We start from the raw sequence: 123,497 nt of genomic DNA on the forward strand, positions 1-123,497 counted from the left end.
CTCACCTGGTTGTTTAGGTCTTAATTGAACACAAATTGAAAGGAAATAACAAAAACTAGCAGACACTGCCCTCCACGAAATGAGTTTGACACTCCTGCATAATGTTACATGCTTGTCTGCTGCTATCTTGGCCAGGCCTCCTTTGGGAAAGACATTTATAATCTCAATAGCCTCATAAATAATAAATACACGAAGATAAGAAATTGTATGTCTGATTTAAATTTTGAGAAGGAAATATGGGATTTCTAAAAATAAAAAAAATATTTAAAAAATCTGGGAAAAAAATTCATAAAATCTTTGAACCTTTGACCCAGTGGCCTCCCTGACTCTTCCTCGCTTTCATCTTGGCTCTGATGATAGCCATCTTCATCATCATCGGCGCCTTCTTCCTGCTCCTCTGCTGATGATGCCGTGCGGATGTCGCTGGAGCTCTTGGAGTGGATGCTAGATACCTCCTCTGCACCGCTGCCGTCCTTCACCTCCGACAAGACAGGTAAGTAAATATAGTTTACAACTACTACAAATATTACAATAGACCATGGTTAGACATATTTGTTTTAGGCAGCTCCCTGGTCATGGAACAGTTCTCAAGCTTTTGATGGACATGTTATTGAAATAAATGATTATCAATAAGAACATGAATGATGAGGATTGCATTTGATTTGACTACTGTTTGTTTTAAATCTGTACCATATTGTATAAAAACAATTGGAATTCTAATGGACATTTTTAGGATTAAATCATATCTTTTTTTTTAAATAATTATGCTTCCTTGACATTGATTTTGATTAGGTCTCAATTCCAATGTACCCCAAGCCTGGGCAGTTTGTATTGAGTGGCATAATGCCACCTTGTGGCGTAATGTAGAATGATGAAGCCACAGACTTTTTTACAATTCTATTTAACTAGGCAAGTCAGTTAAGAACAAATTCTTATTTACAATAACGGCCTATCTCGGCCAAACCCTAAACCGGATGACGCTGGGCCAAATGTGCACAGCCCTATGGGACTCCCAATTACGGCTGGTTGTGATACAGCCTGGAACCGAACCAGGGTCTGTAGTAATGCCTTTAGCACTGAGATGCAGTGCCTTAGACCACTGCGCCCCTTGGGAGCCCCGCAACTTGTCTAGTACAAGTTATTACTCCTGCATACTGTTATGCCTGCATGTGCACTGTAAATTGGTTACAGATAGGGTGCATTCTGATTTTATAATAAAGCACTTGTTGCCCTTTCCTTGTGACTTTACCTTGACCTGGGTAAAGGGGTTGGGAAAAGTCACAAGGGAAAGGGTACAAGATGACAGTGGTTATTTTCATCAGACAATCCTTGTTCATGCCTTTCTTACAGAACATTCACCAAATAGCCTCACCATTAGCATGCCTACCTCTGATTTATTGGACGATATGCTCGAAGACCTGCTCCTCCTGTCTTCGGCCTCGAAGCCATGACCCTTCTCCTCTGTCCTTGGTTGAAATATTACTCCTGCAGGACTAGGGTCCCTAGTACCACCACCGGACCTCTCTGTACCCCTACGCCGCTCTGTCTGTGGAGCCTCCGGCTGGATGTCTGGCTCCTTTCTAGCCTCAGAGCTTATTTCACTCTTTCTTTCACTCTTCCCTTGCTCTTTGCTGATGCTGTCACAATCAGCGTCGCTGTCGAAAAACGAGTGATCCACCTCGCCCTCCAGTTCTTTGGGGCTGTACATAACAGTTGTCTCCTTCAGCACTCTGGTCGAGAACTGGAGAGAGATAAGGGGACATTTTTTATTTATTTATATTCGATACTCTCAGCTGGTTAATACTTCACTTAAATTCGAAACGGTAGCCTATAGGTGACCCTCCAATCATCAATGATTGACATATTTAATCAAACCAGCATTAGCAATGTTTAGGCTATATGCATTGTATTTGTTGATAAACTGCCTCGCACACACAATCTAGCTACCTACATAATGTCAGCTACAGTAGCTAGCTAACTGTGAGGGAAGTCTAAAAAGCACATTTACAGTACCCAATGCCAAAGGCATTTAGCTATTTTATTTGACCACAGGACAATGCATATAAGCACTTAATTGCCGGTTTTATTGATCAACGTAAAACATCCACATTTCTAATGGAAGAGCTAGCTAACTCTAGTAAAACAGTTCATAGTTGTACGTTAACGTTAGCAAGGTGTGGAAGTTCCTTGATATCACTGACGTTAACTAGTTACTGTTAAGCTAGCTAGTAGTTAACGTTACCAGCTAGTAGAAAGACTGACACTTTTACAGTCAGTACCCAAAGTAACGTTTACCCAGGGCATTCTGCATTCAGTGATTTATTTGACTACAGGACACTGCATATAACGCTTCAGTGTAGCCTTGATTGATGGGAAAGCTAGTAACGTTAGCTAGCTCAAGTAAAACATCCACATCTCAAATGGAAGTTAGCTAGCTAGCATAAAGACAGACAGTTAACTTTACTATAACGTTATCAAGTCAGTATCCTACAAAAGACCGAATCAAGGCAGCTGATCCTATCAAGAAAGCTCTGCTAACGTCAGCCTAACCTAGCTAGCTAACGTTAGCTAGCTAGCTACAATAAAGCACACTAGATTTTTTACGACCTTACCTGGCATGCACGCTAAGTGTATGACTCAAGACAAATCAGTTGGTTAATTAGCTAGCTTTGTTTTTTTAGACTATGCCGTTATAACCAAGCAGTCTCCATGTAACGTTACTTTAAATGGCATATTGAAAGTAGTTTGCTAACGTTACATGAAACGAAGCTAGACTAAATATGTGTGGGTTGAATAGCTAATGTAACTAAGCAACGTCTTCTTCTTTTTGGTATGGCTTTCCGGAAGACTAAACGCTGTGGACAGGGTTGCCAGGTTACCTTATTTCTAGCCCAATGACCCTCAAACCACCCCAAGGCCCGAAAACTGTCGTTTTTGCGCAGCAAGAGAGTACTTGACACATGAACTCCAATAAACTGTTTTTCCATAAATTAATCGAACAAATTAAGAAGGATTATCTTCTAAGTAACTTGTAATGACGTTACGATCGGGTTTCCATCAAAATAATAAGTATTGCGAGTTAGCTAAAGTAATAAAGGAATTTGAATATATTGCAAGAGAAAAAAAATATAATTCAGTCCAGATCATTTTGGGTGTCGATTTAACTGTCTACTTCTGGCATAACATTGACAGGAGAGTTAGAGTGATGAAAGTTAGACAGAGGATATCGAAATCTCTACCCAAGAAACACTTGGAAGAACTTTAAAAAACGAATGTTATGCAAATTTTCTGACAATTGTGCCTCAATAATAAGTGCCAAATGTTAAGACTACATACAATCCGTTATAAATGGCCTATCTGCTAGATTGGCTTGTCATTTCTATAGGCATAGGCTACTGACACAAATCTTGGTTTATGATTGCAATTCAGCTTTGCCATTGGTTTGCTTAGCTAAATGCAGGTAGCCTATAGCCCCTGATAGGACTACATCTAATTTCAGATAGCCTACAGTAGCCTAGGCAAGATGTAAACTGAACGATTTAGCAATTTGCTTAGTTGAAATTTACATTCTAATTTATTCAACATGAATAGTGAGGCGATTTAGAGGTAAAAATTGTATTGTATTGTATTGTCCAATAAACTGCTGGAATAAGCTTCTGGGGATGGGGTCTTAATTTAAATCACTAAACAAATATTAACAATATGGATATGTACTGAATATGCTTGACAACATCAGCCAGTGTTTTATCTGTAGCCTAATCTGACTGACTGTTACTGTCAATCTAATGCATTCTAACAACAGCTGACAATTGCGAGAGCTGTGACCAATGCTCCCTACAATTTTGGGGGGCACTGAGCAAATTTTAGGTCTTGTGAGCAGAAACTTGAACATTGTGAGAATTTACAGTGAACATTGAGGCTGTACCCTTACAGTTTTAGACAGTAGCCAATAGGCTATTGTGGCTATCTGAGCATAATGTAGGCCGACCAACAAAACCAATAGAGCAAATCCCATAACATTTTCACATGGAAAAAGCTTTTGATTTCTATGATATAGCCTATATGTGGTGTTCAGCACAGGCCTACATTGCATGAGACTTTTAAAAACGTTTTTACATTATGAAGGGCTTGATATTAATACTTTTTTACTTGGTCTGTAACATGATGTGCCAAATAGGTGACTGTAAATTGTATTGTGTTGTATGATGCAAGAAACCACTTTACAATATAAAATAGGTTATTATTACCATACAGAGAATTAGACAATGTAAATTGTTGTAATATTTGTTCTGTCTTTTGAGGATTAAACAGAAATCCTCCATCCGCTTGTTTTAAAAATATTTATTTATTTTCAAATACCGAAAGTGAGAGGTTGTAATCTGAATAAAGGGAAAAAGGCCCTTCTTGAACACGGGCTGACATTCTTACTAATCTGCTAGCGAAACAGTTTGGATTTGAGTATATCTTTTGTATGATTTAAGCCTTTAGTGAGAGGTCTAATGCTTTAATATTCAGTCATTCTGCCCTCCGAATACATATTCATTACCATTCACTGCCAAATAGGCCTGTTTAATTTTGTCTGGCTTGCCATTCCAAGGCTCTGAAAAGCATCCAATTATTTCTGGTCCCATGCCGTCGCTGGGTCGCGGATACGAAAGGTTCAGGAGGCCCTTAGCACTTCATATCTGGTTTTAAAGACTACTGCCATTCTGTTGGCATACCTTTTATAGATAACTTTGACACCTTTTGGAAACAGAAGATTGTTCTACAGGAATGACAAAGTCCATCCAAATCATCTTGACTCCTGGACTCTTTCCACACATTTCAAGGCTTCGTTGAGAGAATGACTTATCAATGAACCAAGCCCTGCTCAGATAATTCCTATTATTGTATCGCTGAGTTGTTGTAGTGCTGCAGAAAATGTACATAGTCCCAGAAGCATTGTAAGTCATAATGTATGTAACTTAATTTATGTCCCTCTAAGTCCCTTGAATGCCTCTATTGATTCTATATCAATTGCATGCAGTAAGCATGTGTCTATGAACCAGAGTTATATTGTTAGCACTGAGGTGGTGTGCCCTCGTAGTTGGCTAGATGCAGCTCACCCTCCACTATCAGCTCAAACATAAATATCACTGTCATGTCCCCTCTCTCCACTGGGATTACCTGCCTCAAACCCTATTTCAGGGGCTGAGTCACTGGCTTACTGGTGCTCTTCCATGCCATCCCGAGAAGGGGTGCGTCACTGACATGATCTTCCTGTCCTGGTTGGTGCCCCCCCCCCCCTTGAGTTGTGCTGTGGGAGAGCTCTTCATGCTCTATACTCGGCCTTGTCTCAGGATGGTAAATTGGTGGTTGGAGATATCCCTCTAGTGGTGTGGGGGCTGTGCTTTGGCAAAGTGGGTGGGGTTATATCCTGCCTGTTTGGCCCTGTCGTCGGACGGGGCCACAGTGTCTCCCGACCCCCCCTGTCTCAGCCTCCAGTATTTATGCTGCAATAGTTTCTGTCGGGGGGCTAGGGTCAGTCTGTTATATCTGAAGTATTTCTCCTGTGTGAATTTAAGTATGCTCTCTCTAATTCTCTTTCTCTCTTTCTCTTGGAGGACCATGCCTCAGGACTACCTGGCCTGATGACTCCTTGCTGTCCCCAGTCCATCTGGTCGTGCTGCTGCTCCAGTTTCAACTGTTCTGCCTGCGGCTATGGAACCCTGACCTGTTCACTGGACGTGCTACCTGTCCCAGACCTGCTGTTTTCAACTCTCTAGAGACAACAGGAGCGGTAGAGATACTCTGAATAATCGGCTATGAAAAGTCAACTGTCATTTACTCCTGAGGTGCTGACCTGTTGCACCTTCTACAACCACTGTGATTATTACACTGCACAAATTAAAATCTAAGTAAGATTAAATATCTTAAATCAAGGCAATATATGCTTGTTTTTCTTCTTATCAGCCACTTTTTATGTTGGAGCATTTCACTTGTTTCAAGATTTTTTGTCCTTAATTATCTTAATAAGATAACTTGTTACTGAGATTGTTTACTGGTTCTGAGTAACTTAGTGCTCGAAACTAGATTTATAAAACTGTTTGATCAACACTGACAAGTACAAAATTGCTTTGTCAAAGTCAGAATTTCTTATTTCAAGCATCTTATCCTTTTCATCTCTTCACATATTAAGAACAGATAACGACCAAATGGAATTCACTGTTTTAATGTCAATCTTACACACAGCACAGCAATCATGTAGACAAAATACAGTACAGAAAAAAGACAGTACACTTTTCATATCTGGGGAATACACTTTGAGTCATTTGAACAATTATATTACATCCCCAAGATGGTATTTGACTTGTACACAAGTTTGGATCTTGTTGCTAATTGTGTAAAAGGTTAAATAAACCAGTTTTTTAGCATCCACTAACTCAGTGGCCTGTGCAAGGTGTGGGACCACAACTTGATAAACCATGACGTTTCTATCAAAGTGTATAGTTTGAAATGGTTGATATTCCAATCAATAAAGCCTAGAATCAACAAGAAATGTGTTTTTGACCAGTCCAAATCCTGGCATACTTTGGCAAAGATCATGGACTTCTGAGTTATGTATTTATTACAAGCCATTTGACTGATACAGCATGGTTTACTTTATTGAAACCTAGGAAGTCCCTCAATTTTCTAAGTAAATATTGTTTATTTCTTTAACCTCTGATACAGGTCCCATCTCCCTTTCATTTGAAAAAAATTGGGTGCATTGGAACTGTCAACATTTTGGCAGCTTTCATATATTTGATTCTGATTGATCAAAGACTTGCACATATTTTTTATATTGAGCTTGGAAGCCCATTGTTTAAAGAAACCATGTTAAGACTCAAACCGCATACACATATGTCTAACCATTGGCCCCAATGTGTCACGGTTTTCTGTATGCGAAGGAGAGTCGGACCAAAATGCGGCGTGGCTATTGTGATTCATATTTTAATGAAACAAGGAAAAACACAAATCAATACGAAAACAACAAACGTAACACGAAAACCGACTATGGTCAGGGTGTGACACAATGACTATCTGTGATAGCAAAAGTATCATATAATGCTGTTTAGGTGTAACATTGCAGTCTGGAAAAAGGTCCTTCCAATGCTTCAAATGATTTCAACTTCAACCTAGACATAGTCACAATGGAAAGAACAGGTGCAAATACTATCTGTACCATCTCTATTAGCTCAATTATCAGTTGTATATATGCATTGACTTCCAAACTCTCCAAAACAAATGGCAATATCCTTAGCAGGACAAGCATTTGCACAGATTACTGTTTTAGCTTACCATCACTTGACGTCAATGTACTAACAGAAATTGGGAATGGCCGATCTCTAACATCTAGAGGGGAATAAGGGAAACCAAGAATAACAGAATTCAGTCCAGATCAAGTTGTCCTGACAAGACAAGATGATTCAAAATACATTTATCTTCCAATGGGGCTATGCCCTCCAGAATGACATGCATAATGTCTTGCGGAGTTTGTTGTATGATATCAAAGGCTGGGAATTCAACTAACTTGCTCTTTCTATTGATCCCATATATTGTTCTCAGGCTGTTGCGAAGCAAGTCCGTCTGTACCTTTTCTATTTCATCACACTGTCTGACATGCTTCTCCAATGTCCTTTTAGTATATGCATCCTCAATGAAGTGTGACTGCATGTAGTCAAAAGAACACTAACAGTGTCTGCACTTACTGTAGGCAAAGCCCACACGCTCTTTGAACCCTGCTAGTTCATGTTGCGCCAGGGTGTCTCCACAGAGAGCGACCATGGCACCATATATCGTTTTCTCTCCATTAATAGTTAGCATTTTAACCCCACTGTACAATCATCCATGTCTTCCTTGATTCTATTCAATATTACATCTACACCAGATTGACAGAGGTCTGCTGATCTAGCCATGGCAAGTAGCCTGATAGCAGCCAGTTTAGACCTGTATTTTGGATTGATATTTCCTCGGGTGTAGTACACCATTTAACAACTTGTTTTTTGATGCAAAGGATCCTAGTGGATTACACATTTCTATTTAATCCGTGTACAGAACAATCTGCAATGCCTTTGGTTTCTCTGAAAATAAGGGATGTGATTTTAGAAGAACACCATCAACAATGTAATTAAAAAAACTTTCCCTGCACATCTGGGGTCCCTTTTCAACCATAGACAAAATCCTTGGGTTTGATAAAAACTGTTCTAGACTTTTGACTAATGGTATATAAATTATTTTATTATCTTTGATAAAAATGCATTTTGATCCTCCACATTTCATCCTGCATATGGAATTTCCTCTGTGTCCAAACAGCTAAACTGCTTCTTAATAACACTGTCCTGTCTAAATGTTGTTGCAACACCAGCAAAAGAATGTAGTATCCTGACATGTGCAGGCTGGACATTACTAGTTCATGACAAGTATAATGTTTGTGACAGGATAAGTGGTTGCGAAGACTGACTATGAATGCTATTAGTAAATGTAATTACTTAAAAAAATATGGTCAATTTCAGATGATTGCCACCAACCGAGTAACTTACTTGTTGCACTGTGACAGCTCCGTGTTGGTTAATGCCCCCTTTGCCCTTCATCTGAGTCAGATGTATGGAGTTGCTTATGAGTGATGCTGGAGTTAGCTAGTAGCTGATCGGGTTGAATGTTGTCCTGTGCACCACACATCAAAGAAACAGATTATTATTTGAAATTGTATTTAGTTTCACCAATAGAGCTATTGAAGTGTTTTGTTCCTATTTATCATTGATTATTTTCACATTAACCCAGCTTTAGCCATGAGAGTCATTATAGCTAAAATTATCGAATAGCCTATGGACAGTATGACATTGGTCCGTGTATCGTCCGTTCAATAAAAAAAAAATACATCCAGAGAACCAAAAAAGAAATGCTAACTAGCTACTAACATGTTCCGGTGGTACTTTGCTTTCCTCCGATGGCTGTTCATCTGGTCGGATGCAATCAAGTAGGTGTTGAAGGTGGTTTCTCTTTACATGATGATAGAAGGAATTGTACACTATATTTCTCAGTGCATCCGTCAATACCACAGAGCAACCAGAAATCAGGGCTGCAACTGCAATCTATTGATATGGCTCAATAAGAGTTTCAATTAAAAAGTAATAAAAACGCAGCAGATAACGCACCGCCAAAGCATCTTGAACGTTACTAAAAGCAAATGCAAGTAAAACGTTCCCACTGCTTTCGATGAAAATAACTGAAAATGATGTTCACAAGTATTTATAATACGACCAGTAATTTGATTAGAGTACAACAGCACTGGGACTTTTAACTATACATGTATCACTCCGCTTTACAGGTGTTCTAATAACCGTTAATTACATTAACGATCGGTATCTATCTTAAATTGTAACAAACTTCGCACCGCAAAGATGAACATATTTCCAAAAATAACATTTGAGTTCAATTATGAATGGTCGTCAGGAGAGGACGGTAAGTGTAGGCCTATACAAAGTAGCAGTAGCAAGCTAGTGTGTAGGAAAATGTATATGTGGTGCTTGGCAACAGTCCAGTCCCAGACCAGTTGGGGAACTATGTGTCTCAGTCCAGTTGTGGAACTATGTGTGTTGGCGGAGCCAAATAAATTATTAAATAAATAAACAAATCACAATCTGATGTTGCTTATTACTGTTAACTAGTAAATTGCGCTTGTAGAACTGTTGTATAAAAGCAATATCACACTCGTGGTCGTGCTGTTATACTGAATATTATTATCTGCGGCCTCGTACCTACAACGGAATCACAGCTGTGCTGATATTCAGCACTCCCTCTCGTGTGATAATGCTTAACGGACGTACATACGTTCATCACATTATCTAGCTACATAAGCGAGGCCTATAACTAAACAAGTCAAAGACGGTCCAAATCTTTGAGTCATCTAACACCATGAATGAAGATGGAATGGATGACACACATCCAGGCATGGAACATATATCAACCGCAGTATTAAAAGGTAATGTTCATTTGGTTATACCCGTTTATCTTTCTCCTTAGCAAGCTAACATTAGCTAACATTCATTTGAATTGGAAAGTTGGCAAACCAAGTTAGCATGCTAATTTCAACTAGGTACTTTAACGTTGACTGTGGGCAGTTAATAACTGCACGAACGGCCATTCGTTGAAAAAAAACTTGAATGCTGGTTAGATTGAGAGTGCTTTATTGCCAGAAATAGTATTAATGAGTTGTAAATGTGCCCTAATGACTGAAACCTTCGATTATTTAGCTTTGCAGTATTTGTCGCCCTTTCTGTTGACAATAGAAAATAAATAGAAAGGGCGCCAAAGACGGCGAAGCTAAATTATCGATGGTGTCAGTCATTGTCTACAATCTTAGCTAGGCAAGCAAAGATTAACTGCCTAAGATTTTCAATATGGGAGACAATTTAGCGTTAACGTTAGTTTAATTAGCTTGCACTATCTTTTGGTTTAAAGTAATTGACATCAACGTTAATGATATACTGGTAGTCTAATTTTGCTAGCTAACATTAGCTAGCTTGGTAAATCATTCCTGCATTAACTGGAAAGGGAAGACAGTATGCTAATGTCTCATAACGATATCAACCGGACACTTTGCGTCTATAAACTACGATTTAGTTGCTAATTACTTAACTATTTGCCATGTGGTTAAGTGTTTTTCAGATGCTAATATAAGCACAGACATGCTGCCCAGCCTCTCTAAGGAGGATTTACGTGATCTTTCTCGGGCCAGAACACTTATTCACGAGAACCATTTGGAGATTTACTCATGTCGAAAATGAGGTAATGTTCGATTTTGACATTTGGGAGACATTTAATCTAACCATGCAGCGTTTCCTCTTATCAAAGTAGCATTTCCTTGCCATCATTACAATACATGTATCTAAAGATGTAGTTGTTTTGGTGTTTGCTGTTAGGTTGTTAGTGTGGTGTTATTTTTTATTTCTAATTACCATTGTGTAGACCAGGCACCTCTGGGACCTGTGGTTTCAGCCTCCACCCCCCCCACCCCTCTCCAAACCCAAGAGACCAACATGGTGCCACCAAAACCGTACAACTTGTCAGCCCACAGACACAGATTTGGAACAATCAAGAAGCACCTTTTTTGAAAAACAGCATGATGGGCAAGGAGACTATATCCTTTCCAAAGATCTTCGCTGTCGATGAATCAGGAATACAGTAACAAGCACAATTTCCATTAAGAGAGCAGCAGGGGATGACTTCCAGTATCCATGCAGCCGTGAACTCACTGTAATGGCGAAGCGTCTCAGAGTACTACCCAATGCTGTGGGACAGATCTACAACCAGTGGAGCTGAGTGGGAAAATCACTACTCGGGTATTCAACACATGTTTCCAAACGCAGCACTGTTGGAACCTGGCAGCCAAAGTGCAAACATCTGACACTCAAAATAGGAGGGATGTGCTCAATCCAGATCAATCAGGGCAACATGTGTCTGCTTGTATCATTTCATTTCTGGATTCGATTTTGTTTAATGTGATTTATAACACAAATAATTTGTTGTTTGTTAGGACTCTGTGAAGAAGCAGCTTTTGAAAAGGATTCAGAATGTGACAACCCCCCAAAAGAAGCAGGGAGCGACCCCTTCAAGAAAGAGGCCACGAAGCCTTAGATTTCAGAGCAGCCAGGAGATGTCCACTGATGAGACTGATGAATCCACCTCCTCAACCCTGATCTTGGAGAGATCGCCACAATCTAGATGCAGCACCCCAGAGGTTGAACAGTTGGGTGGTAAGTACACAAATTGAAATAGTGGATAGTGTTTCCGTATAAATGCAACTTCTACTACTACTCTAAATGAGGGACTAGAAACAAAAAAGACTGTTTAGTCTTCAGTGTTTTCTGTGGAATGAGAGGTTTAGGGGGGGTAGTAGCAGCGGAATCACTGGTCTTAATTTCAGTCGACAATTGGTTGGATTTGTTATGTTTTCTGGCATCAGAAACTACTGAGAGCCTACAGAACCAGGCGAGACATTATAAAACTCTACAGGAGATGTACAAAACCAAGGCCAGACCCAACCAGAAGGATGTTTCCCAGCTCCTGGACCTTGAATTCCAAGCAATACTGGCCTACATCGACTGATGCTACTAAGGAGCAGGACAGGCCAACCAAGATAATTAAAGTGTATCCCTGCTTCAGAGAACTGGATCATGTAAGCAAATGTATTAATTTTAAGTAGGCCTATGCTTCTTTAGCCTGGTTAACACTAGACCGAATCTCAAATGAGATACGGTGTCGGAACTGAGCAGCGTGAGAAGCCATAGCAGGGACAGGGGTAAACTACTTCGTGCAAATGTAAAACAGTGAGCTCGCTAGAATTCGGTCTGGTAGTAACCAGGCTAATGCCTCCAGCTAGATAGACAGGCAGAGTCTTACTCTGTCTGTCTGTGTCAGGTTATTGATGAACTCCCGCTTCATACCTGAACTGAAGACATTACATTTACATTTAAGTCATTTACCCGCTGGGGGACCTTTTACAACAAGGTACAGTTTTATGGAGTGTTCAAAAAGGGCATGAAGCCACCGCTGCTGGACAAAGGTAATTACTGGCTCTGTTGACAATGGAGAATTCTATGAACGGATTCATTTTTGTTTAAATAACTGGCTGCAGTAAATCAAACTATTTTTGTTTTTAACAGTGAATCGCTCAATTGCCATGATGAAGGCTTTACCAGATATGTTCCCATCACCTGTGGCTCCACTGAAGAAGTTAGGACACGCAAGTGAAGCTATGCTTCACATCCTTGAGGAAAGAAATGTGTGCATGTATTATAATTTTCATTACTTAACCATAACCTACAAATAGTGTGAATTGTCTTTGTGGTCGTATTTGTTTTTCTCTCTGTGTTTGTGTCAGTCTGCAGAAGATCTCAACACCTTTCTTCAGGCAAGACCACTCTTCAGCCCTGTCGTGATTGTCTGCGAAACCAACTGCGTACTGGCCATTGGAACCATGCCTGTGGTGACCTTCCTAAAAGAGGACATCTATGCCAGCGTGACGTATCTCATGGCGTGTTATTACGCCTTTCACATCACATATCCCAAGTGCATTGCAACACTCTTCTCTGTGCTGCAGACATAAGTCCTCTCGGACGCCATCCATGACATGACATCTTCATATAAAAAGGCTATGGCCGAGTGGAAAAAGTGAATTACTGACTAGGGTAGCACAATACAATTTTTTAATTTCCAGTCCCGATAACAGAACTGTGTATTGGCCCATCTGAGAACCGATCCGATAACCTTTAATAAATAGGCAGGGCGTTTGTTGTTTATTATAAGAAGGTTTAAGCAATGTTGTTTGTTATCTTCCCATTGGTCTTACATTTTCACCTTGACCACCAATGGCCTTTGTTGTTGTTTTTGCATATATTTACTAAACATATAGCCTTATTTCAAAATGATGGCACTAGCATTTGCTACATTTAAGCACATTTTCCGACATATTGAGAAAATTATTCTTAAATATTTTCTTTGTATCCAGACAAATTACTTGTTTTTAGTCTGCACGCACAAGTTTTAAGATATCTGCGTTCTTTGATATATTTTTTACTTGTTTAAAAACATTTGGCAAGTAAAATTTTCCTGTTCTGTTGGCCAATAATTTAGGTTATTTTAAGTAATATTTCCCACATTTTATTGCTTATTTTTTCTTGTTTTTGAGAGCTGACTATTTGTGGTGTATTATTTGACCCTGCTGGTCATCTATGAACATTTGAACATCTTGGCAATGTTCTGTTATCGTCTCCACCCGGCACAGCCAGAAGAGGACTGGCCACCCCTCATAGCATGGTTCCTCTCTAGGTTTCTTCCTAGGTTCTGGCCTTTCTAGGGAGTTTTTCCCTGCCACCGTGCTTCTACACCTGCATTCCTTGCTGTTTGGGGTTTTAGGCTGGGTTTCAGTACAGCACTTTGTGACATCAGCTGATGTAAGTAGGGCATTATAAATACATTTGATTGATTGATGTCTACTTCTGATAAGCCGCTCAGTAAAACAATCAAGCATCCCAGAAAAGTGCAAATAAATTGCCCACATTAACATGTGTTGCCTAAGAAACAAAGCACATGAAATCGTTAATAACCGATGACATTCATATACTGACTATCTCTGAAACTGATTTAGATAATACCTTTGATGATATAGCGGTAGCAATACATGGTTATAACATCTACAGCAATGCTAACGGGGTTGGTGTTGCATATTCAGAGCAACATTCCAGTAAAGCTTAGAGAGGATCTCATACCAAATACTGGTGAAGTAATATGGCTACAGGTTCATCTGCCTCACATAAAGCCCATTCTGGTGGGAAGCTGTTATAGACCACCAAGTGCTAACAGTCAGTACCTGGATAATATGTGTGAAGTGCTTGATAATATATGTGATATCAACTGAGAAGAATATTTTCTGGGGAACCTAAATATTGACTGGCTTTGATCAAGCTGCCCACTCAAGAAAAAGCTTCAAACTAAAGTGACTGCAACCTAGTTCCGGTTATCAGTCAAGCTACCGGGGTATTTACAAAGAGCATAGGAATTAAATCTACATCCTTGTGAAGAACATTTGATGGTCTGTGGTGTGTAATCAAGAGCAACCAATCTCTGCACTTGACACATTTATGAAATGGTTTACTCCAGTTACTAAAATGTATGCACCCATTAAGAAAATGACTGAAAAAATGGTTAAGTCCCTGTGGATTGGTTGAGAGGGATGAGACAAAAGGAATGGAGAATAACTCTGGCTGCATAACCAATTGGCAAACCTACTGCAAATTGAGAAATAATGTGGCTAAACAGAACAAAAAGATTGGTTGAGGGGGATGAGGCAAAAGGAATGGAGAATAAGTCTGGCTGCATAACCAATTGGCAAACCTACTGCAAATTGAGAAATAACGTGGCTAAACAGAACAAAAAGAAGAAGAAACTACTATGAAACAAAAATAAATGATATCAAGAATTATAATTTCCGATTTATACGAAATTGTTTGACTACAGAGGTAGCAAAACTGTACTTCAACTCTATGATACTTCCCCACTTAACATACTGCTTGACTAGTTTGGCCCAAGCTTGCTGTACAACATTAAAACCTATTCAGTCTGTCTACAAACAGGCTCTCAAAGTGCTTGATAGGAAGCCCAATAGCCATCATCATTGTCACATCCTTAGAAAGCATGAGCTCTTGAGTTGGGAAAATCTTGTGCAATACACCGACGCATGTCTTGTATTCAAGATCCTTAATGGCCTGGCTCCCCCTCCACTCAATATTTTTGTTAAACAGAGAACCCAGACATATGGCAGCAGATCCACAAGGTCTGCCATGAGAGGTGACTGTATAGTTCCCCTAAGGAAAAGCACCTTTAGTAAATCTGCATTCTCTGTGAGAGCTTCCCATGTCTGGAATACACTGCCATCAGACACACATAACTGCACCACATATCACACTTTCACAAAATGCTTGAAGACATGGCTAAAGGTCAATCAGATTTGTGAACATGGTCCCTAGCTGTGTGTTGCCGCTTTCCCTGTTGTCTGTAGCTTGTGAGGTGTGGAAACACTTTGTTGCTTTTATGAATTTTGTCTTGCTGCTTTTTGCTCTATGTTGCTCTATTGTCTGTATGCTACGTCTTGCTTGTCCTATGTTGCTATGTCTTGCTTGTTCTATGTTGCTATTGTCTATATTGTAATTGTTTTTAATAACCTGCCCAGGGACTGCGGTTGAAAATTAGCCGGCTGGCTAAAACCGGCACTTTTACTGAAACGTTGATTAATGTGCACTGTCCCTGTAAAAATAAACTCAAACTCAATAGTAAAAATGCTTTGGAGCACCTTAAATTACATTTTAGGCAAAAAGGAAAATTCAGCTCCTATCAGGTATCAAGGTAAGACGCAAGTGCAGACTGTGAAGTAACAAGGGCAGACAAACAGGGCATGGCAGGCAGGGGTCGATAATCCAGAGTCGGAGCAAACGTACAAGACAGGCAGAGTTCGGTAAAGCAAAGGTACAGGACGGCAGGCAGGGTCAGAAACCAGGAGGACGAGAAAAAGAGGCTGGGAGAAGACAGGACCAACTGACACAGAAAGTGTATAGATACCCAGAGGATAAGTGGGGAAGATGGGTGGAGACAAGCAGAAGGACAGCTCCAAGACCACCTCCCAGCTGCCCACTGCACTGAGGCTAGGAAACACTGTCACCACCGATAAATCCACTATAACTGAGAATTTCAATAAGCATTTCTCTATGGCTGGCCATGCGTTCCACCTGGCTACCCCTAACCCGATCAACAACCCCCCACAGCAACTCGCCCTAGCCTCCCCTTTTCTCCTTCACCCAAACCCAGATAGCTGATGTTCTGAAAGAGCTGCAAAATCTGGACACTTTCTAAAAGAGTGAACCATAACCCGGCCAAAGCCGGTGGTGGCTGGTCCCCTGCAAGAAGGTGAGGTGCCTGAGTTCCCTCCGCCCCCTCTGGATCGAGGGGCGTACACAGTCCGTGTCATTTTGGACTCGAGACGCCGGGTGAGGGGCCTACATTACATTTAAGTCATTTGGCAGACGCTCTTATCCAGAGCGACTTACAAATTGGTGAATTCACCTTATGACATCCAGTGGAACAGCCACTTTACAATAGTGCATCTAAATCATTTAAGGGGGGAGAAGGATTACTTTATCCTATCCTAGGTATTCCATAAAGAGGTGGGGTTTCAGGTGTCTCCGGAAGGTGGTGATTGACTCCGCTGTCCTGGCGTCGTGAGGAGTTTGTTCCACCATTGGGGGGCCAGAGCAGCGAACAGTTTTGACTGGGCTGAGCGGGAACTGTACTTCCTCAGTGGTAGGGAGGCGAGCAGGCCAGAGGTGGATGAACGCAGTGCCCTTGTTTGGGTGTAGGGCCTGATCAGAGCCTGGAGGTACTGCGGTGCCGTTCCCCTCACAGCTCCGTAGGCAAGCACCATGGTCTTGTAGCGGATGCTACCTGGAAGCCAGTGGAGAGAGCGGAGGAGCGGGGTGACGTGAGAGAACTTGGGAAGGTTGAACACCAGACGGGCTGCGGCGTTTTGGATGTGTTGTAGGGGTTTAATGGCACAGGCAGGGAGCCCAGCCAACAGCGAGTTGCAGTAATCCAGATGGGAGATGACAAGTGCCTGGATTAGGACCTGCGCCGCTTCCTGTGTGAGGCAGGGTCGTACTCTGCGGATGTTGTAGAGCATGAACCTACAGGAACGGGCCACCGCCTTGATGTTAGTTGAGAACGACAGGGTGTTGTCCAGGATCATGCCAAGGTTCTTAGCGCTCTGGGAGGAGGACACAATGGAGTTGTCAACCGTGATGGCGAGATCATGGAACGGGCAATCCTTCCCCGGGAGGAAGAGCAGCTCCATCTTGCCGAGGTTCAGCTTGAGGTGGTGATCCGTCATCCACACTGATATGTCTGCCAGACATGCAGAGATGCGATTCGCCACCTGGTCATCAGAAGGGGGAAAGGAGAAGATTAATTGTGTGTCGTCTGCATAGCAATGATAGGAGAGACCATGTGAGGTTATGACAGAGCCAAGTGACTTGGTGTATAGCGAGAATAGGAGAGGGCCTAGAACAGAGCCCTGGGGGACACCAGTGGTGAGAGCGCGTGGTGAGGAGACAGATTCTCGCCACGCCACCTGGTAGGAGCGACCTGTCAGGTAGGACGCAATCCAAGCGTGGGCCGCGCCGGAGATGCCCAACTCGGAGAGGGTGGAGAGGAGGATCTGATGGTTCACAGTATCGAAGGCAGCCGATAGGTCTAGAAGGATGAGAGCAGAGGAGAGAGAGTTAGCTTTAGCAGTGCGGAGCGCCTCCGTGATACATTACCTCGTGGACTGGGAGGGGTACGGTCCGGAGAAGAGATGCTGGGTTCCGGTGGGGGACATTTTGGACCCTTCTCTCCTGAGAGATTTCCACCGCCTCCGCCCGGTGCCTCGTCCTCCGGGTCGTCCTCGAGGCCGGTGGCAGCGTGCTGCGGGAGCCACGCGTCGGGGGGGGTACTGTGACGACTTCCACCGAAGTCGGCTCCCCTGCCTGTTCGGGCGGTGCTCGGCTGTCGTCGTCACGGTCCTACTAGCCGCTACCGATCCCTTTTTCGTTTGTCTATTGGTTTTGTCTTATTAGTTTTACCTGTGTGTATTTTGGTTTAATTAGCTTCCCTATATGTAGTAGTTTGACCCGCCCTTGTTTTGTGCAGAATTGTCTTTTGTTACGTGTGTACATATTAGGTCGTGGTGTATTTTATTTTCTATACTGGACACCCTGTGGTTTTGGGTTGTCTGGTATAGTGTCCTGCACCCTGTATTGTATTAGGCTTATCAGTTTGGTGTGCAATAGTAAAGCACTTTACTCCGTTACTCTCTCTCTGCGTCTGATTCCTGCACACACACCTAGTCCCGCATGACAGAGGTTCTGGGAACATCAGAAGGTGGGGGGAAATGAACTATATTCTGGTAATCCGACCAATGGAACATATGTGGTGGTACTTAATGAATATGATGTCAGTTCGGTTGTCATCTGAGACATTCTCATCAATGATCAGATGACATAAACTCTACAGTGGAAAGTTTACACATCAGTTATCGGATTCACATGGAATTGTTGTTCAATTTAAATGTTTGAATATGAAGTTATTCGTGATGGGATGAAATGTGATTTTAGCTTCTAAAATGTGAGATTTGGGTTTTCATAAGATAGGGCTCTGCTCAATCAGTGGCCCGCCCCTGTGAAGGGACATGGGCTATAAAACTTTTCAAACACGCCCTCCTCTCCCTTCCTATATAAGCCCTTGACGACAATGTAACCTCCTGTTCCGAGGATGTGAGGACGACGGTCCTATGTCAGAATGGTTCAGATAATAACTACAGAATGAAGTCAACATCAGCGTGAGATTTGGTTGCAAATGGCATGAACTTTGAACTCTTATTTACTACAGAAGTGATACCTCCTAGCCGTTGAGTTAGCAACAGCAGATGCAAACGAGGGTTAGGAAGGAACAGAGTATCCTGTCTATCACCCAACGATGTTACTACAACATTTTCCAATTAACAACCAGAGACATTCTTCAAAGAACTTGGATGGGCAACACGGCCTTCCATCTACCACAACCTACCGAAGCGCAGCTCAGAGTAAATATTTATTGCATTTTCCTTTTCCAAATGGGCGGTAATTTAGAATGCATAAGATACTGTATTTACGATAGTACAGCTTCTTCCCTTTGTTCCTCAGTCTTCCCGCTCTTTCACTCAAACCCAGCCTCTTTTCTTTTGTGTAACAAGCTGTCATATCTGTTCCGCCAGCTAGGGACATTTTCCTTTATGACGTAATTTGTAATCAAGTTATGATTTAATTTATATGTATGTGTAATTCTGTGTGATTAGTTAGGTATTTAGTAAATAAATAATTCAACCCAATTTTGTATTGCTGATTCAACTTGTTAGCCAGGGTTGTGCAGATAACTAAGAATTTACAACTTTCAGATGAGACTGAATTAAGAATGACGATTAATATTGCCTGCTATTGATGTAAAATATTACTAGGTCTTTAAGAGTTTATTTGGAAGATAACAGCTCTATAAATATTATTTTGTGGTGCCCGACTCTAGTTAATTACATTTACATGATTAGCTCAATCAGGTAATATTAATTACGGAGAAATTATTTTATAGAATAGCATGTCATATGACTTAATCCGGGATACCCAAAGACACGACAATAGCCACAGGCAGAACAGTTCAAACTGTAGCAGCAGAGTGACCAGGCGGACTGGGGACAGCAAGGAGTCATCAGGAATCATCTCCCACAACACCTTCCCCCTAACCCTCTTCCTAGCACACCACAAGCACAGAGCCACACCTCACAGTCACATGATTCGCAAAAATTAAATGTTGACATATACTTTACTCAGCAGGTCACTCCTAGTAAAGCCAACTTTGGTTGATATCCCAGGCTTATATGCACTGTGTGCAATAGCCTAGGGACGAGGTTACTGTGGCCCGGGTCATGAGGGTGACTGGGCAGACTGAGCTGGGTCTAGACCTGCTAGTGGCCCAATCGGTGAAGCTGGACGGACATGCTGGATTGACTGGGACTCGGGTTGAGGAGCTGGAACCAGCTGTGTCAGTTCAACTTGGGAGGTTGTAGAGGGTCTCACCGGGGAGTGAGTTGGGCTGACTTCCGGTATCAGTGTTTGGGCTTGGTTGGGGCTTGTAGGCTCCAGGTGATGAAGGCTGCTATATTGCGGGATGTAGGAGTGGTATTGGTATGGGCTGATAAAATAAGGTGTAGTTGTGGGGGTAGGGCACTCGTGTTGCATTGCCCATAACAACGGATAGTTCCTTCATCTGTTTGCTGATGCCCATAACACATGCCATCATACGAGTTGCATACTTATTAACACATCTGCAAACGAGTTGCATACCTAGGGCTCGATTCAATCTGAATCGCCAAAGTTCAGAGTTATAGCGCAGTTGAAATGTGAAGCTAATTTCGGATTAAGCACAGAGCTGCAGTGTTTACAGTGAATGCAGTCTCCGCTAATGTGGGAACATTACCTTTGCATTTCTATCGTACTGTAGCAAAGAACTTCAGTGCTACGGATTGAATCGAGCCCCTAGTTGCAGAGCAGGGTGACATTTTAAAAGTATTTGGCAGTTGTTATGATCGTTTCTTATGTTAATTGTTATGTTTTACCTATTTGCACTGCTGCCTACACCATTCCCCATTGTGGGATAAATATGGTATTTTTTAAATGTTTAGTTACTGTTACAGTAACACCTTTACAGTGCAGTAGATTATTGGCAGTGGTGTAAAGTAAAAAATACTTTAAAGTATCTGTTCTTTAACTTATTTACATTTTTTGACTACTTTTACCTCACTACATTCCTAATGAAAATAATGTACTTTTTGCTCAATACATTTTCCCTGACACACACAAGTACTCGTCACATTTTGAATGCTTAGCAGGACTGGAAATGGTCTAATGCATGCAGTTATCAAGAGAACACCCCATGTCATTTCTACTGCGTCTGATCTGGCGGATTCACTAAGCACAAATGCTTCATTTGTAAATTATGTCTGAGTGTTGGGAGTCCCCTGGCTATCCCTAAATAAAATGGTGCTGTCTGGTTTGCTTAAAACAAGGGATTTTAAATGATTTATATGTTTACTTTTTTAAACTTAAGTATATTTAAAACTAAATACTTTTAGACTTTTACTCAAGTAGTATTTTACTGGGTGACTTTCACTTTTACTTGAGTTACTTTCATAGAAAATATCTTTACTTTATGAAAATTGGGTGCTTTTTCCACCACTGATTATTGGGGAAAACAGTTGTTCTTACTGAAGCAAGCACATGAATTATCAGTCGATATAATGCATTCAGGGAAAATCGTGAAAAATAATTGTCAAATTCTTTGGGTATATGTGTTTTGTGAAGTAATTTAATGCTTTGGCCTATGCCAAATTGGGGAAATTAAAATACATCAGAAATGGAGAAAGAAACAAACTCATTCCACATTTGACACATGCTCCTTGATCCTCTGCGTTTTCTAAATAATATAGACATTGCTTTCAAAATATTCAACAATATTACATTTTCAAAAAAAAAATGGTCAGAGTAAACCGAAAGCTATCGAGCCCAGATCAGCAGATTGACAAGAGCCAGCAAGCCCGCCCTTACAACCGCCTGTGCGTACGTGTTGTTTCGCACAACCTCGTCCTCTCTGGTAGACCCGCCTGTATGGATACATGCGCCGGGCTGCATCCATGCCCATCGCGCATGGTAATGTCGCGTTCGAGTGCTATTCGGAACAAGAAAACTCGGACATTTCCGACTTTCTGTCCGAACACAGCACGTGTATAACTACAACCAGTAGAAAGTCGTACATTTCCGAGTTTCCTAGTTCCGACTAGGATATGAACAAGTATCAATGTCACGTGTCAGTTGAGTACAGGCTGCAGCCTGCTTTCGCGCTTGTGTTCTTTCAACCAACTGTCTAGGTTTATTTACATCGAAGGAACGGCTGTGTGCGCACAAGTTAAAAACCTCTAGTGGGGATACTTAGATCTGATCATGTTTCTGCTCGATTCCGACTCACAGGTAAGGGAAAGGGGGATACCTAGTCAGTTGTCTTCCGCATTTAACCCAACCCGCCCTGTTTGTGTGTGTAATAACATTGACATTATAGACTATTTAGCCTATAACTTTGTGGCATTGCAGGCTTATACAATGTATTTAATATTGCATTACTGTGTTTATTTTTGTTGTTTAGTTAGGTGTAAGGAAAGGTAGGCCATAATTATATAAAATGGCATTTAAGTTTTCGACATCGTTTGTCATTTGCTGAATTATATGTAGGCAAGGCAAACTCTAATTAGGCTATGTTTAGAAGGTGGCCATATTTTTGCTTCACAAATCACTCTGACATAATATGCATAGTCATCATATCAAGACTATATGTTTATTTACAACGCAATTCACGTCCATGTGACACCAACTGGTCCATATGAAAAGGACATTTTTTTTACGCACACGTTTCAGAATAACAGAGTAAGCGCAGATGTAATATACTGTAAATAGCTAGCGTTAACTTAGGTTATTCTTTGTTTCCTGTATTATGCAGCTGGACTGTATTAGTAACTTATTCGAAGGCGGAGATGCTGTCAACTCAAGCAATGTGTTGGGACAGTCCCCTGCACACTTGGCGGCATGCAGCGGACAAGCCTTTTGTTTGCTATGGCTACTGCAAACGGGAGCGGATGCAAATCAGCAGGTAGATTTACTTCCATTTGTCTGTCTATAGCAGGGATGGGCAACTTTGATGGGGATGGGGGCCGCAGTGGCTAGCGGGTCAGTATACTCTCAAACATACACACACATTCACCCAAGCCTTTTGGGGGCTCTTTGCCATGGCAAATAATTGTATAACTAATTTCATATAATTCTACTCATTTTGCCATAGGGTATAGAGATTTCTGCAGTTTTTAATATGATATTTGAGTGAGAGTGAAATGGGGGCCCCTGGTTGGCAATTCAACCATAATTACTACACGTTTAAATAGCTGGCTAGACTGCTGATGCACAACCACATTTCAAAATGGCACTTTGTGTATTCTACAATTCTAACGCTCAACAGTAAGTTGAGACCCAGACTGAGTGGGAGGGGGATTGGTCCACTGGCCTACAATACAATAAGATTGCCCAATGCTTTTGCATATATTTATCTAAGTAAAATGACTCAATTACACATAAAATGTGAGCTTTCAATTGATATATCAGTCATCCCAAAATAGTTGAAAGATGTTACGTGACACTGCAGTAAATAAAGTGTAGGCTAATATTTTGGACACAGTAACTGCAGTGTAACTTCAATTAGGGATCACAAACACATTGACCAGATCCATTGCTCAAGATCCAGAAAATTACATCAGAGGCAAAGCTAATTTTTACAGGTTCTCGTATCAACTGATCCAAAACACCAGTCTTTATTTACTTGTTTCTCTGTACCCCAAATGATTTCATATTTGCTGAAGGACAACAATGGTGAGACGCCCATGCACAAAGCCGCCAAGGCCGGCAGTTTGGAATGCATCAGCGTGCTCGTTGCCAGTGATGCCCAACTTGGGTGAGTGTCAACTTTCACACATGCAAAACAGTTGCATAGATGTTAATTGATAATATTTACCAGATGCTTTTATCCAAAGCCAACTTAGTCATGTGTGCATACATTTTACGTGTGGGTGGTCCTCAATTGAACCCACTACCCTGACGTTATAAGCGCCATGCTTATAAGAAATTGAGCTGCGAAATACCTATTTTCAGACTAATGTATCGATGCTAATTTTGTAAATAAAATTCTACACACTTTTGGCATTACCTGAGCTGAAGTTGGTTCAAATGAGTTTAAACCATTATATTTTGGCAACTGTTTCCATGCAGCCAGTTGCTTTTACAATCCCTGACCTTACCACAATGTTTTTTCCTGTGCAGACTTTGCAACAACGAGGGCAGAACCGCTGAAGAATTGGCATTGTCGTACGGATTCGAGGAGTGCGGACGATTCCTGAACACACTCCGAATGACGCGACTCCTGACGAGCAGCAGCACTCCTCTGATGCCTGCCGGGCTAGTAGCATGCCCGCTGACTGGCGCCCAGAGCAGTAAGGTAGCAGGACAGAAGAGGGCACTTATTGCCACCGGGGCCCAAGACAGAAAGAGGGCTCGAGACTGGTGATTTTAACAATGCACCTCTAGAATTCGAAAAGGAGGACAATGCTTTCTCAGCCAAGTCCAATACAGGACATGCATGACGAAGTCCCCGCTACTGTGTCTGACACCAAACCTGACTCTGTTCCTAAACACTTACTGGGGTGCGTCTGTGAGTCTCCTATGTATTTGTGGGTCAGTGATTGGCAAGTATAATGTCACTGGTTAACTTGGATAGGAGCAGAATGCATCCTTCTTCTGCAGTGACAGAGGCAGACGTGTGTTGCGGAGGTGGTTCAGAAAACTACGCTCATGTGATGAGTAACCTTGCTTTGAGAACTTAGGACTCCTATTAGCTCCCGCTGCTATTGCCTAGGCTTTGGTTCAGAGGGCTAAACACTGGGAGAATCTCAATTCCTTACTCCCCGCTTTTTCAATACCCATTGGAGAAGGTCAGAGGGGAGGGACCTCCGGCTCTCTCATCCAATGGGTTTTGAGAATGAGACGATGATGCGAAGTGTATGCAATTGAAATCTTTCCACTGTCTTGAGGTGTGCTCAGCATAGGCTCCGGGCCTAGCCATCACAAGGAAACAACCACTGTGTGGATTTCATGCTCAGATGCAATATGGGACCTTCTGATTTTGTGGACACCAGTTTCAGATGTACATATCAACTTTACACAGTCCTTTGTTTACAGTGCAAATCCTTTGAGGTACACTCCCCTATGTATTTATTGACGGTGAAGCTATATATTTTAATTTGGCTCTATACTCAAACTGAAAATGCATCCAACAAGTCTCTAGTCACATGCTTGATGTAGTCATTGTGTGTTAGGAATATGGGACTATAATACACAAAGTAAATTTGGCCAAATATTTATGACACCTTCAAATGGGGGACTAAATACAAAGTGCTTTCTAAACGGTAAAATAGATATGTATTAAAAGGTGACATTCTATATGTTTGACTAAATGAAATAAAAAGCAGGCACTTCTTCATGAATGAGACACACGATGGTGGCATGTTGATGTAAAAACAGAATACCGACTCATTAGTCACAGATGAAAGCTGAAATAAAAAGGCACATTCATTTCTTCACCTCAGATGTTTTGACATTTATTTTCAGATATTTGTTGTAATACTGTTGGACAGGTGCCTGTACACAACACACATTGAAACCTACACACAATCATATGGTCTTTGGTCTCTGAGGCAAACAGAGGTTGTAGTAGGCATTCTGGTCCCAAAACTCTGGGCCCTTCCATCCACACCAGCCCTGGGGAAAGAAGACAACCCCTCCATTTTGGGTTTTCTCACGCAAATAGATTGCAGTTTTTGAGAATATATACTGCAACAATTATACAGCGCTTCTAGATACTGAAGTTTATGACTAAATAAGTACATTTCCTCTAAGTTTGATTTACAAAATGTTCTTCCACTTCCTGCATTTTGTTCAATACAACTTTTCCTGTGGGTGTTCATTCCTCCCATCACCAAACATATACAACTGCTTGTGGACATACACTACAGTATATGGGCACCCCCAAATTAATTGATTTGGCTATTTCAGCCACAACCTTTGCTGACCGGTATAAAATTGAGCACACAGCCATGCAATCTCCATAGACAAGCATTGGCAGTAGAATGGCCTTACTGCAGAGCTCAGACTTTCAACATGGCAATGTCATAGGATGACAGCTTTCAAACCAGTCAGTTCATCACATTTCTGCTACCCCAGTCAGCTGTAAGTGCTGTTATTTTGAAGTGGAAACACCTAGGAGCAAGGAGAACGCTACCTGCCTGAATGCATAGTGCCAACTGTAAAGTTTGGTGGACAAGGAATAATGGTCTGGGGCTGTTTTTCATGGTTCAGACTAGGCCCATTAGTTCCAGTGAAGGGCAATCTACAGCATACAATGACATTCTAGATAATTCTGTGCTTTCAACTTTGTGGCAACAGTTTGGGGAAGGCCCTTTCCTGTTTCAGCATGACAATGCCCCTCTGCACTAAGCGAGGTCCATACAGTAATGGTTTGTCAAGATCAGTGTGGAAGGACTTGACTGGCCTGCACAGAGCCCTGATCTCAACCCCATCAAACACCTTTGGGATGAATTGGACCAACTCCATATTAATGCCCATGATGTTGAAATGAGATGTTCGACGAGCAGGTGTCCACATACTTTTGGTCATGTAGTGTACATTTAAGTGGTAGTTTATCAGATGTTGATGAGAAAGATAGGCACACTCAGGATTGAAGTATCCAGCTGGATCTACACAAAAGATGAGGTCTGAAAACATCAGACGTTCATTTTGGTATGAACTTTAATTTTAACTCGCCCTGGGACTAACTTGGGCCCAGGGCCTGGATGTTTCAAGTGCCTCAGCGTAGGAGTGCTGATTTAGGATCAGTTTTGCCTTTCAGATCATAATTAATATGATTACATGGACAGAGGGGATCTGATCCTAGATCAGCACTCCTACTCTGAGACAGTGACACCATCCGGTACCTTGTCTGTGATGACTTGCAGGTCCTCGGCCCCTGTATAATGTGGGTCCAGGATGAGGTAGCGGATCTGGCCCGTGGTCTCGCTCCACGCCACACCGAGGATAGTGTGTGCTAGGACACCCCCTCCTGGTGTGGAGCAAAATAGAAGGAAATTACAAATCTGCAGAGTTCAAATTAACATTCAATTTCAAGCAATGTTTGTAGTAACTTTGTTTAAGCCAGTGCAATGCAAACACAACCTAAAAACTGAAAGTATTTACATGTGAGGGGAGTCGACCAAAATGTTTACCAAAAGCATTCAGCTATTTATTTGACCACAGAAATATAGATGCTGTTTATATGAAACTATGTATGACTGTGGTACTGTAGCATGTACTCATTGGACAGAGCCCAGACCTTATCATTTGAACAGATCTGCAGTACAATCACTACAAGGGATTTGTGCATAATATTAGTCTCTCATCAGTGTCTCTACATTGTAATAGTTTCAGTTTTCACTCACCAATCATAATAGGAGTTCCCTCAGAAAGGAAATGGTTGGCCAGTTCTCTGCCTTTGGAGGCCAGCTCAGACCCTTGGCTTTAGGACACACAAACACACAACTAGATGTGAAAACTAAGCAAAAAAATATGTAATATGGAACACAACTACCTGAAGCATTCTGCATTGCCCTGACTGGTGAATTTACATGGACGCATGCATGCACAAGCACACACATGCAGGCACATAAGCACACACCTCATCTCACCTCACAAACATGATCTTGGAGGTGACCCCCAGCAACTGATCCAGCACAGCCGCGACTTCGATGGAGCCGATCCACTGGCGAGAGCCCAAAAAAGACCCTTGCTTGTCTCCAACTTCCACCAGGGCCTGTGAGACAGCGATGGGGAGAAAATAACAAGAATTAACTTGATTTTTAATCATAAAGTGCTTTTCATATACACTCAAAAAAGGTACTATTAGCTGACATGGCTATGAATTATAGAATCCTATTGAAAGTAGTAAAACTGTGATTAAAAACAATGCATTTTATGATAGCCCTATCTACCAGTCAATGAGTTATAGGCCAACTTGTGGGAAAGGAGAAAGAGACTCCCATTGTAATCACCTATCAATTCTTATTTACCATGGACTCAGGCTCTACCTGCTGGCTCGAATTCACAGTCTCACATTATTGGAATATGTTCAATAGACAAGTTTAGAGACACAGCTTTACCAAAGAGAGAGAGTTCTGTATAATAAGGGATAGTTTGCCCAAATCACATTGTAGAACTATCCAACACTCAGGTCTCCATATGGGGTTCGAGGCTAAGGGTCAAGGCTATTGACCTGTTGGATCTCCTTGTGGGAGGGCACAGCCCGCTCCACGTAGCCCTGCTGCTGGAACCAGGAGCAGATGGTCTGGAGGGAGCGGTAGGCGCAACCCCAGCCGTTGTCGTCCACGCGGTCCTGCATGTAGTGGTGGTAGCTGTAGACCCCCTGGACCAAGTAAGGCTGGGACAAGGGAGAAACACATAAGAGCATATAATTATTTATTTTTTTCACCTTTATTTAACAAGGCAAGTTAAGAGCAAATTCTTATTTTCAATGACGGCCTTGGAACAGTGGGTTCAGGGGCAGAACGACAGATTTGTACCTTGTCAGCTCATTTGAACTTGCAACCTTTCGGTTACTAGTCCAACGCTCTAACCACTAGGCTACCCTGCCGCCCCAGTGTGTGACACTGTGTGTGTGACAGTGTGTGTGTGTGTTTGCGTCTGTGTGTGCTGACCAACCTTGCCGTTCTCCAGGGCAGGGTGATTCAGGTGGACATGAGGGTTTCGGAGGTAGCCATCTTTGTAGGGCTCATCAGGAAAATGTAGAGCGTTGGCTCTTCTCAGATATGGCCGGTCGTCTGGCAGCTCAAACAGACTGTGCAGCTCCTACACAGACATAAAACAGCAATATCAAATACATGTACACAATGTTATTTCTCTCATACTAGACAGTCACTCAGAGCATTTCAAAATAAGAAATATATAATATTTCACGGTTATTTTACATTTTGCAAACGCCTCATATCCTTTCAGATCTATACTGTAGGTAGGGTAGGTTCTCCAGCTCTTGGAGAACAACTGGGTGTGCATGATTTTCTTCCAGCCCATCAATAACACACTTAATCAATAACTGTCTGGGCCAGATGATAGGCAGAATCAGGTGTTACTGCAGGGCTGAAGGGAAAACCTGCAAAAGCTCAATAGGACTGAGGTTGGAGAACCCTGGTCTAGGGGCACGGGCTAGGTGTCCATTTTGCCTCTTTGTAGAGATGGTTAGCAATATTCCACATAGCCTGTCAAGGGAAATAGTGGAGCTACTACCATACAGTGGAGAAGTAACCAATTGTCATACTTAAGTAAAAGTAAAGATACTTTAATAGAACATGATTCTAGTAAAAGTCACCCAGTAAAATACTACTTGAGTAAAAGTCTAAAAGTATTTTGTTTTAAATATAATTAAGTATCAACGGTCAATGTAATTGCTAAAATATACTTAAAGAATCAAAATAAAAGTAATTCCTTATATTAAGCAAACCAGTAGGCACAATTTTCTTGTATTTGTAAATTTATGGGTAGCTAAGGGCACACTCCAACAGTCATTTACAAAGGAAGCATGTGTTTAGTGAGTCCGCCAGATAAGATGCAGTCGGGAAGACCAGGTGTGCTCTCTTGATAAGTGTTTGAATTGGACCATTTTCTGTGTTGCTAAGCATTCAAAATGTAATGAGTACTTTTGGGTGTCAGGGAAAATGTGTCGAGTATAAAGTACACTATTTTCTTTAGGAATGTAATGAAGTAAAAGTGGTGAAAAATATAAATAGTAAAGTACAGATAACCCCCCAAAAATACTTAAAGTATTTTACTTAAGTACTTTACACCACTGCTACCATATTGCTTAATACCTATCATAGCATTTCACATATACACAAGTGTAGAGTACTAGGGGTAGCACAGTAGGGGCTAGGGGTCAGTTTGGAATTCTTCCCTTGCCTTGCGTCGCATCTCCAGCTGGCTGTCGGGCACACCCGCTGGGTAGACCACTGTCACAAGGCCCACAGGGGCAGGAAGGAGGAAGTGGAACGGCTGGGGAATAAGCAGGGCCGTCCCTTTCATGTGCCGTAGAGCCACCTTTTCCATGTCCCCCAGCTGACTGCACAGCGCCCCCACTAGGGTCCCACAGACACTGCATGTACGACAGACAAACAAAAAGATTTAGAGCCCAATTCAGTTGAACATTATGAGCTGGTTTCCGGGTTTAAACTTTTAAATATTTTTTGTTTAACTAAACAACCAAATTGTCCCTTGCGAATAAGGAAGTTTGAATTGAGTTCATATCAGGCTGAGTTTCTTTTGTTTCACCCTGTTTGTGGTTGTATTGTCTTGTGAACTAGCTACATCTCTGGTGGTTATTGATTGACTTATCCATCAGTTTACCTTAGCGTTCTGGTATTGGACCTTTGATATAGTTTGACATAATAAAAAATATGTACTCTATTCTCCTAACACCTGTGTCTAATTTCATTGAAATTGCGTTGAACCAAATCATGTCATTTCCTTTAGAGTGATTGAGGATGACATACACAGAGATGCTCTCGCTGGAAAGGACACTGACCACGCAGTCCATGGGCAGAGTCGTTTGCAGGAGGTGGTGCTTCTTACTTCCTCTCAGGAGGGTGGGTGCCGAGAGGACGCCTGGCTCTGTCACCTCGGTCATCAGGGTCAGGTTTATAATACCCTGCAAGCAAGACAGACAGTCAATAAAATACAGAGGTACAGGAAAACTAAAAACCACACAAAAAATGATCTTGTCATTGACAAACAAGTGGCACGAAAATGTGTGATTTACAGGAAGTAGTTCATGTCTGTAGACTATTTTTAAGGTATAAAAGCAGCACACTTACTGCTGTTGGATTCTTTTTGTCCTTTTTTGCAGACTTTTTTCTACTGCTTTCCTGGTCATCTGTCCTAAAACAGGATGAGGGTTTTTCCATTTACTTTGGTTTCTATTCCATAATGATCATGTGAGACACTAAACCTGCATTTCGGCCAATAACTTACAGTAGTTGATGCATTAGATAATTGATGCATTAAGGTGCACAAAATAAGTCGTAACTACTTGGTACCTTACTGTTACTAAGTAATAATATATAATTACCATACTACCATGTAAGACAACACCAGGTAAATAGTGGACTCTAAAACAACTTTACATCATTAAAAGCAAAGCTTATAATCTACTTTCCCAGAACAAGAGGCTCCAAATTGTGAAGTATGATCACTTACTGGATCAACTGTTGGAGATCTTTACATGGTCTGTTCGGAGAGATCTCTCCAGCTGTTGCATGTCCTCCTTTGTTAGGCCAAAGAAAAACTGGACTGCTAGAGAGACTAAGAACAAGCGATTCTGCTTTCACCTGGGATCCGAGGGCCTCGAAAGTCCTCGAGATGACCTTTTGTACGTGTGGTACTGTAACGACACAAGAGACACAATCAATATGACCATTAACAGAGATACCAGATTTCCTTGCAATCAATGGTGAATGTGTATAAAGATACAGATAAGACGTCATACATACTTCACAAAACATGAAGTAGTACTCATATTTTAAAACACACAAAAGGTTTCAAAAGATACCAACACTAACTGACTGGTTATAGGCTAGTGTCCTATAGGAGGCCTCCTGCTTCATGTAGTAATTAGATTTGAATAACAAATGTAATTGTTGATACCAAATCAGTGTTTTCCACAAGCACATGGAGTAGCCAGCCAAATAGTAAACAAGCTTTGCAGAGTTCCAAAGAAAAAGCCATATCTCAGATTGGCCAATAAAAATAAAAAATTAAGATGGTTAAAAGAACACCGACACTGGACAAATGAACTCTGCATAGAAGGCCAGCATCCCGGAGTCACCTCTTCACTGTTGACGTTGAGACTGATGTTTTGTGGATACAATTTAATGAAGCTGCCAGTTGAGGACTTGTGAGGCATCTGTTTCTCAAACTAGACACTAATGTACTTGTTCTCTTGCTCAGTCGTGCACTGGGGCCTCCCACTCCTCTTTCTATTCTGGTTAGAGCAAGTTTTGCGCTGTTCTGTAAAGGGAGTAGTACACAGTGTTGTATCAGATCTTCAGTTTCTTGGCAATTTCTCGCATGGAATAGCCTTCATTTATCAGAACAAGAATTGACTGACGAGTTTCAGAAGAAAATTATTTGTTTCTGGCCATTTTGAGCCTGTAATCGAACCCACAAATGCTGAAGCTCCAGATACTCAACGAGTCTAAAGAAAACCAGTTTTATTGCTTCTTTAATCAGGACAACCGTTTTCAGCTTTGCTTTTAATGATCAAGTAGCCTTTTAAAATGATACACTTGGATTAGTTAACACAATATGCCATTGGAGTATATTGTGTGTGTATGCATGTGTGTGTATATATATATATATATATATATACATATACAGTTGAAGTCGGAAGTTTACATACACTTAGGTTGGAGTCATTAAAACTCGTTTTACAACCACTCCACAAATTTATTGCTAACAAACTATAGTTTTGGCAAGTCAGTTATGACATCTACTTTGTGCATGACACAAGTAATTTTTCCAACCATTGATAACAGATGGATTATTTCACTTATAATTCACTGTATCACAATTCCAGTGGCTCAGAAGTTTACATACACTAAGTTAACTGTGCCTTTAAACAGCTTGAAAAATTCAAAATGTCAAATGATGTCATGGCTTTAGAAGCTTCTGATAGGCCAATTAACATAATTTGAGTCAAATGGAGGTGTACCTGTGGATATATTTCAAGGCATACCTTCAAATTCAGTGCCTCTTTGCTTGACATCATGGGAAAATCAAAAGAAATCAGCCAAGACCTCAGAAAAAAATTGTAGACCTCCACAAGTCTGGTTCATCCTTGAGAGCAATTTCCAAATGCCTGAAGGTGCAACGTTCATCTGTACAAACAATATTACGCAAGCATAAACACCATGGGACCACGCAGCCGTCATACCGCTCAGGAAGGAGACGCATTCTGTTTCCTGGAGATAAACATACTTTGGTGCGAAGTGCAAATCAAGCCTTGAACAACAGCAAAGGACCTTGTGAAGATGCTGGAGGAAACGGGTACAAAAGTATCTATATCCGCAGTGAAACGAGTCCTATATCGAAAAGGCCGCTCAGCAAGGAAAAAGCCACTGCTCCAAAACCGCTATAAAAAAGCCAGACTACGGTTTGCAACTGCACATGGGGACAAAGATGGTACTTTTTGGAGAAATATCCTCTGGTCTGATGAAACAAAAATATAACTGTTTGGCCATAATGACCATTGTTATGTTTGGAGGAAAAAGGGGGAGGCTTGCAAGCCAAAGAACACCATCCCAACCATGAAGCACGGGGGTGGCAGCATCATGTTGTGGCGGTGCTTGCTGCAGGAGGGACTGGTGCACTTCACAAAATAGATGGCACCATGAGGAGGAAAATTATGTGGATATATTGAAGCAACATCAAGACTTCAGTCAGGAAGTTAAAGCTTAGTCGCAAATGGGGTCTTCCAAATGGATAATGACCCAAAGCATACTTCCAAAGTTTGTCAAAATGGCTTAAGGACAACAAAATCAAGGTATTGGAGTGGCCATCACAAAGCCCTGACCTCAATCCCATAGAAGATGTGTGGACAGAACTGAAAAAGTGTGTGCGAGCAAGGAGGCCTACAAAGCTGACTCAGTTACATCAGCTTTGTCAGGAGAAATGGGCCAAAATTCACCCAACTTATTGTGGGAAGCTTGTGGAAGGCTACCCGAAACGTTTGACCCGAGTAAAACAATTTAAAGGCAGTGCTACCAAATACTAATTGAGTGTATGTAAACGTCTGACCCACTGGGAATGTGATGAAAGAAATGAAAGCTGAAATAAATCATTATCTCTACTATTATTCTGACATTTCACATTCTTAAAATAAAGTGGTGATCCTAACTGACCTAAGACAGGGAATTTTTACTAGGATTAAATGTCAGGAATTGTGAAAAACTGAGTTTAAATGTATTTGGCTGTGTATTTAAACTTCCGACTTCAACTGTATTAGTCTTTGCTAGGTAAAGCCCCGCCTTATCTCAGCTCACTGGTCACAATAACAACACCCACTCGTAGCACAGGCTGCAGCAGGTATTTCTCACTGGTCACCCCCAAAGCCAACACCTCCTTTGGCTGCCTTTCCTTCCAGTTCTCTGCTTCCAATGACTGGAATGAATTGCAAAAATCTCTGAAGTTGGAGACTTATATCTCCCTCACTAACTTTAAGCATCAGCTATCTGAACACAGCCCATCTGTAAATAGCCCATCAAACTACCTACCTCATCCCCATATTGTTTTTATTTACTTTTTTGACGCACAAGTATTTCTACTTGCACATCATCATCTGCACATCTATCCCTCCAGTGCTAATTTGCTAAATTGTAACTGTGGCCTATTTATTGCCTTACCTCCTTACTCCATTTGCACACACTGTATATAGATTTTTCTATTGTTATTGACTGTACTTTTGTTTATCCCATGTCCAACTCTGTGATGTTGTTTTTTGTCGCACTGCTTTGCTTTATCTTGGCCAGGTCGCAGTTGTAAATGAGAACTTGTTTTCAAATGGCCTACCTGGTTAAATTAAAAAAAATCTAAATCAGCTATATAGCCAAAAGCAGGCGCTAGTGGAAATCATGAATGTCAGAACTATCATTTCTGACTTTTACATTTGAGTTTAATGAGATACCCATTAGTTCAGGGCTAATATTTCTGGATTCTCTCGCGCGCACACACACACACACACACACACACACACACACACACACACACACACACACACACACACACACACACACACACACACACACACACACACACACACACACACACACACACACACACACACACACACACACACACACACACACACACACACACACACACTTTATGAGCATAATCAACTGAGGAAATGTAAATCACAGGCAGAATTCCCTCTACAGTACATACCATCTGTGCTGTCCAACTGGCACTTGAACTCCAGAGACCCTCTCAAGCGTAAAATGATGTTTCCGACAACCTTCATAATGATAAAGTCAGAAAGTTAAAGCTGAATCTGTATAATTTCCAGAAGCTCATAAGTCATTTCTAAGCATTAAATAGTATAGCCTATTAATGTTTTGGGGGGAGAAGACATATGAATACTTTAATCAATGGGACAGTATAACTGCCTACTCTTATCATGACCACACAGGATTTAGCTATTAGGCCTAGTCCATTGTTTATGTTTAAGTTGTTGTTATTTGACAATTTCACATGACCATATCTGTATGAAATATAATTGTAGTATGCCCAGACATTTTCATAGTGATGTAGAATACATGAGACTGGCGGAATCGCTGATTTCTGAACATGTTATGATCAATAATTGCAATATTTCCTCATCAAACATGTAAAATGGATATGTACACTACCGTTCAATTGTTTAGGGTCACTTAGAAATGTCCTTGTTTTTGAAAGAAAGGCACATTTTTGTCCATTAAAATAACATCTAATTGATCAGAAATACAGTGTAGACATTGTTCATGAGGTGAATGGCTATTGTAGCTGGAAACGGCTGATTTTTAATAGAATATCTACATCGATATATAGATAGATTATAAGCTTATAGAGGCCCATTATCATCAAACATCACTCCTGTTTTCCAGTGGCACGTTGTGTTAGCTAATCCAAGTGTATCATTTTAAAAGGCTAATTTATCATTAGAAAACCCCTTTTGCCATTATGTTAGCAAAGCTGAAACGGTTGTCCTGATTAAAGAAGCAATAAAACTGGCTTTCTTTAGACTAGTTGAGTATCTGGAGCATCAGCTTTTGTGCGTTCGATTACAGGCTCAAAATGGCCAGAAACAAAGACCTTTCTTCTGAAACTCGTCAGTCTATTCTTGTTCTGAGAATTTAAGGCTATTCCATGCGAGAAATTGGCAAGAAACTGAAGATCTCGTACAACGCTGTGCACTACTCCCTTCACAGAACAGAGCAAACTGTCTCTAACCAGAATAGAAAGAGGAGTGGGAGGCCCCGGTGCACAACTGAGCAAGAGGACAAGTATAGTAGAGTGTCTAGTTTGAGAAACAGACACCTCAAAAGTCCTCAACTGGCAGCTTCATTAAATATTACCCGCAAAACACCAGTCTCAACGTCAACAGTGAAGAGGCGACTCCGGGATGCTGGCCTTCTAGGCAGAGTTGCAAAGAAAAAGCCATGTCTCAGACTGGCCAATAAAAAGAAATGATTGGCAAAAGAACACAGACACTGGACAGAGGAACTCTGCCTTGAAGGCCATGGTGCAGGTGGTTACCTCCCGGTGTCATTTTTGGCTGGCCTAATCCAGTCTGCCACCTGCTCTTCAGAGCACATTTGCCACTCACCCCGTCACCCCAGGGCTCACGTTTGGCCGAGGGGTTGATGTCATTCTGGAGCAGACATAAAGTGCATGGACGCTGTCCTGGCGCCTCTCACGTCCCGAGGATTGTTGATCCTGCATTACCTGGACGATTGGCTGATTTGTGCCCCGATCAGGTCCCAGGTCCTGTCGGACAGAGACATGCTCCTGACCCACATCAGCGGGCTGGGCATTACTGTAAACGACAAGAAGAGTCATCTGGCGCCAACCCAGAGGGTGGCCTTCATTGGCATGAAACTGGACTCAGTCCTTATGAGAGCAGACCTGCCCACCAGAAGGGTTCAGGGCGAACTTATCTTGCCTCAACCACTTTTGGCAGGGGCGGGTGACCCACCAACGCCTGTTGGGCTTGCTGACAGCGGCCTCGTTGCGGATTCCCCTGGCCCTGCTCCATCTCCGGCCCCTTCAGGAGTGGTTCAACTCCCACTGGCTGCACCCGAAGCGCCACCGTCACCGCCAGCTGCAGGTTACCGCACAGGGCCTCAGGCATTGTTGAGGTGGAGCTGTCGTTCCTTTCTCTCAGGTGGGGTGGAGATGCTGAGGATGTGCCGCCGGGAGCTGGTCAGCACAGACGCCTCCCAGATCGGCTGGGTGGGTGTGACCAAGGGCAGGTTGGCCAGCGGCTGTTGGCTACTCCCTTGGAGCAGCAGGCACATCTATACACTAGAGCTCCGAGCTGTACTGCTGGCCCTGTGGTCTTTCCTTCCACATCTGAAAGGAAGACATGTCCTGGTGAGAATGAACAACACCACAGTGGTGGCTTACATCAACCATCAGGGTGGACTGAGATCCCACCACCTCAATCTTATAGCACGGGAACTTCTCTGGGCTCACGGCTGTCTAGCATACCTGACATCCTGAGTGTGGCAGCGGATATGCCCTCGAGGGAGGGTCCGCCACCTTGGGACTGGAGCCTACATCCCCAGCTGGTGCAGCACCTGTAGGACAAGTTCGGGAGGGTGCAGGCGGACCCGTTTGCCTCCCTGAACAATGCACACTGCCCCTTGTGGTACTCCATGTCGGAGCCACCAGGGACTCTGGGCTTGGATGCTCTAGCTCACGATTGGCCAGGGCTGGAGCATTATGCATTCCCCCTTTCCCCTGATCCAGGCTGTTCTGGACAGGACCAGGATGGCAGAGCATTGTCTGCCTCTGGCGGCACATACTGGCCCAGACGACCCTGGTTCAGCCTTCTCCTGTCCCTTGTCTGGGACATCTTGGCAACTTCCCCTGAGACCTGACTTGCTGTCTCAGGCTGGGGAAACTCTGTGGCATCCGAAGCCGCACCGCCTCAGTCTGTGGGCTTGGCCACTGAACGGCACCAATGATCCATTTTCGGGCTACAGGAGGGTGTAATGAACACCATGCAGAGCGCAAGGGTGCCGGCTACAACCTCGGCATACCAGTGGCACTGGTTCTGCTCTTGGTGCACTGGTGTTGAGGTTGTGCCCGAGTCATGTGGGGTACAGTATGTCCTCAAATACCTGCAGTCTCGCTTGGATGAGGGCTTGGCAGCCTCTACACTGAGAGGGTATTTGGCCGCTATATCTGCCTGCCATGTGGGGTGGATAGAGAGGCCAGTGGGGCGCCATCCCTTGGTCTCCAGGTTTATGAAGGGGGTTCGTCGCCTGCGTCCAGCTAGGACCCGCTCACTGGCGAGCTGGGATGTGGTCTTGGCAGCTTTGGCAAAGCCACCGTTCGAACCGTTGGGAGTCTGCCTCCCTGAAACACTTCTCTATGAAGGTGGCTTTCTTTAAGAGGGTGGATGAGCTCCATGCTCTTTCGGTAAGTTGGGAGTGCTACCGGGTGGACCCTGGGGGAAGGAGTAGATCTCCGTCCCAACCATTCATTCCTCCCGAAGGTCCTGTCAGACAGGCATGTGAAAATCCCTTTTATCCTGTCTGCTTACGACCCCCCGGCAGTGGCGGGGGAGTCTGGGCCTCCCTCTAGCATGCTGTGCCCTGTGCGGGCACTAGCTACCTATGTGGAGCGAACACGGTCAGTAAGAACAGACCAGCTCTTTGTCTGCTATGGTGAGAGGCTCACTCACTGGATAGTGGACACAATTACAACAGCATACCGCCAGGATGGAATGCCAGTGCTGGGATCTGTGGTGGCACATTCAACACGAGGTGTGGCTGCATCCTGGGCTCTATTGAGAGGAATGCCCCTCACTGAGATCTGTGCTACAGCCAGCTGGGCTTCCTCTAGCACTTTTGCTCTGTACTACTGGGTAAATGTGGCACCTCCATCTGCTGTTGGTTCAGTGGTCCTGGGCGTCTCATCCCCTTCCGGGGACTGTGCCGGGACCCCCTTCCACATTGACGGCCCCTGCATCTCGGTCCCGCGCTGGGACCTCTAGCACCAGCTAATCTGGTACGTGTATATCGGAGTGATCCAATATAGTGAAACATAACAAAGGTTACATATGTAACCACGGTTATGTGAGCTTTATGGATCACTCCAATCCTCTACAGTGCTATATGTGCCTCAACAATGATGTAGAGAACGTGTTGCGGCCAAGGGGTCTATATATATATATATATATATATATATATATTAGGGATACATTCAGAGAGATACATCCGAGGTGAGGATTTACAGATTTGCACAAGTAAATACAGGAGTAAATCTGTAAATCCTCACCTCGGAGGTATCATTCCGCCGCGGAGTGATACCAATATATTGGAGTGATCCATATAGCTCACATAACCGTGGTTACATATGAAACCTTCATTTTCAGCTGTGCTAACATAAATACTAATTTTACCTAGGCAAGTCAGTTAAGAACAAATTCTTATTTTCAATGACGGCCTAGGAACAGTGGGTTAACTGTCTTGTTCAGGGGCAGAACGACAGATTTGTACCTTGTCAGCTCGGGGATTTGAACTTGCAACCTTCCGGTTACTAGGCTACGCTGCCGCCCCAACTAACATAATGTGCCATTGGAAAACAAGAGTAATGGTTTCTGATAACGGGCCTCCTGTACACCTATTCCATTAAAAATCTGTCATTTCCAACTACAAAAGTCATTTACAACATCAACAATGTCTACACTGCATTTCTGATCAATTTGCTTTTCTTTCAAAAACAAGGACATTTCTAAGTGACCCAAAAATTTTGAATGGTAGTGTACATGTGAATAGTCACAGAATTGAGCTGATTAAAATAATATACAGTGTTATCATAGTAGCTGTTTTCATTATGAGGAATATAAACCTGCTCTGTACATTCCATTACAATGTATACTGAACAAAAATATAAAAACGCAACATGCAACAATTTAATGTTTTTACTAAGTTACAGTTCATATATGGAAATCAGTCAATTTAGATAAATTCATTAATCTATGGATTTCACATGATCGGCAGGGGCGCAGCAATGGGTGGGCCTGGGAGGGCATAGGTCCACCCACTTGGGTGCCCTGCCCACCCACTGGAGAACCAGGCCCAGCCAATCAGAATTAGTTTTTCCCCACAAAGAGGGCTTTATTGCAGACATAAATACTCCTCAGTTTCATCAGCTGTCCGGGTGGCTCGTCTCAGACGATCCCGCTGGTGAAGAAGCCTGGATGAGGAGGTCCTGGGCTGGCGTGGTTACACATGGTCTGCGGTTGTGAGGCCGGTTGAACGTACTGCCAAATTCTCTCAATTCTCTGGCAACAGCTCTGGTGGACTTTCCTGCAGTCAGCATGCCAATTGCACACTCCCTCAAAAATTGAGATATCTGTGGCATTGTGTTGTGGGACAAAACTGCACATTTTAGATTGGCCTTTTATTGTCCCCAGCACAAGGTGCAGCTGTGTAATGATCATGCTGTTTAATCAGCTTATTGATATACCACTCATGTCAGGTGGATGGATTACCTTGGAAAATAATAAATGCTCACTAAAAGGAATGTAAAAAATGTGTACACAACATTTGAGAGAAATAAGCATTTTGTGGATATGGAACATTTCGGAGAACTTTTATTTCAGCTCATGAAACATGGGACCAACACTTTACATGTTGCGTTTATATTTTTGGTCAGTGTAGTCAAATCTAGTGTTGGCCTGTTAAAGCAAATTATATTACTGCTTTGGCCCCATAGTAAGAAAACATCTTAATTTAGTGTGACTACGTGTAATGGTTTGCTGCTCTCATCTTTATCACGTGAAAACTTATCCTATGGAATTCTACATGTTTCTAGTCCTGTTTTATGAAAACAGTTTATAGGATAAAATAGTATATAATGTTAATCAGTTCACATAAATGACTATTCACATGTACCATGTTTGAAAATTACATATTGACATTATTGATATTATTGATCAGAAATCAGCGATTCAGACAGCTTTATGGCCACATTCTTACCACAATTAGGTGAATAATTTAACATATTTATATATATCTGGCACACCTGGCTCATGTGGTTGTGTATTTTACATCACTATAAACATTTTAATATACTTTTGGGCATACTACAATTATATTTCATACAGGTATGGTCATGTGATATTGTCCAATAAGACCCCATTGGGTTGTTTGGTGGCCATATTGGAAAAAGGCTTCTGTGGGTTTAATGCATGCATTCTGTGATGACCCTGCATCTACACAACCCTTTTTCTAGCTTTGTGTGTGCCTCTATTACCAATGTTACAACCCATAAACAGCTGCCCCATTACATGGAATTGTTTAACTAAGCCTCCAGCATTCTAATGTAAATGACCAATTTTTTAAATAATAGTTGTAGCTGTTCGTTTCAAATGTGGTTATATTATATATAATTTGAAAAGTAATTTCATGACCTTTCATAACTAGTTGTCAAACAAAGTAAAACATGTATCAGGGCTTCCTTTTTAAAGCCATTTGTAGAGGTAATTCTTATGTACCCTAGCGGTCAAAGTTATGTTGAACTGAATTTACCGAAAATATGTCTGATGGATAGCTGTGAATCTAAGCTTTCCGAGTAATAACTTGTTGTATACTGATATGGTTTGTCATAGGGTCAAAGCCATATGGGAAAGCTAACATTGCTGCACGGCTCCACATGTTTTCTAACAAATCACTATGAGACATCGTCGGCCCACATTTGGGGGTCTGGCTCATGGACTTTAATCAGAGACATTAGTGTCAGAAAATACGCTGGCTCCTTTTGGAAAAAGTTTAAACTATGCAACATCCGAGTTAGTTCGCTAGCTAGACACCACTGACTGAACGTAATCTTATGCTCGCTAACTGGCTACTTTCATGTTTTGGTGTGATCGGATGGGTGGCAAGCAAAACATGAGCAAATGTAAACATGGCAAACATATGCAGAATCCTTTCATGTAACACTTACCATTCTGCAAGCTTAAAAATACGATCAAATGTAATGATTTCTTCGTTATGTCGACCCTCCAAAACGGAAGTCAGACATGTTTGTTTTTGTGTGACGCACATCATTTGGCCCAATCAATGACATATTCGAGAAAGATAACTCCGCCTGCGTGCTGTGTGGTTTATTACAGCCACAAAGTCTAAATGATTCGTTGTTGTTGAATTCATGAGAATTCATGAATACAATATTGTGTTTATTGGTCGTATTTTATTGTTAGTGTTTTTGTATTTGTATTTATTTTCCGGATCCCCATTAGCTGCTGCCAAGGGAGCATCTACTCTTCCTGAGGTCCAATCAGCATTACATACAATAAACAATACATAACACAACACATTATTATACACTACTCTACCGTAACAGATCTACAATACAAAGTCAATAATACAGCAAAATAACAATATTAAAATATATGTGTGTGTAGAGTGCATCTGTTAGCAATATCTAATGTTAAAGCTAAATACAATGCATATGGGCTAATGCCAATTTTCTAAATTGTAATAGGCCTACTGGAACTAGATATGTGTAGAATTGATATATTGATTCAAATGCAAACTTCACACATTGAATGTTAAAACTTTGTGATGACAGTGCAATAAGATACTCACACACCGGCACACATTCTGCACCAAATCCATTGTGTAAATTGCATACATTTACGAAATGTGTTAAGTTATTTTAAAATAGGCTAATTGTCTGCTTTATCTGTAGATTAGTAAACATAACTCCAACTAAATGTCTAACCAAATGGAGTTGAGTAGCAATGACTGTTGGCGGAATATACCATCACCAGCAACATTTTTATTACCTTTATTTAACTAGGCAAGTCAGTTAAGAACAAATTCTTATTTTCAATGACGGCCTAGGAACAGTGGGTTAACTGCCTGTTCAGGGGGAGAATGACAGATTTGTACCTTGTCAGCTTGGGGGTTTGAACTTGCAACCTTCCGGTTACTAGTCAACGCTCTAACCACTAGCCTACGCTGCCGCCCCAAGACTCAAGACTCAAGTAGCTATCAGTTGGTAGGCCTACTTGTAAAAATATCCATTCTTTAACACTTTTCTTGTACCCATGTTTGTCCTGTGTAACTATGAGCTTTTCTTTGGGTGCTGAAATCTGTCGTTTTTGATAAAATTATAATTTAAGTGACCTCTGACTAGCTAGCAGTTGTTTGTTAATGGAGAAGTAGCAGCCCATCATTGCATGGCAGATTTTTTAGTTTTGGCAAAACGCTATTAAAAAAAACAAAAAAAACAACATAGATTCCAAATTCAACTGAAAACACTATAACAATCAGAACAATCACAGGTAGGATACGCCTCCTTGAGGGGACCACCCCTTTATGGTTGACCATTAACTGTAATTTAGGCTAGTTAGCTAACTAGCAACTTCACAAACAGAATGTCTGAGATGAAATAAATACTAGACAGATTGTTAGCATAAGCTAGCATGATTAGGTTTATGGTTAGGGTACAGAGTTCAAATAGGGGCCAGGGTTAGGATTAGAATAGGGGTTAGGGATAGGGTCAGAATAGGGGTTAGGGTTAGGTTAGGGTCAAAACAGGGGTTAGGGTTTAGGGTTAGGTTAGGGTCGGAAAAAAAAGAAGCATTTTATTAAATTAAGAAAAATCTGTCAATTTCCCTTTTTAGCTTGTTACCCTAATCATGGCCATCATCCACCAACAAATTATTTTCAAAACGTTGCTTATTTCCCCAGCAATTAGACATTGATCTTAGGGGGGCGTCTTACCCCATGGCACCCTACACAGTAAGTGTTAAACAATGGATATCTATAAAAAGTATTGAGTGGTAGTGCACACTTGAAGTTGTAACTTCCTACTCCATTGGAAAACAGATTTCACCACCCAAATAAAAGCATGCAGTTACACAGGACAAACATAGGTACAAGGAAAGCATTAAGTATTGACTAATAGTGACTAGATGTACTGGTGGTACACTCTTCTGGGCTCCTCGTACTATAACCTTGTATCCATGTTACAGGGATCTAAACTATAGCTCCTTTGTCTGTAAATTGACAGTTGTCTGCTTATTGTATGGTTCATTGCGCCACCTTGGTCAAGGTGTTATTATAAAAGACAATGTGTTCTCAATGACTTGTCTGGTTAAATAAAGGCTCACAAAAAAAATCTACTCCTGATCACATCTTGACACAGATGACAATCTGTATATTATTATATATCACACAAACAGACAGAACCATAGACCACACAAGCTATAAAATATTACATAGCAATTCTGTATGCAAGGTCCTTGCAAATACTGTACATTACATGAGTACAGTGCAAGGTAAAGGTCAAAAATAGGTATATGATAAATACAATGAAAAAGTCAAGAAGAGTATGTTAAGAATGTCAACAGGACTCTTTATTCAGTCCCAGACTAACTTGGTGTGTGTGCGTGTTGAGAAGTCTGATGGTTGATAGTGCCACAAATGTATTAAGTCCTGGGCCCATATTCATAAAGTGGTGGTGATATGGGATCAGTTTTGTTTTATGGATCATTATTTCTATAATTACACGGACGGGGGGACCTGATCCAAAATAGTCTCTCCTACTTTCTGAATAAGGCCCGTTTGTTCTTACTTAGGCCTTAGGAAACATCAGCTGGATGGCATCCGGGTGTATTCAGTGTTCTGAATATGTGAGGAGTGGCCGAAAATGTGTTGTGCTAGAATGAATGTGAATCTGTCACTCAGGACAAGGACAGTGATGCTCATGAATGTGGTCGAAGCAACTGTTTTTATTTGATTAAATATGATAATGAAAGTTTACCATGAGTGAATGTGTCAAATGTTTCCTGACAATAAGTGCAGCCAAAAATTAGAATAGACACGAGCCACGCAACTCTCGCTCAAAAGCTTTTATTATTGTAAGTTAAAAACATGTCATTTTGTCCGTTAAATCATTACAACAGCTACAGATAGACGGGTTGGCTGACAACATCATGAAAATGATGTGCCTGCATCGATGTGGCCAGAAGGCGTGCATTGGTGTGATTCTGAATGGTCAGATAGCTAGCAACAATGAGAAGAAGCTGCTATGAGGGGAATCGTTGGTGGTTTGTTTCAGCTCATTGTATCTTGTTATTGATACCATGTCTTGTTTTTAGGTGTTTTGACACATGTCATGTCCATGCTAATATGGCTGAAATTTGCTAGCTAGCCAACAACTGTAACAATGTATTTGAGAGACAACAAGTGCTCATTGTGCAAATGTATTTATGTTTTCAATAAAAATTTGGATACGAAATATAATTTACACGTTGTCAACAGTCTAAGCCAACCCTGTTTGTTTTGCCCCATAGTTGCACACGCATCGCGTAAACCCGTCTATACTGATACCAGTACACTGATGGACAGTCCTGGGCCATAAGATGCTTTTGGGAAACTGGGCCCTGGTAGAGATGACACACTCAAAACACACCACCCCCAGTTTAAGCAGTTTCCAAAATGGTAAAGGTAGAAGAAAGGCCGAAAGGCAATACAGTTACCTTTTAATAGTCCTACTAAAGAGGTGTAAAACAGTTAAACTAAGCTCACGAAGCATTACATTTGTAAAATAATTATGAAAAACAAAACACTAATATATCTTGATGTGATAAGTATTCAACCCACTGAGTCCATACATGTTAGAACCACCTTTGGCAGCAGTTGCAGCTGTGATTCTTTCTGGGTAAATCTCTAAGAGCTTTGCAAACCTGGATTGTACAATATTTGCACATTATTCTTTAAAAAGTTATTCAAGCTCTGTCAACTTGGTTGTTGATGATTGCTAGACAGCCATTTTCAAGTCTTGCCATAGATTTTCAAGATGATTTAAGTCAAAACTGTAAATGGGCCACAGGAACATTCAATGTCGTGTTGGCAAGCATCTCCAGTGTATATTTGTCCTGCTGAAAGGTGAATTTGTCTCCCAGTGTAGCCAAAGCAATGTCTGCTATTTTTTTATTACCAGCCTACCAATAGGTGCTCTTTGCGAGGCGTTGGAAAACCTCCCTGGTCTTTGTGGTTGAATATGTGTTTGAAATTCACTGCTTAACTGAGGTACCTTACAGATAATGGTATGTGTCGGGTACAGAGATGAGTTAGTTATTAAAAAACATGTTAAACACTATTATTGTACACAGTGAGTCCACACAACATATTATCTTAACATGTTAAGCACATTTTTATTCCTGAACTTATTTAGGCTTGCCATAACAAAGGGCTTGAATACTTACTGACCCAAGACATTTTGAAAAACATGAATCCACTTTGGCATTATAGGGTATTGTAATCAATTTTAAATTGACTGTACCACAACAAAACGTGGAAAAGATCAAGGGGTGTGAAAACGAGGAATATATCAAGTCCTAAAATGTATGTTCCAATCCTAGGTGGTGTGTTGCTGGTGTCAGTCCTGTAGAGCAGTGTTTGTGGTTCTTGGGATCATAAAGAACCTTGGTTTCTGACATACACACCACAATTCATCACACACACATAGACACATAGAGCCACACATCCACAGTGACCATACAGACACAATCATGCAACCTAAAAAAGGCAGATGTCAGCAGAATGATGTCTGTCTGTGGTGTTCTATTAGACCAACGGTGCACCAGTGACACAGACACACCTGCAAAAGTCACCACACAGGTTGGTCTCTCTCTAGTCTCAAACGCTGTGAAACCACTGGATGGCTTTGTTCCAATACACTTAATTGGTTTCCTTTCTTTGTCTCCTTTCCTTCACAACAGCTGATCTGACAGGCCTCGACAGGTGAAATGCACTGGTGGATCTCTTTTCTGTGCTCACATCTAACAGTGGTGAAGAAGGAAATAACATGAGGAAAGAAAGACTTGAGTATTGGGATATACTTGAATGTCAGGGGGAGGGAAGGAGGGAGGGCAAAGTGAATCAGAGGGGTGTCTGCGGGGAGAGAGGTTACTCAACAAAACAAATAAACCATTTGTTTGCTTTTTTGTTCTCTCTTTATTATTTATATACTAGTGCTAAATTAATTTAAACACTGATGATGAATATTATTAGTTTAAAATTGTTGTTATTATTGTCATGGAAATTCTTACACAAGGACACTCAGTCAATCTTAAATTAATCATTGTTTATTGTCAGTGTGCTGGAGAGGTTCCAACCAACTCAATGCACCATAGTACACATGTCAATCAGGAGCTCTGCCTGGGCAAACCCAGCAGTTGTCGTATATACGACTGTACACAGACAAATTATATTTGCATGTTTTAGCACAATTAATTATTACCGTTTTGTTTCTTTCATGTGACGACCAATACCTCAAGAGGCTTCTTTCTCTCTAAGCTGAGACCTTGAAACTGAGATATCTTTTGTTCGTTCTCAAACCATGGTCTGGGCGTACTGCCAAATTGCAGCTACTGATAGTGAGAATTTGTACAGTCAGTGACTTGCATGAACACAGAAATTGGTTATTAGAACAGCACATGAATAGAAGACCAAAATTTGTTTTAAGAAAAGCACAAACATTAAAATTCCCATTACATTATTATTATTATTGCGTGTGTTTGTGTCTGTGTGTGCGCACATGTACACTTTTGTGTTTATGTGTCTGGAAGTTTGTGTTCTATTGTTTCTCAGTTTCAGGCTACGCACCTATTCGTTGTGTGTGATTTCCCTCTTAGTTATATGTTTGATCATTTCAGTTTGGTTAAATGCTCTGGAGTTGAGAATAAGGCAAATCTTCACAGACAAATGTGCAGGTCATTTTTTACATTCCAAGCCACATTTTGAGAGAGTAACATTCATAACAGGTCATTCAGCCTGACATGGAAACAGATAAATCAACAGAATGTTCGGTAGGTCAAATTTGAATTGCCAGGCATTTTTTAATATGTATTTGTTGACTAATGGAGAAATCTGACATATCATTTCACTCAGGGCTCTATTCAATCCGTAGCGCTGAAGATCTGCTTTATAGCACGACTGACAATTAACGGCAAAGTTCCCGCGGTTGCGGAGACTGCATTCACAATAAACACTGCATATGTGAGATCAATCGGAAATGAACGCAACATTCTTACGTGGATCTTCTGTGATATTTAAGCAATACAGAATCCAACTCAGAATCTGTTAGCTCTTCATGGGCAGATACGAGAGAGGATAATATCTATCATGTTCTTTATGATGATGGGGGGAGGGTGGAGGGCATGGGGAAGGTGGTGGCCAAGGGTCATCTCCCAGGCATCTATCAGCAAGATATCCAGACCCCTGAACATGGCCCTGAGCACCCCGTCCAGCTGCAATGAGTACCAGTCACTATTGTACAGGCTCACCTCTGGGTCCAGGGCCTGGAGGTTGGCTGAACGCAACACCACCATGGTCCCCGGAGCCCGGTCCAGAAGCCGCACCATCGCCCGCCGAATGTGGCGTAGTCGGCGAATGTAGACTTGCACAGGGAACGTGCTGAAATGGGACCATATGCTAATAAACACCACAGTGTTCGACCCACCAGTCAGGCCATCCAGTTCGTTAGCTACATAGCGCATCTCACTGGCAATGACATTGGTGAAGCGGATTGGAGGACCGTGACAACGGTACCTCAGAAGGATATTATGGGTGCTGTCCACCGCCATGTTGGGCCCCACATTCTTATGACTGTGAAGGTTAAACTGCTTCAGCTCTGTGACAACAGTGGAGGGTTGGGAGTTGGAAAGACAGAAGAGAGAGTTAGAAAGCACTTGAGGCAGCAGAGAGTGAGAGACGTCACATTACTTGCAGACAGCACTCACCTGGTAATAAGTCGTTGAGGTACTCAAACCACTGTCTGGCAGTAGAGTCTCCGTACATGTACACCACCTTGCCCTTCAGACACTGAGTAATGGCAGACGAGTCGTTAAACTGCCGTATTACATCACCAGTCAGCGCTCGCCATGACCCTTGGAAGTAATACCCGGAAGGAGTGATTCTGGTAGGTTCCATCTTCATGCTGCTTCTCTCCATGTCTGCTTTGTCTGAAAGAGGAACACAAGCATGATGCACCAGCTAGCATCATCACTTTGCAAGTACACAACACAATGGAAACAAAGGTGCTGGCGCTTCCCTGCCTTACATTACTGTAGATGCAGTAGTGGGATGGAATACTATCCTGCACACGCAGAACCTCTCCAGGGTTGAAGTATACAGCCACGTGGCAGTTAATAGCAGCTAGCTGGATAGCAGGTAGGCTGGCAAGGAAGTACAAAACCAATAAACACACAGTTTTACTGTAGCATCTCCTTGCTCGCCTACCTTTTTTCTCAGGCAGCACAGTGACACTGTCAGACCCTGAAGGATGAATGTGAACTTTGATGTTTACACCACTGAGAAAAAAATAAATAAATACACAGCAGTTAATTTTAAATAAACACTGCAACAAGCAATCTGATACATCGGAAACAAAGTCTGTGATTAAATGAGACACACTTTTACACTCATTCACTCACGTACGGTACACCTTACTAACCTCTGAAAGAGCAATGCCTCTTTGTTGGTGAGCAGACCTTTCACATAGCCTCCCTTTGCATGGTTGATCCGTGTGTCACAACTCAGCAGTTTGGGCTTGTAGCAGTACCAGGGCTCCTCCGTGTGGGCGTCTGTGTAATTGCACAGCGGCTTCTGGCTTGTTGGCAGACACAAGTTACATACAGTTGTCTGGGACAGTTTTCCAGAGCGGAAGAGACTCTTAAAGAAAACCCGGTCGGGCCGTTCCTCTCGTAACCGTCGTAGAACATGTACTGCCTCACTTGGATGGACCAGTGTCATCTCCACCTGTGCAGAACCTTGCCATAGTAATGGGAACATGGCAGAGTAGGTCCCATTCCTGTGGTCCAGCACCTGTCCTGCTACGCCTGCCTCCAATTTAGAGGAGTGCAGTCGGGCCAGCAAGAAGTCTCCACCATGGCTCTTGGGATGCCCCTGAAAATCGTACATCTGGACAAAAGCCTCCAGCTGGTCTCCCACATACCACTCACTCCTGCCCCTTGCTGGCAGGATCACAAAAAAGCTGTGTGCAGGATCACTGGTGTGGTCCAGGGACACACTCTCAGAATGGTGCATAGGCTCTGGCCAGGCGATAGACTCCAGGAGGTAACGCTCTTCCAGAGCCTCCTCGGCTGAGGGCTCCTGGCCCAGGAGGCCACAGTAGTTATGGTTGCGGTCCAGAGGAAAAGGGGCCTTGGAAAAGAAAGCTGTGTGGATGCTGCTCTGGAGCTGGTATAATGTTGACACTGTTTGGCAGTTCATATTCTGCTAAGGAGAAACGTAAAGGTCACTAACAGGCATGCTGCATAAAGTGCAACTTTTGCAGAGCGTGCAACGCTCCCATTAATTTGAATGAAAACTGGGCGTAAACAGCACGGCTCGGCGAGAGGTAAAGGAGGTAGATGGTGATGGAAGCAATGTGAGAAGAATATTATTATAATTTTGTATTTTTATTTAACTAGGCAAGTCAGTTAATAACAAATTCTTATTTACAATGACGGCCTACCCGGACGACGCTGGTCCTATTGTGCGCCGCCCTATGGGACTCCCAATCACAGCCGGATGTGATACAGCCTGGATTCAAACCAGGGAATGTAGTCATGCCTCTTGCACTGAGATGCTGTGCCTTAGACTGCTGCTCCACTCGGGAGCAATAAAGGAGGTTGGACTTGTTATGAGTGCAGATGGCTTCCCTTACCTCCAGAACGTTGATGTTGTTTAACAGGAAAAATATGCCTGACAGGGCCAGCAGGAAGAAGACACAGATATATTTGGACAGGCTCCGCCACATGGTGCTGTCCTCTGTCAATTCCCCTGATGTTGACACAAAAAAAGCTGTTAACAATTCGGCAATGTGCAGAAGTAGAGCAGAACTAGAAAATATGCTAACAGTCTTGTGGAGCACAGAGTACCTTGGGTTCAATTCCTGTTCAGTTACAATTGGGCTGCTAAAGTTGGATAGTAATATATACACACACACACATACACACACACACACACAAACACACACTACCAGTCAAAAGTTCGGACACACCTACTCATTCCAGGATTGTTCTTTATTTTTACTATTTTCTACATTGTGGAATAATAGTGAAGACATCAAAACTTTGATGATTTTTGGTATACACTGAGTATACCAAAAATTAGGAACAGACCTCAGAACAGCCTCAATTTGTTGGGACATGGACTCTACAAGGTTTGAAGAGTTCCACAGGGAGGCTGGCCCATGTTGACTCCATGCATGCCATAGTTGTGTCAAGTTGGCTGGATGTCCTTTGGGTGGTGGACTATTCTCGATGCACACGGGACATAGTCGGGGTGCTGAAGTAACCCCTGATAATATATGTACAGTGGGGCAAAAAAGTATTTAGTCAGCCACCAATTGTGCAAGTTCTCCCACTTAAAAATATGAGAGAGGCCTGTAATTTTCATCATAGGTACACTTCAACTATGACAGACAAAATGAGAAAAAAAATCCAGAAAATCACATTGTAGGATTTTTAAATGAATTTATTTGCAAATTATGGTGGAAAATAAGTATTTGGTCAATAACAAAAGTTTATCTCAATACTTTGTTATATACCCTTTGTTGGCAATGACAGAGGTCAAACGTTTTCTGTAAGTCTTCACAAGGTTTTCACACACTGTTGCTGGTATTTTGGCCCATTCCTCCATGCAGATCTCCTCTAGAGCAGTGATGTTTTGGGGCTGTTGCTGGGCAACATGGACTTTCAACTCCCTCCAAATATTTTCTATGGGGTTGAGATCTGGAGACTGGCTAGGCCACTCCAGGACCTTGAAATGCTTCTTACGAAGCCACTCCTTCGTTGCCCAGGCGGGGGGTTTGGGATCATTGTCATTCTGAAAGACCCAGCCACGTTTCATCTTCAATGCCCTTGCTGATGGAAGGAGGTTTTCACTCAAAATCTCACGATACATGGCCCCATTCATTCTTTCCTTTACACGGATCAGTCGTCCTGGTCCCTTTGCAGAAAAACAGCCCCAAAGCATGATGTTTCCACCCCCATGCTTCACAGTAGGTATGGTGTTCTTTGGATGCAATTCAGCATTCTTTGTCCTCCAAACACGACGAGTTGAGTTTTTATCAAAAAGTTATATTTTGGTTTCATATGACATTCTCCCAATCTTCTTCGAGATCATCCAAATGCTCTCTCGCAAACTTCAGACGGGCCTGGACATGTACTGGCTTAAGCAGGGGGACACGTCTGGCACTGCAGGATTTGAGTCCCTGGTGGCGTAGTGTGTTACTGATGGTAGGCTTTGTTACTTTGGTCACAGCTCTCTGCAGGTCATTCACTAGGTCCCCCGTGTGGTTCTGGGATTTTTGCTCACCGTTCTTGTGATCATTTTGACCCCACGGGGTGAGATCTTGTGTGGAGCCCTAGATCGAGTGAGATTATCAGTGGTCTTGTATGTCTTCCATTTCCTAATAATTGCTCCCACAGTTGATTTCTTCAAACCAAGCTGCTTACCTATTGCAGATTCAGTCTTCCCAGCCTGGTGCAGGTCTACAATTTTGTTTCTGGTCTCCTTTGACAGCTCTTTGGTCTTGGCCATAGTGGAGTTTGGAGTGTGACTGTTTGAGGTTGTGGACAGGTGTCTTTTATACTGATAACAAGTTCAAAAAGGTGCCATTAATACAGGTAACGAGTGGAGGACAGAGGAGCCTCTTAAAGAAGAAGTTACAGGTCTGTGAGAGCCAGAAATCTTGCTTGTTTGTAGGTGATTAAATACTTATTTTCCACCATAATTTGCAAATAAATTCATTAAAAATCCTACAATGTGATTTTCTGGATTTATTTTTCTCATTTTGTCTGTCATAGTTGAAGTGTACCTATGATGAAAATTACAGGCCTCTCATATTTTTAAGTGGGAGAACTTGCACAATTGGTGGCTGACTAAATACTGTTTTGCTCCACTGTATATATTTTGGGGTTAAAATATACATTTTTCATCACAAAAGTAGTGCACTGAGACTTTACTACTCCTGTATGAGTGGACCAAAATAGTAATCAGCAGCGCACAAAAACATTTCAGCACCCCCAACCCTAAACATCTTCCTGCGACCATGAAAGGGGAAACTGTTGAGCGTGGAAAAACCCAGCAGCTTTGCAATTCTTGACACAAACCGGTGTGCCTGGCACCTACTACCATACCACGGTCTGAATGGCACACATACACAATCGATGTCTAAAGGCTTCTTTCACCGGTCTCCTCCCCCTTCATCTACACTGATTGAAGTGGATTTAACAAGTGACATCAATTATGGATCATAGCTTTCACCTGGCCAGTCTGTCATGGAAAGAGCAGTTGTTCTTCATATTTTGTATACTCAGTGTATATCAGCAAACACTGTTTTAAAATTGTTTGAAAAAATGTACATAAATTAATGAGGTGGAAGAACCAATTTCGCCAGGCACCCCTATTTGGAATAACCTCACCGTACCTCCAGCGTTTAATGATAACACCTTTAAATCCTGTTTCCAAAGTGGCATCATGATTTTTGAACATGTGCACTATGACGGATCATTCAATCAATGACAAGAAAGATTTGGATTATCCAAGGCAGTTCTGATTTGAGTTCAGAAATCTTATTCAATCGCGTCAACAAATTGCCGAATGAAACTGCTACGCCAAAGAATTTGATTGCCAAGTTATATCATGGGTTGAATTAAACTCTACCTGATGGTTGAGAACCTGTAATGAACAAATGGCAAACATATCTAAAGGAAGATTTGAGAAGAACCATTGGTTCCTGCTCCTACGACATAAACACTCCAATTTAAGATAATTTATCATACCCTCCTGCCAGAATGCATGTAATGCACCCAGAAATGTCGCATGCAAAAAGCACAGAGGAACCCTATTACATAAACTATGCCCGAATTTCATTCGCTACTGGCAGTTTGATGCGGATTGACATCTCATTTCACCTCTTCTTGAAATAAACATTTATTTTGAGTTTTCAAGTCGAGGACGTGGAAGAGAGAATATTAACGTTGGTTGCGAGATACAGAAGAGAAAATATTTCCATAGCGAGCTCTTTTCACGGTTGGCGAAATTATCATATTGTAATGAAACAGCATGGTGCAGGTCTCGAACCCGAGTTAATTTCAGCGTTTATAAACCCAGCGTCCTCGCGCTAGCTTGCGACTCTACGTCTTACAGGAACGCGCTCACCGGCCAAGCACACGCACTGTCGTGGATGCGAGGTCTGATCACTTCCGACACCAATGTAATGAAACAGGCAGGGAGCAGGTCTCGAACCCTCGACCTTCGAGCCCAAGGTCCGGCGCGCTATCGACTGTGCCGCAAAAACATGCTCATGCGATTTTCGCGCTTATAAACCCAAGATCGTTACAATATTTTAAGTAAATTTTAGCATCGCGTTTAAGTTTCCTGAACAACTTCTACGGAAGTTGAGTCGCTGTGTAAATTAACATGTTAATTTACACAGCGACTCAACTTTCGTAAAAGTTGTTCAGGAAACTTAAACCCGATGCTAAACCTTAAAACTTACCTTTGGCTCCATTAACAGACAGTTAATCAGATAAGAGAGACCGGTTCCCAATTTAGCCTAACATTATATTTACATCTGTTTCAGTATATGAATGTTTAGTTAATGTGGGGTAACTAGTAGGCTACAGCTGTCAATGTTACGGAAGTTAACATTCAGCCATTTGAAATCCATGAACTCAGTTAGATTTTCGTACTTTAACTCAAAACGAAAAATCATATTACTCAAAAGATGACCACAATTTGCAGATAGCCTGTTTGCTATCGTAAAGGTGTAAGAAATTATAGCTAACTAAGTTACTTACTGCAGAGTAGGGCTAGCCATGATCTAACTAGTAACTAAGGCAGTTGATTTTAAGGTACAGTTATGATAATGGGGATTTGTACTTGAGATTGGACAAACATTTGGGTAATTGGATGCTTATATGTAACCATAGACTGTCTTATTTTTGCATAGGGTCAATTACATATGAAAAGAAAGGGAGATATCAGACTTCTTTTTAAAGAAGCACAAACAGGCAGATCAGGTGCAAACAGACCCCAGCCCTTGCATCACCACCGGACCCCAGAGCAGCTCCCTACATGAGGCTCATCAGAGTCAGTGTGGTCAGACTTCACAAGGACCCAGTCTACCACCACCGGGTCAGAGCATCTATCAGGCAGTCAGTCACATGCCCAATTCAGAATGTAAGTTTAGCTTCAGCTTGTAATAGATGGTTTTGTCAGATTAAACCTCACTTTAAAATGTTGGCTGTTGATTCATGTGTGTTCTTGTTTTGATGGCTGTGGCATTTTTATTTTGATTATACACTAATGGTTCTTGTTTTATTTTAATGTAATAGATGTATCAAGGGATGACACAGAGACCTCTGACTCTGAGCAAGACAGTGAGCTAGAGCTGCCAGGAGGTGTCATCGAGCCCCTCCCAACTGCATCAAGCACCAGATATGCTGTTCCAGAAGGACACAATGGTAGGCCAGGCCTATTCTTTAAACTACACATTTTAGTTAGCAGCTGTTAGTATCTAATCTTGTGGATCCATTAATTATACATTTCTATAGAGATATGACACATTATTTAATGTGTATTTAAGACATTTCAAGATCCAGAGAAGAGGGTCCTGTACAGCCGTGTTTGAAAACATTTCCCAGAACTGAGCATGGTACTAGGAAAAGGGCTTTCAACAGCTCCCGGTATGAGAACAATTCATGGCTTGAATATTCTGTAAGCCAAGATTCAACTTATTGTTTTGCCTGTAGGCATTTTTCTCTGCCCAATACACCTGAATCTGCCTTCACATCACAGTCAGGGTTTTGTAACTGGAAAAAGGCATTGTTTAAAGATTCTGGGTTTAAGCTCCATTCGAATGCAGAGCATCATATCAATGCTATGTATGCTTGGAATCAGCATAAAAGGGCTATTGACAGCAACTCCTGAATGAGGACCGGAAAAAGAAAGTGGTGAAAAACTGTACTTACATTAAAACAATTGCAGATGTGCTCCTATTAACTGACACTCAAAATATAGCGCAGAGGTCATCGAGAGTCTGATGACTCTCACAACAAGGGTCATTTTTTGACAATCTTAGAAAAAAATAGCAAAGCATAACCCTCTTATAGAGAAAAGGATGAATGCATGTGGCAATGCTAAGTACACAAGCCACCAAATCCAGAACAAAGTTCTTGAGGGCTCAGCTGAGATGGTGCAAAGTGAAATAATAAGAGAAGTAAAAGAACACATACAGTGCCTTGCGAAAGTATTCGGCCCCCTTGATCTTTGCGAACTTTTGCCACATTTCAGGCTTCAAACAAAGATATAAAACTGTATTTTTTTGTGAAGAATCAACAACAAGTGGGACACAATCATGAAGTGGAACGACATTTATTGGATATTTCAAACTTTAACAAATCAAAAACTGAAAAATTGGGCGTGCAAAATTATTCAGCCCCCTTAAGTTAATACTTTGTAGCGCCACCTTTTGCTGCGATTACAGCTGTAAGTCGCTTGGGGTATGTCTCTATCAGTTTTGCACATCGAGAGACTGAAATTTTTTCCCATTCCTCCTTGCAAAACAGCTCGAGCTCAGTGAGGTTGGATGGAGAGCATTTGTGAACAGCAGTTTTCAGTTCTTTCCACAGATTCTCGATTGGATTCAGGTCTGGACTTTGACTTGGCCATTCTAACACCTAGATATGTTTATTTTTGAACCATTCCATTGTAGATTTTGCTTTATGTTTTGGATCATTGTCTTGTTGGAAGACAAATCTCCATCCCAGTCTCAGGTCTTTTGCAGACTCCATCAGGTTTTCTTCCAGAATGGTCCTGTATTTGGCTCCATCCATCTTCCCATCAATTTTAACCATCTTCCCTGTCCCTGCTGAAGAAAAGCAGGCCCAAACCATGATGCTGCCACCACCATGTTTGACAGTGGGGATGGTGTGTTGTGGTTGATGAGCTGTGTTGCTTTTACGCCAAACATAACGTTTTGCATTGTTGCCAAAAAGTTCAATTTTGGTTTCATCTGACCAGAGCACCTTCTTCCACATGTTTGGTGTGTCTCCCAGGTGGCTTGTGGCAAACTTTAAACGACACTTTTTATGGATATCTTTAAGAAATGGCTTTCTTCTTGCCACTCTTCCATAAAGGCCAGATTTGTTCAATATACGACTGATTGTTGTCCTATGGACAGAGTCTCCCACCTCAGCTGTAGATCTCTGCAGTTCATCCAGAGTGATCATGGGCCTCTTGGCTGCATCTCTGATCAGTCTTCTCCTTGTATGAGCTGAAAGTTTAGAGGGACGGCCAGGTCTTGGTAGATTTGCAGTGGTCTGATACTCCTTCCATTTCAATATTATCGCTTGCACAGTGCTCCTTGGGATGTTTAAAGCTTGGGAAATCTTTTTGTATCCAAATCCGGCTTTAAACTTCTTCACAACAGTATCTCGGACCTGCCTGGTGTGTTCCTTGTTCTTCATGATGCTCTCTGCGCTTTTAACGGACCTCTGAGACTATCACAGTGCAGGTGCATTTATACGGAGACTTGATTACACACATGTGGATTGTATTTATCATCATTAGTCATTTAGGTCAACATTGGATCATTCAGAGATCCTCACTGAACTTCTGGAGAGAGTTTGCTGCACTGAAAGTAAAGGGGCTGAATAATTTTGCACGCCCAATTTTTCAGTTTTTGATTTGTTAAAAAAGTTTGAAATATCCAATAAATGTCGTTCCACTTCATGATTGTGTCCCACTTGCTGTTGATTCTTCATAAAAAAATACAGTTTTATATCTTTATGTTTGAAGCCTGAAATGTAGCAAAAGGTCGCAAAGTTCAAGGGGGCCGAATACTTTCGCAAGGCACTGTATACACACACACACACACACACACAAAGTGTGTACTGTACATACATAGTATGTATGGCTCTGTTGTGTTGAGTTTCTCCATGTATGAAGTCATGAAGAAATGTGTCATGCAAAATTACATTTCAATACAGAAAAAAGTACACAGAATTCCAAAAATCATTCAATTGAATTTTGTACAATTTCATAAATAACACAATTTCAGTCATGATAAAAACATACAACAATCTAAATAGGCAAACTCCATATTTAGTGACATAAATCCATAGGCTGTGCAGGGATTATTTTCCAAAAGGCACAGTTTTACTTGGTGGACTCCAAGGGGGCGGTGGATCGTCTTGTAGAATAGCTTGTATCTGTCTCTCCTTCCTCTGTCTTGTCTGTTGGCGTTCTTTCCTTCTCTGTAGGAGAATTGCAGACAACATAGTAGCTCAATTGGCAGAACATTTAATTGTCAACATGGCGGGTTGGGTTCAATTCAAATTGAAGTCAGTAAATTCAGAAAGTGCCTTAAATTTGTCAATGTAAAGTGTAAAAAAATAAAAACTGCTACTTCAAACTGTCATTAAGGCAAAGGGTGGCTACTTTGAAGATAAACAACTCCAAATATATTGTATAACACTTTTTTGGTTACTACATGATTCCATGTGTTATTTCATAGTTTTGATGTCTTCACTATTGATTAAAAAAAACTAACATATATAAAAATTTAAAATAAATCAGAAATAAGGCTGTAACGTAACAAAATGTGGAACACCCGCAATAACATCTGCTAAATATGTGAATGTGACCAATACAATTTGATCAGATTTTTTTCTGTATAACAAAAAAGTTGACGACAAAGTTGCCTCTTTTACAAGGGGATCCAATAGGATGTTGGTTTTCAATGTTGGTTTTCCCCAATTTGTGGGCGTGGTCGAGGGGAATTCCTTATTATTACGTGAATTGAATACCGACTGGGACTATAAAGCCGCTTAAATGTGGTCTGTGTGTATACACTACCGTTCAAAAGTCACTTAGAAATTTCCTTGTTTTTTTAAAGAAAAGCAACATTTTTGACCATTAAAATAACATCAAATTGATCAGAAATACAGTGTAGAAATTGTTAATGTTGTAAATGACTATTGTAGCTGGAAACAGATTTTGTTAATGCAAGATCTACATAGGCGTACAGAGGCCCATCATCAACAACCATCACTCCTGTGTTCCAATGGCACGTTGTGTTAGCTAATCTAAGTGTATAATTTTAAGAGTCTAATTGATCATTAGAAAACCCTTTTGCAAGTATGTTAGAACAGCTGAAAACCTTTGTCCTGATTAAAGAAGTAAAACTGACCTTCTTGAGATTGGTTGAGTATCTGGAGCATCAGCATTTGTGGGCTCAATTACAGGCTCAAAATGGCCAGAAACAAAGACCTTTCTTCTGAAACTTGTCAGTCTATTCTTGTTCTGAGAAATGAAGGCTATTCCATGCGAGAAATTGCCAAGAAACTTAAGATCTCGTATAGTGCTGTGTACTACTCCCTTCACAGAACAGCGCATATTGGCTCTAACCAGAATAGAATGAGGAGTGGGAGGCCCCGGTGCACAACTGAGCAAGAGGAAAATTACATTAGAGTGTCTAGTTTGAGAAGCAGAAGCTTCACTAGTCCTCAAATGGAAGCTTCATTAAATAGTACCCGCAAAACATCAGTCTCAACGTCAACAGTGAAGAGGCGACTCCGGGATGCTGGCCTTTTAGGCAGAGTTGAAAAAGCCATATCACAGACTGGCCAATAAAAAGAAAAGATTAAGATGGGCAAACAGACACTGGACAGAGGAACTGCCTAGAAGGCCAGCATCCCGGAGTCACCTCTTCACAGTTGACGTTGTGTTTTGCGGGTACTCCTTAATGAAGCTGCCAGTTGAGGACTTGTGAGGCGTCTGTTTCTCAAACTAGACACTCTAATGTACTTGTCCTCTTGCTCAGTTGAGTGGGAGGCCCCGGTGCACCACTTTCTATTCTGGTAAGAGCCAGTTTGCTCTGTTCTGTGAAGGGAGTAGTACACAGTGTTGTACATCTTCAGTTTCTTGGCAATTTTGTGCATGGAATAGCCTCAATTTCTCAGAACAAAAATAGACTGACGAGTTTCAGAAGGTCTTTGTTTCTGGCCATTTTGAGCCTGTAATCGAACCCAAATGCTGATGCTCCAGATACTCAACCAGTCTAAAGGCCAGTTTTATTGCTTCTTTAATCAGGACAACCATTTCAGCTGTGCTAACATAATGGCAAAAGGGTTTTCTAATGATCAATTAGCCTTTTAAAATTATAAACTTGGATTAGCTAACACAACGTGCCATTGGAATACAGTAGTGATGGTTGCTGATAATGTAGATATTCCATTTTATTTTTAAATTATTATTATTATCTTTATCTGCCATTTTCTGCTACAATAGTCATTTACAACATTAACAATGTCTACACTGTATTTCTGATCAATTTGATGTTATTTTAATGGACAAAAAAATGGTAGTGTACATACCAGCCATTTTTCATACATCTCCAAGGCCATCCTATCCTTCTCTTCTTTTTCGTATCTCTCCTCTTCCTCTTTGATCTTCTCTTTCCGACGCTCCGTTTTCACTTTTTCATGGACAACATCCTTCTTCCTTTCATTCCTATGTAATTTCCAGGGGAAGAAAAAAGGCAATTGTATAGTTTGATTCATTCATATCCTGTATCTATGCCAATACTGTAACGCCCTCTAGTGTAACTGACCAATACATTTCTATCTGTGATTTTAAAGAGCTTTCATCCAAGCTTGTTACTTTAGAAAAGATCAACATCAAACTGATGTTTGAAAAATAATATGCCACTTAGCAGGCAAATTTACCCAAGGTGACTTAGTCTACAGTAGTCAGCATACATTTTAATATGTTTGTGATCCCTGCAGGAATTGAACCCATGACCTTGACATTGCTAGTGCCACACCTTAACCAAATTGGGCCACCAAGGACCACCTTTTGATGCTCTCACCAATTAGAAATGGCAGATATGGAATCTCTCTTTCTCTCCTCTTCCTTCTCTTCTTTCTTCTGTTTTAGTTTATTTTCAGCCTCCTTCTGTTTCGTGTATTTCTCTTTGAGAAGTTCATCATGTCCCTGCTTCCACTTTTCAAAAACCTGCAGGGACATACATTCATAAAGATATGAATAAATGCAGATAATGTTTGCATAAATGCAGATAATGCATTGAGATATATTCTGTGACGCTTAATAACTACTTAAAGGCCCAGCGCAATCAAAAATGCGTTTTGACTGTTTTATATATACACATTTCCACACTACCAGGTTGGAATAATACTGTGGAATTGAGAAAATTATGATAATGCCCTTTTAGTGTAAGAGCGGTTTGAAAAGACTGCCTGAAATGTCAGCCTGTTTTGGTGGGATGGAGTTTTGGCCTGACATCACCAGTCAGCAAATTAGTTATTACACCAATAAGAAAGAGTTCCAAACCTCTATGCCAATAACCCCTAGTTTTCAGCTTCCCCCTCCCCACTCAGACCCCTCCCAGAATGTTGCTCTTTGCTAAGAAGCTTTTTGACCTGGGTACTTAATTGTCACTCAGAAATGATTTTATATTGAGATAAAAAATGGCTGCATTGGACCTTGGACCACAAACTGGTGCGTTAGCCACCTACTAGCATACCCCGTTCAAAACACACTTCCATATTTTGTATTGCCCATGGGACACATACACAATCCATGTCTCAAATATCTCATGGCTTAAAAATCCTTCTTTAACCCGTCTCCTCCCCTTCATCTACACGGATTGAAGTGGATTTAACAAGTGACTACAAGAAGGGATCATAGCTTTCACAGGGATTTACCTGGTCAGTCTGTTATGGAAAGAGCAGGTGTTCTTAATGTTTTGTACACACAGTATATACCTTTTTAGCAGATTCCTTTTTCTCTTCTTGTTCATAAATTTCTCTTTGCTTCTTTTTGATCACATCTTGCTTTTCTTTGACTTTTGCTTTGATGACTTCGGTTTTCTTTTCTTTCCAAGCCTCATAAGAGGCCTTGGCATCGTCCATTTTAGCTTGCTCATCCTGTGGACAGAGGTAATAATGTGTTATTTGATGATTAGCTGTTTTCTTCTTGTATCATTTACTATTAATACATGAGGTGCTCTTAAGACCTACAGGACCTAAAACGGCTGCATTTGTAGTTTAAGTTATGTATAATGCATACCTTGGGCGGAAAGGTCATTCTTAAAATGAATTATCTGAATAATTTTTTACAAATCTATAAATTGATTATAGAAATATTATTCTGCAAATAAATTAAACTTTTAAGATGCAGTGCCAACATTTTCACCTTTACCTTTCTCCTCTTCTCTTCCTTTAATGTTTGTTCCTCTTTCCTTGTTTGCATTGTCTCTTGCAACTTCTCTCTTTTTTTTTTCAGCCATTCCTGTTATTTTCAGAAAATGGTTATATATATATATATATATACATACATACATACATACACACACAGTGATGAGGTAGGGTAGATACAGTGCATTCGGAAAGTATTCAAACACCTTTACTTTTTCAAAAAGTTGTTATGTTACAGCCTTATTCTAAAATGGATTTAATAAAGAATGTTCCTCATCAATCTATAGACAATTACCCCATAAAGACAAAGCAAACTGTTTTATTTTTTTGCAAATGTATTGAAAATAAAACACATACCTTATTTACATAAGTATTCAGATCCTTTGCTATGAGACTCGAAATTGAACTCAGGTGCATCTAGTATCCATTGATCATCCTTGAGTTGGATGTTCTTACAACTTGGAGTCACCGGTGGTAAATTGAATTGATTGAACATGATTTGGAAAGGCACACACCTGTCTATAGAAGATACCACAGTTGACAATGCAAGTCAGAGCAAAAACCAAGCCATGAGGTCGAAGGAATTGTCTGTAGAGCTCCGAGACAGGATTGTGTCAAGGCACAGATCTGGGGAAGGGTACCAAAAAATGTCTGCAGCATTGAAGGTCCCCAAAAACACAGTGGCCTCCATCATTCTTAAATGGAAGAAGTTTGGAACCACCAAGACAATTCCTAGAGCTGGCTGCCTGGCCAAACTGACCAATCACGGGAGAAGGCCTTTGTCAGGGAGGTGACCAAGAACCCGATGGTCACTGACAGAGCTTCAGAGTTCCTCTGTGAAGATGGTTGTCCTCCTGGAAGGTTCTCCCATCTCTGCAGAGAGTTGCCAGACAGAAGCCACTTTGCTTGGAGTTTTCCAAAAGGCACCTAAATGACTCTCAGACCATGAGAAACAAGATTCTCTGGTCTGATGAAACCTAGATTGAACTATTTGGCCTGAATGCCAAGCGCCACGTCTGGAAGAAACCTGGCACCATCCCTACAGTGAAGCATGCTGGTGGCAGCATCACGCTGTGGGGATGTTTTTCAGCAGCAGGGACTGAGAGACTAGTCAGGGTGAAGGGAAAGACGAACAGAGCAAAGTATTGAGAGGTACTTGATGAAAACCTGCTCCAAAGCACTCAGGACCTCAGACTGGGGCAAAGGTTCACCTTCCAACAGGAAAACACAGGAGTGGCTTCAGGACAAGTCTCCCAAGGACCTCTCTGGACAGACGTGACAATAGCTGTGCAACCTGACAGAGCTTGAGAGGATCTGCAGAGAAGAATGGGAGAAACTCCCCAAATACAGGTGTGCCAAGCTTGTAGCGTCACACCCAATAAGACTCCAGGCTGTAATCACTGCCAAAGGTGCTTCAACAAAGTACTGAGTAAAAGGTCTGAAAACTTATGTAAATGTGATATTTCCGTTCAATTTTTTTTAAATACATCTGCAAAAATGTATTAAAACATTTTTTCTGCTTTGTTATTATGGGGTAGTGTGTGTAGAATGATGAGGGGGAAAAACGATTTAATCAATTTTAGAATAAAGTTGTAACGTAACAAAATGTGGAAAAAGTCAAGGGGTCTGAATACTTTCCAAATGCACTGTATCGTAAATTAATAATCATAACGGAGACACAAAAGATACCATTTCATCTTTCTCATATATTCTGCATAGGGCCCAAAGGTTTTCTGCTCAGGTCACACGGTCAGGGAAAACTCCTGCCCCTTATCACAATCATGCATATATACAAAGTCATCCAATCAAAGTCATCCAATCAAATCCTGCCCATACCTGGTATATGGCCGCCCTGAGAGAATCTGCAGATCCGGGCTCTGCTTCCTTCATCTGCACTTTACGATCCAGAACTTTCAGCGACCCCAAGTATTTGGACTCTGCTGTGTACGAACACACACTCTGCGACTTTCGGGAGCTTTTTGTCAGAGAACTTGAGGGCCTAAGGAAATAAAAACAAAATAGAAATGACCAAGGTTTACCAGAAATGAAAATGATCCCCATGCATTTCTTGTTATTACATCCAATTTTGAATTATTAAAGTGGCTTGAGATTTGAGTCAGTATGTTGACAGCAGCCACTAAATGTTAGTGGTGGCTGTTTAACAGTCTGATGGCCTTGAGATAGAAGCTGTTTTTCAGTCTCTCGGTCCCAGCTTTCATGCACCTGTACTGACCTCGCCTTCTGGATGATAGCGAGGTGAACAGGCAGTGGCTCGGGTGGTTGTTGTCCTTGATGATCTTTTTGGCCTTCCTGTGACATCGGGTGGTGTAGGTCGTCCTGGAGGGCAGGTAGTTTGCCCCCGGTGATGCGTTGTGCAGACCTCACTACCCTCTGGAGAGCCTTGCAGATGTGGGCGGAGCAGTTGCCCTACCAGGCGGTGATACAGCCTGACAGGATGCTCTCAATTGTGCATCTGTAAAAGTTTGTGAGTGTTTTGGTAACATGCAAAATTTATTCAGCCTCTTGAGGTTGAAGAGGCACTGTTGCGCCTTCTTCACCTAGCTGTCTGTGTCGTTGGACCATTTCAGTTTGTCCGTGATGTGTACGCCGAGGAACTTAAAAAAAAAACTTTCCACCTTCTCTACTACTGTCCTGTCGATATGGATAGGGGGGTGCTCCCTCTGCTGTTTCCTGAAGTCCAGGATCATCTCCTTTGTTTTGTTGACGTTGCGTGTGAGGTTATTTTCCTGACACCACACTCCGAGGGCCCTCACCTCCTCCCTGAAGGCTGTCTCGTCGTTGTTGATAATCAAGCCTACCACTGTAGTGTCGTCTGCAAACTTGATGATTGAGTTGGAGTCGTGCATGGCCACGCAGTCATGGGTGAACAGGGAGTACAGGAGAGGGCGGAGAATGCACATTTGTGGGGCCCCAGTGTTGAGGATCAGCGGGGTGGAGATGTTGTTTCCTATCCTCACCACCTGGGGGCGGCCTGTCAGAATGTCCAGGACCCAGTTGCACAGGGCGGGGTCAAGACCTAGGGTCTCGAGCTTAATGACGAGTTTGGAGGGTATTATGGTGTTAAATGCTGAGCTGTAGTCGATGAACAGCATTCTTACATAGGTATTCCTCTTGTCGAGATGGGTTAGGGCAGTGTGCAGTGTGATTGCGTCGTCTGTGGACCTATTGGGGCGGTAAGCAAATTGGAGTGGGTCTAGGGTGTCAGGTAGGGTGGAGGTGACCCTGCCACATACCTCTCGTATCTGAGCCTTTGAATTGAGACTCTACTTTGTCTCTATACTGACGCTTAGCTTGTTTGATTGCCTTGCGGAGGGAATAGCTACACTGTTTGTATTCATTCGGTCATGTTTCCGGTCGCCTTGCCCTGATTAAAAGCAGTAGTTACGTTTCAAACAATGTCATAGTATTTGAAAATAGAATGGAATATCATGTTGCAGTACTGTGTAGTAGTTATTAACCTACCAATAATGGAAGTTTTTTTGCATTAAGCATACTACTATCCTATAGTTTGCGAAGTATAATATAGTTTGAGGCAATGGCTGCAAGATTTAGATAAATGTAGAGAGAAATATGGTGTTTACCTGGTGTCGATAGAGTTCTCAGTCACATGGCTGAGTCTGCTTATATGATCTGGGTGATCCTCTGAATCGTCCTGAGAAGAAGCATGAATCACCTACATGAAAACTCCTGGACCTTATCACAATCACTTATCACAATCACTCTCAATAAGTTTTCTAATAACTCAATTTTCTGTAAATCCCACTCGCTAAAACAGTGTGGTGATGAGTTTTAGGAAAGAGAAAGTTATAGCTCAGTTTAGTGTTAGGTTAAAATGTCCCTCAATGCAGTCTATGATTTTTACTGGATGGAGCTTTAATGAAACCTGCAACTGTGGTTGGATGTAATTTTATACTGGTGAGTATTGTTAATTTTCCAAAATTATTACAAAGTGGGGTGAAGCTAATACTTTAGGTATATGATAGGCAATACAAAAATATCAGATTTAGTCAAATCAGATGGCATCATCAATAACAAAGCAAATTAAAACAGTAGATTATAGAGGTCGGACGATTAATTAGGGCCGATTTCAAGTTCATATAACAATCGGTAATCTGTATTTTTGGACACCGATTTGCCTATTATAAAAAAGAAAATACCCTTATTTAACTAGGCTAGTCAGTTAAGAACACATTCTTATTTTCAATGACGGCCTAGGAACGGTGAGTTAACTTCCTTGTTCAGGGGCAGAACGACAAATTTTTACCTTGTCAGCTCGGATATTCGTTTTTGCAACCTTCCGGTTACTAGTCCAACGCTCTAACCACCTGCCTTACATTGCACTCCATGAGGAGCCTGTGTGGCAGGCTGACTACCTGTTACGCGAGTGCAGCAAGAAGCCAAGGTAAGTTGCGAGCTAGCATTAAACTTATCTTATAAAAAACAATCAATCTTAACATAATCACTAGATAACTACACATGGTTGATGATATTACTAGTATATCTAGCATGTCCTGCATTGTATATAATCGATGCGGTGCATGTTAATTTCGCATTGAATCACAGCCTACTTCGACAAACGGGTGATGATTTAACAAGCGCGTTTGCGAAAAAAAGCACTGTCGTTGCACCAATGTACCTAACCATTAACATCAATGCTTTCATTTAAAATCAATACACAAGTATATATTTTTTAAACCTGCATATTTAGTTACTATTGCCTGCTAACATGAATTTCTTATAACTAGGGGAAATGTCACTTCTCTTGCGTTCCGTGCAAGCAGTCAGGGTATATGCAGCAGTTTGGGCTGCCTGGTTCATTACGAACTGTGTGAAGTCCATTTATTCCTAACAAAGGCCGTAACTAATTTGCCAGAATTGTATATAATTAATGACATAACATTGAAGGTTGTACAATGTAACAGCAATATTTAGACTTAGGGATGCCATCCGTTAGATAAAATACGGAACAGTTCCGTATTTCACTGAAAGAATAAACGTTTTATTTTCGAAATGTTAGTTTCCGGATTTGACCATATTAATGACCCAAGGCTCGTATTTGTGTGTTAGTGTGTTAGAATTATATTTGATAGAGCAGTCTGACTGAGCAGCAGCAAGCTCGTAAACATTCAATCAAACAGCACTTGTGCGTTTGCCAGCAGCTCTTCGCAATGCTTCAAGCATTGCGCTGTTTATGACTTCAAGCCTATCAACTCCCGAGATTAGGCTGGTGTAACCGATGTGAAATGGCTAGCTAGTTATCGGGGTGCGCGCTAATAGCATTTCAAACGCCATTCGCTCAGACTTGGAGTAGTTGTTCCCCTTGCTCTGCAAGGGCCGCAGCTTTTGTGGAGCGATGGGTAACGATTCTTCAAGGGTGGCTGTTGTCGATGTGTTCCTGGTTCGAGCCCAGGTAGGGGCGAGGAAAGGGACGGAAGCTATACAGTTACACTGGCAATACTAAAGTGCCTATAAGAACATCCAATAGTCAAAAGTATATGAAATACAAATGGTATAGAGAAATAGTCCTATAATAACCTCAACCTAAAACTTCTTACCTGGGAATATTGAAGACTCATGAAAGCTGGTGGTTCCTTTTAACATATGTTCTCATGTTCTGACCAAGGAACTTAAACGTTAGCTTTTTTACATTGCACATATTGCACTTTCACTTTCTTCGCCAACACTTTGTTTTTGCATTATTTAAACCAAATTGAACATGTTTCATTATTTATTTGAGGCTAAAATGATTTGATTGATGCATTTAGTTAAAATAAAAGAGGTCATTCAGTATAGTTGTAATTGTCATGATTACAAATAAATAAATACATTAAAAAAACATTTTAAAAAATCGATTAATCGGTATCTGCTTTTTTTGGTCAACCAACAATCGGCGTTGAAAAATCAGAATCGGTTGACCTCTAGTAGATTACTTACTTGATATTCTTCAAATGATGTGGAGTATTTTCCATCCTTTGCCTTGCTGTCTTCTGAAGTATGTCCATCTGTAAAAAGAAATTTTGTTTTTAGAATGTGTTGGATGTTGTCCATGTTGTCCTTCTTGAAACAACTTAAGACAATTAAACCCACTATAGCAATGTTTTTGCAGTGTATTTGCTTATAACCTTCTGCCTGGGCACACACATTACCTATCAAGTCCAAATTCATATTTTCAAACAATTTTTGAATACTGCAGCTCACAAATGCATAGCGTGCATCAGGTAAACACAAGTCATATACAGTAGAAAACCTGACAGATTGACCAGGTGAATCCAGGTCAAAGCTATGATCCCTTATTGATATCACTTGTTAAATCCACTTCAAATCATTGTAGATGAAGGGGAGGAGGCAGGTTAAAGAAGGATTTTTAAGCCTTGAGACAATTGAGAAATGGATTGTGTACAGTGGGGCAAAAAAGTATTTAGTCAGCCACCAATTGTGCAAGTTCTCCCACTTAAAAAGATGAGAGGCCTGTAATTTTCATCATAGGTTCACTTCAACTATGACAGACAAAATTAGAAAAAAAATGTACCTATGATGTGTACCTATGATGAAAATTACAGGCCTCATCTTTTTAAGTGGGAGAACTTGAACAATTGGTGGCTGACTAAATACCTTTTTGCCCCACTGTATGTGTGCCATTCAGAGGGTGAATGGGCAAGAAAAAGAAGTGCCTTTGAATGGGGTATGGTACTAGGTACCATGCACACCGGTTCAAGTGTCTTATGAACTGCAATGTTGCTGGATATTTAACACTCAACAGTATCATGTGTGTATCAAAAATGGTCCACCACCCAAAGGAAATCCAGCCAACTTGACACAACTGTGGGAAATATTGGGAGTCAACATGGGCCAGCATTCCTGTGGAAAGCTTTCAACACCTTGTAGTGTCCATGCCCTGACAAATGTAGGCTGTTCTGAGGCCAAAAGGGGTTGCCATTCAATATTAGGAAAGTGTTTCTAATGTTTTGTACACTCAATGCAAATAGAGTTAGGCCAATGTGGCTGAACGTGTCGAGTGCCACTTTTTCCTCCATAGCCCTTGCTAAGTGATAATCAGCTGTTCATTTCTAATAGTTTTCAAAACCTATGAAGATGTCCAGTAAAAGCAGATATGCTTTCACTGTTGACACTACAACACATGAATGCTAATCAATAATATATATATTTTTTTTAAGTTTTAAATTCGCTGCTCTGTTTTTCTTGTTTACAGCGGGTCATTTCAAAGAGAACTGTCAGAGGTGCTCTTGTATTGCATCATCAACATTACAAGAATACATTTCTCAAGGTTATATGGGCGCTAGCATGGTGGCCATTCTAAAACCTGGCTTAACTCTCTCTCTATATGTCTCTGAGGTAAACACTAAGGGGAAGTTTCCAACCAGACCCAGAATAAATCTATGCCTGGACTAAAAAGCATGCTTATGAAAGAATCTCCCTTGAGCGTACTTTTTAGTACAATAGACGAGGTTTGGGCCTGGGAAACCAACCTGAACTTGCTTTTCGGTCTAGGACTAGGTTTAATCTGTGTCTAGGAAACCGCTCCAAATGTTTATTTCTGCTTAAATTACAGATACTAACAATACTTGCAGCTGGATGTAGGCATATCAGTTGTTTTACTTTGCACACAAATGCTGTTTAGCGAGCAGAAAATGTCACCTATGCTTCTTACCTCTACTCCAGGTGCCATCAGTAGATTTGTACAGCGAGTTTGACTGCCGACCTACGGTTGAAGAGGACGATTTGCGGAGTTTAGATGAGATGGAGTGGTCTCCTACGGGGCCCTGTAGTGAAATACAAAAATACAATATGACTTTATTGTCCAATGTGAGTCCGAAATGTGCATTTTTGTCATATGGTCATCATCCAAAGGTTGTGATAAGGGCCAGCTAATCGATGGTGCCGTTGTTTTTGACTACCATTACAACATTGACTGCATTATCTAACTGATCTATTTGCCGCAGTTTATTATGACTTCCCCTACACTTCAACTATGACAGACAAAATGAGAAGAAAAAAAATCCAGAAAATCACTGTAGGATTTTTTATGAATTTATTTGCAAATTAAGGTGGAAAATAAGTATGAACTTATTTTGAACTTATGTTTGAACTTATTATCAGTATAAAAGACACCTGTCCACAACCTCAAACAGTCACACTCCAAACTCCACTATGGCCAAGACCAAAGAGCTGTCATAGGACACCAGAAACAAAATTGTAGACCTGCACCAGGCTCGGAAGACTGAATCTGCAATAGGTAAGCAGCTTGGTTTGAAAAAATTTACTGTGGGAGCAATTATTAGGAAATGGAAAACATACAAGACCATTGATAATCTCCCTCGATCTGGGGCTCCACGCAAGATCTCACCCGTGGGGTCAAAATGATCACAAGAACGGTGAGCAAAAATCCCAGAACCACACGAGGGGACCTAGTGAATGACCTGCAGAGAGCTGGGACCAAAGTAACAAAGCCTACTATCAGTGGCTGACTAAATACTTTTTTGCCCCACTGTACCTGTATATCTCTTTACAATTCTATGGTGTCTTAGCCTGGCCCCCAGATCTGCTGTCTTGCCAACTCCTACTGTATGGTCATAGTCAAGCTAAGCAACAATGTCCATCTGACAAAAACAATAGGAGTTGGCAAGATGGCACAAACAAACCTGGCACCAAGTTACCCGTTTCTGGTCCAGGTCAAAGTATCAATAAGACAACATCACGTTACTCACTTGTCGACTATGACTCCTGGCGGATGTTTTGCTAGAAGATGAAGTAGTGGGGGTGCTGGCCATTTCACCCTGGTCAATAGAGGAAAGAGAGATGGACACAGAGGAGGTGGGGGGTCTGCTAGGAGGAGTTTCCTTGTCCACAGAGACAGGCTCCGCCTCGGTTTGACTGCTCACCCTCAGGGTCCTCTGCCTGGGTTTGGGTCTGGGTGGCTCATTCTCGACAACACTGTCTGAATGGGAAAGGGATTAGACAATAATACCTAATAATTCCTAAGACTATAGCTACAAACAGATATGATAACTGACAAAAATAAGATAACAATGAACCAATGTCGCCCACAAATTGTGTCATGACCATATCAAATACATCATACATAACATTGTGCATATTAATGACAGGAACAAGCTATGAATTGAAGGAGATTTGAAGAAACCTGTCAAGGATGCACATCTGATGAGTGGCAGTGGAGTAGCTAGCTTTCCTTTTCCTCCAGTCCCCGATTCTTTGCTCTCCACACTATTTTCAGACGGCAAGGGCAATGGGGTTTCCAACAGACCACCATTAGATGGCAGGGGCAAGGAAGAATCCCAATGGCTGTTGTTCTCCGAAGTTGATTGTAATGGGGATTCTGTTTGACTTGGTTGCGAGGGTAGGGAAAGAGGAGATTTCAATTGACTGTTCTGTGATGCTGAGGTTTCTGTGTAGTCTTGATGAGGGTTTTTAAAGTGCAGTGAGGAGTCCGAATCCTTCTGGTCGCTGCTACATCCAATAAAGCCGTCTGTTTGTTCATTTTTATGTGGGTCAGGTGTCGCCAAATCTTGTAAGGGGGAAGTGGCCTTTCGCGTCTTCATGAACGACACTCTCGTCGGCCTTTTGCTTTCCTCCTCATCGTCCGACAGGTTGAAGTCGTTGATCTTGGCTTTCTTCTTTCCAGCCTTGAAGGTATCGATTCTCTTTTTTCTTGAATTGAGAAGTTCTTTCAACACATCTAGGAAAATATTACAAACACATCTGTCAGTAATTTGGTGGTCAACTTATAACAGTGTTGCCTAATGTAAAATGTAGCTTGCCAATATGAACTGATATTGTGTAATAGGGGCGATTTAAGATCACTGAAGTTCAGATTTCGAGTGATCGATGTGCCACTCATTAGTATGTCTAATGTCTTACCATCTTCATCAAAGTCATCCGAATAGGAGTATTGGTCAGTCTTCTTTTTACTTGCTCTAGCAGAAACAGCTGCCTCCAGCTCATCCTAAGAAGGAAGGGGGGGGGGGGTGCAACTCAATATTAGGAAGGTGTCCTTAATGTTTTGGACACTCAGTGAATCTCAGTAGACCATTTTAAAACCCTTTTGTTCATAGGTTACTTCTGTCTAATGGCCCGGATAAAAAAGACGCACCTATGCGATACTGCTAAATCAGCCTTGATTAAGAGGGTAGGCTATGCTTGGTTTGGGGAGAAACCAAATGGGGGAGGAAACCAATTGTTTTGTTATGTTTCTAAATACGAGATTCACCGGCACAAGAGGCACATCTCTCCTTCCATGGACACTGCGCGCCATGGATGGATAGGCTGCGCTTCTGCTCTCAAAATCCATGCCATTATCAACTGCGCTACGTTAAGACCTGCTTTTTGTGGGTCTTAACTTCTCATTAGCGCTGCTTGAAATTGTCCCTTTTGCGCTTCTTTGTAAGGACACCTCAAATATTACCACCCCTCCTACCTCAGCGCAAGCGTGCTGATGTAGACAGGTAAATTACCTTACTTGGCGTTGGGGCTGGACAATTACGAAATGGTAAAACCAACGTGCATTTGACACTTGCGTCTACTTCGCGCCAGCTGAAAATTGAGGCCTAGATATACAGCACACTACCTCTTTTGTATATATCTGATTTTGTCACCAACCATTTGAACTCTAACCTTTTTGGACTGGCCAACTAGAGTCGAGACTGAGCTGGCCCTTAAAGTGTGCCAAGACACTGATTTTGATTCCGAGAATTTTGGATGGGAGAGCACGCTTTTTAAATAGGAGTCATTTGTGATTGACAACGGATCATGACTGACCGACCCAAAAAAACGGTCCTTCTTTCAACTCGTCCAATAGTTGATGTGTTGTACTTTTGATGGACAAAGCCAGACAACAATGTACGTCATACAATTTTATCCATGTTAATGTGTCTCAGTGGGGCCGAAACCTAAACAGGAAGTTTAATGTCTCCAAGGTACACATCAAACACCTGGTGCACATAACAGTATCACGTTAATGCAAACATTCTGACAGATTACAGATCATTTAGCCTTTGTCATGACTCTTTTGGAGTCATTTCATGTTCAGTTTGATTAACCGAAGCTTTTTCTAAACCCAAATACTCCTCGCATTTGATACAGTTTTGGAAACATATGGAACTTAACTTTCAAATCAGCGATAAATTATATATATTTTAAACTACTACACACCTTTATAGGGTTATGGTTAGTGTTCCCTCATGGCCATATCTCCATGTTACAGCCTGTGTCTAGCATGCTCTGTAATGGAAGAAGGCCGTCAGAAACGTGTTGTACCACTCAATACTTTTATAAATATACATTTTGTGATGCTTACTGTGTACCTGTGCTTATCCTGATTGTTTCAGAGCTGTCAGAATTCTTAATTTGTGTAAAATGCAACAAAATGCACCCAAAGAAAAGCTTGAAGTTACACAGGACAAACATAGGTACAAGGTAAGCATTAAATAATGGACATTTTTATAAGTATCGACTGATAGCGGTACACTCCGGAGACTCATTGCAACTCCATTGAGATTTGGGCCTATAATAGTTGTGTTTAATAAGCTAGGCCTATACCTAGACCAATACCTTCAAGCCACAGATGAAAGGTAGGCTCTCTGTTCGAGCCTATGACTTAACCTCATGAAAAAAATACTACAGTTTACCATAGAATACTACAGTACTTACTACAGAATTCTGTAGTAAAGTGTAGTATACTGTAGAATACTAAAGTAAATACTACAGTATTATCCATTCAAAAATCACTGTAGTTAAACTACAGTAATGTCCGCAAAAACACTACACTTGTATTATAAATACTATGGTATCCAATTTGTATAAAGACCTAACCTGCCCATTCCCCTCCCGCATATCCCAATTTGTGCCACCCATAAGTGAGAAGCCTACATATATACATGCCAAGTGTAGACCATATATTGTGTTCCCTACAGGTTATAAAAAAAGAGCAGAAGCTCTTAACTATCTGTTTAGATCCCAGTCCTACCTACCTACAGGTTATGGAAAATTTGCTCTTTCAGTATTTCTCCAGTAGGTTCTTACAATTTTAAAAAACAATACACACAAACAACATCATACATCACCCCTGCCCAGACCCACGAGCACAGTCCCCATCTCCAGAGCACACATTACTTTCCGCCACGTGGCCTGAAACTGCACCATTTTGTTTCTCTCCATAGCCCAAGTACTTTCAATATTTAAATAATAATTCATTTGATTTTTCCCATTGTGTTAATGATGGCAGATTGATTTCCATGTTTTGAGTATACGTTTTTTTTCCAGATGAGTTATGAGAAGAGAATCGTCCAACCCATCGGGTATCTCACTACACCCCCATATGGCATGTCTTGAAATATGCAGACAAACGGATGAAAAGTACATTTACATAGTGATATTTCTGACAGCCAACTTTCTAGCTCCGCCCACACAACTTCCAGAATTTATACCATTCCCAAAAAGCATGGATTATTAATTTACACTTAAGACGTGACTGCCATTGTGCTGTAGAATGTGAATTTCAAATTAAATTTGAATTGTCATATGTGCCGAATAAAACAGTTGCAGACCTTACAGTGAAATGCTTACTTACAAGCTCTTAACCAACAATGCAGTTAAGAAAAATACAAAAAAAGTAACAAAAGAAAAGTTACAAATAATTAAAGAGCAGCAGTAAAATAACAATAGCGAGGCTATATACAGGAGGTATCGATACAAAGTCAATATACAGGGGCATTGGTTAGTTGAGGTAATTGGGGTATATGTACATGTTAGTGACTATGCATAGATAATAACAGAGAATAGCAGCAGCGTAAAAAAAGAGGGGGCGGAGGGGCAATGCAAATAGTCTGGGTAGCCATTTGATTAGCTGTTCAGGAGTCTTAAGGCTTGGGGGTAGAAGCTCCGGTACCGATTGACGTGCGGTAGCAGAGAGAACAGTCTATGACTAGGGTGGCTGGAGTCTTTGACCATTTTTAGGGCCTTCCTCTGATAACGCCTGGTATGGAGGTCCTGCATGGCAGGAAGCTTGGCCCTAGTGATGTACTGGGCTGTACGCACGACCCTCTGTAGTGCCTTGCGGTCGAGGGCCGAGCAGTGGCAGTGATGCAACCCGTCAGGATGCTCTCAATGGTGCTGCTGTAGAATCTTTTCAGTCTCCTGAGGGGGAATAGGTTTTGTCGTGCCTTCTTCACAACTGTCTTGGTGTGCTTGGACCATGTTAGTTTGTCAGTGATGTGGACACCAAGGAACTTGAAGCTCTCAACCTGCTCCATTACAGCCCATCAATGAGAATGTGTGCGTGCTTGGTCCTCCTTTTCCTGTAGTCCACAACATTCTCCTTTGTCTTGAGGGAGAGGTTGATGTGCTGGCACCACACGGCCAGGTCTCTGACCTCCCTATAGGCTGTCTCGTCATTGTCGGTGATCAGGCGTACGACTATTGTGTCATCAACAAACATATTGATGGTGTTGGAGTCGTGCCTGACTGTGCAGTCATGAGTGAACAGGGAGTACAGGAGGGGACTGAGCACGCACCACTAAGGGGCCCCCATGTTGAGGATCAGCGTGGCGGATGTGTTGTTACCTACCCTTACCACCTGGGGGTGACCCGACAGGAAGTCCAGGATCCAGTGGCAGAGGGAGGTGTATAGTCCCAGGGTCCTTAGCTTAGTGGTGAGCTTTGAGGGCACTATGGTGTTGAACGCTGAGCTGTAGTCAATGAATAGCATTCTCACATAGGTGTTCCTTTTGTCCAGGTGGGAAAGGGCAGTGTTGAGTACAATAGAGATTGGATCTGTTGGGGCGGTATGCAAATTGGAGTGGGTCTGTGGTTTCTGGATTAATAGTGTTGACGTGAGCCATGACCAGCCTTTCAAAGCACTTCATTGCTACAGACATGAGTGCTACGGGTCGGTAGTAATTTAGACAGGTTACCTTAGTGTTCTTGAGCACAGGGACTATGCTACTCTGTTGAAACAGGTTGGTAAATACAATGTTAATCAGGGACAGGTTGAAAATATCAGTGAAGAAACTTGTCAGTTGGTTAGTGCATGCTCGGAGTACACATCTTGGCTAATCGGTGTGGCCTTCCGGCCTTTCGAATGTGTCTTGTTTTAAGGTCTTTACTCACATTGGCTACAGAGAGCGTGATCACACAGTTGTCCAGAACAGCTGGTGCTCTCATGCATGTTTCAGTGTTACTTGCCTCGAAGCGAGCATAGAAGCAATTTAGCTTGTCTGGTAGGTATGTGTTACTGGGTTTCTCGTGGCTGTGCTTCCCTTTGTAGTCTGTAATAGTTTGCAAGCCCTGCCACATCCAACAAGCAATGGAGCCGGTGTAGTATGGTTCAATCTTTGTCCTGTATTGACACTTTGCCTGTTTGATGGTTTGTCGGAAGGCATAGCGGGATTTCTTATCAGCTTCCAGGTTAGAGTCCCACTCCTTGAAAGCGGCAGCTCTACCCTTTAGCTCAGTGCGGATGTTGCCTGTAATCCATGGCTTCTGGTTGGGGTATGTACATAGTCACTGTGGGGACTACGTCACTGATGCACTTATTGATAAAGCAAGTGATTGATATGGTGTACTCCTTAATGCCATCGGAAGAATCCCGGAACATATTCCAGCCTGTGCAGCTCATTGAGTGCGGTCTTCATGCCAGCATCGGTCTATGGTGGTATGTAGACAGATACGAAAAATACAGATGAAAATTCTAGTTAGATAGAGTATCTCATGATAAGCTGTAGACCACACTATCTCAGGCGAGCAAAACCTTGAGACTTCCTTAGAGTTTGTGCACCAGCTGTTGTTGACAAATATGCATAGGCTGCCCCTTTTATTACCAGAGGCCGCTGTTTATCCTCCTGAAAAAGCTTAAAACCCGCCAGCTGTATGTTAATCATGTTGTCATTCAGCCACGATACTACAGTTATTAATGTCCCGTTGTTAGGATATACATGCTCGTAGTTCGTCTATTTTTATCGATTAATTGTAAGTTGGCTAATAGGACCGATGGTAAAGGTAGATTACCCTCTTGGCGACAGATCTTTACGAAGCACCCGGACCATTGTCCACGATATCTCTTCTTTTCCTCCTGCGAATGATGGAGATGAGGGCCTTGTTGGGTGTCTCGAGTAAATCCATCTCATCCAACTCATTAAAGAAATATTATTTGTCCAGTTCAAGGTGAGTAATCCTTGTTCTGATGTCCAGAAGCTATTTTTGTCATAAGAGACGGTAGCAGTAACATTATGTACATGCGAAAAAAAATAAAAAAATAATACAGGTTCACTAATGTGAGTGGGCCATTGCCAGAGGAGAGAGAGCGTGACATTTCAGCAGTAGGTATGAAATAATGACAGACAACAGACGAACTAGATAGCCAATTCAAAACATAACTTGTAGCAATTTCTTGCTAGTTAACTACAGCTAAAGTATTGGTGTCATTGTCGCCTTTCCACCAGTACTGAGATAGCCTAAATAATATAAACGCAACAATTTCAAAGATTTTTCAGAATTATAGTCAATTGAAATTGATTTTTTAGGCCCTAATCTATGGATTTCACATGACTGGGCAGGGGCACAGCCATGGGAGGGTGTAGGCCCACCCACTAGAGAGCCAAGACCAGCCAATCAGAATGGCTTATTCCCCACAAAAGGGCTTTATTTAAGACAGAAATACTTATCATCGGATGGGATCAGGCACAACAACATTCCAGTGTCAATAATGCTTACTTGCTCATTAGACTATAATAGTCATTCAAATTTGGTTAAAAGTCATGGGAAATGGGTATAAATCCTTAACAGTGAATAATCAGAAGTCTCTATTGCATAATGTCATTTGTGAATTTTGGTGAACATTTTCTAATGGATCGACATGGAAAAAGACAGCTTCTGGACTTCTTTCATCCCAAGTCAAGCACCGTCTCTTTTGTATAATAAATTTGCTTATACTGGATTAAGTGTTCATTTTCATTAACTGTAATTTCGTCATGTTCCAATTTTCTTGTGCCAACATCATTTCTTGGTTACAATAGTTTATATTTTTTTCAAGGAGACTGTCAGTTGGATATCTTCCCTATCATATAAAAATCATTTTCTGACTCAAATAAGATTCCCTTAAGATAGTTCTGATGTCCAAAAGACTTCAAATTTAAATTTTAAGATATGTAACTTTTAAATTGCATGTATTTGAAACTATCGACATTGGTCAGTCTATAATTACTTTTTAATTGTGTCATGGAAATACATGTATTTCCTGTTAACAACTCATTTAGGGTTTCTATGTCGGTAAATTCTGAAAAGCTATCCAAGGATTGTTCCTTAAAGGTTGTGTTTTTAGGAACTGATATTGTTTGTTTTTATTATGATGGTCTACCCCGACCAAACCCTAACGACGCTGGGCCAATTGTGTGCCGCCTTATGGGACTCCCAATCACGACCGGTTGTGATACAGCCTGGAATCGAACCAGGGTCTGTAGTGACGCATCTAGCACTGAGATGCAGTGCCTTAGACTGCTGCACCACTCAGGAGCCCGTATTCTGGTAGAATACGTTTCATTTTCTGCCATATTGTTATAGTGTTCTTATCTATGAAGTTGTTCATTGTTAAAAACTTAACAACTCCAGTAGGTTTCCTCATGGAGAATCACTTATGTCAAAGATAATATAACAAAAACACTCCAGTAAATACTACAATAGTATTTCTATCATGGTACACTAGTATGTTTTAATGTTGGTATAGGCCGTTAGGTATACAACGAGTACCTTAGTAATGCGTGCTGAGCAGACAGTAAAAAACAGGTGTTGAACAAGCAGTTTGTAGCTACCTGAAAATGTGTTCTCCTCGACGCCTTCGGGCTCTTGGTGTAAGCCAGTGTTGTGCTGAAGTCTTTATCTGCCATTCCTGGAAATCAAAAAGTTATTTTGAGATGCCAGCCATGTGAATAGCTTAGTTAGCTAGTCAAGCTAGTTTAATTCGCAAGCTACTGTAGCTATTTCTCTTAGACAAAACGCATTGCCATACAAATCAATGTGACCTTGGTTATCTCTGATTTTGAATAAGCTAACGTCAGCTAGCTCACCCAGCCCACTTTATCTTTCTAGGGAAAACGTGATTTAGCTAAAGCTGCAAAAAATATCCTGCTATCTCATGAAAAACAACTAGCTAGCTGTATGCTAACGTTAGCTATTTAATCTTTTTACCTCGGTTGATTTGATTTTGTTTGTCAAGAAGGTAGTTTGTTGCTAAAACAACATGTTTCACTGAATGAGGGGATTCTCTTAAACTGGACTGCGCGCCCGGGTTTTCGTAGTTTGCAGCGGGTAAAAAACGATAGCATTCGTTTTGGAACCAGACTGCCCTCACCCCCCCGTATCACGCGACGAACCGTAGGCCGGTTCAACGCTGGCCAGGGTATTTAACAGAACTCTGCAATTGTTGGGTCGTCACTAGTTACCACAAACACAAAGTCATACACAGTAACTAAGGAACTGTTTCTGGATCACTTCCGTGTCACGTTTGTCCTCAAGGTTGGGATTTCATAATAAAGGTTCCCTATACATAAGTGTAAAACACATTCATGCAACAATATTTTATATATATATATATTTTTAAAGGCAATTTAAAGGAAAACACGTACACTTAATGAAGCACTTTGATCTATTTTACTTCCCCAGAATCCGATAAACTTGTGGATGCCATTGCATGTCTCTGCGTCCAGTATAAAGGAAGTTAGAGGTAGTTTCGTGAGCCAACATTAACAGGCATTCGTCCAATGACTAGAAGTCTACAGGAACAGAAAGCATGCTATCTGTTCCCATCTACTTCCAATCATTGCGCTGGTTACTTAATAAATTCATTCATTAGTTAGTTAATTGCTAGTTAGCAATTGCTTTAAGGCTACTTAGCAACTTCTTAAAAATGGTATGCACGAGTTCATCCAGTTAAAAAAAATGTTTAAAAAAAAGTTTTAAAAAATGTTTTTTATCCCGAAGTATCGTAAGCACAATACATGGACTATACATAGAAAATGCATGATATTGAATAAATAAATAAAAATTCTAGAAGTATTGACAACAATAGCGAAGTCCCCTTATACCTAGTATTGCAGGTTTAATGTACAGTAGATTGTTATCGTTGTGATAGTCTCTTTGTGATCTTTTTGTGATGGTCTCTTATCACTTTCAAAAAGTACTTTCAGGGAAAACGTGTGGGACATCACTGATCCATACAAAATACTACATCATGTCAAGTGGTGGCCACTTTTCTGCCAATCAATCAATATAATTTTGGATAAACAGGAATGTGTTATTATTATTCCATTTGTGATACTCACAATATTGCAAGCGTACTGTCATTGTTACATGTATCTGCCTTGATTTTAAGACTTGACTGTTCATCATGTAACTTTACTGCTTATTCCAAGTCAGGGAATTTGTATTTGTTTTTATTAGGGATCACCATTTAGCTGTTGCCACTCTTCTTGGGGTACAAACACACCATGGCCCTACCATTACATATAAAAATTAAAAATAAAACAGTACATCATAAAACATTACCACACCACTACATATCCACAATACAAAATGCATAATACCAGTACACAACAATTTTACAATGCGCGTGTGTGTAGAGCTCGTGTGCTAGCGCCTATGTGCGTATACGTGTGTCTGCACCTTTGTGTGTTTCTCTTCACAGGCCCCGCTTGCATCAAATACCTGATGTGGAATAGAGATCCATGTAGTCATGGCTCTATGTAGGACTGTGCACCTCGCCTGTTCTGGACATTGTGAAGAGACCTCTGGTGGCATGTGTTGTGGGATATGCATGGGTGTACAAGATGTGTGCTAGCAGATTAAATAGACAGCTCAGTACAAATAATCTGTCAACTCTTCTTACAAAAAGAAGTAGTGATGAAGTCAAGCTCTCTTTCCACTTTGAGCCATAAGAGATTGACATACAAATCATATATATTTTGGGACACTGTAAAGTCCGTGGAGAATAAGAGCACCTCCCCCTAGCCCACTGCACAGAGGCTAGGAAACACTGTCACCACCGATAAATCTATGATAATCGATCATTTCAATAAGCATTTTTCTACAGCTGGCCATGCTTTCCACCTGGCTACCCCTACCCCGGGCAACAGCTCTGCACTCTCTGCAGCAACTTGCCCAAGCCACCCTCCCCCGCATCTCCTTCACCCAAATTCAGACAGCTGATGTTCTGAAAGAGCTGCAAAATCTGGATCCCTACAAATCAGCTGGGCTAGACAATCTGGACCCTGTCTTTCTAAAATCATCCACCGAAATTGTTGCAACCCATATTACTAGCCTGTTCAACCTCTCTTTCGTATCGTCTGAGATCCCCAAAGATTGGAAAGCTGCCGCGGTTATCCCCCTCTTCAAAGTGGGAGACACTCCAGACCTAAACTGTTATAGACCTATATCCATCCTGCCCTGCCTTTCTAAAATCTTCGAAAGCCAAGTTAACAAACAGATCACCGACCATTTCAAATTCCACCGTACCTTCTCCACTATGCAATCTGTTTTCCGAGCTGGTCATGTGTGCACCTCAGTCACACTCAAGGTTCTAAACGATATCATAACTGCCATCGATAAAAGACAGTACTGTGCAGCCATCTTCATCGAACTGGGAAAGACTTTCGACTCTGTCAATCACCTCATTCTTATCGGCAGACTCAATAGCTTTGGTTTCTCAAATGACTGCCTCACCTGGTTCACCAACTACTTCTCAGATAGAGTTCAGTGTGTCAAATCGGAGGGCCTGTTGTCCGGACCTCTGGCAGTCTCTATGGGAGTAACACAGGGATCAATTCTCGGCCAACTCTTTTCTCTGTATATATCAATGATGTCGCTCTTGCTGCTGGTGATTCTCTGATCCACCTCTGCGCATACGACACCATTCTGTATACATCTGCCCCTTCTTTGGACACTGTGTTAACAAACCTCCAAACGAGCTTCAATGCCATACAACACTCCTTCTGTGACCTCCAACTGCTTTTATATGCTAGTAAAACTAAATGCATACACTTGGATTGCTACCCGCACACGCCCGCCCGACTAGCATCACTACTCTGGACGGTTCTGACTTAGAATATGTGGACAACTACAAATACCTAGGTGTCTGGTTAGACTGTAAACTCTCCTTCCAGACTCACATTAAGCATCTCCAATCCAAAATTAAATCTAGAATCGGCTTCCTATTTTGCAACAAAACCTCCTTCACTCATGCTGTCAAACATACCCTCGTAAAACTGACTATCCTACCGATCCTTGACTTGACGATGTCCTTTACAAAATAGCCTCCAACACTCTACTCAACAAATTGGATCAAATCAAATGTATTTTATTTTTTTATAAAGCCCTTCTTACATCAGCTGATATCTCAAAGTGCTGTACAGATACCCAGCCTGTCACGCCCTGACCTGAGTATTCTTTGTTTTCTTTATATATTTTGGTTAGGTCAGGGTGTGACATGGGTGATGTATGTGTTTTTGAACTGTCTAGGGGTTTTGTAGATTTATGGGGTTGTTTACCATCTAGGTGTTTATGTATGTAGATGGTTGCCTAGATTGGTTCTCGATTAGAGGCAGCTGTTTATCGTTGTCTCTGATTGGGAACCATATTTAGGCAGCCATCTTTGGGTATTTCGTAGGTTATTGTCTATGTTATGTTGCTTGTTAGCACAGTGGTTCTTTAGCAGGCACGTTCGTCTTGTTTGTTTTAGTGTACGTCGTGTTTTTTCCGTTTTTTCATTAAATCATGCTTTCACACCACGTTGCGCTTTGGTCTCCTCAATACGGCGATCGTGACACAGCCTAAAACCCCAAACAGCAAGCAATGCAGGTGTAGAAGCACGGTGGCTAGGAAAAACTCCCTTAGAAAGGATGTACTCTATCACAGTGCCATCCGTTTTGTCACCAAAGCCCCATATACTACCCACCACTGACCTGTATGCTCTCATTAGCTGGCCCTCACTACATATTCGTTGCCAAAAATCACTGAAGCTGGAGACTTATCTCCCTCTCTAACTTTAAGCATCAGTTGTCAGAGCAGTTTACCGATCACAGTACCTGTACACAGCCAATCTGTAAATAGGCCACCCAACTATCTCATCCCCATATTGTTATTTATCTTCTTGCTCTTTTGCACGCCAGTATCTCATCATCTGCACATCTATCACTCCAGTGTTAATGCTAAATTGTAATTATTTCGCCTCTATGGCCTATTTATTGCCTTACCTCCCTAATCTTCTACATTTGCACACACTGTACATAGATTATTGTACATTGTCTTATTGACTGTATGCTTGTTTAGGTACATTATATTACATAGATACAGACACATTATACAGTACCAGTCAAAAGTTTGGACACACCTACTCATTCCAGTGTTTTTCATTATTTTTTTTACTAGTTTCTACATTATGGAATAACGGTGAAGACATCAAAACAATGAAATAACATATGGAGTCATGTATTGTAGTAACCAAGAAAGTGTTAAACAAATCAGAATATATTTGATATTCTTCAAAGTAGCAACCCTTTGCCTTGACAGCTTTCACAGGCATTCTCTCAACCAGCCTCACAAGGTTGGAAATACCTGGAATGTATTTAAATTAACAGGTGTGCCTTGTTAAAAGTTGATTTGCGGAATTTCTTTCCTTTATGCGTATGAGCGAATCAGTTGTGTTGTAACAAGGTAGGTTTGGTATACAGAAGATAGCCCTATTTGGTAAAATACCAATTCCATATTCTTGCAAGAACAGCTCAAATAAGCAAAGAGAAATGATAGTCCATCATTACTTTAAGACATGAAGGTCAGTCAATCTGGAAAATTTCAAGAACTTTGAAAGTTTCTTCAAGTGCAGTCGCAAAAACCATCAAGCACTATGATGAAACTGGCTCATGAGGACCGCCACAGGAAAGTAAGACCCAGAATTACCTCTGCTGCAGAGGATAAGTTCATTAGTGTTACCAGCCTCAGAAATCGGCAATTCACTGCACCTCAGATTGCAGCCCAAAATAAATGCTTCACAGAGTTCAAGTAACCGACACATCTCAACATCAACTGTTCAGAGGAGTCTACGTGAATCAGGCCTTCATGGTCGGATTGCTGCAAACAAACTGCTACTAAAGGACACCAATAAGAAGATGAGACTTGTTTGGGCCAAGAAACACGAGCAATGGACATTAGACCGGTGGAAATCTGTCCTTTTGGTCTTAGTCCAAATTAGAGATTTTTGGTTCCAACCGCCGTGTCTTTGTGAGACGCAGAGTAGGTGAACGGATGATATCCGCATGTGTGGTTCCCACCGTGAAGCATGGAGGAGGAGGTGTGATGGTGTGGTGGTGCTTTGCTGGTGACACTGATGGTTATTTATTTAGTATTCAATGCACACTTAACCAGCATGGCTAGCACAGCATTCTGCAGCGATACGCCATCCCGTCTGGATTACGCTTATTGGGAGTGCATCAGATGACCTGGCCTCCACAATCACCCCACCTCAACCCAATTGAGATGGTTTGGGATGTGTTGGACCGCAGAGTGAAGAAAAAGCAGCCAACAAGTGTTGCGGGAGGCTGGTTGACAGAATGCCAAGAGTGTGCAAAGCTGTCATCAAGGCAAAGTTGTTAAGAACCTGGTCTTTGAGGTCACTTAACCAACTGAGCCACGAATAGTCAGCAGAACCCAGAAGATGAGGCAGACACAGCAGTACTTAAGACGGTGTATTTAATAAAGTAAAAAAGAAGTCCTTCAATACAAAAATGGCAAATCCAAAAGGTGGTAGGAATAGCACAAAAAAGCCTCAAGAGATACTCAAAAACAAAAACAGAACACAAGAGCATCCACCGGAAACGACAAGAATACACAGACCACTAGGGCTGGGTGCTAACATACAAACACAGAGCACAGAACTGAGGGAAACTAAGGGTTTAAATACAATCAGGGGAAACGAGGCACAGGTGCAAATAATAATGGGGAACAAGGGAAAAAACATAAGGTCAAAAAGCACAATGGGGGCATCTAGTGACCAAAACCCGGAACAACCCTGGCCAAATCCTGACACAAATGATGGCTACTTTGAAGAATCTAAAATATATTTCGATTTGTTCAACACTTTTTTTGGTTACTACATGATTCCATGTGTGTTATTTCATAGTGTTGATGTTTTCACTATTAACGTACAATGTATAATATAGTCAGAATAAAGAAAAACCATTGAATGAGTAGGTACTGTATGTGTGTGCCTATGTGTGTGTGCACGGGCCTGTGTTTGTGTCATTACCCATGCATGAAGATGACATCTCCTCCCTCCATAAGCAGACTGCTGCCATGTATACTCAGTGTGCTTGTGGCTCCGGGCACTGAGAGAAACGCTGATGGATTGAGGCATAGATGATCTAATTATTCCAGCATCAGTCACCATCCTCTGTCACCCAGATAACATGCCAAAGCTTTATGCAGTACCTGAAACCATGCTTCAGTTGTCTCCCCCACTTTCTGTGTTCCTACGCTCAGTTAATACATTGTCAATCTTCACTCATGTTCTCTTTTAATAATTTTTTGGGGGCACAAAATGAAAGGGTTGGTGGAGTAACAGATGGAGAGAGGGGAAATAGAAAATATATACAGTGAGCTCCAAAAGTATTGGGTGAGTGACACATTTTTGTTGTTTTGGCTCTGTCCTCCAGCACTTTGGATTTGAAATGATACAATGATGTTAAAATGATGACTGTCAGCTGTAATTGAGGGTATTATCATCTGTACCGGGTGAACAGTTTACAAATTACAGACACACAAATATCTTACCCCCTAAAAAATGCTTACCTTTCCTGTTATTGTAATGGTGAGAGGTTAGCATGTTTTGGGGTATGATATTTGTGCATCTAACTTTCTCACTCATCATTATTCACGATTCATTTAGGACTATAAGTACTGTAATCATGGTAGCATTCACTTTAATGTAGAATGTTTGGGAAACCTATTATATTCTTATTACAATAAAAGTTCATCCAAAGTGACACAATACATTATTTACCATTCATTTCCAAAGCAAATGGATCAAACAAGTTTGTAGAGTCACAAGCTTGATGTAATCATTGCGTGCTAGAAATATAGGACCAAATACTAAACCTTTGACTACTTTAACACGCATATAAGTGAATTTGTCCCAATCATTTTGGTCCCCTAAAATGCAGGGACTATGTACAAAAAATGCTTTAACTTATTTGGGGCCAGAACTGTTGCAAAGGAATATCCAAACATTCTGTTACGCTGTCCTCACAGTTTTGCTTCAGGCCTATCCATGGCAGCCATGCAGACTAAATGAACCCAGGGTTTCAGATATGTTCTGCTACAGTAAAGCAGCTAAGGAGCGTCCTAGTGATGAAGATATGGCCAGCCGATAACAATATTATATTTACTCTACACATCTACGGTATTTGCAGTTATGCTGCAGATGTGGAAAAAAAACATGACACTATCTAAGATTTGATATTTCAGCATCTTTCATTGTTGTTTACAGTGACAATAATATGTTGTGTATTTGATAGACCGATACAATACAAACATTGCTGATCTAAACTTTCTAAATTCTTTAGATTTTTTTATGCATCACATTTTATGACTCCTGATATGTTAATCTTCAAGTCAACACTATCAAGCACGTAGAGACAAAATGTAATGATATGTTTTACCATTATTTCCAATGGGAATTCAATGTTTTAATAATTCCTAATGAAATGTATAGGTTATTACACATATATAATTACCATTTTATCATATCATTGTGTTAGTTAACATCTCAAATCAAAGTTTATTTGTCACGTGCGCCGAATACAACAGGTGAAATGCTTACTTACAGGCTCTAACCAATAGTTTGGAGAAAAAAAAGTGTGTGTGTGTGTGTAGGTAAGTAAAAAAATAAAACAACAGTAAAAAGACATTTGAAAATAAGAGTAGCGAGGCTTTAATACAGACACCGGTTAGTCGGGCTTATTGAGGTAGTATGTACATGTGGGTATGGTTTAAGTGACTATGCATATATGACGAACAGAGAGTAGCAGTAGCGTAAAAAGAGGGGTTGGCGGGTAGTGGAACACAATGCAGATAGCCTGGTTAGCCAATGTGCGGGAGCACTGGTTGGTCGGGCCAATTGAGGTAGTAAGTACATGAATGTATAGTGAAAGTGACTATGCATATAAGATAAACCGAGAGTAGCAGCAGCATAAAAGAGGGGTTGGTGGGAGGGACACAATGCAAATAGTCCGGGTAACCAGTTGGTTACCTGTTCAGGAGTCTTATGGCTTGGGGGTAAAAACTGTTGAAGCCTTTGTGTCCTAGACTTGGCACTCTGGTACAGCTTGCCATGCGGTAGTAGAGAGAACTGTCTATGACTGGGGTGGCTGGGGTCTTTGACAACTTTCAGGGCCTTCCTCTGACACTGCCTGGTGTAGAGGTCCTGGATGGCAGGCAGCTTTGCCCCAGTGATATACTGGGCCGTACGCACTACCCTCTGAAGTGCCTTGGGGTCGGAGGCCGAGCAATTGCCGTACCAGGTAGTGATGCAACCGGTCAGGATGTTCTCGATGTTGCAAAAAACCCCACATAATAGCACAATTGGTTAGGAGACCGTAAAACGGCGGCCATCTCCTCCGGCGCCATTTTCCCTCTGGTCATCTGGTTATTTATGCACAGTAAAATAAAGTGCTACCAGTTTTCCTATAGAATAGTCCCGTAAGTGAAAACCCCACCCATCTGGCACGTCAGGCAGGCTCAAGAAAATGCTATTTCAACACAGGTCTGATCAGCAGAGGGCAGCTTTGCTGTGCTAATAGAACACAAGTCCGTTTATGGCTGGGACAAACTCGAGACTGTTTCGTAGTATGGTGCAGCACATTCAACCCAATGAATGATTTATGCTGGGTGAAATAAATGGAAAACTGAAAGTCCTGGATGTCCTTAAAATGCTTTGATACGAACTAGCTTTAGTGTCTAGGTGACCAATGCTGATGGTTTGCAGGGCTTAGAAACTATGCAGGAGCCTGCAGTGTAACAATTTTAGACTCTCACACGGAGAGGAAATGGACCATTTTAAATACTGTTTTTTTAAGTTGTGTGGCTCTGCTAGCATTGTCACTGGTTTATATCATAGCCAGAGCTGACTTTCCAGCTGTTAGACTTGTGCTAGTAACAGAGCCTCAATGGTCTTCGTCATCACAATATTAGACGATGGTCCAAATTCTATCATAGCAGTGAGTGGATTTTCTGCTCTGTGTTTTATGAAAGTACCATTTGCACAGCAGTGTGTGCAGAGTACAGGAAGTTGATACTTGATTTAGAAATTGGCTAACTTGTGGCTTGACCTGTTCAGTGCTGACGTTAACCTGGCCAAGAAGTCGTTTGGTGCACAGAAGAGGGCTGTCGATTCCTAAATGTGAGTGTGAACTCCCTCCGTCTGGAAAATGCTGCAGTGCAAATCAAAGGCACTTATGAAAGCACAGTGCAGGAGAGTCAATACTATGCATAGTGTTAGTAATGAACACGGACAAAAAACTCTAATAGAGCAATAAGAGATGGCCTCCGAACCGTATTCATCTCTCAGATGGTTAAAATAAAAGTAGCTTAACCATACCAAAATTACTTTTCGTCATTTAACATTTTGCCTCCCCTCCCACCAAGCATCTACCCAGCCAAACTCACAATGAGAGAGATGAAGGCAGAATGGAGTGGATTGACCAGAATAACAATGTTCATCCCCTCTCGATGAGCCAGCTGGCTTGTGCCAATAACATCCTCACACATCATCACATAATTTCCCCAAACAATCCAGCTTGATTGCCACGTCACTGACTGTAGTCTCTGAAGTGCATCACAAACAGGCGCTCGAAGTGGCCCATGAGACCGGAGTTGGACTGCGATTGAACGCTTGACCCTGAAATGCTGTTGTGATTCAATCAAGCACTTTCCCTCATTGAAAGCCAATTATAGGACGAATTGCATGAGAGCTAAGATCATTTTCTGGCACCTCTACAATCATGTCTGTTTTCGTATGTATAAAATGATCAGTAGCTCGTGAACTGGTTGGTTGTCAAAAAGGGGCATAACCGATGTGTGGGCTTTCTCACATATTTATTTCATAGTGTCCTGTGGTGTAACGTACTTGAGTAAAAATAATTGAAAGTACTACTTACGTTGTTCTTTTGGGGTATCTGTACTTGACTTTATTATTTATATTTTTGACAACTTTTACTTTTACTTCACTACATTCCTAAAGAAAATGATGTACTTTTTACTCCATACATTTTCCCTGACACCCAAAAGTACTTGTTACATTTTGAATGCTCAACAGGACAGGAAAATTGCCTAATTAACACACACATCAAGATAACATCCCTGGTCATCCCTACAGCCCCTGATCTGGCACACTCACTAAACACATGCTTTGTTTGTAAATTCTGTTTTGATGTGTTGGAGCATGGCCCTGGCTATCTGTAAATTAAAAAAATAAAAGAAAATGATGCCGTTTGCTTTACATAAGGAATTTGACATTTTTATACTTTAACTTTTGATACTTAAGTATATTTTAGCAATTACATTTACTTTTGATACTTAAGTATATTTTAAACCAAATACTTGTGGACCTTTACTTAAGTAGTGTTTTACTGTGTGACTTTTACTTGAGTAATTTTCAATTAAGGTATATTTACTTTTACTCAAGTATGACAATTGGGTACTTTTTCCACCACTGATAGCGTCATTCTCAAGATGCATTGAAGGAGAAGATTGTAAGTTCTACCCCTTGGATCTTTTCCTCAAATGTGTTTTGAGGAAGAAGCAATTAATCAAGGATGCAAGAAATCATGGAACGTTTGAGATTCACCCCATTTTAGTTTCCTCTCGATCGACTTATCCTCCCCTATTGTACTAAGAAAACATGGAAAACTGTATTTCAGTTCATAACATGGAACTTAATGTACTGTAAAAACGTGCTATACATTCCCATACAGAGGCTGGGTGAATAGGAATTCTCCAGAGATAGGACTTACCTCAGGGGTCATGAAAGACTACGTCTGTGAACAGTGCACATCTCAACAAACATTCCTTGTACTTGTGTGGCTGTGGACAGCTGTGTCCACACATGAATGTAGTCTTTTTTTCCCCTCAAACTTCTTTCAGTATTGGATCCCAGTTGCTATTTAAGGAGTCTTTGTAGTCCTGTGTTTGTGCCATCTTAGGGTTCAGAATAAACTAAGAATAGATGGACTCTACTTGAAGCTGTCTGGGCATGTGGCACACACCGTGGGAACCGCCCTGTTTATCAGACCTACCTTTAAAGAACACATGCAGAGTTTTGCAACCCTGTCAATGTAAACAGGGTAGGGGTTTTACATGACGACATATGGAAGAGAGACATTTTATACCCGAATTACATTACAAGGCATGGTGGCAAAATGGTTCTCCATGTGTTAAGAAAATAAAATAGATTACAGTTATAAGGTCAATGTAATTGTTCACTTATGATCATGATTTAAGCCATTGAAGTGAAGTCCATTTGTTGTACCTTTACATTACATCACATGAATAGTCTACTGTAGCCTATGCCATTAACACCACAGAAGCCTCAAAAAAGCCTTTTGAGGACAGTCAGGAATTTGCTCTAATCTTCCCGCTAGGTGGCTAACATTAGCAAGATGGCTAATGTTAGCTAGGCTAGGGGAATTTAGGTTAGGGGTTAGAGCTAAGTTTACGAGTTAGGTTAAAGGGTTAGCTAACATCCTAAATAGTTGCAACTTAGCTAAAAAGTAGCAAGTAGTTAAAGTTGCTAATTTGCTACAATGCTATAGTTGTCAATTATGAGATTTGAACTCACAACCATTGGCTTCTAAACATTCGTATTATACACCTACCCAACCACCCTACATTCATTTTTGCCTTAAGTAACCATCTGTCTTATGTAACCATACAAAATGTAACATATCATGCAGATTTTATATCCTGGATATACATTTACTATGTTTCGTCTAGTCTACGAGACCGGGCTGCCTAAACAACAGCCAAACTATGACCCACAGTTTCCATTTGACACCATGTGAAAACTTTTTAACCTACTGATAACCTCCTCAAAACATTTATAGTGATTTATCATTTTTCCTTTATCGTCTAGATCTTGTTTCATCTGGGAACGAATCCTCAAGGCGAAAGAAAACAGATGGCGATTAATTGCTTTCCAAAGGTTTTGTTGACTATTAATTAGGCATACAGATGATGCTTTTAGTCCACAGACTCTTAATAAAAATATTGCCTTGCATTTGATTAGGACAAGAAAGATAAGAGCATAGGATAGTGTTTCACAATGTAATTCAGGCTCTTTTATTATCTTAATTAGTTGTGCTTTGAAGTCGTGGACTTGTTCTGTTTATGTACTTCGGGAAAGCTATCTGGGGATCCGTGCAGATAGTTAGCCTGCGCCACCAGATTGTTTTAGACCCCTGAGCTAAAGCCTATAGGGTATTAGCTCGGGGAGCTTACGCAAGTCTTTAGATCTCAGACAAGATTTCTCATCATCATTTACCTAACCACCTCCGCTACACATACATGAGCACACCTAACAGGCTGATTTCTTAAGTGCTCTACATATTAGGATTGGGAAACGAAGAAAAGCAAAAGTGCTTTAATGAAATGGATGTCTGTCTTTGTTTATCACCACGTTAGCTAAAATACCCAGGTGGCCTTCTTTAATCTAAAGTCCCATTGTTTCCAAAATAGAGTGCACACCATCAGCCAACGGATGCTTCAATAATTAAAATGGATAGGCTGGCTTATTTGGAGGCTTTGTGAGTGAAATTGAAGTTGAAATAGAAAAAAAGAGAACTCCCAAAACAGCTTCCCTGGCTTTTGTATCTGTTATGAGGAGTAACAAAGGATGCCGTCCAAATGCTTCCTTTCCCAAGGAGAAATGGGAAAGCTTTCAAGTGCCGGCCCAACCTTCCCTGCTTGTTTATTATTTAAACTCTGAAATGTGTTTTATGTCAGATTTTAAAATGGCTACTCCAATGGAATTGTCTCTAGGCCATTTCACGCCAAGCTTCCACAGTGACTCATGAGCAAACTGATGACAAGTATTTGTTATAATTGTGAAGATTTGACACATACTGTATAAGAAGAGCAGGTCACAAGCCATCCACCTTGTGTCACCAAATGACATATTGACCACACATTGACTTCACTGTGATTCCCTGGTCCAAGTCATCGCTGGGCCCTAAGAGTCTGCAAAGCGAAAGCATGACTACATTTAGTAATGTCTATTCACCGCTTAGCATTATCAATTAGTGCAAAATAATGAGAGCTGTATAGGACCCCTGTCATCAAAATATTGTGGGCCGTAACTTGTTGCTTTCAGTTCAATTCAGTTCAATTCTATTCTTACATTTTTTTTGCCAAGATAGTCAACCCGGCAAAAAATGTCACAGTTATTCTGGGAGTCCTAGGATCCATTGGTGACTTCTTGCAAGCTGCATTGTTTGCATTCATCAACATAATTTCAATAACACATTTCAATATTACTACTGAGGCCCGAGGTAAGTCTGGAAAAGATGTGGTAAAGATCCACATCGTAGGATTCTAGTGCCATGCACAAGAGCCCACACACACAAAAAACACATACCTGCCTGATAAAACTGCATTTTTCTGGGGAAGTAAGATTAACTGTGAAAGACTGGAGCAGTTAAACACAGATTCTAACCACATCTCCAATCATAGTTTTTATGCGAAAAAAATAATTTGTTAATTTCACATGGTGGGATGTTTTAGTGGTTGTCAAATGTATTATGCAATAAATGGCGGCGTAAACACATTCATGTGCAAATATTGATATAAAAACCATCATATCAAAGTAAACTTGGAGTCACTTGATGATCTGGTGTGTGGTCCTCCCACTACGACTCCAGAAATGATGCAATTTATTAGTCTACGGATGATGACATAAATTATGATGAACTTCACGGGGGGTGGGAGTGCACGGTGATCTTGATGCTCCTTTCCAATTAATATCATAGAGGGTCTTATTCTGTTGACATGATGATCGATGCTTGACTGCCGTTTTGACAAATACAATTACAAATATTCTCTTCTCTATAATAATCCCATTATGTAGACTAGCCTACCCGCATCAATCTCAGATAAAGCATCCGAGTGAGCGAAACAGCGCCCCTCTGTCTCCGTATGTAGACCATGAATCTGATACTGTCTGGACAAAAGGAGTATTGAATGTTATACTTTTTCAGGCCAAACCACATCAGACACATAGGCTTTCACTTTATGCCCTTGGGTGAATCCCCGTCACCATCTTGGAGGGTGGTCCAAATGATTAGCCAAGCAAGGGAAGTTTGCAACGTAAACCCCTCAGCCCTCGTTTTTAGTTGACTTTGCGAGTGTACAATTATGTTCACTTCGGGGCCTGAAACTCCCCATAATTCAATTTGCAACGATTGTACATCCACTAAGAAAAGTCAGCCAAAAATTAAAACCTCAAAGTCAATATGGAGTCAACATACAAGTTTAAGTAAAAACAAATATAAATAAGTTAGAAATTGTGCTACTAATGCACATGACGGCACAAACACGTCACATAAAAGTAATTATGTTTTGTTTGGTTATCTTTTGGAAATGGTAGAAATAAAACATTTTCCTTCTTCAGAAGTTCCAGCTAGGCAGGCTAACGTTATTTAGCTAATTGATTTTCTAGCTATCGTACAGCAGACATATATTAATAATTATATATTTAATGTAAGTAAACATGCAATCATATTTGACTGTAGCTCACTTAAAGCACCCACAAGCTATGATCAAATTAACCTGAAATATTACTCAAAGTCCCCCTCTGGTGGCGAAGAAGTATAATACACCTAAACTAATAAAACCGGGCTGATAAACTGGCTGGTGTTCATGAGTTTATAAAACATAATTGTCTCGGGTTGAACAAGTGATGAATTTCCGGGCAAGGGTTTACTCGGCAGAAGTGTCCACTTAATTTGAGGGCTAGGGGTGTGTCTTTTAAGTGTTTGGACTGCGTCCATAGTCTAGTAAAATAGAGCAGCTCTTTGTCGCTTGCTAGTTTCCGCAGAGAGGAAGGAGCGAAGCGAGAGGGCTCACTCTCACCAAAATCTGGCCTGAATAAACTCAATGCATTTCTATGGGCATAATATGCAGACCTAAGTTGTCGCCTGCATTCCTGCCTTTGGGACAACGACTCGCGTTGTTAGGGCGGAAACATGGGCATCTCGTCATTATGTAGACATCTCTGGTTTCAACCACTTGCGAACGAGAAAGGAAAGTTGACGCCTGCAGTGTTCGGATGCAGCCTTCCCCTAAAGTAAATTGATGTTTTTTCAAAATACTTTACCAAAGATATTGACTTACCCAAAGAGTATCGTTAGCTTCTTTTAAAAAAGGGTGGATTATTTCAAATCACAAGTGCATAGGCCTGTGCCAATTTGAAAAGCCAGCAATTTTGTCAGCGAATGTGTCAATAGGCCTAGCTGATTATTGAGTTGTGGCTGTCAGTGAAAAGCATCTACAATGTGTGTGTCTCTCTCCAGAATGCATGTCTCCCGCCAATTCTTGCACATTCATTATTTCATTGTGTGATTTGTTTGCCCTTTTGATTTTAGATTTTTTAAAATCAATTCCCCATTACATATGTAACCGGTAGGCCTAGTAAATGTACCGTTAATCCCTGTCATTTGGATACATTAATTTCTGCATGTATTAGTCATTTACCGTTCTCATTCTCGGAGTGGAAACGTTGTTTCAATTAATCAATATATAAAATGTATTTATAAAGCCCTTTTTACATCAGCCGATGTCACAAAGTGCAACACAGAAACCCAGCCTAAAACATTCACAACAGATTTCACAACACATTAAGTCTGTGCCCTCAGGCCACTACTTTTCTACCACAAATCTTCAACACAAAGTCAATGTGTACGAGTGTATGAAGTGCGTATGTTATCATGTGTGTATGCGTGTCTCTGTGCCTGTGGTGTGTATCTTCACAGTCCCTGCTGTTCCATAAGATGTATTTTTATCTGTTTTTTAAATCAAATTTTACTGCTTGCATGAGTTACATTGATGTGGAATAGAGTTCCATGTTGTCATGGCTCCATGTAGTACTGTGCGCCTTCCAAAGTCTGTTCATGACTTGGGGACTGTGAAGAGACCTCTGGTGGCATGTCTTGTCTTATGCATTGGTGTCCGAGCTGTGTGCCAGTAGTTCAAACAGACAGCTCGGTGCATTCAACATGTCAATCTTTCCTCCACTTTCAGCCAGGATAGATTGACATGCATATTATTAATGTTAGCTTACATCCAAGGGCCAGCCATGCTGCCCTGTTCTGAGCCAATTGCAATTGTCCTAAGTCCCTCTTTGTGGCACCTGACCACATGACTGACCAGTAGTCCATGTGCAACAAAACTAGGGCCTGTAGAACCTGCCCTTGCTTTATTATGGACAGACTTCTCCCCATCTTAGCTATTGTTGTATCAATATGTTTTAACCATGACAGTTTTACAATCCAGGGTTACTCCAAGCAGTTTAGTCACCTCAACCTGCTAAATTTTCACATTATTAATTTCAAGATTTAGAGTTTAGGGTTTAGTGAATTATTTGTTTAGGGTTTAGTGAATGATTTGTTTCTGAAATATTTAACTGCAGCTCTTCAAATCAAATCAAATTTTATTTGTCACATACACATGGTTAGCAGATGTTAATGCGAGTAGCGAAATGCTTGTGCTTCTAGTTCCTTACATGCAGTAATATCTAACAAGTAATCTAACCTAACAATTTCACAACAACTACCTTATACACACAAGTTTAAAAGAATTAATAAGAATATGTACATAAAAATACATGAATGAGCGATGGCTGAACGGCATAGGCAAGATGCAGTAGATGGTATAGAGTACAGTATATACATATGAGATGAGTAATGTAGGGTTTGTAAACATTATATAAAGTGGCATTGTTTAAAGTGGCTTGTAATACATTTATTACATACATTTTTCATTATTAAATTGGCTAGAGATGAGTCAGTATGTTGGCAACAGCCACTCAACCCGGATAAATTGTTCGCCACCCTATGGAATCCCAAATCATGGCAGGTTGTGATAAAAAAAAAGATCTCACCTTTATTTAACCAGGTAGGCCAGTTGAGAACAAGTTCTCATTTGCAACTGCGACCTGGTCAAGATAAAGCAAAGCAGTTTGACACATACAAAAACACAGAGTTATACAGTATGTGCAAATGAGGTAGGATAAGGGAGGTAAAGGCAATAAATAGGCCATGGTGGCAAAGTAATTACAATATAGCAATTAAACACTGGAATGGTAGAATGTGCAGAAGATGAATGTGCAAGTAGAGATACTGGGGTGCAAAGGAGCAAGATAAATGACGACGGGGTACAGCCCAGGATCGAACCAGGGTCTGCAGTGACTCTTCTAGCACTGAGATGCAGTGGTTTAGACCACTGCACCACTCAGGAGCATTTAAATGTGTCCATATGGCAAAGGCTGGTGCTCTTGCATTCGTTGAATTTGAACTTTCAGATTATTTAGAATTTTAATTCATATTTTTATGCCACGTGACAATCATTTTGATAAACAAAAAACATTATTATTGAAATGAAGCTGTTCCACAAAATTGCACATATGAATAGTCATAATTTGCACATAGGTCAAAATGGTAGGATAAATTGTGAGCTTATGTCACGTGTGCTCCCTCTCCGGCCTCTTGGTCACCAGGCTGCTCGTTTAAGGCGCACACCTGTCACCAGCGTTACGCGCATTTGCGCATAATGACACTCACCTGGACTACATCACCTCCTTGATTACCTGCCCTTTATATGTCACTCCCTTTGGTTTCCTCCCCCCGTTGCCATTGTTTCTGTTTCATGTCGGTGCGCGGGTTGTTTCTTGTTTAGTTAATTAATTAATTAAATGTATTCACTCCCTGAACTTGCTTCCCGACTCTCAGTGTACATTTTACAGCTTCCCCAAATTTGAAACCCCCTTGCTGCCTATTTCTTTATTATAACACCGATTGACACCTACAGGAGGACCTGTAAAAAAACAGGCCTGCCTATAGATCAAATCAAATGCCCATCCAACTGATTCGTTCTCAGCGCCAGCCCTGGTTTCACCATTGATTTTATATCATGAAAATTGTATAAAAACATTCAGAAGCATAGTACAGTATATTGAAAAAATAATATTAACCTAGTACTTTCCACTATACTGACCCTGATTTTTGTTCTGTTTTAGCGTTAAATACGTTAGCCTAAAGGAATAGACTGGCACATCACAACAAAAAAATAAGGTTTTCGTCATTTCAAAATTGAGATGCAGAGCCCTAGCTGGATGGACATCCGTAAATGGCATTCCCTATGGATGGTTTGTAGCTATGGTGTTCAGCTGTGAATAATTATGGACACACACACACCAAAAACCTAGCTGCAGTGTACGGAATCATATCCCTAAAATGTAGGGCCTAAATGAAGCAGGAAAAAAGGCTGGAGAGACAGGGGAATGAGATTCTGCCTTGGTGGTGTTCAGCACAAAATCTCCTACTTACGGAGTTGGCAGGCTCTTTCAGTCTAGGTCAAGGACTCTGAGAAATTGGCCCCCACACTGCATGCATTTTCTCTGATATCATCATCCATATACTAAGTGGGTCCATTCACCTGGAAGTGACAGCAATTAACTTCTGTCACCTCCTTCTTAAATCTGGGCAATAAGAAGGTATTCTTCGATTGTTTCCACTTGGGCTTAATCATTCAAGTTCAATTTGGAAGCTGGAACGAGGTGTGACAGTAGCACATAGAGTGCAGGGGCCTCGGTACAGAATGGAAAAGGTTACAGTCCTTTGTTTGATCACAGGCCCAGTACACAACTTTGATATGCTCAGAATAAACCCTGGCGTAGACAAGCATAGAATGGCAGAACAGCGGCCATCTTGGCCAGCTACTTTGATGAAATGTAAAGGTCAAGATAGCTATGTGGTTTTCAGAGTGACTCGGTTATTGTGTCACAAGTTTAGAGCTAATGGGTTTCCATAGTTTTCTAATGGTTGTTCACCATTGATGCCACTGAATGACCTTCACTGTAAAATCAATGTAATTTTGCACATAGCGAAAGTGATATGCATATTATTTGCTGAGGGAAACAGACACGCAAACTCTTATTCAAGCACAGACAGACAGACAGACAGACAGTCAGAACACTCTCACGCTCTCCCTCAAATTGCTGGAGTGTTAGGGGAAAACTATTTCCGAGTAAGTGAGAGTGCTTTGTAAACGACAACGCCAGGCTATTTCATTTTCCATTACATATAGCAATACCTCTGTGTTTTCTCAACACCAGCTTACTTCAGGGAGTCACCAGCAAAATCTAATCAGAGAGGGAAAGCACAATTTAGAGGCCATATACTTTCCTCGATCAATTCCATATTTTTCTTGTAAAGGAGAGGAGAGGTTTGACCCTACTAAACTCAAAAATCTATTCCAACTAATTTTGAATTATATACACCTTCATGTGGCAGACTGAGTGCAGCAGCACACATACATTTTCATATTAAAGCTGGGATTGGTGATTTTCAACGAATATGTGCCACACAAACTTTGAGAACTTTTCACAGCTGGCTTTGTGTAAACACAAGTTTGTGAGTCAAGTATCTGCTGTTTGGCTTTATATGAACTATTGAACACCGCGGATATGATAGTTTATCATCTTGACCATGTGCTAGCGTGGTAGGCTAGTCGACACATTGTTTGTTTTTGAGTGACTGATGATTTTGACTTTGTAATAGAGAAAGATGGTTATGGGATCCCACAACATCCCACTGGTCAGTGTCCATTTTAGGAAGATATGATGCAAATACAGACTTAAGTTATGAAATACATGAAAAGGTGGTCCGACAGTAAAGCAGTGATGTAGTTTGACATTTTAAACTGTGAGAACTCATTTCTGATTATTATTAGGCGGGGGCTGCGGTTCCCGAAGATAACCCCACTTTTGCCCTTGTCCCACCCCGATGAAAGCCTCTTCCCCAAAGCAAAACATCTGTATCACATTATGTGCATGCATTTATTTACGCCTTGATCACACCGACAGCGTCATTGCATTTTTAGCACACCAGAAGTACATGAATTTTGAATGGAACACTGCGTTTGCCTTGCAGAGGCACTTGCAGTGCGTTCTGTGTGGTGCACACTTTGTATTTGTCGAACGTATGCGTCAAATTGTATTCGTAGACTGCTTGACAGAAACGGTAGCAGAAGGTGATGTTTGTTGCACACATATCCAGATGATGCTGTATACCATTTTGTGCAATGACGCTGTTGGTGTGATCGAGGCGTTACCTCTACTTTACTTACATATTTTTGTGGCCACCTTCCCTTCATATTTCTCAGTCTGTAAAGTAGGGAATCCCATACATTTTTAGCTGTAGAGAAGAGGCTTCCAGACAATTCAGAACTGCAGCCCCTCCATTATTATCATTCAACCATTATTTGACCAGTTTAGACTCTCAAATGTTACACAAGATAAGCATAATGTCAAGAAGATAAAGATTTAGTTTAGTTATCTTAAAAGTATGAGCTTGTGACAGCATTGGTAAGGTAACCGTGTTATACAGTATATCTGCCAAAAGTAAAATTGCAACAAATTTTTTTAAGTTAAACTCTATTTTCGGGACCCCACAGCCACTTATGTCTGCTGGAGTGTTTGAGTCTGGTAACGGTTGAAACAGATGGACACTGCCTACTCTGTGTAAACACACTGGACTGTGGTGTGGGCTACATTACATTTCGGATTCCTTAGCAACCTTCACATGCAGCACTATGGTATAAAAAGTATAATGACCAGTCCAGTTGTGAATAGGCCCAAGCATGGGCAAGACATATCAGTATTGTCTCTGGAAACAGATAAAGCCTAGTCCTGGATTAGAAATCACTTTCAATGGAGATTCTCTATTGAACATACTTCTTAGTCCAAGAGTAATCTGGTCCAGGAAATCAGCCTACAGTGTGTGGGAGTGTGTTGGCTATACCTGTGGGATTCTCAGACAGATTTTGGGCATGGAAGTGGGCATGCAAGATGGGCAGATGATGAGGGGGAGAGGGCAGGCTTGGCTAGGGAGTCGACGTTTGTGCGCGTGTGTGCGAGTGCGCGTGTGATTTGGCAGTCTAGGCAGTGAAGATAAGAAGTGTGATTAAGAGAGGGGGAGATGGTGGGAGGGGCTTTCCATTAGCTAATGGGGGTTGTTACTTCGGTGCCAATACAAGTTGGCGGCATACACATGCAGAACGCTAATGGTGATGCTCACAGTAATACTTCATTATAGCCTACATAGCTAGGCATTAACCCAGGGGAGATACATTATTATTTATGTAATTATGTAAATACATTTGAACATGTAATATGTGGCTCAGTTGGCAAAGCATGGCGCTTGCAGTGTCAGGATTGTGGGTTCGAATCTGTCTGGACCACCTGTATGAAAATGTATGCACACACTACTGTAAATTGCATAAGATTAATGCGTCTGTCCTAATTTGTCTCCAGGTGTGTCTTGTTATGAGGGTGGGGATGCACTTTGAAACAATAATTAAGACATGATGCACTATGTCACTGTACTGTTAGTGCATTCAGAAAGTATTCAGACCCATTTACTTTTTTCCACATTTTGTTACATTACAGCCTTATTCAAAAATGTATTAAATATGTTTTCCCCTCATCAATCTACACACAATACCCCATAATGACAAAGTGAAAACAGGTTTTTAGAAATGTTTGCAAATTTATTAATATCAAAAAATATAAATACCTGTAAGTATTCAGACCTTTTGCTATGAGACTCGAAAATTTAGCTCAGGTGCATCCTATTTCCATTGATCATCCTTGACATGTTTCTACAACTTGATTGGAGTCCACCTGTGGTAAATTCAATTGATTGGACATGATTTGGAAAGGCACACACCTGTCTAGATAAGGTCTCATAGCTGACAGTGCATGTCAGAGCAAAAACCAAGCCATGAGGTTGAAGGAATTGTCCGTAGAGGTCCGAGACAGGATTGTGTCTAAGCACAGATCTCGGGGAAGGGTACCAAAAAATGTCTGCAGCATTGAAGGTCCCCAAGGGAAGAAGTTTGGAACGACCAAGACTCTTCCTAGAGCTGGCCGCCTGGCCAAACTGAGCATACGGGGGAGAAGGGCCTTGGTCATGGAGGTGACCAAGAACCCGATAATCACTGTGACAGAGCTCTAGTGTTCCTCTGTGGAGACGACTCCACCAATCAGGCCTTTTTGGTAGAGTGGCCAGGCGGAAGCCACACAGAAAAAGGCACATGACAGCCTGCTTGGAGTTCGCCAAAGGCACCTAAAGGACTCTCAAACAAGATTCTCTGGTCTGATAAAACCAATATTGAACTCTTTGGCTGGAACGCCAAGCGTCACGTCTGGAGGAAACCTGGAACCATCCCTATCGTGAAGCATGGTGGTGGCAGCATCATGATGTGGGGATGTTTTTCACCGACAGGGACTGGGAAACTAATCAGGATCGAGGCGAAGATGAACAGAGCAAAGTACACAGAGAATGAAAACCTGTTCCAGAGGTTCACCTTCCAACAGGACAACGACCTTATAAGAACACAGCCAAGACAATGCAGGAGTGGCTTCGAAACATGTCTCTGGATGTGCTTGAGTGGCCCAGCCAGAGCCCGGACTTGAACCCAATCTAACATCTCTGAAGAGACCTGAAAATAGCTGTGCAGAGACACTCCCCATCCAACCTGACAGAGCTTGAGAGGATCTGCAGAGAAGAATGGGAGGAACTCCCCAAATACAGGTCTGCCAAGCTTGTAGCGTCAAACCCAAGAAGACTAGAAGCTGTAATCACTGCCAAATGTGCTTCAACAAGTTCTGAGTAATAGGTCTGAAAACGTATGTAAATGTCATACGTCATTTATTTATTTTTGCAAACATTTATAAAAACCTGTTTTTGCTTTTCATTATGTGAACTGTGTGAAGATTGATGAGGAGAGAAAAAACAATTGAATCCATTTCAGAATAAGGCTGTAACATAACAATGTGGAAAAAGTCAAGGGTTCTGAATACTTTCCGAATGCATATAGCCTACTTCTTATCCTTGGTAATTCTGTTTTCCAAGAGAAGACCTAAGGAAAGCCTGTGGTGTAATAGACGTGGATAAGAAGAAGGGATGTTGACTGGGGCTTGTAAAAAGAAAGAGTAAGCATCGTGTGCCCAATTTCGAGGACTCACTTCTCTCTGGTCCTGCCTCGTCTTCTCTCATTCTGTCTAAACCCCATAAAATGTACTCTGGGGTTTGCTGGCGTTTCCACAGCAACCAGGGTCACTGATGTAATTCAAAGCTGACATAGCAAAGAGTTACGGGGAAATAAGTAAAACAGTCCAAATGGTGTGCCATTGCCACAGCTTACATGTTGGTGATTAATTGATAGATATGGGTTATTGTGTGTTATATATTACCATATTATTTACCATAGGAATGCTATTTTGTAAACTGTAATAAATTCCAATTTAAATAGACCTTAAAAGGAGTCTTGAAAGAGATTAAAGAGTCTTAATTTGATTATTGTCTGTCTACTATTTTGAGTCCCCATATACAGTTCTCCTTGAATCCACCGTTGGATAACTGTCATTGCTGAATGTGAACATTTTAGAACCAAAATCTTATGAGGCAATTTACTGGCAAGGCTCTCCCCTGTAGGCATCTAGATGTAGTGATATTTGTTGGTTACAACAGATTCCCTGTTGATACAAGTTATTGAGGGTGATATAATAGCAAAATAAACATGATTTTTGTGAGAGATAAATATAGGCCTATAGGCTACTTCAAATTGTGTTCAACTCTTGCAATGTAATTGTATGTTGTTGTTCTATAAGATCAAGTCTGTCAACGTGACCACACAATATATATTTAGGCCTTCCAGCAAATAGCAATTCAAATAAAGTAGCCTATGTATTATTCCAGGTACACTATTATAAGCACAATAAATGAGAATTAGAATTTTGGCAGTAATGGGAATTCTTATGCAACATGCATCTGTCATGTCTAGCTTACTATACGCAGTTTTGGGATGGATAAATGGTGTAAAAATAGTATATAGGACTACCATCATTTGTAAAACGGATTTACAAATATGTGCTGGAAGAACAAAACGTTAATCGTTTCTCCAACCCAATTTTCCCCTTGACATCAACATGGAATTTCGTCGTGTAGGCCTAGAATATACGATTAAATGCACGCATGTAAAAACAAGAAACATAACACCGCCCGTCACGATAAATACCTTTACTAAAATAATTAAAAGCCTGAATTTAAATCCTGTATTTCGGGGTGTCACACCAAAAATACCAATGACAAGTCACAGTTAGCCATTCGTGCGTAACGGTATTGCGCACATTTCATCATCCAAATCTTTAACCATCCACTGCACGCGCGGAGTAGTCTACAAGGCATTTCATACTGATATATTTTTTAAGAGCCCAACCTACTCGCGCATCGATTGGCCAGGTCGACTCTTCTGTCGGTTTTCATTGGTTTATGATAATGGTATTTCTCTCATCTTTTGCCCATGTAATTTACCATTGATATTGTATGTGGTTGCTGGCATAGGTGCGGATCATTTATAACATACGAAAGGGAGAAATACAGGTGTCCACAAGAGAGGATGCGCATAAAATAATACCTTTTTTCTCCTCGCTCCCTTGCGAATGCCATGATGTGGGAATGGAGTTTCCAACTGAGACAGGAGATGCGTGTCCAAAATGTAGACATTTGCATGTAACCAAGAGATGAGGATAAGCACTAAGAATGTTTTGCGCAAAATTGAAAGACCTGAAAATCTCTGGAGAATGCCCGTTCTCCGGTATCGGCCGTATGGACGAACCCGGAGACTTTGAGGAATGTATAAGTGACCATACCGGGGATGTACTGGCAATTTCCAAGGATGTGTATGGAAATGTATCGGAGGTGCTACCTCAAAGGAAGACAAGCAAGACTAGAGTCAATCTTCATTCATTAGGGGAGAGCATCCGCAAATTGGCATGTCCGGAGGTAAATTGAGATTGTACTACAATAAAGCAATTTCTCAAAACATTCATCAGAATTTATTTGTGCACTGTTGTTGAGTGTAGTCTCAGAAGAGAGCAGTTGACACCGTGTAACATGTACAGTTCGAAGGAAAAAAACGTCTGTTTTGCTGGTTTTATCTCGAACCAAATTATTTGTTTGCTGTTGTGTTGATGTGATTGCAATGGGCCAAACTATAAGATTTCTTATACAAATATCTTGTCAATAAACTTCTCGACTTGTTGTTTACAGTTTCAAAGACTGCATACTGCCTTTCTGCAAATGATGAAACAACATACGTTAGACACAAAATGGTAAGAAATAAGTCCAATAAATGTTGGCGAAATGAATGATTTAAACTATGCTGCCCTGATATTTCATTATTGTCAAAGGTCACGATTATAATAAATGACAATGTTCAGTTCAATTGAATGCGTTCAGATATTATTTTTATTGAAGACCTATTGACTACATGCCATGCATGGATGCACCATGTATCACGACCTGTATATGGTCAATCAGCAAGATGGCTTTGAAGGCAAATACAAGGAATAGGAAAAATAGCCAAACTGTAGGTTAGAAACTTTTTTTCATAACATGTATGGGATTTCAAGGAATATGATATCTAGACCCATTTCTTAATGTGGGGAGTGCAGTGCTTACTAATATAATACTAATATAACTTCTGTCCACAGCCCTTCTGTGTGTTACGCAGACATCTGTCAAGATAGGAGCTTTGATCGACCAGAGAATTTAATGGAGATCATGAAGAATTATTCTCTAAAAACAGGTATTGTAAAGCTGATCAAATTCAAACACTGAACATGAGTTGCTTTTATTCCATTTTGGATGTTTTTAAGGTCTGTTATATTCATGCCTCTGTGAAACAAAAAGCACATCTTTTTTTACCTTCTGTGGAAAATAAAAATGTTTTATTCTATTCGTTTTGTATTATTTTCTATTCTAATATACAGTATTGTATTTCATTTTTTATTTACATAGCATTATTCTATTCTATTACATTTAATAACTGTTTTGCCCTCCTTTTTACAACCAGGTATTCACATGGACGCTTTGAAAGTCTCCCTTGGTGAAGAGCTGTTCCAAACGTGCTTCGACGAGGACGGCCATATTCTGCGGGTAGTGGGGGGAGCCCTCAGCGACTTCCTGAACAGCTTCAATGTCCTGTTGAAACAGAGCTGCAGCCCAAACCCGCTAGCACCAGCCGCTCTGCAAGCCGAACCAGACAGGAGAACAGATTATGTCAACAATGAAGAAGCGTCGGTGTTGTGCCTGGACAAGGATCTGGGTCTGCTCACCGTCTACTACTTCAACCCCAGGCAGACCACGGAGCTCTTCTTCCCTGGGGTCATCAAGGCGGCCGCCCGCCTGCTCTACGACACCACCGTGGAGGTGTTGATGGACATGGAGATGGACCTTCAAGGAGGCACCAAGGAGAGCGTAGGCCCCTTGCAGTTTCATGCTGGGCCCCGGCAGCCCAGCCTGCTCTACTCGGTGGTGGTGAAGAACGCCAAGAGCCTGAGCCCCAGTCCCATGAGGGCCACGTCAGTTGGGACCATGCCCACCTCGCTCTTCTCCTCCACCTTCCCCTTCCACCTCTTTCTGGATCAGGACCTGGGCCTGTTGCAAATCGGGGATGGCCTCCGGAAGAGACTTAGCCGGAAGGACGGCCCGAGGCGACCCACTGCCTTCCTGGAGCACTTTGCCATCATCACGCCCCAGATCAGGTGCACCTTCCAAGGCATCTTGACTATGCTGAACACACAGTTCATCATTCGGATAAAGCACCAAGGTGGCTCCATGGCCGATGACACAGGGAGGGTATGACCCAATTTCGACTGAATATCAGACCTGTGTTCAAATGGTATTTGAAGTCCTGAGTGATGCTTCATTGAGCTCGCCTGGTTCAATGGAACAGTCCCAAAGGTGCAAACCCGCCCATTTGGCAGTACAGTCATGTTTAAGCTAACCTAACGTAGCAGCCGTAGAAAGATGACTGAGCGGAGTTCCCACTATCGTTTTTCAGTGGAAAGTTAGGTGGAAAATACTATATCCTTGAAACATCTACTTTCTGTCTGGCTCAAGCAAAGACTCAGTCTTTGATTTCCAAAACCATTTGAACTCAGGTCTGCTGGATATGACCCTTTGGAGTTGAGACGAATGACTCACATGGAATCGAAGGTTGTCTGAATGCAGATTTAGAAAGATTCAGATTGAGAAAGGCAAAATGCTGCATTGTTAATTCTTATGTGCTAATTAGCAGAATGCTCCCCCTGAGGTAGAGAACAACATAAGCCCAGGATGGAATTGGACAGCCGGGTCTCATAGACTAGATTTAATATAGTAAATTGAAATCCGGGACACTCAAATTAGTATGATTTGGTTACATAAGACATATGGTTACTTAAGGCAAAAAACAAAAGTAGGGTGGTTGGTCAGGCATATAAAGCAAACATCTAGCAACCCAAAGGTTGCGAGTTCGTATCTCATTACAGACAACGTTAGCTATTTAGCTACTTTGCAACTACTTAGAATGTTAGCTAATCCCTAATCCTTTTAGCTAATCATAACCATTTAACTAACACCTAAACTTAACTCTAACCTTAAACTCCAACCCTAACCCCTAGCCCAGGTAATGTTAGCCAGCTTGCTGGAATTCGTAACACATCTTACGTTTGAAAAATTTGTAACATGTACAATTCAGCCTCCCGGGTGGTTAAGGGCGCTGTACTGCAGTGCCAGCTGTGCCATCAGAGACTCTGGGTTCGCGCCCAGGCGTAACCGTCTGCGACCGGGAGGTCCGTGGGGTGAAGCACAATTGGCCTAGTGTTGTCCGGGTTAGGGAGGGCTTGGTTGGTAGGGATGTCCTTGTCTCATCACGCACCAGTGACTCCTGTGGTGGGACGGGTGCAGTGCGCGTTAACCAAGGTTTCCAGGTACACAGTGTTTCCTCTGGCACATTGGTGCGGCTGGCTTCCGGGTTGGATGTGCGCTGTGTTAGATAAGATAGTAGCTACTACAACAATTGGATACCATGAAATTGGGGAGAAAAAGGGGTATTTTTTTTTACATATTGTACATTTACAAATTCGTAACATAACATCAATTGGAGAATTTTGTTCACTTTGTGCTATCTAGCTACATAAACTACAACGCTTTCAGCAAACTCACCCTTGATTAGTAATTTGGGCAGATGATTGTTTTCTTTGTGTACCTTGTAGTAGTGTCCAGAGCCTGAACAACTAAAGACAATACTTACAGTCATGTCCAAAATGATTGGCACCCTGGACAAAGATGAGCAAAATTGTATGAAGTAAATACACTGAAAAAAATAATAGCAACATGCAAACATTTCAAAGATTTTACTGAGTTTATACATTTTTTACCATTATTTTACCAGGTAAGTTGACTGAGAACACATTCTCATTTACAGCAATGACCTGGGGAATAGTTATGATGATGATCATTCTGTTTAATCAGCTTCTTCCCACACCTGTCAAGTGGATGGATTACGTTGGCAAAGAGAAATGCTCACTAACAGTGTAACACACTCTATGCGTAGTGGGTGCTGAGTCAGGCGCAGGAAGCAGAGGGTAAAGAACAATGTTTTATTCCGGCGCAGGTAAAATGGTCACGCCAAAACACCAGGCGCAATAACAAGACCGATCCAAAACCAGAGGACCCAACCAGTTCGGAGAAAAACAAAGGCGCTCGCACAACCACGAACATGAACAGAGGAAAAAAAATAAGCCCGCACAAAGAGCAGGCGGGCATTACCGTCTTCAATAGCCCAACTAAAACCTAAACAAGAAACAGGTGTAACCAATAAGACAAAACCAAGAGAAAAGGGAAAAGGAATCGCTGGCAGCTCGTAGACCGGTGACGACGACCTCCAAGCACCGCCCGAACAGGAAGACGAGCCAACTTCGGTGGGAGTCGTGACAAACAGGGATGGAAATAAATTTGTACACAAAATCTGAGAGAAATAATACTTAGCTATATTGTATGCACATTTTTTTGTGAAAGTCATATTATTTTATACTAATACAATTGCTCAGAGAAATAATTTTTGTTTAACAAGTAATACAAACAAATCATAAAAAGATAGGGGTCCAAGTTATTGGCACCACTGTTTTCCATACTCCGCCACCCTCCCCTTGCGAGGATAATGGCTACTGAGACTTCTTCTTACATGTTTTATGAGATTGAACACATTGGAAGGGACCTCAGACCATTCCTCCATATAGAATATTTCTAGACCCTTCAAATCCTTTGTCTGCACTTATGTACAGATTTTCAATGGGGTTAATGTCCTGAGATGGCCATTGCAAAAGACTGAGATGGCTATTGCAACATTTTAATTTTGTGGTCAATCAACCTTTTTTTTGTGTGGATTTTGATGTGTGCTAGGGGTTATTGTCTTGCTGGAAGATCCACTTGAGGCCAAGTTTCAGCCTCCTGGTAGAGGCAACCAGGTGTTTGGCTAAAATGTCCTGGTACTTGGTAGTTCATGATGCCGTTGACCTTGACAATGGCCCCAGGACCAGTGGAAGCAAAATATCCCCAGTATCCATATTACAGTACAGGTACCATTGGAAACCTGTGGAAGGAATTGAAGGCAGTCCATAAGAGCAGATGAAGGTGTCAAGATCGTAGTATGGAGGTGACCAAAGCGCAGTGTGAATACATTTTTCTTTATTGAAATGAAGAACAAGAACACTTAAACAAAAAAACAATTACAACGACGTGACCACTTTATAAACAATGTGCAACATAACATAGACAATAACCCACAAAATACCCAAAGCAGATGGCTGCCTAAATATGGTTCCCAATCAGAGACAACGATAAACACCTGCCTCTAATTGAGAACCAATCTAGGCAACCATAGACTAACATAAACACCTAGATGAAAACAACCCCATAAATCTACAAAAAACCCTAGACAGTCCAAACACCCTAGAGAAGAGACAAAAACACACATATCACCTATGTCACACCCTGACCTAACCAAAATAATAAAGAAAACAAAGAATACTAAGGTCATGGCGTGACAGAAGGGAATCAAGGATCTGGAAAGATTCTGTAAGGAGTAATGGTCTAAGATCCCTCCCAACGTGTTCTCCAATCTCATTAAACATTTTAGAAAAAGGCTTTAAATTACTTGTTAAACCACATCTCTTTCTCTGAGCAATTGAATTTGAGAATACAAAATAGCTCAGTATTTGTATTATTTATTTTATATAGTCTTTTTTGCTCAACTTTATCAAGTGTGCCAATCATTTTGGACCTGACTGTGTATGTACCATTGAGCATGGAGAACCTAGACAAATACATTTATCTCATGCCTTGTTTCCCTCTCTTCCAGCTCATGGACCTGAAAGGCCAGATGATCTACATCTCAGAGTCCAATGTCATCCTCTTCCTGGGCTCCCCGTGCGTAGACAAGCTGGAGGAGCTGACTGGCCGGGGCCTCTACCTGTCTGACATCCCCATTCACAACGCCCTGCGCGACGTAGTCCTGGTGGGTGAGCAGGCCAAGGCTCAGGACGGCTTGAAGAAGCGCCTAGGCAAGGCCAAGGCGGCCCTGGAGCACGCTCACCTTGCCCTGGAGGAAGAGAAAAAGAGGACGGTGGATCTGCTTTTCACCATTTTCCCAGGGACGGTTGCCCAGGAACTTTGGCAAGGCCACACGGTGGATGCCAGGGAGTTTGAGAATGTCACCATGCTGTTCTCTGACATCGTGGGCTTCACGGCCGTGTGTTCACGCTGCACACCTATGCAGGTGGTCACTATGCTCAATGAGCTGTACACACGCTTTGACCACCACTGCGGGGAGCTGGATGTATACAAGGTGTGTGTTACAGCAAGGCCCAAGGAAACTCAGGGAACTTCTCAATCAAAACTGGATTTACCAGATAAAACTTAACATTGTTTAGTGGTTACGCTTTATTTTGCAAAGTGCCTGGTAATTACTTGGACAGATAAAGGTGAAACTAAATTCAGAATAATAACCACTGAATATATTTTTTTATGGGGATCGATTGAATTAATTGAAACACTACGCAACATTTGGTACAATGCAGTTATCAATTGTGTGGAATTAAGTACCAGAAAGTAACAGGATATAATATAATTTCTCAGTAAAACACCAGTTAAACAGCAGTTGAAATGAAACAGCAAAAAGTGCCTTAGTGTAACAGCTAAAATGAACATTATTGGGAAAATGGACTCCAAATGTACCCAAAATGTTTCTTTAGTCTTATTCCACATCCCCTGTTACGGGGTTGGATTGAATAGGTAAGGCACTCTATATAATATTATGTTTATATCAACAGATTATTTTTAGAACAACAATTTATGTTGTTGACTGCAGACCCTTGCTGGCATTCCCATATTATGTTCATCCCATCATGAATACGGCTTAATTTGAATTAATTTAGCCATGGAGGTAATAAGGTTAGATATGCCTTATATTACTCTTCGATAGCGTTTTATAAGAACTGATATGAATAATTTGAGAGTGGAGGCTTGTTTACTTCTTTCTTTTGCATAATTTCGCAATAATTCATCAATGTATTAATATAGACAATACTTAACAGTTATGTCTTGACCAAAGCAATTTAGAGAGAATAATAGTTGTGCATTCTTAACAGTCCATCAATAATTAAAAGGTCTACTCCAAAATAAGAGTCCGCAATATGAAAGAGATGCACATTCTCCAAAAAGGGAAAGACCATGGTTGTTTTTGACCTTGTCAGGATAAGACTGTTATGTGATTTAGGCACAAAAGTACTTTCAAGTCATGGTAGAAAGTTATTTCCGTTGCGTTCTCTCATAGATTACACAAGTCTTGGGCAAAAATGACACAATTCCACCATTTTATCTAGGTTTAATATTTCTTAAAGAACAGACTGTACTTGTCTCATGGCCAAACTTGCTTGCTCTCAGCCAACTGTCCTGTAATCTGCGGGGAGTTTGGCTAATGTAATCAGTGTGTCACTGAAGTATAACAGAGGAGAGCAGCATGTCTGACGGATCATTCGTAAAGTACTGGGAAGTCAGAGGTTCCTTTAGGACCTCTGTTTCCATTCCCGGTCCAAAAATAGATTTGGCTGCTTTCCAAATGGCACTCTATTCCCTTAATTGTGCACTACAATTCACTATATGGAGTGCCATTTGGAACATCAAATTTGACCTCACATTGTTCACTGTCGAGTGCTCTCCTGCTCCGGAGTAAAACATAAACAAACACCTCCCAGAAGAACTATTTTGATGCTAATTCACACTGATTAAATTGGCCCTGATGATTGTTTTAATGTGTTTGTGTTCGAATGTGTCAACATCTACCTGTAGGGGAAGACTGTGTGACAAATTAAAATAGGTACAGTAGTTTTTGCTCACTTGACGTGTTTTCCATTACTTGTGCTTTTCATTAGGAGTATATGAATTGGAATGGTCTCACACACAAATAAAGGAATTAAGAGGGCTAGAAAAACAATCCTTCAACTTAAAGTCCTATGCATACATCATACAACTATTCTCTCTCTGTACAGTCAATGTAGAAATTAAGATCAGAGTGTCTGTAGACAATGGGGGCACGTCTTTAAAAAAAAAAGTTGAATGGTTCCCCCTCTCTGATCTATGCTATCTGATATTATACAAATCTTGTGATGAAGTTAACTGTATGCCATGTAGTTTGTCTATGGGATATTAAACTATTATTTTTGACTGTATCTAGGTGGAGACTATCGGTGATGCGTACTGTGTGGCCGGTGGCTTGCACAAGGAGAGCGAGACTCATGCAGTGCAGATTGCCCTCATGGCGCTGAAGATGATGGAGCTGTCCGATGAGGTCAGGACGCCCACTGGTGAGCCAATCAAGGTCAGTGTTACAGCTTACCTTCTTCACAGTGTGAAACCATCAATGGAAAGCCATTTTCAGAATGGCACTGAGTAGCACAGGAAGTTGCCTGGACAAGAGAGTTTTGTACACAAAACTGATTTTCAGGCTTTTCTACTGTTACGCCATTTGCTCAAGATGTAGACAAAGTTGTTCCCTGGTAGCTGTTTTTTGTTTATATCTAGAATGACAATATTGTTCATCTGAAAGAGAGTGACTCTCCGTTTGTGCTGATCTATGACACGCTAGCACCTCCCCCGTTAAGAGGGGCATGAGGCAACCTCAAGAGTTACACACAAGGAATTTTATTCACACACACAGACAGAGATGTACATGGGGATAAAGAATGGTAATGGTTCTGAAACAGGAGAAACAGAGGTAATGAATACACTGTACACAATGCAATAAGGGTTCCCAACATTTTCCCCCAGGGCCCCCCTTTTCACATTTGATTAATTCATGTTTATTGAGATAGCCTATATTAAATACAGCTTTTATAATTGATTTTGTTTAACTTGACGGACCTAGGACAATGTTGTAGTTTTGAAGCTCATTTCCTGTAATTCTACGTAGTTTAACAAAACCCATTACATCTTTTCGGTAGGCTAAATAATAATACTAATAATAATAATGGATATGGAACTCTAGACCCGATTTACCCAAATGTTTTTCCGCTACCAAATATGTTTTATTTATAAAACCCTCAATTTAATTATACATGTTCTCTTTTTCAGAAAGTGAATAGATCAATTGGTAGCGACAGTCACACATCGTATAAGATTACTTCCCAAGCAAAGTCCAATTTCTTTGACTCCTCGACTTTAGAAGGTTGTAGCTCAACTTCTGAATATCTTAGAGACAAACAAAATATATTCCCATTGGCATCAGAGTCGTGTCTTCCTCTGGCATTTCACAGCTTGTTTCTTGCCAAAAGCATTGAAGATTTATGCATAATCTTAGATTAGTATAAACAATCGGGAATTGTAAATGATTTTATATTATTATTATTATTACTATTGTTATTTGTAGTCATTTTTTTACCCCCCGCAAAACGTTGGTGCCCCCCCCCAGGTTGGGAACCCCTGCAAAAAGTGATAGCACAAGTAGAGTAACAAGGTTATTAACAAGGGAAGGACTGTATGAATGTATATGCTACCTGCACATATTACAATACAGTTATACACAAAGGCAGCATATAACAACTATAAGAACATCAAGCAGGAATTATATACATGTCACAGTATATGCATGTCACACTCACTTTGGTCATGCACACCAACCCACAAGTCCAGAGATATAGTATGAATGAGTCCAGTTGTTGATGAGCAGAGACAGAGATGTTGTGGGAGACTGTGTATTGTGTGACTTGTAGTCAAGAGGATGGGCAGATGTCAGGCCGGCTAGAAACCTCCCTAGCAACCTGACAGTGTCTCATCAACATCTCAAATTTGGAGATTATAATGAGAAAGCTTCAGCTGTTCCTGTCTTTCTGTATTTTTATATAGTAATTGATATTTGACATTATATTGAAAGCTTAGAGGTGGTTGACCCCATTTTATGAATACCTAGAACACAGATTATGGACCCAAACCATGATTTGGATTTGTTCACTTTGCTACAGTTTAGCATTAGCATCATTGAACACAAAACAAGGGGTATACTACAAAGCAGGATCAATGAGTTAGCCAGCTCTTTAGGAAGATAAGCTTTAAATGTGCACTGTCTTATATACTAAACAACCAAAAACACATCTAAGTTTAGCTTTCCTCTAATGAGCTAGAAAATCTATAGTTATTTCAGGTTGATTTTCCAAAGTAGCTGGCTAACTCATAGATCCTGCTTTGTATACCCCTCTGGTTAAAATGCTCCAGAAAGCAGGCCTAAATCACATTCAAGTAACTTCTAAAATACAACTTTGTGTTCTGGGTGGTCAAGCGGTCTAAGCCGCTGCCTCTAGAATACACAGAGAACACACATACTATGTAATGTTGTGAGCAGGGGTTCAAATCCAACGCTCTCTGCTGTCAGTTATGCAACTGCCCTACTCCTTTGGATAGGACGTTTAATGGATATCTTGACTCTGTGGTGACTCTGTGGTCATTACAATTTCATGGCACTTATCGTAAGAGTAGGGGTGTCCTGGCCCCATTTCCATCATGGCCACCTAATCATCCCTATCATTCCTAATTGGCATATATCGCTCTTCACCTCTACACCATGCTACCTGATGGTTACCTTGCATGACCAAAGTGGGTGCCACACATTGATTGTGGTGGATGAGGTGAGTTTCCTCCCTACTATGAAAGCAGCATCTGGAAAATGTATATATAAATTCAATCAATAAATCAAAGTAATAATTTGGCTAAGTACTCCATTCAGAAGTAGAACATGTGGATAAGGTTCTATCACATACAGCATCACAGTCGATAGCATGGGAAATTTTCTTGAATTATTATCATCAAATTACATTTGAATTATATTTACTACAGTCAAAATGTGATTTCCCAAAAAGTTAGGAGTTGCAATGACTTGACCGTGATTTCCAAGACAGTCTTTGAAGAACAATCACAATTTGTTGTTCCTTTAAGTCACCTTGGTGAACTTTACTTTTCGAATACACAAACATTTATATTTATATTGGATTAAAGTTGATTTCACCTTATAGCTGTCACTTCAAAGGAAAACGTAATATAATCAATGAAGCTTTGATTTAATGTTGCAATTTTTTCCTTCAATGCAAGTTATCTTTTTTAAATTTACAGATGAGAATTGGCCTGCACACTGGCTCAGTTCTGGCCGGTGTTGTTGGCGTGATGATGCCGCGCTATTGTCTGTTTGGCAACAACGTCACATTGGCAAATAAGTTTGAGTCCTGTAGCGTACCTAGAAGAATCAACGTTAGCCCCACAACCCACAGGTGACTTAACACAACTGCACTACCAACATATTTTATAGTTAATTTCACTGCCAGATCTCCCTAAGCTCAGCCACTAGCTAATGTTTCATATTAAAAAAAAAATGTTTTGAAGAGTCTTGTGTTTACACTTTGCATTGATGATCACATGTATCATTATGATCTGGTTATAATGCATCGTTGGACATGTCATTAGCATGTATGTATTTATAATGTCTTTATTTGAATGTCTCATTAATTTGGATCACACTGTTTATCACAAAAGTCACACAGTAAATGATGTGTGGTGTTCTTCAAATGACAAGCTACCTATAACTCACCGTAATAATGAAAGATGCACTGGCATTCATCAGAAGATAGACCATAAAACCCTATAGTGTCAACAGGTCTTGCCTGGATCTGTACTATTTAGTCTTCGTTCTTACACTACATCCACTGTTGGGCATAGAATTAGAACCCTGATTTGGCTACCCAACATTTGTCATAGTCAATAAAGCCAAGGTCTTTACGACACACATTCTAGGATGTTCAGTGTGGTCTCTTTAGGGGCACAGTTGAAAACAGTTTCACAAAACACTTGATTGGCCAGAAAGTTCACCCACCTGGTTTCCCACCTGGTGTAGGGCCTCTGAAATGTGTATCCAAAACATTTATGGGTATTTGGTAGCACTTTCAATAAAGTCCTTCTTGCACATGTGTAATAACACTGTAATTACTACATTAACATTGTTACAAATTTCTGCGTTGCTCTTTATTATTAAAATGCAGTTACTAAAGTAAGATGTAAAAATAAGTTAATACATTGTTATTTCTAGTGTAATTGCAGTGTACTGATTAATTATGTTACTGTATATTTTTTGTAAGGAAGGCAAAACAACATTGTTTGTGTGTTTCAAGAGAACGTGCTTAACTTCCTATCCAGTTGTTGCTTTTTGGTTTCAGACAGTAACTGTGTTATACAATAAATTCATACACACATTCTCACAGTACAAGATAAATTGTTTATGTGGTCTTGCACAGGAAACGGGATCCAATGTTGATTGAATAGAGAGCCCCGTAGCCTCCATTTCTATCTGCAGCACATACTAAAACGTTGTATTTACATTCAAGATGGTTCATTTGTCCTTTTGGGTTTCCAGATTGCTGAAAGATTGTCCAGAGTTCGTCTTCATTCCCCGGACCAGACAGGATCTTCCGCCAAACTTCCCACCGGATATTCCTGGTGTTTGTTACTTCTTGGAGGCTTTTGATCAATGGTCGGGCAAAACCACAAGTGACTGTGAGACCGAAGAACCATGCTACAGCAATACAAACTTCATGGCTGAGCAAACATAGATGGTATGATGAGACACAGCTAAACCTGGGTTCAATTAATATTTTAAATCTTTGAGCGTTTGATTGAGCCTGCCTGGAGCACCAAATGGGCAGAGTTTGCACTTTTAGCAATATTCCATTGGATTCATTTCGCAACGCAAGCTCAATCGAGCAGAGCTAAAGTATTTGAAAGAAAACTAATATTTGTACCCAGGTCTAAATACAGCTAGCACCCGTTGCTGTAGATTTCTTTAGGTGATGTAGAAATGTTGATTGTTCTCTTCCAAAATCGCTAGATGTACATTTTGTATGCTTTCACTGATTTATTCACCTCACCAGATTCACATAATTTCTTACACTGTAATTACTCTACAACTGCCTATGTAACTACCATGTAAATACATAGGAATTAATCACACATTTGGGACTTAAAGGGATAGTCACCCAAATTACATATTGGTTTCCTTACCCTGTATGCAGTCTGTGGACAAGATAAGAAAGCAATCCATACTTTAATTTGAATTAACTGCTCTCCAAATGCAAGTCAATATCCCCACATTTTTCACCTCTCACCTTGTCCTTAGACTGCATACAGGCTAAGTGCCAAGCATATGTAATTTTGTAATTTGGTTAAACTATCCCTTTAAAGAGAATTACACAATAACTAATGTCACGGCATGGCTAGAACACAATGAATTCCATTACAATTAGCATTTATTACTGTGATTATTTTTGTATTGTCCAAGCGACAATAAATATTGTGATTAACAGGTTTGTGTGTCTACACTTCTACTACTCTGATGTTTGGAATATATTTTCAGTTTTCCCGCGAGCATAGTCATAGTACATGTAACTGGCAAAATAAAGGAAACACCAACATAAAATGCCTTAATAGGGCATTAGGCCACCACGAGCCAGATGCACCCTGGCATAGATTCTACAAGTGTCTGGAAACTATCCAATGCAACACCTTTCTTTCACGATACATTTGATCATTTTATGTTTTGTTGATGGTGGTGGAAAATGTTGTCTCAGGTGCCACTCCAGAATCTCCCGTAAGTGTTCAATTGGGTTGATATGTGGTGACTGAGCATATGGTTTACATAGTTTTCATGCTCATCAAACCATTCAGTGACCAGTCCTACCTTGTGGATGGAGGCATTGTCATCCTATGGAGCATAGCCATGGTAGCCAAAATAATGGCCTGCCCAGCATTTTTATACATGACCTTAAGCGTGATGGGATGTTAATTGCTTAATTAACTCAGGAACCACACTTGCATGGAAGCACCTGCTTTCAATATACTTTGTATCCCTTATTTACTCAAGTGTTTCCATTATTTTAGAAGTTACCTGTAGATTGTGTCGTGGAAAATGTAATCAATAATGAGGAGAGACAAGGTCAATCACCTATCAGGATATTTCTTTATTCAAAACATATTAATAACATTGATTAATTATTGCAATAATGAAGCTGGTCGACGAACTACCCTTAGATGATTCATTGAGAGCCCAACGAGCTGATTTGAGCCACAGCATTTTATAGCAAAGTACATCCTCCTGAATGTTCATGACAACCAACAGCTGTGTGGAATGGGTCACAAGGTTAGGATTTATATGAAAGAAATGATTAATTCACAGCAAATATCTGCTGTAAAGACTGTTCTCATTGTGTGGAAACCAGGGTCTGCCCCCCAAAACAAAGTTCCTCTCATCATTATCCATACCCTAGCCATCTCCACCACGGTACCTCCCAGCACATAAACACTAACGATGGAATGCGGTCTTTTGGTTTTATCACCAAAGGCATCGTAAATCCACTGTCAGCATTAAGCTCCCAGAGGCCCTCTCAGAAGACTATGCACAGATGAGGGTGTTCTAAGAACCCTATTCTATTCCATAAAACAACCATTTGATGCAATAACAGTATTATAACATAATCTTGCAATTTCACTCTCACAATTGATATTACACTGCAACAATGTGAGGATCAAACATTTGCTCAAGTTTGTTTTGCATTTTCACAGGAAGGAAATTGTGTCCAAAATGGCACTCTATTCCATCTCTGGACCACAAAGCCAGGGACTAATTTAGGTGGGTGTAATTAATTATCTGCCTCATTTGACGATGACCAGTTGTTGTTGGGGGTCAACTGCCTTCCTCAAAGGCAGAACAGCAGATTTTCCCACCTTGCCAGATCAGGGATTCGAACTAGAGATCTTCCTGTCCAAACGCTCTGAACCTCTAGGCTACCTGCCACTAGTGGCCCTGGTCAAAAATAGTGCACTACAGTACACAGAATAGGATGCCATTTCAGACACAGACTTGGTTGTAACAGTTGTGATGGCAGGCCTAGAGGAGATCAGATGCAATTCGGCCAATGTTAATAGAGTGGATGGGGGTCGAGAAAAGGTAAGGAAGAAAACATTTATTGTGTTCTTTTCTATTATTACAATCACGTAGCCCTTGGTCATTATAGGCTCCACAACTCTAAACATCAGTAAACAGGAGGTAAAACATGTCCACGCCTCAACATAAATAAAAAGCTACAGAAACACTGATTGCGTCCCAAACAGCACCCAATTACCTATATAGTGCATGAGTTTTGTGCACTGTCCTGAAACTACAAGGCCCATCTAAGTTGACCTGTGAGTCAAAACCAGTGCAACAGCACAGCAGCTTTGGCTAAACAAAGGGGATTATGTGTTATTTGTTCTTTTTGGAACATCATAGAGATTCACAAGCTATCTCAAAACAATAATAAAAGCTTTTATTAGTGGACATTTAATCAAATGTTTGATTCCAAAAGGACATGTGACATGATAAGAATGGGCTTATATCTAAACACTATATATATATATATAAAAAAAAAATATATATATATATATATATATATATATGTACATATATATATATATATATATATATATATATATATATATATATATATACATACATACATACATACATACATACATACATGCAGTTGAAGTCAGAAGTTTACAAACACCTCAGCCAAATATATTTAAACTTTGTTTTTCACAATTCCTGACATTTGATCCTAGTAAAAACTCCCTGTCTTAGGTCAGTTAGGATCACCACTTTATTTTAAGAATGTGAAATGTCAGAATAATGGTAGACAGAATTATGTATTTACATCACATCCCCAGTGGGTCAGAAGTTTACATACACTCAATTAGTATTTGGTAGCATTGCCTTTTACATTTTTTTAAGGTGGGTCAAATGTTTCGGGGAGCCTTCCACAAGCTTCCCACAATACGTTGGGTGAATTTTGGCCCATTCCTCCTGACAGGACTGGTGTAACTGAGTCAGGTTTGTAGGCCTCCTTGATCGCACACGCCTTTTCAGTTCTGCCAACAAATTTTCTATGAGATTTTGAGGTCAGGGCTATGGGATGGCCACTCCAATACCTTGACTTTGTTGTCCTTAAGCCATTTTGCCACAACTTTGGAAGTATGCTTGGTTTCATTGTCCATTTGGAAGATGACTTTGTGACCAAACTTTAACTTCCTGACTGATGCTTGAGATGTTGCTTCAATATATCCACATAATTTTCCTGTAAAGTGCACCAGTTCCTCCTGCAGCAAAGCACCTCCACAACATGATGCTGCCAACCCCGTGCTTCACAGTTGGGATGGTTTTCTTCGGCTTGCAAGCCTCCCCCTTTTTCCTCCAAACATAATGATGATCATTATGGCCAAACAGTTCCATTTTTGTTTCATCAGATCAGAGGACATTTCTCAAAAAAAATATTCCCCCATGTTGCAAACCTAATTGTGGCTTTTTTTATGGCAGATTTGCTGAATGGCCTTTCAGGTTATGTCGATGTAGGACTCGTTTCACTGTGGATATACAGTTGAAGTCAGAAGTTTACATACACTTAGGTTTGAGTCATTAAAACTCGTTTTTCAACCATTCCACAAATTTCTTGTTAACAAATTGTAGTTTTGGCAAGTCGGTTAAGACATCTACTTTGTGCATGACACAAGTAATTTTTCCAACAATTATTCACAGACAGATTATTTCACTTATAAATCACTGTATCACAATTCCAGTTGGTCAGAAGTGTACATACGCTAAGTTGATGTCATGGCTTTAGAATCTTCTGATATTGAAGATACTGATATTAATTGACATCATTGGAGTCAACTGGAGGTGTACCTGTGGATGTATTTCAAGGCCTACCTCCAAACTCAGCGCCTCATTGCTTGACATCATGGGAAAATCAAAAGAAATCAGCCAAGTCCTCAGAAAACAATTACAAACCTCCACAAGTCTGGTTCATCCTTGGGAGCAATTTCCAAACGCCTGAAGGTATATCGTTCATCTGTACAAACAATGGTACGCAAGTATAAACACCATGGAACCACGCAGCAATCATATCGCTTAGGAAGGAGACGCGTTCTGTCTCCTAGAAATGAACGTACTTTGGTGCGAAAAGTGCAAATCAATCCCAGAACAACAGCAAATGACCTTGTGAAGATGCTGGAGGAAACAGGTACAAAAGTATCTATATCCACAGTGGGTGGAAGCATCATGTTGTGGGGGTGCTTTGTTGCAGGAAGAACTGGTGCACTTCACAAAATAGATAGCATCTTGAGGAAGTAAAATTATGTGGATATATTGAAGCAACATCTCAAGCATCAGTCAGGAAGTTAAAGCTTGGTTGCAAATTTGTCTTCCAAATGGACAATGACCCCAAGCATACTTACAAAGTTGTGGCAAAATGGCTTAAGGACAACAAAGTCAAGGTATTGGAGTGGCCATCACAAAGCCATGACCTCAATCGCATAGGAAATATGTGGGCAGAACTGAAAAAGCGTGTGCGAGCAAGGAGGCCTACAAACCTGACTCAGTTACACCAGTTCTGTCAGGAGGAATGGGCCAAAATTCACCCAACTTATTGTGGGAAGCTTGTGGAAGGCTACCTGAAACGTTTGACCCAAGTTAAACAATTTAAAAGGCAATGCTACCAAATACTAATTGAGTGTATGTAAACTTCTGACCCACTGGGAATGTGATGAAAGAAATATAATCTGAAATAAATAATTCTGTCTACTATTATTCTGACATTTCACATTCTTAAAATAAAGTGGTGATCCTAACTGACCTAAGACAGGGAATGCTTACTAGGATTAAATGTCAGGAATTGTGAAAAACTGAGTTTAAATGTATTTGGCTAAGGTGAATGTAACCTTCCGACTTCAACTGTATATACACATACTAATGAGGGGGAATGGGAACCAGGTGTGCGTAATGAGACAAGACAGTCCGGGGTTTGTAGTAATGATCCAGTTCAGTGAAGCCTAGAAGGCCGGTGATGTAGACCTCCGGAGCTGGTGAACGGAATGAGCAGCAGTACCGGGGAAATCTGTGACAGCAACACTCCATCACACTCCTTCTTGGTCAAAAAGCCCTTACACAGCCTGGAGGTGTGTTTTGGGTCATTGTCCTGTTTAAAAACAAATGGTAGTCCCACTAAGGGCAAACCAGATGGGATGGCGTATGGCTGCAGAATGCTGTGGTGGCCATGCTGGTTAAGTGTGCCTTGAAATCTAAATAAATCACAGACAGTATCCCCAGCAAAGCACCCCCACACATCAAACCTCCTCCTCCATGCTTCACGGTGGTAACCACATGTGCGGAGATCATCCATTCACCTACTCTGCGTCTCACAAAGACACAACGGCTGGAACCAAAAATCTCACATTTGGAATCATCAGACCAAATTACAGATTTCCACTGGTCTAATTGCTTGTGTTTCTTTATCCAATCAAGTCTCTTCTTCTTATTGGTGTCCTTTAATAGTGGTTTCTTTGCAGCAATTAGAACATGAAGGCCTGATTCACACAGTCTCCTCTGAACAGTTGATGCTGAGAAGTGTAATTTACACTGCAATTTCTGAGGCTGGTAACTCTAATGAACTTATCCTCTGCAGCAGAGCTAACTCTGGGTCTTCCTTTCTTGTGATGGTCCTCATGGGAGCCAGTTTCATCATAGCGCTTGATGGTTTTTGCGACTCCACTTGAAGAAACTTTCAAAGTTCTTTAAAATTTCCAGATTGACTGACCTTCATGCCTCAAAGTAATGATGGACTGTCACTTTACTTTACTATTTATATTTTTGACTACTTTTACTTCACTACATTCTCAAATAAAAATAATTGACTTTTTACTCCAAACATTTCCCTGACAACCAAAAGTACTAGTTACATTTTGAATGCTTAGGGGCAGGAAAATGCTCCAAGTTCACGCACTTATCACGAGAACATCCCTGGCCATCTCTACAGCCTCTGATCTGATGGACTCTCTAAACACAAAATGCTTCGTTTGTAAATTATGTCTGAGTGTTGGAGTATACCCCTGGCTATCTGTAAATACATTTAAAAAATTGTGTCGGTTTGCTTAATATAAGGAGTTCAAAATTATTTATACTTTTACTTTTGATACATTTACTTGCAATACTTAAGTATATTTAAAACCAAATATTTTTAGACTTTTACTCAAGCAGTATTTTACTGAGTGACTCAATTTTACGTGAGTAATTTTCTATTAAGGTATATTAACCTTTTCTAAAGTATGACAATAGGATACCTTTTCCACCACTGCCCATTTCATGATGGAGCTAGAAGCCACGTGAGTGTTAGCTAGCTACTGATCAGAACATTGAGCTAGCCAAAACCAACAACACAAACAAATGGACTATACAGCTTCAAGTAGTGAGTGGAGTTACAAACGGATTATACTAAACAAGTTAAATGTTTTACCTGTGATTAAATGTTTTCCACACACATATACACTCTCCCGTGCCGAATAGCCTGAAGCCACAGGGCTCTTCTTGCAATCTCTATTCCCCTAGTTGGGAGCATTGTGAACCATTGATCGGGGTTTCTGACCTGGTTACATGTACATTGAACAACACAGTAGCTTTTTTTGCATGTTTGTTATTTCTGTATAACTAAAAACCATTGTAAAATAGTAGGCTAAAGCACGACGCAATGCGGAGTGCCTGGATACAGCACTTAGCCGTGGTATATTGGTAATATACCACAAACCCTTTAAAGTGCCTTATAGCTATTATAAACTGGTTACCAACGTAATTTGAGCAGTACAAATATTTATTTTGTCATATATTTAGGAAACGTCAGATGTACCATGGCTTTCAGCCAATCAGCATTCAGG

General features: G+C 41.1%; 5 protein-coding genes, 1 long non-coding RNA gene and 1 pseudogene across 8 annotated transcripts in view; 2 read left to right on the top strand and 5 right to left on the bottom strand.

Moving 5' to 3' along the window:
• Window positions 1-2,852, bottom strand: part of cfap97 (cilia and flagella associated protein 97) — a 34,269-nt gene extending 31,417 nt beyond the window's left edge. Inside the window, exons 1-3 of one of the 2 annotated variants that reach the window (XM_064925982.1) lie at window positions 2,613-2,852; window positions 1,388-1,741; window positions 304-479 (exon numbers count right to left, since the gene is read on the bottom strand). In XM_064925982.1, the coding sequence (XP_064782054.1) occupies window positions 304-479; window positions 1,388-1,708 (497 nt within the window). In that variant the 5' untranslated portion in view covers window positions 1,709-1,741; window positions 2,613-2,852. The remainder of the gene's footprint in view (window positions 1-303; window positions 480-1,387; window positions 1,742-2,612) is intronic. The other variant, XM_064925981.1, reaches the window with a different exon arrangement.
• A 19,131-nt stretch (window positions 2,853-21,983) lies between these two features.
• On the top strand, window positions 21,984-25,366 carry ankrd37 (ankyrin repeat domain 37). The gene is made up of 4 exons (XM_064925986.1): window positions 21,984-22,160; window positions 22,684-22,833; window positions 23,594-23,685; window positions 24,051-25,366. The coding sequence occupies exons 1-4, from the start codon at window positions 22,134-22,136 to the stop codon at window positions 24,292-24,294; spliced, it is 513 nt and encodes a 170-aa protein (XP_064782058.1). The 5' UTR covers window positions 21,984-22,133; the 3' UTR covers window positions 24,295-25,366.
• A 2-nt stretch (window positions 25,367-25,368) lies between these two features.
• Window positions 25,369-41,723, bottom strand: ufsp2 (ufm1-specific peptidase 2). The gene is made up of 12 exons (XM_064925985.1): window positions 41,616-41,723; window positions 34,842-34,911; window positions 31,098-31,281; window positions 30,716-30,779; window positions 30,395-30,549; window positions 29,805-29,997; window positions 28,554-28,700; window positions 28,108-28,272; window positions 27,524-27,648; window positions 27,278-27,354; window positions 26,777-26,901; window positions 25,369-25,544 (listed from the first exon to the last, which is right to left on the bottom strand). Exons 1-12 carry the CDS (start codon window positions 41,616-41,618, stop codon window positions 25,458-25,460), a joined length of 1,395 nt encoding a protein of 464 aa, XP_064782057.1. The 5' UTR covers window positions 41,619-41,723; the 3' UTR covers window positions 25,369-25,457.
• Window positions 41,724-47,760: 6,037 nt separating this feature from the next.
• On the bottom strand, window positions 47,761-50,450 carry LOC135506443 (NXPE family member 3-like; annotated as a pseudogene).
• Window positions 50,451-57,042: 6,592 nt separating this feature from the next.
• map9 (microtubule-associated protein 9) lies at window positions 57,043-79,434 on the bottom strand. Its single transcript, XM_064925987.1, has 14 exons — window positions 79,159-79,434; window positions 78,783-78,859; window positions 71,842-71,926; window positions 71,105-71,659; window positions 70,671-70,900; window positions 69,614-69,725; window positions 67,879-67,946; window positions 65,526-65,596; window positions 63,760-63,922; window positions 61,928-62,017; window positions 61,492-61,653; window positions 60,576-60,721; window positions 60,082-60,217; window positions 57,043-57,960 (listed from the first exon to the last, which is right to left on the bottom strand). The coding sequence occupies exons 2-14, from the start codon at window positions 78,855-78,857 to the stop codon at window positions 57,841-57,843; spliced, it is 2,013 nt and encodes a 670-aa protein (XP_064782059.1). The 5' UTR covers window positions 78,858-78,859; window positions 79,159-79,434; the 3' UTR covers window positions 57,043-57,840.
• Window positions 79,435-103,586: 24,152 nt separating this feature from the next.
• Window positions 103,587-117,068, top strand: gucy1a1 (guanylate cyclase 1 soluble subunit alpha 1). The gene is made up of 8 exons (XM_064925988.1): window positions 103,587-104,129; window positions 104,397-104,458; window positions 104,840-104,934; window positions 105,202-105,986; window positions 109,534-110,019; window positions 111,907-112,050; window positions 114,831-114,985; window positions 116,122-117,068. The coding sequence occupies exons 1-8, from the start codon at window positions 103,887-103,889 to the stop codon at window positions 116,315-116,317; spliced, it is 2,166 nt and encodes a 721-aa protein (XP_064782060.1). The 5' UTR covers window positions 103,587-103,886; the 3' UTR covers window positions 116,318-117,068.
• On the bottom strand, window positions 106,491-107,997 carry LOC135506666 (uncharacterized). Of its 2 annotated transcripts, none has more exons than XR_010450547.1 (3): window positions 107,659-107,997; window positions 107,337-107,449; window positions 106,491-107,181 (listed from the first exon to the last, which is right to left on the bottom strand). It is a non-coding gene; the product is annotated as an uncharacterized LOC135506666 (long non-coding RNA). The 2 variants fall into 2 exon arrangements; XR_010450546.1 differs by having other exon boundaries at window positions 106,491-107,178; window positions 107,659-107,989.
• Window positions 117,069-123,497: the final 6,429 nt, after the last annotated feature.

This window comes from Oncorhynchus masou, chromosome 20, assembly GCF_036934945.1.
Source record: "Oncorhynchus masou masou isolate Uvic2021 chromosome 20, UVic_Omas_1.1, whole genome shotgun sequence".
Taxonomy (NCBI): domain Eukaryota; kingdom Metazoa; phylum Chordata; class Actinopteri; order Salmoniformes; family Salmonidae; genus Oncorhynchus; species Oncorhynchus masou.

Excerpts from the sequence above, each read along its gene's own strand:
- ankrd37 (XM_064925986.1), top strand. The coding sequence starts at position 22,134 with ATGTTTCTGCTCGATTCCGACTCACAG. Across the intron at positions 22,161-22,683 it reads TGCTCGATTCCGACTCACAG|CTGGACTGTATTAGTAACTT; the intron begins GTAAGGGAAAGG and ends TGTATTATGCAG. Across the intron at positions 23,686-24,050 it reads GCCAGTGATGCCCAACTTGG|ACTTTGCAACAACGAGGGCA; the intron begins GTGAGTGTCAAC and ends TTTCCTGTGCAG.
- gucy1a1 (XM_064925988.1), top strand. The coding sequence starts at position 103,887 with ATGTTTTGCGCAAAATTGAAAGACCTGAAAATCTCTGGAGAATGCCCG. Across the intron at positions 104,459-104,839 it reads CATACGTTAGACACAAAATG|CCCTTCTGTGTGTTACGCAG; the intron begins GTAAGAAATAAG and ends TTCTGTCCACAG. Across the intron at positions 112,051-114,830 it reads CCACTGGTGAGCCAATCAAG|ATGAGAATTGGCCTGCACAC; the intron begins GTCAGTGTTACA and ends TTAAATTTACAG.
- ufsp2 (XM_064925985.1), bottom strand. Across the intron at positions 27,355-27,523 it reads TCCAAGATCATGTTTGTGAG|CCAAGGGTCTGAGCTGGCCT; the intron begins GTGAGATGAGGT and ends TGTGTCCTAAAG. Across the intron at positions 26,902-27,277 it reads GGGAACTCCTATTATGATTG|GAGGGGGTGTCCTAGCACAC; the intron begins GTGAGTGAAAAC and ends GCTCCACACCAG.
- map9 (XM_064925987.1), bottom strand. The coding sequence starts at position 78,857 with ATGGCAGATAAAGACTTCAGCACAACACTGGCTTACACCAAGAGCCCG. Across the intron at positions 61,654-61,927 it reads AGGAAGAGAAGAGGAGAAAG|GATGAGCAAGCTAAAATGGA; the intron begins GTAAAGGTGAAA and ends CTCTGTCCACAG. Across the intron at positions 60,218-60,575 it reads ATATCTGCCATTTCTAATTG|GAATGAAAGGAAGAAGGATG; the intron begins GTGAGAGCATCA and ends GAAATTACATAG.